Genomic DNA, 113,642 nt, shown 5'->3' with positions numbered 1-113,642 from the left:
ATTGGACGGATTGGATTGTTTTGGAAACGGATGGTTGATCTGCACGGATTATTTCCATTCATCACTCTTATACGAGTAATCATCAGCTGGAAAACTACGTTGACCAATCAACAACGGCGCTGAGACATCGACGAGTAAAACGGGTATGTGATAAGACTGCTAGTAGTAGTAGTAGATAGTAAATTGGTGCAGACATATGCCTTTCTGGATCCAGGAAGTTCCGGCACATTCTGTACAGAGAGCTTGGCAAGAAAACTGAACTTGAGGGGTAAAAAGACGAGTATTCTATTGAGAACAATGAATCAGAAGAAGATTGTTAACGCACATATTCTGTCAGGTCTTGAAGTGTCCGGTATGGGTACAGAGGACTTCATTGAGTTACCTGATGTTTTAACTCAAAAGACCATGCCTGTGTCTACACTCAATGTTCCGCGACAGGAGGATCTTGTACATTGGTCTTATCTGAAGGATGTTAAGCTACACGATATTGATGAAAGTGTTGAGCTACTAATTGGTACAGATGCTCCAAAGGTCATGGAGCCTTGGCAGCTGATTAACAGTCAGCACGAAGGACCTTATGCTGTAAGAACCAGAGTTGGTTGGGTAATTAATGGTCCACTTCGAGGCAGAAGCCGGTTTAAGACTGGCCGCAGTGCTGTAACAGCCAACCGAATCACTATGGAACATCTGCAAGGAATGCTGGTTGAACAATATAACCATGACTTTAACGAGAGATCATCAGAGGAGCAGATGGAAATGTCTAGAGAAGACCTACAGTTCATAAATATTATGAACAATACAACAGTGTTAACTGGAAACCATTACTGCATGGACTTACCATTCAAAAGGGAAAATGCTGTCCTGCCCAACAATCGCTGTGTCGCAGAGCAGCGCCTTCGAAATCTGAAAAGAAAATTTGTCAAGAATGTCCCGTTTAAGGAAGAATACACTGCTTTTCTAACAAACATGATAACTCGAGAATATGCTGAGAGAGTACCTGCTAATCAACTTGATCGACGGGATGGAAAGGTGTGGTATATCCCTCATCATGGAGTATATCATCCCAGAAAAGGCAAACTGAGAGTTGTTTGCGATTGTGGAGCAACGTATAAAGGAACATCACTGAACTGCCAGCTCTTGCAGGACCCTGATCTTACTAACAAACTCATAGGAGTCCTCATTCGTTTTAGGCACCCGTGGCTGACATCCAAGCAATGTTTCATCAAGTTCATGTCTCAGATAAACACATCGACTTTCTCCGCTTCCTCTGGTGGCCTGATGGTGACATTACTCAAGCTCCACAGGAATATAGGATGAAGGTACATCTATTTGGCGTGGTTTCCTCACCAAGTTGTGCAAATTATGCTTTGAGGAGAACTGCCGATGATAACGTGCAACATTTCCCGCAGGAAGTGATAGAAACAGTCAAAAATAACTTCTATGTGGATGACTGCCTGAAATCCATGGCATCAGAAGAGGAGGCACTACAACTGAGCAAGGATTTAAATGCTATCTGTCATAAAGGAGGCTTTAATCTTTCAGGGTGGATTAGCAACAGCCGGACAGTGCTGCAATCCATCGCTGTGGATTTGAGCCAGAAGCTCTAGTTTAAACGAATTGTAGTTAGCATCATTCCTTTCGGTTGGGTGTAGACTTCGGCTGGCATACGCTATTACACATTCTTCCCTCCTGGGCTTGGGCTAACACTGCTCCCAACCCCTGGTTGCTTGCGTCGGTGTAGACAATGAAGGGAAGTGTGTAGTCAGCATATGCCAGAACAGGGGTTTGTGTCAAAGCCCTCTTTAGGGCATCGAAGGCTGCTTGAGGAGGACCATTGCGTTCTTCGAGTCTCAGACTTTTTATATGCTGGAATGCCTGTCAACAAGTTATTCAGGGGGCGTGCAATTTTGGCAAATCCAGATACAAAGCGTCTGTAGTATCCAGCTAACCCTAGGAAGGCTCTCACTTGCCTTATTGTGGATGGGATAGGGCTGGGCGATATAGACCAAAAGTCATATCCCGGTATATTTTGGCTGGATATCGATATACGGTATATATCCCGATATTTTCTCTACATTAAAGGGAAAAAAACCTGAACGCAAATGTCAAAGCAAAGTCAAAGCCAAATATGACATGTCATCAGTCGTTTAATTGAAACCAGCTATTTCAGTAAGGAGTTGCAAAATCAAATAAATAAAAATGAAATAAAACAATAAACAAATGCTCAGCCGTTCAAATAATAATATGTAAACAAAAATAGTGTATAACAGGAGTATTTTTTTTAAAACAAAGCTCCATAAGGTGCACATATAAATACAAAAATATCTCCCAGTCTTGAATGAAGTGAACTGTCACACTCATGTAGGGCTCACACCTCCTGCTCGACCACATATCGCTAGTCAATGCCAAATGGGTCACATTAGCGAGCCGGTCCGCAAGGCTCTGCCTGACTTCAGTATACATTTTTGGCAGTGCTTCTCTTGCAAAGTAGTTGCGACTGGGAAGCTCATATCTCGGGTCAATCGTTTTCAGGAGCATTTTGAATCCGACTTGTTCAACAGTTGCAACAGGGACCATATCTTTACCAATGTGATAGGACACAGCTTTCGTTATAGTACACCACTTGTCACTTTTCTTTTCATAAGGCACACTGCGGGAAAATGAAGTTTGCAGTGAGCTTTGTTTCGGGGCTGGAGCTTGTTCGGGTTGTTTCTGGCGCGCGGCTTCTGCAGCGCGCAGTTTCACACACTCTTCGTATAGCAGTTTGTGCCGTTGTTTTAGGGGGGGGGGGGGGGGGGGGGCGCACAATGAGCAGCGCCCGCCTCACTGCTCATTTTAACAGACACGTCACAACTTCACAAAAACCAGGAGTTTTTTGCGCGTTATTGACTTAGCAGGCTGTGATTGGTAATCGGGACTGGAGCTGTCCCAGCCGGGACAAATCAAAGTTACCCATAATTCGGGATGTCCAGAGTAATGCGGGACGGTTGGCAGCCCTACTGTAACCTGTTTATGGCACTCCCTACATATAACGTTGTTTTGTTGCTCATCGGATACTTTAAATCCGAACCATCTTGAAATTACTGAGCCACTGCTTTTTTTACGAACCAATTCCTCCTCCGCACGCAGACATTGTTGCTTCCTCCATGTTTGTTGAAGTGTGTGTCCCTGCCCCTCCCCCCTTTGCGCGTGAACGAGGATGGGCGGGGCGAGGGCGAGAAGCAGTGCAGAGCGCTCCGGTTCGGCAGCTTGCTTTCAGAGCGCAAAGCCTCCGAAATATATCGATGTATGCGAAATTGTCTAACTCCATATCCCATTAAAAAATATATCGATATATTGCCCAGCCCTAGGATGGGACAGGCCAGTTTGATACAGACGAGATTTTATCGGGGTCAGGTCTTACCCCAGAATGATCCACCACATTTTTTATTTTTTTTATTTTGTATAGCCCAAAATCGCAAATTACTAATTTGCCTCAGAGGGCTTTACAGTCTGTACATATGCAACATCCTCTGTCCCGAAACCCTCACATTGGCACAGGAAAAACTCCCCAAAATATGAAAAAACCCTTCAATGGGGAAAAAAGGGAATAAACCTTAGGGAGAACTTCAGAGGAGGGATCCCTCTCCCGGGATGGACAGACTGCAATGGATGTCATGTGTACAGAATCAACAATGATGATACAAGTAACTGCAAGTAGCAGAACAGGTGTACGGCAGGACCAGGGACAACCACCATCAGATCGAACCACCATCCACAGAGGCTTCTGTGGGGAGGGAGAGCAGAAATATGTTGGTTTATGATGACAGTAATATTAATCATATTTAAAGTAATGATGATGGCAGCAGCAGGTGTCAGCAGAGCCCTGCCAGGAGTCAGAACCAAGGTCCGCACGAAACTATGATCCACGGAGACCTGCTAGGCGAGAAAGCACAAAAAACTCCCGGAAAGAAGCTTAATTAGTGATGTACATTAATAAAACATGGATGATTGTGGGAGGAGAGAGTGAGAGTGTGAGAGTGAAAGAGGGGCTCGGTGTGTCCTAAGAAGTCCCCCGGCAGTCTAAGCCTAGAGCAGCTTAACTAAGGGCTGGTCCAGGCTAACCTGAGCCAGCCCTAACTATAAGCAATATCAAAGAGGAACGTTTTAAGCTTTATCTTAAATGAACTGACCGAGTCTGCCCCCCGGACTGAAAGTGGAAGCTGGTTCCACAAAAGAGGAGCTTGATAACTGAAGGCTCTGGCCCTCATCCTACTTTTTAAAACTCTAGGAACCACAAGTAGCCCAGCATCAACGGAGCGCAGATGCCTTGTAGGGCAATACTGTGTAACAAGCTCTTTAAGATAAGACGGTGCCTCACCAGCAAGTGCCTTGTAGGTGAGGAGAAGTACCTTAAATTTTATTCTTGATTTAACAGGAAGCCAGTGCAGAGAAGTTAATACAGGAGTTATATGATCCCATTTCTTACTTCTTGTTAATACACGTGCTGCAGCATTCTGAATCAGCTGGAGAGGTTTAAGCGATTTACAAGTCTCTGCAGCAGGATACGGTGATCGATGGTGTCAAATGCAGCACTGAGGTCCAGCAATACAAGAAAAGAGACAAGTCCTTGGTCCGATGCAAGTAGAAGATCATTTGTAATTTTCCCCACTGCCGTTTCTGTGCTATGATGCACTCGAAATCCTGACTGGAAATCCTCGAACAAAGCATTGTTTTGTAGAAAGTTACATAATTGATTTGTGACAGATTTCTCAAGGATCTTAGCGAGGAAGGGAAGATGGGTCTGTAGTTAGCCAACACCTCTGGAGCTAGAGTAGGTTTCTTAAGAAGAGGTTTAATTACAGCTACCTTGAAGGACTGTGGTACATGTCCTGTCAACAAAGACAGATTCATAATATCCAGTAGGGATGTGCTAATTAACGGAAAAACTTCCTTAAGCAGCTTAGTTGGAATCGGATCCAGGAGACAAGTGGAAGAGTTGGATTTCAAAATTGTAGAAGTCAGTTGATCAAGGTTGATGGAAGAGAAACCATCCAAGTAGGTATCAGGGCCCACGGCTGCATCCAAGGATCCTACATCCGAGGACAGGTTGGCTCCGGTTGGGGGGAGTAGACCATCAATTTTCTCTTTGATAGTCAGAATCTTATTATTGAAGAAGTTCATAAAGTCGTTACTACTGAGGTCCACAGGAATACACGGCTCGACAGCGCTGTGACTTTCCGTCAGTCTGGCTACAGTGCTGAAGAGAAACCTGGAGTTGTTTTTATTTTTCTCGATTAATGATGAGTAATAGGATGCTCTTGCGTTACGGAGAGCCTTCTTATATGTTTTAACGCTGTCTTGCCAAGTTAGCCTAGATCCTTCTGATTTGGTGGAACACCATAACCGCTCAAGTTCCCGCACAGTTTGCTTTAAGTTCCGGGTTTGAGAGTTATACCAAGGGGCGAACTTCCTTCTTGTTGCCATTCTTCTTTTCAGGGGAGCAATACCGTCCAGTGCCATTCTCAAAGAGCCTGTACCAGTATCGACAAGATGGTCGATTTGTGACGGACTGAAGTTTTCACAGGAGTCTTCTGATATCTTGAGACAGGACACTGAACTTAGAGCAGAGGGAATGGCTTCTTTAAATGAGGCTACAGCGGTATCCGATAAACATCGACTGTAGAAACCCTTGGCAGGAGGAGGAGAATCTGGCAGTAGAAATTCAAAGGTTATCAGACAATGGTCGGACAGGAGAGCGTTCTGTGGAAAGATTGTTAAGTGTTCTATCACAATACCATACACAAGAACCAAGTCGAGGGTGTGGTTAAAACAATGAGTTGGTTTGTTTACAGTCTGACAGAAACCAATTGATTCCAGCAAAGAGAGAAATGAAGTACCAAGGCTGTCGTTATCGACATCCACATGAATGTTAAAGTCACCCACTATAATTACCTTGTCCGTTTTAAGGACCAAACTCGTTAAGAACTGTGAAAATTCACATACAAATTCAGAATAAGGACCTGGGGCCCTATACACTATTACAAAGAGAACCGGCTGGATTATTTTCCAGGTTGGTTGTGAAAGACTGAAAGTCAGACTTTCAAATGAGTTATAATCCAGTTTAGGTTTAAGGTTTATTAAAAGGCAGGAGTCATAAATAGCTGCCACTCCACCCCCTCGGCCTGTGCCTCGGGGGATATGAGTATTAACATGACTTGGAGGAGTCGCTTCGTTCAAGCTAAAATACTCCCCATCCGATAGCCCTGTTTCAGTAAGACAGAAAATATCAACATGGTTGTCAGATATTAGTTCATTTACTAAAACAGCTTTAGAGCACAGAGATCTAATATTCAAAAGTCCCCCTTTAATTCTCCTAGTTTGTTGCACAGTTGTATTGTTACATTTAACTTTGATTAAGTTATTAAATATAACTCCTCGGTTGTTTACCTTTAACTTAAATAACGGTGTCCGTGGGGCAGAAACAGTTTCAATAGAGTTAATTACGCTGAGTGACTGCTCGGAATGAAGCGCAGAGAAGTGTGTAAGACTGCGACTCTGCTTCCTGGTCTGAACTCTGGGTCATGGATTAAGTCCATTAAGAAACTGGGTCAGGTTCTTAGAAATGAGTTGAGCTCCATCCAAAGTTGGATGGATGCCGTCCCTCCTAATCAGACCAGGCACTCCCCAAAACGTCTTCCAGGGATCAACGAAGCCCACATTATTTACTGGGCACCACCTCGACAACCAGCGGCGGAATGACGACATGCGGCTATACATGTTGTCACTGATCAAGTTTGGGAGGGGGCCAGAGAAAACTACGGTGTCCGACATTGTTTTAGCATATGTACACACCGATTCCACGTTAACTTTTGTGACTTCCGAGTGGCGTAACCGGGAGTCATTACCGCCGACATGTATTACAATCTTACTGTATTTACGTTTATCCTTAGCCAGCAGTTTAAGATAAGACTCAATGTCGCCCGCTCTGGCCCCGGGGATACAAGTGACTATGCCCCCTGGTTTCGCTAACTTCACGTTCCTCAGAATGGAGCTACCTATCACCAGAGTTGGCTTCTCAGCGGGTGTGTCGCTGAGTGGGGAGAAGCGGTTTGAAACGTGAAGTGGTTGGTGGTTAACCGTGTGCTTCGACTTAGACTTATGCTTATTCCGGACAGTCACCCAGCCTCCCGGCCGCTCGGGGGTTGCCGGGTGTTACGTTCTGCCTCCCCAGGAGGGGAGTGGGATCCAAGCCACTGCTTGACGGCGTCCTGTGGCCAATAAACCGCGTGTGGTGTTGAAGGTGCAAGAAACAGACTGGGGCTTGAAGTTGGGGTTAACAGGCTTGTTTTTATTTATAGCGCTGTTAACAGGGGAAATGAGGAGAGCTGGCGGTACCAAAGCAACGAAAAGAACAAAATGCTTCCCACCCCCTTACCTGTCCTATCTCCCAACAAAACCACAACCTAACTGGCACACTACCAAGGCGCCCTAACAAAACTTACATTGGGTGGCCCAGCCAGGTGTAGCTAGTGTTGTCAGACAGGGGAGTAACACTACGTGCAGGTATGTAAACTCCGGAGCAGGACTAAACTACTCCTCACCCCCCCTGTAATAAAGATAACAAATAAACAAAGAACACGTATTAATTTCATACACACTTATACCAAATCACTGGGAATACAAATGTTATACCGTCCACCAGCACTCACGTATACACAACCAGAGTGCCACCCACCCAGGTGAAACAAACACAGGGGTACATATACTGACAGAAGGGCATGATGGGATTGGAGATGAGTGGAAACAGCTGAACCGGGTAACGAGCGGGGGTGGAGTCAAGATGAATGGAGATCATGGATGATCAGTACCACCTGTATGCACACACACACAAAACAGAACACACCCACCAACCGATACACAGAACAGGGGACGTAACACCGGGGGATGGTTAGCAGGAGCAAACGATACGTCTATGTGGTCCGCACCGACTATAGGAGATGGCTGGTTAACAGCGGCTACCTCCATGGTGCGGAGCCGTGCTTCTAACTCACTAAGCCTCGCCTCCAAGCGATCAAATATACTGCACTTCTTACATGTACCATTATCCGTAAGGGAGGCAGAGGAATAGCTAAACATGTGACACACCGAGCAAGAGAGAGCAGGGGAGGTAGGGAGGGAAGACATCACAAGGTTAGCTGCAAGCTAATGCTAAAAAAGGTAGCGCTAAAGCTAAACAACGTCTAAGCAACTATTCGTTTAAACGACAAAGTGCTGGACGGTGAGGCGTTTAACAACGTCTCACGTAGATAATTCGCCGCTTGTACTGACAATATCACGACAGAATCAACTTGGTATCGCTAGAGCTCTGAAAAAGTTCAAGACATCAAACACGCTGTCGACAGGAAGTGACGCAACATCATCGCAAAGCTGAAGGATGAGGGCTGTGGCCAAACTTTCCTGTCAGCTGTATGCGCCTTTGGATCCCTTACCCAGAGTCATTGGCCCCCATGGCCAAAAAACTTTACTTCTTGTTGGAGAAGTTTACACTTGTCCAATCGCAGTTTCAGGCCGTGCCGCAACAATCTTTGGATCACCTCATCCAAATGCTGTAGGTGAGAGGAAAAATCAGGTGAGTATATTATGATGTCGTCCAAATACACCAATAGGGACTCCGCCATTTGTCCACTTAAACACTGTTGCATTAGGCGCTGAAATGTTGCTGGTGCATTACATAGGCCAAAAGGCATGCGGTCAAACTCAAATAGTCCAAGCAGGGTTGTAAAGGCAGTTTTCTCTCTGTCTTGGGGGTCCATCTCAACCTGCCAATAGCCACTAGCCAGGTCAAGGGTAGAAAACCGCTCGGGTCAGGTTTGTTAGTCTCTTCGATTCTTGAAAGGGGAAAGGCATCTTTATGGGTTACGGCATTAAGTTTCCTATGGTCCACACAGAACCTCCAGATACCGTCCTTCTTCTTCACCAGAACTATGGGCGCAGCCCATGGGCTACAACTTTCTCTGATTACCCCCTTCTCAAGCATTTCTGCAAGTAGGTTTTTCATTTCCTTGTACATCAGAGGCGGAAGAGGTCGGTACCTTTCTCTGATTTTTCACCAGCAGCTCACTCTTTGGTGGGACTTGGAGATTTTGTTGAGTAGCTGGCCGCACGTTTCCCAAGAATCCGTCTTCTGTCTGGGTGGCCTCGATATGTCGACAGGTAGCAAAAGCATCCCGCCAAACTCTCTGGTTCTTCAGCTGCTGTGGTGTGGAAACAGGCCTTCCAGGCTGTTGAAAGAGCGTTTCCCAGAAGGCGGTCACAACATTCATACCTATGAGGAGCGGGTGGGTGCAGTGTCTATCTTTAATAATCACAACTCCTCATCCAGGTATTTTGATGCCTTCCACTTCTAGATCAAACACTGCGTAGTTAGTATATGGGATCTCCAGGCCATTGGCTGCTCTTAACTGGAAAACTACAGGGGTCTTCCCCAGCTTAGCTTTGGAAAAACTGCTGCTCAAATAAACTCTGCTGCATTAATGTAACCTGAGACACCGTATCGAACAGTCCTTGCAACTCAACCCCTTCAATCGTTACTCCTATAGCTGGGCATTGCCCAATAAAGGCTTCTGTGGCCCTTGAGTTGTGTAGTGCATTAGCAAACCCTGCCCCTTGGACCTCAGCAGCAGGGACAGCTAGTTTAAAGCCGCCTGGGAAGCAGCAGGCCTCCTACAATACCTGGCTATATGTCCCGCTTGTCTACATTGCCGACAGATCGGCCTACCTTGTTCATCCCAGTCATTAACACTGGACGCTGGTCGCGACCGCTCCCTATGTTGTGTCAGGGGCTGTGGGGGAGCATTGACTGGTTGAAGGAGTGGTTTAATTTTCTTCATTAATTCTTGGGGGAGTCCTTGCATCTGGGATTTCACATTACATTACATGTCATTTAGCTGACGCTTTTATCCAAAGCGACGTACAATAAGTGCATTTCCACATAGATACAAACTCAGAAGAACAAGTAACAAGAAAGTACATTTTTCATCAAATAAGCAGTTACAAAACATGTTATAGAAAAGTGCCATTATAAGTACAATTTAAGTGCTATCATTTGTTAGTGCTACGTTTTGCTAGTGTTTTAGTCAAGATAGAGTCTAAAAAGGTGTGTCTTGAGTTTTCGACGGAAGATGTAGAGGCTCTCTGCAGTCCTGATGTCATCGGAGAGCTCATTCCACCATCTGGGAGCCAGGACAGCAAAGAGTCGCGATCTCGTCGAGTGCTTTTCTCTCAGTGAGGGAGGAACAAGCCGGTTGGCAGATGCAGATCGGAGTGTGCGGATTGGGATGTAGGGTTTCACCATGTCCCGGATGTAGACTGGTCCCAATCCATTCACAGCATGGTACGTCAGTACCAATGTTTTGAACTGGATGCGGGCAGCCACTGGTAACCAATGAAGTGAACGGAGAAGCGGTGTAGTGTGGGAGTATTGACGACCAGTCGAGCTGCTGCATTCTGGATGAGCTGCAGTGGTCGTATGGAGGTACCTGGGAGACCTGCCAGCAGAGAGTTACAGTAGTCAAGGCGGGAGATGACAAGCGCCTGAATCAGTACCTGTGCCGCCTTCTGAGTGAGAAGGGGTCGTATTCTCCTGATGTTGTAGAGCGTGTATCTACAGGATTGTGTCGTCGCTGCAATGTTGGCAGTCAGGGAGAGTTGGGAGTCCAGTGTCACGCCGAGGTTACTGGCACTCTGAGTGGGCGTTAACACGGAGTCGCCGAAGTTAACAGTCAGGTCCTGAGTGGGCGAGGTTTTTCCAGGGAAGAAAAGTAGTTCGGTCTTGATCTTCAGGTGATGAGCGGACATCCACTGGGAGATGTCAGTCAGACATGCAAAGATCCGTGCCGCCACCTGAGTGTCCGAGTCGGGGAAGCAGAGGATTAGTTGGGTGTCGTCGGCATAGCTGTGATAGGAAAAACAGTGCGAGCAAATGACGGAGCCAAGGGAGTTGGTGTAAATTGAGAAGTGGAGGGGACCCAGGACGGAGCCCTGAGGAACTCTAGTAGTAAGGGGACAAGGTTCCGACACTGATCCTCCCCAAGTTACCTGGTAGGTGCGACTATCAAGGTAGGATTAGAGAAGAGACAGCGCGGATCCTGTGACACCAAGTTCCTGAAGGGCGGCGATAAGGATCTGGTGGTTTACTGTGTCGAATGCTGCAGAAAGGTCCAGTAGGATGAGCACGGAGGCGAGCGAGGCGGCTCTAGCAGCGTGGAGTTGTTCCGCGACAGCGAGGAGAGCAGTCTCTGTGGAATGGCTCGCCTTGAAGCCTGACTGGTTGGGGTCTAGGAGGTTGTTACTATGGAGGTAGGAGGAGAGTTGGTTGAAGATAGCTCGTTCAATTGTTTTGGACAGGAAGGGAAGGAGGGATACCGGTCTGTAGTTGTTTTCTTCCGAAGGGTTGAGGGTGGGTTTCTTCAGGAGTGGGTTAACTCTTGCTTCCTTCAAGGTGTTGGGGAAACAGCCAGATAACAGAGCATTGTTAATGAGACATGTGAGGAAGGGAAGAAGATCGGGGGCGATCGACTGTAGGATATGGGAGGGGGTCAAGGGGGCAGGTGGTGGGACGGGCAGAGGTTACTAAGGTAAGGACTTTGTTAGGGGACAGTGGTGTGAAACAGGGAAGTGAGGGCGATTGGGGCAAGGTCTGTGCGATATAACTGGAAGGAGGTGGGTTGGAGAAGGAGGAGCGTGTGTCATCTATTTTTCTGGTAAAGTAGGTGACAAAGTCTCCTGGGAGAAGGGTGGAGGGGGGAGGAGGACTGGGGGGTTTGAGGAGGTTAGTGAAGATGGAAAATAGTTTTTTGGGGTTGGAAAATGAGGACTCAATTCTGGATTGGTAGAAAGCACTTTTTGCAGCGGAGATTGAGGCAGAAAAAGATGACGGAAGCGACTGAAACGCATGCAGGTCATCAGGTTGTTTGTATTTTCGCCATTTCCTTTCAGATGCTCGCAGAGTGGCTCTCGTAGCACGCACCGGTTCAGTTAACCACGGAGCTGGAGGGGATCTGCCAGCCCGTCGAGTCTTAAGCGGACACAGCAAGTCGAGAGAGGATGACAGAGTTGTTAGGAGAGTCTCTGCGGCAACGTTCGGATGCAAAAGTGCGAAAGAGTCGGTTGCGGGGAGAGCCGATATAACGGAGGAGGCCAGGGAGGGGGGGGGAGAGTGAGCGAATGTTACGGCGGACGGGTATAGAGTCGATTGGGGAGAACGTCCATTTGGGCAAAATGAGTAGACCTGTCCCGCCACCCCTGCCAGTGGGTCTGGGTGTGTGGCTGAAGGAGAAGGCAGAGGAGAGAGCAGCTGGGGTGGATGTGTTGTCCGGTGTGATCCATGTCTCAGTGAGGGCGAGGAAGTTAAGCGACTGCTGGATAGCAAAGCCGGAGATAAAGTCTGCCTTGCGAGTAGCTGACTGGCAGTTCCAGAGTCCTCCTGTGACAAGGTGCTGGACATGTGTGGAGCGGGCGGGGTAGGTAAGGGAGGAGGGATTACGACAGAATTGATCTAGGGCGGGGGCGGTAGTATCTGCGGGCAGAAATTCGAACAGGTACAGTGATAAAACACATAGTTACGAATGAGTATGTGAGGCTCTGCGCTCAGCCGCCCCGAAGACTCCACGAAAGACTCCTTAGTTGTCTTTGTCTTTGTTCTGCTTGTCTTCGTGCTGAGGGTCTTCGCTAACGCTTCACCTAGTCTCCATTTAAATACTCCCTCGTTAGTGGAAGTCGGCTACGGCTGTGCTCACCACTCCCCCGTCGTTAGTAAACAACAGGTTGATTGCCCTCAGCCGAAGCTCGTCCAAATTCAAAGCGGCAAGCACTTTGACACCCTAATCAGTGGACAACAATAACAACAACTGGAAGTCAAGTTAGCTTAAAACAAGAAACTGTAACATATAAAGCAGTAAAGTTTCACTTAAAAACAGCACAAGCAACAACAAGTTTAGCAGACTAGCTTGGTTAAAGAAAATATACTCAATCCGATTTAAAGTCTCCTGGAAGTCTGAAGATCTGGTAGAAGAGATGCACAATGATGCACATCTTCCATGATCTCTCGCTTCAGCGAGTCTCTCCAACTTTCCTTCTGTAACAAAGCAGGGGAGGCATGAGAGTTGTTCACAGAAAAGCGTGTTACCTCCGGCTGTGTGTATCCGTGTTCTGAGTCCAGCAGTAGTGCCTTAAATCTTCCTACCCTGGTCTCGCTCACTGTCTTCAAGAACACTGACCTGGCGTTTAACCTCACCTGCTAAGGCTCCCAACACAATAGCTGCCTTCCCAGCCTCTGTTAATTCTTGGGAACTTAACAGTCCTTGAATCTGTTCCTTCCAATCACTGTATTTTACATCTTGACCCGGCCCTTTAAATTTTGGCAGCCACGGGGCACCAGGAAACACAGGCATCATGATCTTCGAAGCCTTTTTGTCTTAAATCACCACAGCTGTTCTCCAATCCGATCCTGCCAGCAACTGCCAGAAAAGTGTGAGGCGGGAGACTTAAAATCTAATAAAAAATAAGATAAATTTATAAAAAAGGTACCATCAACGCTACCTAGTTGCGGAGTCTAGGTCTCCATAAAAACAGGTTCTTTGTTCATCAGAGGAAGAACAGCATGGATCACAAGACTTAAAAGCGTGGTTAAAAGGAGGATTTTATTATTAACTAAAAACCCATTAAAACCAATAACTACGATTGTATTAAAAGTCCAGCTGGAACAAAGTGCTAAAAAAAAGATTTAAAATTCAACCAGCCACTGCTGCCGATCCGTCCTGCCCTTTCTTCTAGTTTCCGGTTCCTTCCTTCCTGAGGTGCCCAATCCGTCTCGTTTTTCTCCTCATTTGCACCCTGCCTGCTCGTCCGCTGTCTTGCCGTCCTCCACTGCTTGACTCCACTGTGGCTTCTGCTGTCCTGTGGCTTCTCCTTCCCGTGGCCTCTCTTCTCCCTCTCATCCAGTGCTTGGTGTCCTTTATAGCAGCTGTGTTAATTGGAGAGGGGAGGTCCTTTCCTTGTGGAATGTGGTTGGCCAGGGCTCTCTGTAATTGATTAGTCCCTCCAGGTGCATGTAGTTTACGGAACGCTGGGTTTATGGGTAAAAATGTAATAAAACAAACTATGCTAAAATGTAATAAAACAAACCATGCTAAAATGTGATCAAACAAAACATGCTAAAATGTAATAAAACAAACCATGCTAAAATGTGCTCAAACAAAACATGCTAAATTGTAATAAAACAAACCATGCTAAAATGTAAAAACAAGTTATGCTAAAATGTAAAACCAAACCATGCTAAAATATAATAACCAATAATTTATAGAAACCACAATGTCCCCCTGGTGACATTTATGAACGGTGAATCATCGAGGACAACCAATGTTGGTCACGGAGTCCCACAAGGTTCTGTGCTTGGACCAATTCTATTTACCCTGCACATGCTTCCTTTGGGCGACGTTATCAGAAAACACAGCATAAACTTCCATTGTTATGCAGACAATACTCAACTGTATCTATCGATCAAGCCAGAAGACACCAACCAGCTTGTTAGACTTCAGGATTGTCTTGGAGACATCAAAACTTGGATGACCTGCAACTTCCTGATGCTAAACTCGGAAAAAACAGAAGTTATCATGATAGGCCCAGAGTGCCTTCGAAGTCAGCTGTCACGTGATACAGTCTCTATGGATGGAATTGCTTTGGTATCCAACAGCACTGTCAGAAATCTTGGAGTTCTCTTCGACCAGGATATGTCCATCAACTCTCATATAAAAAAGACTTCAAGGACTGCCTTTTTTCATCTACGTAATATATCGAAAATCAGGAACTTCCTGTCTCAAAGTGATGCAGACGCTCTCCATAAGGTTTCTTCCCCTTTTTTCCCCATTGAAGAGTTTTTCCTGTGCCGATGTGAGGGTTTCGGGACAGAGGATGTTGCATGTGTACAGACTCTAAAGCCCTCTGAGGCAAATTTGTGATTTTGGGCTATACAAAATAAAATGAATTGAATTGAATTAACCCTAGCATTAGTCCCATTATTATTGCTGTCATTAATATTTCTCGGCTCATTGGTTTTATGGATCATGGTTCTATGCGGACCCTGTTCCTGCCTCCTGCCGTGGCCTCTGTTACAATTGCTGCTGCTATCACTATCATTATTAATATTAATCGCATTACTATTACTGTAATCATAAACAAACATTACCGACTTTGCTTCTTTAATAAAGTGGTTGCACTTTCCCTCCCCACAGGCTGGTGGGTGGTGGTTGTCTTTGCAGTGGTCCTAGCTTAAACCGAGCTTACTATTCTTACTTACTACTTATATTTGAATAATTTCTGTTACAGGAATTGAACGTATTGTACATCTTTTATATTGTTTATTCTGTACACATGACATCCATTGCTTTCTCCGCCCCCCCCCCCCCCCCCCCTCTGGAGAGGGATCCCTCCTCTGCCGTTCTCACTGAGGTTTCTTCCTTTTTTCTCCCCATAAAGTGTTTTTCCATTTTTTGTGGAGTTTTCCCTGTGAAATGTGAGGGGTTTCGGGACAGAGGATGTCGCATGTGTACAGACTCTAAAGCCCTCTGAGGCAAATTCATCATTTGGGATTATGGGCTAAACAAAATAACTATAGAATATGTATTGAATTGAACTAAACATTCCAGAACATTACTGAAATGTTTGATGAAGACGAGTAAAATATAGAATGAAAACATCAGTCATGTAATGTAATTATAATGGTTACAAAGGTTGTACTGCTCAGCTTTTCTTTGAACTATATCAGGTGTTGATAGCACTGCGTTAGAAATTTAGAAATGCATTTTATTTTGTCAAACTGATTATCAAGGTTATTAAGTCCCCTTCCTGTATGATACAAAGTAAACAGGTGTTGAAAAACAACTTGTGGATTTGAACAGCTTTCAAATCTGGAAAGTATAGTGAACTAAATACACTGAATATGTCACATGTTACGCTCCTCGACAACAAACAACACATGATTATGGCAATCAAGGTTTTTAACACAAAAAGGTTTATTTCTGTCACGTGAGGGTGCGGGTCGAAGGCAGGCAGGGAGGACTCAAACGCAGATTTCCAACAAACAACGTGCTCTTTAATAATCCCAAACATAACCGACATGCACCAACCTGAACAGGTAACAGGAAACAATGACGCAGGTGGAAACGATCATTGACACAGCAGACAATCACAGGGGAAGACAGGACAAGGCAGGAAGTGAGGTTACCCAGGAACACAAGAGACATGAAAACTACAAAATAAGACAGGAAGCAGACCCAAACGAGGTTGGGCGTCTCTTAAAGGCTGGCTGCATCCAACCTGGTTAACGGCAGAGTCACACCACAAGACAGACAATGCATTTACAACAAATATGTCAGAGTTGCGCAGAAATAGAAATAAACCAAATAGACCAAAATCCATCCATGTATTGGTGTCCACCCTTTGCTCCTTTAACCCCTTTGATCTTAGTTCCCTAAATAAACAGTGTGCTCAGCATGTGCAAGTTATTGAGAAGATGTTTAGATGTATTTATGTTATGTTAGAACTAAATGATTTAAATAAATAAAATAATTAATATCAACACGATTTTTAACAAAACAAGGACCAAGATCAGGGACCTATAACCAACCTATACATTGAGTCTCATAATTTGTGTTCACTTACAATGTCAATAGTCAAAGTACTAAACCATATTAAGAGAGAGCAATGACTCAGCTATTACCACATTACACATGTGACAAGAAGACCATGGAAACAGCTTGTAAGATTACTGTCTCAAAGTGTCCTTAAACCCTTTGTGCTCCTAATGCAGCTCCTGCTCCTTCTATCGGCTCGTCCCTTTTACAGCGTCGTGGGGGCATACCCTGGATGGGCCGCTAATTGCAATTCTAAAAACCATTTCTGCAGACACGGCATAAACATGCAAACTCCACACAGAAAGGCCATGGAGCAGAATTGAACATAGGACCTTCTGGCTGTGGGACAGTGCTAACCTCCACCCCACCGCATGAGGCTGGCTGTGGATTTCACTAATGCTTGTTTACACACAACAAGGATCCTATTGGAAGCACATTGTGTATCTCGACAGACGTCAAGGCAGAGCTGAATGGCCAAAAATGTGTATCTTGGTAGTTTGTTAGATCCTGTCGGTTTGATGGTATACGTACAGTATTTACTGTATTTGTTTTTGGAGTAAACAGATTCATTCATTGACGTCATAAAAGGCCGCCGGTGGCCAGCGAGTGGTCAGCAGTGCTTGGTGTGCCGTGTCTTCCAGAGGTAATATCAATGGCATGACAAAACTTTGCAATAAATTGTTTTCTGATCTAACTTGCATCAGATTCTTCAGAACCAGAAACCCTCCGCACAGCCCACAGCTCTTCTCTTGGCCACGACAACAGGATATTTAATGTTTGCAAAAAGGAGACAGAGTTGACACACACACATACGTCATACATCGAGACTACTCAAAGGTCTTCATCCTCGGACCGGGACTATATAGTGTACCGTCTTGATTATCAGATGACCCAGAACACCATGTACCTTTCTGTTGTACGAAGGTGGAACATTGTTATATTCTTGAGGTCATAGTGATTGATTTTGTAATTTTGGCGGTTCAGTGTGAGGTCTTAAGCCATAACTACACCTATGTTTTTATGGTAGATTGAAGCTGAGCACTGACTTAGTAGAGATTTTGATAATAATTTTTAAATGTTTTGGAAAGCAGTATACGAAATCTTTAACAAATTGTAGGCAAGAAAAATCCAATTCATTGGCACTATATAGAAATCACAAGTGGGCTAAAATGTTGCAAGGCCAGCGATGCCTGAAATGGCATGCATCATCAGCATTGTGGAATTGATCAAATCACAATAGATTCAATCATTTACTAGTTGTCAAACATGACAGGTCGCTGACAATTCATTGTGTGATGCTCAGACACCCTAGGAGCGTATTGCTGTCTGCTTTTCCTATCCAACCTACTGCCCCCCTCCCCTCACATGCTGGGTAATGGAGGCCGCAAGATGTGTAGAACTTATGCACATTTCATATTATGTTTGTAGTCAAATTGTAATATTATATAGGCTTCAAATAACACAACACAATTACATTGTTCATTCTTTACACATGACATCCATTGCAGTCTGTCCATCCCTCCTCTGACGTTCTCCCTAAGGTTTCTTCCCTTTTTATCCCATTGAAGGGTTTTTTCATTTTTTGGGGAGTTTTTCCTGTGCCGATGTGAGGGTTTCGGGACAGAGGATATTTCATGTGTCCAGACTTTAAAGCCCTCTGAGGCAAATTTGTTATTTGCGATTTTGGGCTGTACAAAATAAAATCAATTGAAATTGAATTGAAATAACCTTATGTGACCTTTGCCTCTTTAGGCTCTGTTATATTTGTTCACCTCTGTTATGTATTTTTTATTATTAATTGTCTTGTCTGAATATTGCAAACAAATAAATATAGAAGACAGTGCTACTTCTGGGAAGCTGTCAATATTATTACACAGTAAATACTGTACGTATACCATCAAACCGACAGGATCTAACAAACTACCAAGATACACATTTTTGGCCATTCAGCTCTGCCTTGACGTCTGCCGAGATACACAATGTGCTTCCAATAGGATCCTTGTTGTGTGTAAACAAGCATTAGTGAAATCCACAGCCAGCCTCATGCGGTGGGGTGGACGTTAGCACTGTCCCACAGCCAGAAGGTCCTATGTTCAATTCTGGCCCATGGCCTTTCTGTGTGGAGTTTGCATGTTTATGCCGTGTCTGCAGAAATGGTTGTTAGAATTGCAATTAGCGGCCCATCCAGGGTATGCCCCCACGACGCTGTAAAAGGGACGAGCCGATAGAAGGAGCAGGAGCTGCATTAGGAGCACAAAGGGTTTAAGGACACTTTGAGACAGTAATCTTACAAGCTGTTTCCATGGTCTTCTTGTCACATGTGTAATGTGATAATAGCTGAGTCATTGCTCTCTCTTAATATGGTTTAGTACTTTGACTATTGACATTGTAAGTGAACACAAATTATGAGACTCAATGTATAGGTTGGTTATAGGTCCCTGATCTTGGTCCTTGAAGTTTTTTTTGTTTTGTTAAAAATCGTGTTGATATTAATTATTTTATTAAGTCAATCCTGTGTAATGCTGACTACTAGATCATCTAGAGGGCTCTGATGTTAGAGTTTCTTGCTGTTCTCTGAAAACATCCCACTTTTGGAAGGACAGATAGGAAAGCTCATATGTAGCAACACGACTGACAAATCACATATCCTCATGGAGCCCGGGTCGATGAGGGCTCACAGCGGTTTCATGCTTGTTAGACTCCTCCCTTGCAATACAAAGTTATAGAAGTGTTGAACAGAATTTGAAACTGGGAAGAAAAGAGAACACTGCCTTCTGCTGGCCGAGGGTGTAATGACATCGTCTCCTCATCTCCAGGATTGTCTAAAAGCCAAATCAATTTAAATGCGCTCCGTGAGACATGCTGATTTAGCTCTGTGTAACATCGTTGTCTAATTTACATGACCATGAATCTTACAGATTGACTTGGCCCTACCAGAAAGACAGACAGGCAAGCTCATACACATATAGCAGTCGGACTGAATTCACACATCTTGTTATCTTAAATGGTATGCACCACAGATATTCAAGAAATAAGTGATATAATTGATGGTCATCAAATATATTTGGCTGGCAGCGACAATATTTCTGCATTTCTTGTCAAACAGGGGAAAAACAGTCAATGCTGCAGCCACATCTTCTTTTGTTTAAAGCAGTCTGTTTTTTCAAAAATAATAGAAGAAATTGTACACACGTTTACTTTAGCCATTGTTTGGAATTTTTGAGAAAACTCCTATTACAGTAGCTTAAATGTTGAGAGGATCTATCTTGGACATTGTCAAATATTTGTTGAGTAAAATGATTTCATTTTTTGTTGAAGAGTAGTCGTAGAGCTCCTTAACACACATCAGTACAACAGTCATGGTTTGGAATTATTTCTAAATCCCTCTTTATTGCAACTCAAATATTGAGAAATCACTGTTTTGAACAAATATGGAACTTTTACTTTTGAAAAATGTTTATTTGTTGCATGACTGCAACATCAGGAGAACATGTCCCCTTCTCACTGCTACCGGCTATATTGACTATTGTAACTCTAAGGTCTGTAACCCTGAATCCACCCACACAACACGGCTCCCTTCACTGATTACCAGAAGTCGCTTTGGAAAAAAGCATCAGCTTAATGAAATGTAACATTGCTTTTATCTTGAGGGCGTTGGACGCGATTTGGTGGGAACATACCATAATGTTTCGGACGGTGTGAAGCATTCTCGTTTATACTCGTTTGTGAGGAGTATTGCTGTTGTTGGCTCTGGCTAGGTTCTCTACCGCTTTTGTACCTTAGAAGGACACTTTCAGGACCAACAGGTGGATGAATAGATAGATACTGTGTTGACCTCATGGGAAAATAGAACATACTGTTATACCCGACACATATGGGCACAACGCGTTAGCAAATACAAGATATGAAGTTCCACTGTTTTTCTACATCAATCTCTTGTAATGCTCCACTTCTTCTTTAACTGGGAGAATCTTTCCTAATCTATCAACTATGAAATGCATTGTTTTAAAGGACCCCTCACCTTGTGAGGAGAGGGCTTGAAAGCTGTCCATCAGAGAGTAAAAACAGAGTATAAACATAAATAAACCCACTTGTACATATATATTTTACATAAGATGTTGCTACAAGGGGATGTCCCCTTCGTATTTAACCCCAAAAAGCATCATCATGATTTGAGAAGGCCGGTTTGCATCCAATGACCCACGTTGGCAGTGAAGGGGTTAACAGGCTTCAACGTGCAGCCACTTATTGCGCAAAAACAACGACGTGTAACTTTTACTAAAGGCTTCCAGATGTGGGAAGAATCGTCCTGAATGTTGGATTGAACTCAAATATCCCCCCGTTCTTCATGCCGGAATGGACTTTAAAAGTCCTTTGTCACGAGCACATAAGACGCGCACTACTAGGTGTGAGGTGCCAACATGGCACCGTGTGTGAGGGCAGGAGGCTCCTTGGCGGCTCCTCTTCCGGACTTTTCTCTCTCAGGCAGAGGGAGGATCCGGGAACCCTGCCAGGGGCTGACTGTCTGTCTGTCTGTCCCCCCGCATATCTGCGTGTCCCTCCGCCTATCTGTCTCTCCGCACGCACCTCTCCGCACACACGGCAAGAAGGACAGTCCGCAGCAACATGTCTCAGGTAAGAAGACGCTTAAGGAAACGTGGACTCCACGGACAATACAATGTAACATGGGTTCGTTCGCTAGCTGACTAACGAATAGTCGAGAGGCTGCTGTTAAACTTTGAGCCGAGAAGTGGAGGAAGGCTAGGCGCCCCTCCCCGCGCCGCGTCCCGTGATTCTTCCACGAAGGACCGCATGTTCCCACGCGCGGCCCGCTCTCCGGGTCATTACGAAGAGCCTTTTACTCCTTTTCTCATCGGGAGTGTCTACGTGCTAACGTGGGGCCCAGGTGCTGTCCACCCACCTGTCCGGGTGTCGAGTGTAAAACGCCACTTTACACGCTGTCCCCGTCACCATGACAGCTGTCTCACTTCTAATATCAAACATTCGATTGATGGCTCGTTAATAATCACACATTTCCGTATCACTACATAAGCAGCCCGATCACGTTCAGTAGGGAGGGGCCACCGTGTCACTTTGTCTTTGTCCCAAGAGAAGATCCAACTTTTCCTGGATCAGTGCAGATCGATGACTGTGTCACTAGACCGTGGTGCACTGTAGGCACAATGCTCAAGAGCCTCCTTTGATCTGAAGGCCCTACAACGCGCTCCAACGTGCCCTGACGGTTCATGTGTGTAGGAGGTCGGTGTCCACAGCTTTTGGCGTGTTGTAGGTCAGGATGTCGGTGCTTCCTGAGTCTGTGGGATAGTTTCTGTTGAGGTGAAGCAGGCTTGCAGCAGCTTGCATGAATCACTCACAGAGGGTGTGGTTGGGACAAAGCCGTTGGCCCACATGCACCGAGTAACTAAAGCGAGACAAACTACATTATGGCTGCTCTCAGCCATTCCAATTCACTTCTGTTATATGAAATACATTCACAGACTCCTCATCAACTCTGCAGGGCTACAGTGTACATTTATCTGATTAGAACTGGCTTTAGAATAGCTGGGGCACTAAGGGGATCAAATGGGACTTACAAACTGCTAAAAGATTCCAAATTGATTGACATTGATCGGGGGGGACACGTACTGTTCCAAATAAATAACTGTTGCTCATCTGCTGGATGTATACTAACCAGTTCATCATAATCACTTCTGAACCTTCTTAATATACACTGACATGTTGGTGCGATTCCTTCAGGTGGCCAAACAAATCTATGAATATTCCTTTAAACAGTTGTAGTACTTCCTGTAATACTGTCAATTCCTTACAAATTGTTAAAATGAATAGTGACAGTAATAATAATAGTAATAGCTTTATTCAAATAGTTTAGTTTAACACCTCCAAAAAAACAGGACTTTAGTGTACAAAACTAAAGGTAAACACAGTACTTTGCTCTTTTCCTGAAGCTAAGTGGCTTTGTTGCCTAAACCTTATCTATGTTTTTAGTTAGTCAAGTTAACTTCAACCAAGCTCTTCTCCTACAGCGAGTTCATAGTTTTGCCGCCTGCGACGCCTGCCCTTTGCTTCGATTAGACGCTGTGTATGAAACTGCCTTCCATTGCTATCGTTGCAACTGAAGCCAGTCCATTTAGCCATTCAGTCCACCTGAGATACATTTTCCTTCCTAATTTGGTACACTTCCAGTGAGTAGAGAGGTTTATTATGGCTGCTCCGCCATGGGTACCTCATTCTAACAAACATGCAACTTTTGATATTTCTTCATCAAAACGAGATTAGACTGACCAAATAGGAAGAGCATTAAAAGGCCTACGTGTGTGAATCGTGCTTGTCAAATCAAGTGAAATGTAACGAGGACTGCATTGTCAAAATGGACATTTGAGCCAAATTGCTTAAAACCATTTCAGATAACAACCATTTGGACTTTAAATGTGTAGGCCAGGTTTGGTTATGTTTCCTGCATTTTCAGACCCTCAAACCATTTTTGAAGATAATTTGAAATGATTGTGTCCAGCTCCAGTTCAGTTGACCATCTTTTTTCATTTGTCTTGCCATTTGTTCTCCCCAGAATTCTGACCTGGAGATGGCCATCAACACACTGGTCACACAGTTCCACTCTGCTTCAGCTGACAAGGCTGCAACTCTGAAAACTGATGAATTCAAAGGCCTTTTGTCCTCCCAGATGCCTAATCTGGTCAAGGTAGATCCGCTGGCAGTGTCCATGTGCTTCACTCCCAGCCGGGCCTGCTATTGGCTACAGCAGTCCCACAGGCCTTATGCACACAGATATATACAGGGTTCGAAATGACTTAGGACTCTTGGGGGGTCCCCTAAAATGTAACTATAAAAAATACTGAAGACTACCTTGCTACACTATATACTGCAGGCAAAATTATATTGACATATTTTGAAGGTGGGATAATAGTCTTGGGATGTTTTTCATGGTTTAAAATCCTCAACTAAATCCGCACAGGAGAACCTGTGACTCTCCATAGCTCACTGCGTAGAGAAGTGGGCTCGTTGGCTTTAGGATGTTTTGACCCGCGGGGTTCGAATCCCGATCGTTCAGATCTTTTTTTAAATATATTTTCTTGAATACATGTTTTCATACGTGGTTGTGATGTAGTGCTCACTTATACAATCGTGAACGCTGCAATGGATTTGTGATGCGTTTTGTAGATTTTCAGCAATATGTTTGTGAATGTGCTGCTGTCAGCTGGCAGGTTGTTTGGCTTCATACACATACAGCAAGAAACTCTTCTAATCATTACGTTACACTGGGTATCTAAGTTAATGCATCTTTTGATATAGGAACACCAACTCCAAATATTTTACTAGAATAAGCAATTATTATGGAGATATAAACATAATCGAAGCACTTACAGGATTTTCATGAGGGATTTCACTTTATGTGAGGCTTCGTTCAACAATAACCTACGCGTCATAGACCACAACAACAACCTGTGATGCTATTGGCTGCCCTGATTGCTGCCCAATCGTGCAAGGAAATAAATAAATTATTGTTATGAATATAAAACGTCACTGAAGACCTTTTCACAATCATTTTTAATGTTAAAAATATTTGTCGGGGACCCCCCAAAATCTAAAAATAAATTCTTATAGGGGGTCCCTAATGACTTATAGGGGGTCCGGGACCCCCCCAGACCCTCCTCATTTCGAACCCTGGATATATATACACACACACACAATACGACTTGAATGAAATCCTCATGTTCTCAATGCAATGTCCATCCCAGTACGATGTATGAAGTGCAGTCGGGTGAATAGTGGATAGAGCTTTACCTGGGAGCACACTGATCTTCTCTACCTGTTCTTATTCTGCAGGGGGGCGCAGACCAGGGGTTCAGTGCGATCCTGCGGGAGATGGGTGTCGGTGACGGTGAGGGCATCTCTTTCAAGCATTTCTGGATCTTGATCCAGTCAGTAGCCACCAAACAGTTCAGCCTCCTCAAAGGGCAGACGAGCTCCTCCTGTGGCTGCATCCTCCAGTGAAGAGGAAACTCTGAGCCCAACTCATCAGCGCTACGTTTTACACCCTGTTTAACTATATGCACATCACTTTTCTATTTCTAGGTTCTGACAGGATACAAAGTATAGTACAAAGAAGCCAGGTGTTTCCAACATTTCCAAACATTCCTTTTTTCTAATGTAATGTCTTATCTGACACACTTCTGCCAGTGTGTACTGCCAACCAGTTAAATTCAGCCTAATTGGTATTTCATGCATGTTGGTATATTATTAAACACTAAAATAATTAAACGATCTTAATAGGAAGTGCCAGATCTTTATCCATTTTGTTATCATAAACCACTCTCGGTGTCTTTTTATATTCTACGCACTGCATATATCTTCTAGGACAGTGGCAATTAATCTATTTTAGTGATGTTTACCTGACGTGTTTTCTACCACGACTCCTCTGTTTGAGCTTTCAAGGCAGCAGTGATTGACAGGTGATGATGGGGGGGGGGGGCAAGTTGGATCAAAGCATCCTGGTATGGGTCAGAGATAATGAAACTGTTTTGGTATAGCACAAATTCCTAAGATCTTTTTCTATAACTCGAACTGTCCTTTTAACAGTTTGGAAAATTAACATATGGCCTTGAAATTATATATTTTTTAAATATGTGAAACCTATTAATTCGATGTATGGTAATAATTATCTGAAAAATATACCTTTTGATTGGTTCTAAATTTCCGTATATTGAACTATGCATTCATGTGATGGAACGGCTTAAATTGTGTTCTTATGTTTCTACAAGTAATGCTTTATACTGCAATTCTGCATTTTCTTTGTATTTATATTTTGTTATTCTCTATTCTGACCTGTAACCCCTTAAGAAAATGGTGTAATAAACAAAGAAATAATCAATACTGCAATTTGATATTGTACAATCGTTTACTTATTTTTAAGAAAAGCATTAAAGTCTATACAGGAAGTAGTTGGGATGAAAGTGACTTTAAAAAAACAACAAAAATACATTAAACAGATATGAAGCAGTGCCAGAAAGCTGAAGCCGAATAGATCGATTACGCTGCACCATATTGAAGTATCCTATTATTCAATGGCCGTATACAACATCTGTGTCGGCAAAAGAAGAATACTAATCCAACATTACACAAGCATTATGGATGGATGTTTGCATTAAAAGAGGGAGTACATCCTCTCTTGAGTTTCTTTCCCTCCGGTGTACCTCGAAAGTATTCAAGATAAGAAGAGAACACATACCGATTCATGACTTTAACCCTCCCAAATATTTCTAGCTCTGTTTGCTCGTCATGTCCAACAACATTCATTAGCTGTTTCGATTTGATGTACAGGGCGTTTTCCTTTCCAACAACCTCATCCAACCAAATCTGTGTGTTTTTTGGGGACATTTCATAGTTGTCGACGGTACCGCCGTAGAATCCTCGTCGCAGATGTTTAGGCCAAGGTTGGTCGGTCTCCATGGGGTGGTCAAGCCCCACAAAGGCGGCACACAAGGGGCTGTCAGTACCCCGCGAGCGACCCACTTCACAACCGATCACGCTCATGAGAAAAAGCGAGAAGGTTCTGAAGTTGTACACGGATGATGAAAACACTGCAGCCATGAAGTATCGACCCCATCGCTCACAGTTGTAGCTACACTGCTGGAACTGGAAAGTCTGGCGACAGAAGTCGTTGAATTTGGCTGCTTTGAGACCCTGTCTCAACTGCTGCAGGGAAAACTCACCCGGTTGCTCAGCAAAATTCTTACGGAAATATTCAATTTCTGCTTGATTGTCAGCGTTCATGAACTTGCCTGCCAGACTTACATTTAGACTTTCCCTGTGTACTCTATAAATGCATGCATTGAGAACGTAATAGAGGTCTGATGCAACTTCCTCTTTGGCATTGTATCGTATCTCCACAAGTAGGTCCTGAATGTCATTGATATGCTTCAAGACAATATTGTTTTCGTCTGGTCCTGGCTCTGTAAGCCAAATCATTTTCTGGAGGGTTTTGTTTGGGACGTAATCAGGAGCACGCCTTCTTTCATTCTCCTCAAAGAACAAGCTCCAAGTGAGCCCCTCCAGGCAATCTATGGAAGGGTACTTTTTCCGCAGCTCCATTGGAACAAACATTTGAGGGTGACTAGGCCACTCCAGTGTCTGGAAATACAACAGATTTCCTTGATAATCAGAAAACACTGGCCCTGCACAGCCTAGTTCCACTTTCATAAGCAGCTCACCTCTTTCGTCCAGTTCAGCAATAACCCTTCTGCTGTGGTCATGGGACCTCCAGACCCCATTGGTCCTTGTCATGATTTCTCCATCAGAACTAACAGACAGGAAGGAGTTGTGTATGTGGAGCTGAGTTTCCACGCTGAGAGACTGGAGGACTTGTAGCAGCTTCATCATGAAGTGCAGGTCATTTCCAAGGTTGCAGCTGAGGAGGCGGATGGTACCAATATCACCAAAAATGCTGAATGTTTTTAAAGTGGACACAAATCTGGCAAGTTCTTCTGGGCCATAACCAGCAAGCTGCACTGTTCCATTGGCTCCATTGCTGCCATGGCCAACCAGTATGACATCATGATTTCTATTGGAAAAGGAATGGCTTCCCCTCAGCAAATGTACAGCCCCCTTCTGGTACTTCAGCAAAGTTGATACAGTCAGATGCCTCTCAAAGAGACTGGTAGCTGCCTCGATCACTACAGGGTCTTCTTCCATAATAACTATAGTCTGGTGGTGTTTTTCATTGAGATCTCTTTCCCCAAAGGTCATGTGTTGTGGGTGAGACGTCATTTCTGTCTTAAATGTGTTAGAACCAGAAGTTAAACTGTCTACCGGAGTCAAGTAAAGTGGGCAAGCCTCCTTAACCAGACAAGGCTCTGCAACAAAAGCAGGTTTTGTCTGATTAATGGAACACAGTACATGAAAGACAGGATTCGAGACATCAGTCCTAATCTGGCACAATTTAGACAAAATCTGAGATTCTCTGAACAACAAATCTACTCTTGGACTGATTGCAGACATTAGCTTTGAGCTGGTATTTCCATAAATTGGCCACTTTCCCGGCTCTCCAGGATCTGGTTGTAGTGGGTCAAACGCTAGTGGAGTCCTCTGAAGATATCCCCTAGAAATAGATAAGAATTACAGATCGATCGGGTCAATGCACTTGCTTAAATTAATAGGAATTATAATATGACTTCTGATGAACACTCTTAAGCAGTATTATTGTGGGGCTATTTTATGGACAATGGTTTGGAATTTATGGTGTAATGTCTTGGTAACACTATAAACTCCCAATCATCATTTGTAGACCTTCACATTGAGAGATTATATTTGTTGGTATTAGGCATTATTGGGCATGTTCACAGCAAATAGTAGCTACAGTAGACGAAAAAAGGAGCTTCTTTCAGGTCACATCACAGCTTCTCCTTCCTACCTACTTCAATGTTAACAATATAAGCTGCAAAGCAATAGGTTACATCAACAAGGATGTTTCAATGGAATCACGGACATGTGGCTATCAAACAACACTCGCTTGACATCAATGTTGAGCTAGCTTCAACCTTTTTCACCATCAATCACATGTTTTTGTTTCACCATTTCTCCTCATAATTCCTCCTCTATCTTTTAATACGGTAGAAAACATATTATTGCAAAAAGCTAATCCTCAGTGCTACTTAACAAAAATAAAGCTCAAGCAACACTTAAATAGAAACTCGTAGTTTGCTCGTAGTGAGCAAATAACCTTGAACTAGTAATGCCAGCGTCTCTCTGGGATTGTACTTTGACACAGCTGTTAAACTTCAGCGTGCTAACATGTTCACAATCACAGTGCTCACATTGTAATTGTTTAGCAGGTCATGTCTTGCACAATGACAAAATGAATCAGCATCCTGCTATCCTTCAACAAAATAGATGATCAGGTGTCTACGGTAGTGGAGAAAATAAAATCCTTTGAGAGATGGAGAGTACCATTCAACAAAGCGCAATCATCCTACCAGATGCAAATTTCAAAAGAAGGAAAGCAGCCACTGCATGCAGCTAAAACTCTTTTCTGCACTTCATAGCTGTCAAGTGAAAATAGTGTATATGTATTTTCTTTTGTGTTGCTGGGCCAAATAAGTCACTTGATAAAATAATCATCTGATATAATTATCTCAGCTAAAATTAAAACCATATCACTATCTTCCCTGGTGCTTCTCAAACTCAGCCTAATGCTAATTCTTCCCAAGGTCCATATACACCTGGATCAGAACTCTATAGCAACCTTGAGATTAGGATTTGAATGGCTAATGTCAAATCTTGAGGTTTTCCTTATTTTTACCAAATTGTGTGGCACCCAAAATGGATGAGCTAGATAAACTATAGTTAAACTGAATACCTATGACAGAGTCCTTATGTGCTTAATATGATTTGGTAAAGACATTTTGTCCATCTGTGTAACTCTGATGGTTAGTAGAAGAGCTTTACTACAGATATGTGTTATTACGAAAATACATTAACTGAAAGTGATATTATGCAGCCATTTTCTTAAAGTGATGATGTGAATGGTAATGTTAGGTTAATCCCTAAAAGCCGTCGACCGTTGCATTATGTGGTGTCTCACCTGTTTCCTAGATCAGAACTGAAGGGAGTCCTCTGAACACTCAAATCTGTAAAGACAAAAAAGCTAATAGATCAAAGACATTGTCTTGTTCCCATTCCACTGGTTTACAGGAAGTCAGCTTCAAATGCTGCATTGCAATAAATACTTCTGGCCAAGTATACATAGGTCCAAACAACCCTCAAAAATGTGCTATGTTGATATCTAACTTAATACAGGTCTACTACCATTTAAAATGTTTTGATGTTTTTTCAATGTTTTGACAGATTGACAGAGACTTCACAATTAGCCACACACAAAGAGAGCCATTAAAACCGCTTCATTTCAGCATCTGCTTTTCAACTATAAAGTACCAATCTTACCAACATTCATCCCTGCAGCCAAAGAAAGTTGAACCAGAATGACACTAAATCCGCAAGGTTTCAGCATGGTTTCTATGCACAGCTGCAAGAGTGAAGATCACTGTGAATTCACCAGGCAGAGGCAGGAGCAAGCCAGTTCATATCTCAATCCACATTTGTTTAGATAAGAATGCAAATGAGAAGATAATGCTTCCAACTTTGGTCTTGATCAGTTAAACAATACAAAACTGCATGCTGTGAACATTTCCTGACTTCTTTTTAACTATGCTTTACTGTGTAAAACATTAGCATGGTTTCTTCCTATTTTGATTGTGAATTATTATTGTGAATTACCACTTGAAAAGGTGAATATGTAGCTTGACTGAATACTAAAAAATGGATCCATAATAACGGGCTGGTCTCCGAGACTTTCCCTGTTGCTCTCCAAAATAAAATAAAAATAAATTCAGAACGACATTGGGCCATTTACTGGTGTCTTCTGAAATGTTTTCTTACGGACTTCAGAAGGCCAACGTCAGAAAAGATTCCCGTGTGATTCATGAAAGCCTGAAAATGGGTTCTTACACAGCCGAAGTGTTCTCATTCAGGCTCCTCCTAACGGGTGTTCTCCTACACCTGGATTTGCATACAGAAAGGCCTTGTTAGCTCCTTATAAGGGCATGCAACTGATGAGCCGTGTGCACAATTAACAGCCTACAGGCAACTTCCGATTGATTCAAATCATATCAAAGCGGAAAGCGAGCACTCAAGTAAACTGAGATCTAACTTCACCGGTGCAGATATCCAGATACTGCTGCAGAATGTAGATGTGTCTATTCAATTACACTGTGAGTTTAGTGCTTATTGCTTTGTTCACTGATATTTGCAGTCTTTTGCTTTTGTTTATTTCATGATATCACAATGCCTCTAGGAATCATGACTACATTGTGAACGTAATTGTTAATGATACAAATAGTCATTATAATTATTTAAATCCGAGGATGTCTGTAGAGAACAACTACTTACTGACAGACATCTCACAAAATGCCTCAGACTGGCCATCTGTGCTTATAAGCCGAACTACAAAGCACTCCCAGTGTTCAGTAACAGCCATCACACTGACTTGTGTCACATGGGGTTGTGATGGGACCCAGAGCTGAACTGAACTTGCACTGACTGAGAATTTTCTCAGTGTTGTGTTGTAACTTCAGTTGATGAATACAAAAGTTCATATTGTTTTCAGTACCCTTTCCACATACTCGCAGTTTGAAAATCCCAGAGCCTTTCACCAACGGATCCCCTCTTCACCTCAGAATCAGGCGAAGTAGCTACCATATTCTGGTTCCACCTGCACTTTCACCACATTCATTCCTCATCTAGCATATCTCCAACCTCGCACTCTGCACGCTTCTTAAGATTCTGCGCCGCTACAACAGCCTCCCTTAATGGCAACACAGAATACCTCAAAGATACCTAAAGATCTCCAAGCCGCTCATCACACCTCACATAATGGAACTTTTTGAGGGTTTGTCGTGCCAGTGCGCCATATCTCCGCCATAGCTCCCCACAACCCATCTGGCCCACTACTACAATCCTATCGCTCACGTCTCACAATATAATCGTTAAAAGCATTCAGTTGGTGGCGTTGTCCTTGCCAGTGTCAGATAAATATCTGATAGGCTTAGGTTAGGTTCCTTACCTTACATCATTGGTAAACAAGGCACTGTGTGCTGGCTACGTCATATCTACGCTGCTGGCTACATCGACAGAAAGTTAACACATGGAAAAATACACGCCAAAACATCACATGTCAATCAAACCAGAATGGACAATTGATCATGATTTTATTTCAAAAAGCGGTCAAGACTACTTTCCTGGTTTCTGCAGTCTCTGTCTATGTGATGTGGACCTAAGCAGTCAGAGTAAATTAAAGACATAGGAGAAGCATAAAAGTAACAGATGTGCCGAAGGTATCTCTTCGGTCAAAACATTTTTTCGAGAAGGTACGTTCCCCACACTTTTATGGTTTGCAAGCTATTTCGGGGCACTGAGCGGACATCAGGCCGACTTGCAGTGGTTGTAGTCAGTCATGGGTGCTTTTGAATAATATGAATGTGCCCGTTAGTAAGCAAGGATTGCTAATTAGCACTACCAAGTTTTCTGTTTGCTCCCTCAGACGGCTGGGACCCGACATGATTTTTCTTCCAATGCCAGGCAATCTACCGGCACTGCTTTCTTGGTGATTGACCGGTCGATCGGGCATATTGGGCACCCCTGCTGTACAGGTACATACAGAATACATCAAAGCAACAAGACAGTGCCAACAACTCTTCAAACAAACGTATAACATGGGGTTTTACAATTGTACTGCGATATTTGCACTTTGATGGAAGGTGTACATGTTACATGCCCCGTTGGATTTTTACAGTGACAGCAAGAAAACTTCAGAGGCTATAACAAACCACCTGCTGGTTAAACTGAAGATGTCTGGTCTAGATGTGAAATACAACACCAGTGTCAACTATGGAAAACACAACAGTGTTTATCAGAAGTGGGAACTGACCCAGAAATATGTGCAACCTGCAAATTGTTTAGCCCATATTCTTCACAATGCAACACAATATGCAGCAGGCAGCATGTACAGTATATTGATGTTTAAAATGCTGTGCTCAAGGTTTGCATCCATTTTAGCATATCAGCAAGCAGAACAGCACAGTTGACTGAGTTTGTGGAGGCAGAAGAATGCAATCTGGTGAGGCATGTCGTCACAAGGTGGTTGTTTCTGCTTCAAGCTATTGACGGACTAAGTGACTGACTAGTTACTTTCAGAGTGAAGGTGAGGAGGAAAGGACTCATTCTTTATTTCATTTAATATTTTGGTTTTGAACAGATCTTTTCAAAAATTCCACCATCCTCATTAAGGATGGTGGGAAAAATATTTAGGAGAAAATAGAATGTTGTAGAAAGTTAACAACAGTTAACTTTGTGGTCACCACACACATCGTTCTCCTTCAGCTCGATGCTGCTTCCTCCTGCTCCATAAAACACAAGTAGATAAAAAATATAATCACACAACAAAACAAAAGGAGCAAAGCAAGTTCAGTTTCTTTGTGTATTTATTCTTATATTAATTATATTAAAGGATATATATAAAATCTATTAGAACATATATATGTTGAGATGCATCTATGAAACCAGTTTGTTGGGGAAACACCCGATCAGTGTGATCGGGTGTTTTGATATGTGTTTTGATATATGAAAATGTGCCTGTTTTCATCCACGTCCTGGTTGTGTGTAACACGCCGAGGTAATGCGTGCGGTGCGCGGATATATGGCGTTAGCATGTAGCTAACTAGCTAGCTAAACATCCCAGGTGTAGAAGTCTCTACAGAAGCGCCATATGTGCGGTTTCCCTTTCACACTGGTACGTTGTCTGATTGTGAGGTCAGGCTGATCTGGGTCCAGCTGTTTCACCTCTAGTTTCTCCAGCAAAGCTCTTCTCTTGTACCGAGTTCAGGTCAGGTCTTCTTGGAAGGACACTGCCGGTGGTCGCTCTTGTTATGTTGTTAAATGGCGCGAAAGGCAAGCCCTAATCTCAATGTATTTTAGGACGCTAAAATTATAATGTCACTTATTAACTTTATCAGTGGTTGGCTAACTGCTTCTTAGACCCGCCGCTTTGGGACACGGCGCAAGCCCAGCTGAGACAAGCGGACAAACAGAGAGGAGGTGCAGGAAAAGCATATATTTTGCACAGATATCCTAATTTACAAATATTACTACGTTTCAAAAACACAAAAGTTGACTATTTGTCAAATGTATTTTCCATATAATAAACAATAAAAAAAAAAATCTGTCGCTCATGGTGGGGCCACGCCCCCATTGCCCTATTCCTGGGCGCTAAATAACGCGACTATCCAATCAGGAGTCGTTGGGAGGGAGCAGAGCAGCAGACCCGCCCACAGATGTCAGGGTGACGGTGTAATGTGTGTTTGTGCCTGTAGGTGGAGGCTGGAGCCCTGTGGACCTGCAGATGGGAGGAGGCTCTGAGGCTTTGTGTTTGGAGCGAAGGCTCAGCCGCGGTCAGCGTTTTCCCTGACCCGATTCACGCTTCTTGGGTTCAGCCCGGACTTGTGCAAAGACATACAACTGCGGAGTATCTTTTTCAGAGAGGAGGCGACACAGTGAAGGAAACCAACCAGAGAAGAGATGTAAGATCACCCACGATCACGCAATCACATGTTCAGAACAAGTTCCATTTGATCTCTGTCTCTTTAAGAAATGCAGCAACGATGCTTCACGTGAGTGTTACGGCGTCGGACTGAAGAACCAGAATCAGCGTTCTCAACCGCACAACCCTGTTGTACGCCCCAGTCTGTCACGCGCGTATCTAACATGTAGCTTACCCACAAACACAAAGGACATGCAGTCAACCAGGCTGAAGCTAAGATGGATAACTTTTGTCATTGTCGTACTGTCTGCTTTCATGCACCAACCGCCAATTCAAATTCCATGTATGTCTGACAATATGGCAATAAATGTTTCCTGATTCCTGATTCCTGAAGGAGCCCAACATATCAAAGTCTAATGACAACATATTGACAGTCAAGGGTAGCTGCAGAACATACTTAAAGTAAAAGGAGTACTAACTAAACTAAGAAAATGGTATCCATCCTTTGCATGAGGAAATTCTTAATGGATCTCATTCAATCTTAATCGGATACCATGTGCTACATAAACAGTGGAGGCCAGAAAGTCCATCCTAAAATAATACAACTTCTGAATACGTCACAAGTGCTGAAAAGACGTCAACAAAGTATACACTAACTTCTACAAACTTTAATTTTAAGCATTGTCCTTTGTGGTGTAAAGCTCAAATCAATTTTCTGGTCACAAGCCAGAGGAGGGAGATGAGGAGGCTCAAATTTGGGAATAATCAGTGTGTGAATTGAAACACCTTACATCTTCAATGCTTCATTTTTCATCAACACTAATGACGTCACACATATATTGTGATTTGTGGTCGAAATAGGAAAGCAAATATCTGCAAATGTCCACTGAGCAGTTATGATAGAAATGCAACATTTGGAACGTTGGAGCACAGAATTGCGATCTGATACTGTCCTTGCATATATAACTTTCTGAGGGTCTTTCTTTCTCTGTGTGCCTATCTTAGATCCAGTGATGATCTGCTACATTGAAAGCAATCCAATCCAAGTCTTTGACGTTCTGGACGAACATCAGACCCTGTGCTGAGTGTCTGGATCCTCGCCCCTGCTGTGATGGAGCATCCCTACTTGCTGCCCCTCACTGTGGTTTTATTGGGTTTTCTGAGCCAAAGTTTCACAAAACTGACACCCAGAGTTTCCTTCCCTACGGGTGAGTGTTGTTTATCCGTTTGACAAATCTAAGCATACTTCAAAGTGGGTGTGTTAATAGTCCAGGTTGGTGGGATCATGGTGATTGGGCTACAGGCGAGAAGATGAAAAACAAATCAGCATGTCCAAGTTTTATGAGGCACAGGCAGCAGTTTTAGCACCTGGGAAGGAAGTTTACTCAACTCTGGAATTGGTGCTAGCAACAGCTACATCGGGGGTTAAGCCCAGCATCCCCTTCTACATCCGACTGTTCTTGCAACCCCAATCCCCCCCCCCCCCCAAACACACACACAACACAACCACAGCCTGTTTACTGTTTAAAGCTGGACTAAGGAAAGGAAAGTAAATGTATATAATGAATACAATGTTCAATCAAAATGTTGCTGTGGGAACACAAACCAAACAAAGGGGCAACTGCAACATGGTATCATATTAATCCTGACCCCGACCAAAACAAACTAACTACATGTCAAAATACAACATTTTTCGGACAAAAAATAAATGTATATTTTTTTGTTGTGCGGCCTGGTACCAATCAGCACAATTAGCTTTACTTCCAATTCAAAAAGCCGTCTTCAGCTACCATCTTGCTTTCTCCGATATAACTGACTGCAGATAGCGGCAGTTTTTTTGTTTCTGGGGTCATAACACTTGACCTTTAAAGAGCAGAATAACTCAAAAAGTATGTGTGTGGCTGTTATTGAACATTAACTGATGATTTACTATAGTATTGGAAATATAATATTTGACATGTTGAGTGATGTTGGAGATTTAAAGAGTTATTTCTGTGCAATTGATCCGATTTCTTACAGCCTGCTTACATGTGGATTCTAATTGTTTGTGGTTTTCAATTGCATGAAATAATAAATGACTTTTGTTTACTGCTATTTACAACAGGGATTCCTGGAAGACCTCTCACTCGCTTCAGTGGCCATGACGTCAGCAACACCACCACATTGCTGCTCAGTGAGAATGGAGACATGCTGTACGTCGGATCCCGCAATGCTGTGTTAGCACTGGATGTTAGCCACAAGGACACTATCGTACTGAGGAGTAAGGTGGGGGAGCGACAAGCTACATTTAGAAATGCATCAGTACATATGTTACTCATCATGGTACCTAGATCTTAAATGTATAGAACTCAAACAACTAAATACTGCAATTTTTGGAAGACAAGAAAGGAGATGAAAAGCAGGTGAAATGTCAGCTGAATAGTTCGAGGTGAAAGCAGCAGAGCTTTTCACTGAGGTAAGAACTGAAAGTCATTGTCCACTTAAGAGTTGGAGCACAAAGCAGCTGAATTGTCATCTGAATAGATGAGTAGGAGCTGTCCGCTGAGGAGTAAGAGCTGGAAGCAACCGGACTTCTCAGCTGATAGGTGAGGGCTTAAATGAGCTGAACCCTCAGCTCCACAGTTAGAGCCTAAAGCAGCTCATCTGTCAATCTAGGTCTAATCCATCCACAATCCAGCCCTAAAAGGGAGCGCTAAGAAGTGAAAGCAGCTATAAGAACTCTTAAAGGGGAAGAGAGTGGAAGTGCTGTAAAGTGTGATACTGTGTTCTCAGCCAATGCATTGAAATGTGGCACATATGAAAGGCTTGTGGATGCTTTACAAGAAAGTCAATCATGGCATTAAGATGTGCCTGATTATATTTTCTGCCAAAAAAAACATTTTCCAATTCTCACAAAATGTCCTTTGGATCATTATTTGTTAAGTTATCAAAAACTTGTTGATATCTCTTTGTGTTTAGAAGATATGAACCAATGAACAATCCTAACCATCCCTCCTTGACCCCGTGACATTTACCAAAGAGGTCAAGGTTTAGTTTAGTTTGGTGGACAGGAATAGACGTTTTAGGTCATTTTTGACCATTCAAATCCAGCCATAACTTCCAAATCATTGGTCTGTCCTCACCAAAATTTCCAGATCGCATCCCCAAATATACCCCCATCTCAAATGATATTTAAACACAAATGTATGCATTTTCAGCCTATTTTTATCGTTTAAACGAGTTGTAAAAAACAAGCTCTGCTTAGAAATAAAACCTGATACATTTAAAATTTGGGCATTATGATCTTCAGACCTTTGCTGTGGACGATCATAATTATGATCCAAATCTGCTCCATATTTCTCATTTGTCATGACCTCCATCATCCATCCATCATTTTTACAGAGGTCACTTGTTACAGAGGTCACTTGCAAACATTTTATGTTTTGTGCAACGTTGCCGTGGCAACTCATTCTTTGCAGCAACCAATGAAGCTGCTTTTAACTAAGATCTTAGAAGATGTTTTTGAGGGCGTAACAGTAGGGTTATGTTTACTCCTAAAACATCAGATCTATGTTGCTTATCGTCACCATGCCAACAGGAATGAGTTATCCGGTCATCTTGTAGAGCAACGGGTGCCCACAGATGACCGTAATAATTGTTTCCTCCATTTCTGATTCAACAATATCAACTGTTCAACATGGGAATCTCAACGCTGTTAGGCTCTGGTGACACAGCGTCACAGGAATTTATTGTAACATGTTGTCTACTATTGTCTTTGCCTTGCTTTTAGATGTAATAATGTAGAAAAATACATTTTTCTGCGCCTGCTTTCTCTTAGTAGTTGTTTCTACGTGCCTCTCGAGGCTAATTGAACAATATCTGTAGCCGTGTAAAGGAAAATGTCATATGTGTCATTGATTTGCTGAAGCTTTCATTGATGGATAAGACCGCTCTTCTTCTTTCAGCTCGACTGGAGCCCCTCAGAGAAGGACATTGAGCAATGTTCCATGAAAGGCAAGAAAATGGCAAGTAGTTGATTGTCTGTAATCCTGTGAACTAATGACACAGCAAGGACCAAACATGTCCTCTTAACAAAGGCACCAACTGAATGAGTTAAGGCTGCCAGTGACACATAGCTATATACTATCAGCAGCATCAACACAGCAAGTTGCTGTTTTCAATTACAATGAAGCATTTACTCAATCTAATCACTGCTACTGTATACAGTGGTATGAAAAAGTTTGGGCACCCCTAATAATTTTCAAGATTTTCCTTTATGTTTCATTGGCTGTTCCGAACAGTAATTTCAATTAAATATATCATATAGCAGACAAACACAGTGAAATTTATGAAGTGAAATTAAGTTTATATGATTTACAGAAAGTGTGCAATAATTACTTAAACAAAAGTAGGCAGGTGCATAAATTTGGGCACCCTTGTTGTTTTATTGATTTGAATACCTTTAGCACTAATTATTGGAACACAAAATTTGTTTGGTAAGCTCATTGATCCTTGACCTACATACACAGGTGAAGCCAATCGTGAGAAAGGGCATTTAAGGTGGCCAGTTGCAAGTTGTTCTCCTCTTTACACCTTCTCTGAAGACTGGCAACAGGGGAGCCTCAAAACAACTGTCAAATGACCTGAAAACAAAGATTGTTCAACATCATGGAAGGATACAAAAAGCTAGCTCAGAGATTTCAGCTGTCAGTTTCCACTGTGAGGAACATAGTGAGGAAATGGAAAACCACGGGCACAGTTCTAGTTAAGGCCCGTAGTGGCAGGCCAAGAAAAATCTCAGATAAGCAGAGGCGAAGGATGGTGAGATCAGTCAAACTCAACCCACAGACCAGCTGCAAAGACCTACAACATGATCTTGCTGCAGATGGTGTCACTGTGCATCGTTCAACTATTCAGCGCACTTTGCACAAGGAGATGCTGTATGGGAGAGTAATGCGGCAGAAGCCTTTTCTGCGCCCATGCCACAAAAAGAGTCGCTTGAGGTATGCTAAAGCACATTTGGACAAGCCAGCTTCATTTTGGAATAAGGTGATGTGGACTGATGAAACTACAATTGAGTTATTTGGACATAACAAGGGGCGGTATGCATGCCGGAAGAAGAACATAGCATTCCAAAACAAACACTTACTACCCTCAGTCAAATTTGGTGGTGGTTCCATCATGCTGTGGGGCTGTGTGGCCAGTGCAGGTACTGGCAACCTTGTTAAATTTGAAGGTCTCGTGGATTCCAGTCAGTATCAGCAGATTCTTGCGAACAATGTCCAAAAATCGGTGACAAAGTTGAAGTTGCGCCCGCACTGGATACCTCAACAAGACAATGACCCTAAACACCGCTCAAATTCTACCAAAGCATTCATGCAGAGGAACAAGTACAACGTTCTGGAATGGCCATCTCAGTCCCCAGACCTGAATATCATTGAAAATCTGTGGTCTGTTTTAAAGCGGGCTGTCCATGCTCGGAAACCATCAAACCTGACTGAACTGAAGATGTTTTGTAAAGAAGAATGGTCAAAAATACCTTCAACCAGCATCCAGACCCTCATTGGAAGCTATAGGAAGCGTTTAGAGGCTGTTATTTCTGCAAAAGGAGGATCTACTAAATATTGATGTAATTTTTCTGTTGGGGTGCCCAAATTTATGCACCTGCATACTTTTGTTTAAGTAATTATTGCACACTTTCTGTAAATCCTATAAACTTCATTTCACTTCTTAAATATCACTGTGTGTCTGCTATATGATATATTTAATTGAAATTGCGGTTCCGAACAACCAATGATACATAAAGGAAAATGATCAGGGGTGCCCAAACTTTTTCATACCACTGTATTTGTATATGTGGGGTTTTAGTGAAACATCTAAATTGATGTCTTTGTTTTTTTTCTAGGCTGACTGCCCCAATTTCATTCGTGTACTGCAGTTCTTGAACACCACCCACATTTATGCCTGTGGAACGTTTGCCTTCAGTCCACGCTGCACCTACATTGTAAGTTTGTTTTGACAAAAATGTAATATGAGTTCAACATTGTGACAGGATGATGATGATGATGCTCGCTGCCTCATTTCAACAAATTGAGTTAGCCATTTCATTTGTCAATACATCTTTTTCTCCTTCTCTCCAGAACTCCGAGACATTAACAATGAGCCTGAAGGCGGATGAAGGACGGGGTCGATGCCCCTATGACCCCTACCAGCGCAACACTGCTATCATCGTGGGTAGGTAACGCAGTGATGCAACTTCTGAGATATACTATATATATATATATATATATAAGCCACTAAATAGGAAATAGACTCCTTTCACACATCCAGATTTTGGGATTTGTTGGGAGGATTTTTTATTATTGGCAAGTGTGAACACAAAACACACGCACAAAGTAGTCACAACTATTTAAAATGAACAACGAACACTATACAATCACTATCTCTAAACAACAAAGAGCAATCTGGGGATTGTGTGTGCTTGTGTGGGTAGGGAGAGCAGAAAGACAAACAGATGATTAATATGTCTTATTTGATTTTTATTTTGAATATCAACAGGAAAAGTAAAATAGCTCATAGTGGAGGTGCTATGCTTCCAGGAGTGTGTATAACAGCACATCATTTGGAAATGATATTTTCCTGGGCATTGGCGTGAGCACGTTAAAATAATAACAATTAAGGAAAAGAAACGGTAAAAGTGTTGAGAGATGCTTCAGAAGGCCTTTTACTCCTGGTCCTCAGAGGTTACAGTGCGTTGTCAGGGCTCATCATGGACTACCCCCATGTTTTATGTTCAATGTTTCTGGCGTGCGTTCTGACTGTCTTTGAGCATCTCTTGAGTACTGTCCTAAGTGGCGTCCTGTTTGTTAGATGGAGAACTTTATACGGGTACGGTGGCAGACTACAGGGGGAACCGGCCCGTCATCTCCCGTCACCTCGGCGAAGGCCGCCGTCTGGACCTCAAGTTGGATGATACGTTGGGATGGCTGGAGGGTGAGTGTGTCCAGTCAAATACAACATGCTGATAGTCCGAGGTAGAAGAACGAAAACAACAAAAGAACCTAGGAGCTGGTTCTATAAACCCAGTTTGCCAATTCAGCACCCAACACTTTAAGGAGATCTGATTGGAGTCGAGCAGATACTGATCTGTTAAAAGGATTTGAATACTTTCACTGATGTGGTCACTTTGGTCACCATGGAGGTTTATGCATTGACTCAATGTGTGCCAGAAATCAACTTTAGGATTCACTGTTACATTTGATTTTATTTGACATATTTCCACAAAACTTAAACCTTGGGGAAACTTTGCCATCTATTTTCTGTAGAGCCAACCTTCATCAGTTCCAGCTTCATTCCCGATGAGGAGAAAATCTACTTGTTCTTCAGTGAAGTGGGCCGAGAGTATGACTTCATCGACAAATTTATTGTTTCTCGCGTCGCTCAGATCTGCATGGTACGGGTAAAAGACGTCATGAAAGCACCACCAAGAACAACCACATGTGTCTTTAGATGCAAGAACAATGTTCCTGTAACTGTGCTCCGAGGTAGTCCATACGTTCTGTTATGTTTTCATTATTCATGTTTACGCTCATAATAGTGCTTTCAGTTAAACGCGCTATTAACAACGTCAATTTTTTTATTGCGAGATTAACGTTTTCTTTTCTTTTTTTTTTTGGGGGGGGGTGCCTGAAAATGTCAACAGGCTTGTCTGTTTGAGTATCTGCTGAAAGCAAACCAGTAGTAGTTTACCTTTTATTGGTAACCTCACTGTAACGGTTCATTGACTGACTGCCTGGCCTGACTGCTTTGTTCACAGAAAACTGGAAAAAAAGAAAATATTAAGTTTAAGTGGTTTAACTAGGTTTAACTGCACTACAGGTTGAGTCCATATTTACCTGAAATGTGCACTTTATCATTTTATAGCGCACTATTTGGCAATGTTGTTTTTCAGTAAAATAAAACATTTGCATAAAGCAAGCCAATCCACTTTTCTATGTTGATAAGAACATTAAAATGAAGAAAAAATTATGGAAAATGAAAAGAAATGAAGGGACATTTAGAATAGATAAACATTTGCAATTAATTGTGATTCATTTTGAGTTATCTATGACATACATGCGATTAATTAAATATTGTAATCATTTGACGGCACTAGCTGATGCATTTAATGTGTACATTCAATATTCTAAAGCTTATATACTGTGATTTTCTTTACTCGTGAAATGTAACAAAACCAGGCTGTGAGAGATATCACGGCGCTCTGAATAGGTGACGGGTGTTGTGTCTGAAGAAGGGTTGAGAAACCCAACCACGACAAGTTCTAGTACTGTGTTTTTTACTTGATGCCTTCTCCTCTGCTTCTGTCAGAGTGATGTTGGAGGTCAGCGGACCCTGCAGCGACGCTGGACCACCTTTGCCAAGGCTCAGCTGTTGTGCCAAGTTGACAGTGAGCTGCCTTACAACGTGATCCAGGACATAGACACCCTCCCACCAGCAGAGGGAGCCCCTGCAGATGACACGCTCTTCTATGGCCTCTTCACCTCCCAGTGGTCAGTTTACAAAAGGGCAACTAAGTACACTCCCTGAAGCTTTGGTGGCCTCTATTAGCTGGTACCTTTGAACCATTTATAACTGTTTGATACACACAAAATGGGTCCTTGAAGAGGTGGACGGCACTTCACATGCATTCAGAGATGCATTCCTTGGTTGTTACTATTTCCTTTCTATCATCTGGAAGAGTCCAACATGGGAAATACACATTTTCATTTATACATCTAATAGAGAACATCCGTTTGAGGACAATATACACATTTTGGATTAGTATACATGGAGCAGGAGCCTTTCTATTCTATTCTCTATGTATGAGTCTGCTCTGTGCATCATTTGCTCTCTTTCATTTGGTCTTTTTTCTCCTTTAACTAGGTCTGTCAATTCTGGACGTTCGGCAGTGTGTTCATTTCGCCTTACCGACATCAAATCAGTTTTCTCTGGTAACTACAAAGTCCTGAACCGGGACACGTTGCAGTGGAGCACACGTGTTCAAGAAAAGATCGCAAATCCAGGAGAGGTAAATCAAGTTGATATGAGAATGGAACTTTATGATGAGATGGGACTTCATCCTGAGGGAAACCGTTAAAGTATTATAAACATGAGAAGTGTGAAAAATGCAGAAAACTGAAGTGAGCCCAAATGGATGCGGATAATGGAGGAGGCCTCAAGGTCGCTGCACTTTAAAGAGTGGAGAGAGTCCTCATCTGGCCAGCTGTTATAGAGGGTCTTTCTTCACCAGGGAAATGATTCCTCTGTCATCCACCACACTTGTTTTCCGTTGTCTTCCGGGTCTTTTGGTGTTGCTGAGCTCAGCAGTGCGTTTATTTTTAAAGAATGTACCAGAGTTGATTATGCTTTTATTAAATCTCTGATGGGTTGGTTCGGATTATTCAGCCTGACGAGGGCTGCCTCCACTGGCAGCTCTTTGGACTTGTTATTGAGAATGGTGTCGATGTCCAAATATTCATGGACCGGACTGTAATTGTGTTCAAATGACTGTTACTGTCCAACTTCCTCTGTGTTAGTGTGGACTGCACAACGCATCTGACAACGCCCTGCGCTTCGTCAAAGAAAACTTCCTGGCAGACGAGAGTGTGCGACCAGTTGGAAGACGTCTGACTCTGTTATCTTCTGAGCACGACTATAGCCATCTGACGGTCCAGAGGGTCCAGGCCGCCAACAGCAGGGACTACACCGTCCTGTTCCTGCTGACAGGTAGGCCATTCTGGTTATACTAGAATCAACTTTTTAAATCATTTTGTTGTCAGGCTCCATAAAAGGTAGAAAATAAATCATGAAGATACATAATATAATTCAATAAATAAACAACACAGAAGCAATTAAAAATATCCACCTAAGAGAAAAAAGAGAGAAAAAAAAGCTGCGTGTTTCACAGGGTTTTGGCTGCACGTTTTGTGTATGTAAGTTTGTGTCTGATGTGCGTATGCGTGTTATTTACTCTTCTGGCTTGCGGAAAAGCTGTTCCTCTGTACATTGTAGTGTACTTGTCTCGGACTGAAATGCAGCACTCGAAGAAGACGAGTAGCTGGCCTCTAGAAGACGGGGGAATATGATTGACAAGAACCTAATGCTTTCTTTTACTCCTCCCCACACACAACACAAACTATTATGTAAAGTGCAGCCACAGTGCAGGCAGATGAATACCAACCACCAGCACATTTTCTGGTCTTGTATAAAAATACTTCTGGGACTGAGTTATTCCGTCTCTGGGGGACATCTATGGCTATGTCCTCAGCTCACCTGAAAAGAGTGGATCCAACATCATAGAGAGCAATTGCTGAAATCCTATTAATTTCTTTTCCCATCTGTTGGGAACTGTGTAGGACACATGCGTCAAACTCATATCCGGCCCGTGAATGAATTATTTTTGGCCCACATGATCATATCTATTTACTATTAGAGCTGGCCTGCCGGAATATCGCACGCATCACCATAATACCACAATGCACTCTCTGTGTGTCGTTGCGCATTCGCGGGCCCGCTCCCAGTCTGTATTACATACCGCTTGTGTAACTTTCAGTTATCCCTCTCCCCAAAAAATGGCTAAACGAAAGGTGGAATTTGAAAAGAGGAGTTTTCAAGACAGGTGGGAGGCAGGTCCGTGTACCTTATCATCGTCCCTTTTACCGTTAAAACCATACCAAAAACGTTTTACTCTGTTCATTATTTTTGTGGTTTTTCCCATGAAATGAAAATATGAAGCGTAGCCGGAAGTACGTAGATTTTCACAGTAAGAATGGATGGATGACAGCGGTTACCAGGGTAACAAGAGGAGAAAAGTTGATTAACGGATATAAATAAATAATCCTGGTCTGACGGGATGTGTTAGCAGTAGTTGACTACACTCGCTGCTCTTGGCTCGGATATTTATTGTCAGCTTCAGTGAACACAGAGCAGAGACAGTTTAAGGAGATCCCAGAGTAAACATGTTCGCATCTCCAACAGCATGTGTCAGAATATGTGTATTTAAACTAGGGCCGGGACTCGATTAGAAATATTAATCTAATTAATTAGAGGCTTTGTAATTATTTAATCGAAATTAATCACATTTTAATTGCATAAATATTTGAGCTGAGAACAGTGAGAAGTAATTTTTTTCACATGGATTTTTATGGGTTTTAATTTTTGTTCAACCAATTCCAGCAGACAAGTGTAGCAATATCATATTTAGAAATATAGTACTTTCAGAAATTCAGGTAGCCTATAGGTAAGTAGACCTTCTGTAAACTATGTTTTTTTAAGTAGAACAATACTTTCAAGGACATTCAGAACATTGGTTATTTTTTCAGACGTGGACTTGTTACCCTGGTCCTTAAACCAGTCATCTGGTGGAGTGTGGGTTGGGTGTGGGTCCTTGTACTCGGAGTCGGGCTAACGTCCACGCTAGTTGCTTATTGTTTTGCGTTGAGGTGATACTTGAGGCTCGATGTGCTGCGGTGATGTGCGAATTTCTTGTTGCATAGCTTGCACACAACCATGCTCTTATCGACGCTTCCACCAGTTTGATTTCATAATAAAATTTCCCATTCACAGGGCCAACCAACACGGTCTCGTCAGGTTCTTCGTTCATGTTCACTGTGGTTTGTTGTTGTCTGAAGTCATGAACGCTAGTTGCTGCTCCAGTATAATCGGTCCGCCGAAACTCATCCAGTGAGAAACATCCCGCGGTGCAAAAAATAAGTGTAAAAATGCGTAAAAAATGTTTGTGTGTTGTGTTCTTTTTTGTGTAATTAATTCATCTTAATTCACATTGTAATTAATTCATCTTAATTAACACGCTAAAGTCCCGGCTCTAATTTAAACCAATAATTATATTGAACTGTCCATGTTATTTGTCTAGGTTACACATGTCGAACTCGCGGCAGTGTCGGCCACCGGAGTGCGTACGTCCTGCCGTCAGCGAACAGTCAGCGGACCGTCAGCGAACAGTCAGTCGGACGTATCTGGCCCGAACCTGAAATGAGTTTGACACCCCTGGTGTAGGAGCATGTCTAGTTATTAGCTACTATGACACTAAATCATTGACATCAATAGAATGACTCTCGCATTTGGAATCTGAATTCCTGCACTCTGAATTGAAGTTCCAAATACGGGTGTCATTTGTTTGCATTGATCTAGCAAACCTAGCGAATGTCACAGTAACAGATACTGTAGTTATTACGCAGCATTTAACAAACCCTGGGGCCGGAAGATGTGTGTAATAGCATGTTAAACAATAGAGGGATGTTTGTGCAGCATTTAGAGGGGCTCAGCAGCCTGTAAACATGCACTTTTATATGCACTCACCTTTATACAAGAACAACAATCAAACACATTCTAATCAAACTATTCCTCATACATCTGAGATGTGGGTCCATAGGGTTTGCTGTTTCCTCGAACTCGCCATTCGCTCTGTTTGCTTTGAATTGATTGGGAGAAACAAGTGCTCGTGCCTTCAAAGGCCCGATTTTGAAGAAGCTGTCGTGGTCTTCTCTGCTGATTGGGGGTCTTGGAAACTGTTGGGTTCCTCGGGGGAGCCCTAGTTGTCTAACACGTTGACCGGTTCGTTGGCTGTAGAGGCACAGGAACAACAGTGTCTCCTTCTTACACCAAGCTAACTTGGACGAAAGAGGTTGTTCATCACCGCGTGGTGGCTTCTATACCAAGCTAGCTTCAAGCTGCGGTTCCGGTGGTTTCTGTGACAAAAACCGGGTTGTTGCCAGCTGATGGCCAAATTTGCATGGTGCATGTCTCAGCACATCAATTTCAAGTAGAAAATTTGATCTGCATTTTCTCACAAACTTTCTTTCAGAGTCTGGTTACCTACACAAAGCCGTCCTTCTACAAAGTGGGGCCCACATCATAGAGGAGGTCCAGGTTTTCGAGCAGCCTCAACTTGTCAAGAGCCTGAAGCTCTCCATACCCACGGTACACGTTTCCTTACCACATTTAGATATGCTTTAACTCCTCCGAGGGGAAAACCAGGGAAAGCAGATTCTGCTTCTATATTAACGAAGGTTGGTGTACGGATGTCACAGTGTTAAAGGAATCATGCAACCCTCAGGCAGAAACTGCAAACCTTTTTACTCACCGCGGGAGTTTTCATTCATTCTGTACGGTGTGTGATTGTGGCGCTCCAACACCTGGCTGAGTAGACTGCCAACATGGAGCTAATGCACCCTGAATAGCTGCTCATTATTCTTGAAGATTTCAACAAAGCAAACGACAGCATTAAATATAACCGTAAAATGTTCTTCTCTCAGCCTTACATATCATGCTTTAGAGATGAAGATATCTCTATCTGCAAGTTTTTCGAGTTGTGCGTCTAATATAAGACCGTCAAGGGCAGCAGGTGTCATGGCAACGGGAGCAGCGAAGAAAAAGCTGATGACGCAAGCAGGAAGTCTTTTCATCAAGTAGTAAGCATTTTTGAGATTGGATATAGAAAGAATCTTTAAATTTTAGCTGTTCAAAAGGATGGAGTGAAAGAGTGGGGATACCTGCGCCGGTCAATGCACGATCCGAGGAACTTCTCTATCTTTTCTACGCAAAAGGAACCTACTCCAGTAAGAGAGGAAAAGCGTCTGGTGATGCCCGCAGCAAGAAATGAGCCATTGTAATTTGCGATTTTGTATAGCTTTACAGTCTGTGCACATGCAATATCCTCTGTCCCAAAACCCTCACATCAGCACAGGAAAAACTGGGGAAAAAACAAAAAAACAACCTTCAACAACCATATCCTTTGGTAATATTTTTTTCTGTGCTTAGTTGATAATGGATGTGTATTTCACTTATGTTTTTCTATAAAGCGACAACTGCTCTCAAGCTAAAGGGAGCAATAGGTCCAGTCATTTCAGTCACCGTCTTCAGGCAGTAGCAGCCACCCTGTCCAAATGTCTTGCAAAGTGTTCTTGTCTTGGGATACTGTTTTAACTGTTTAGAACTCATTCTGTCCCACTGCAGGGAATGATATATATTGGCACATCTGAGGGTGTAGTACGCGTTCCAACAGCCAACTGCTCTTTCTACTGGACCTGTCCTCAGTGTGTTCTTGCCCGAGACCCCTTTTGCGGTTGGGACCCTGTGAGCAGGGCCTGTGTGGAGGCCTCCAAAACCCGGACCGGCCTGTGAGTACCAAAAGATCACGTGAAAAATAACTTGTTGTGTCAAACACTGATATATAATACTACTGTTACATTAAACAAAATTAAAAAATGCATAATTAGGACTCAAACAGTTTAATTCTGATGATCATCAGGCCAACAGGGCATTTGGCGCAGTGGAGGCCCGAAATAACGTCTAACCTGTCCGCATAGTATCAGATAGTAAAGTCATATCAATACACATCCCTCCACCTCACCTGATGTGTTCTTAGTAGGGCTGTCAACATGATCTATGCGATTAATGTGGCCGAGTTAATGCAATAAAATATTTTAATGTAGTTAACGTAGGATTGTTTACTTCTTTGACTGTGGAAACGAAAAGGCTGCTAGCTGCAGTCAGTTACATCAAGATGGAGAGAGCTGTTTGCATTGAAAGTAAAACAAACAGAGGCGCGACATACAGCGGAGAAATTTCCAGAGGAATTCCTCGAGAATCAGAAGGGGGGTGAGTGGCGAATGGACCACTTTACGCACCGCTAGCCAAAGCTAGCTGCTAGGCTACAGCAGTGCAGCACACGGTCTGAAAAGGACCCACCAATGTGCCCCTAAACTACAGTGGTTTGGAAAAGGTCCTGGCTAAATGTTGGGAGGTTTTTGGCACTTGATGGAGAGCTGAGAGACTGTTTCACCTGTTGGAATTCTGCCTCGGAGCATATCAAATATGTTTTGTGTTAAATATAAAACTAAACAACAGTGTTTAAAATACACGCTTTCGTCTTGAATGAAAAACAAACTTTTAATCGCAATTAATGAATTTGAGAAAAATTGTGTGATTAATCAGTTAACTTTTGACAGCCTTAATATTTAGTGCTGTTGTAAAGCGCCCGCTGTGATCCCGAGAAGTCATACACAAGTACGTACAAATGAATTTCAAGTTGAACTGCCAGGGTTGCCAGCATGAGATCAGGACATCAAGGTGTCTTTTTTGCTGACTGTAGTTCTTCCTCCTCAGATGCCAGGACATAGACAGAGGAAATGTTAAAGAGGCGTGCAACACAGTTTCAATGACGCACAGAGACCGATTTGGTCCAAACAAACTGCCTGCAGGTAAGTGTCTCTTATCTCAGTGGCTGTCAACATACTACATAAAATAAATATTGACATTCACAGGATTTTCTTCAGAGAAAAGGTATTGTCCACTATGCCACTGGGGCTTAAACTATTTAATCACAACAACTGGCATGTGTACTTTATTTACTGGAACATTTTGTTTGAAATGTTTAGGTACATCCCCTGATTATTATTATTATTTGTTAAAGTTTGACAACGATGAGCACTAAGTTAACATTTTAAAGTGTAAAATGAAGTGGACCGATTTATAGACTTTGGAAAGGACCTCAAATCGAACATTGACATTTCATTCTGTCACAGTGTGTCTATGTGTTATCCCATTGAGCTGGCTGTCGTTTTTATAGAACGTAAGAAAATCTGATTGGTCATTACAGGCAGTGATGCTGCTTTTCAGACCCACCAACTAAAAGTGATCCACATTTTCTTATGACCTACTAAGATAACCATGGTAAACCTTTCAATGAAAGTCTTACTTCTATCCTATTTCTATGGCAGATTCTGTACCTGCACCTTTCCCATCTCTCTAACACACCCCTGACTATCCTGATCCAGTGTGTTCACTTCTTGAGGTCTTTGTTGTTGAAACTATTTTTTAAGTTTTCCCAAACAAATGTCACAATTCATAACCAGTGTCCAAACATGATGAGATTCACACATATTTTAAAATGGCAAATAGAGATTTATCAATAATTCTAAGGCACAGAATTGGGAAAGTTTTTTTTATAAGCACAGACTGAGATTTGCAGATACAAATCACTCTTTTTTTTCTAGCTCTATTACATTTACACAATAACAGTTAAAATATTTCTTGTAAATCTCAATTTAAAATCAAGGCTATTTGCAGGGTGTTAACATTCTATCTAGATTGTTATAGAAAAAAATAGTTACCCTCTACGATCATGACATCATATGGAATTATTATTATGAGACATATGAAGGTTTTATTTTCTGAACAGTAATCAGGGAAAAGTCAATCTATCTATCAATAATCTATGCATTAATAATCTATGTTCAGTAGCCCATTAGAGTGAAGGGTCCAGCACCAAGTCCTCAGCTGGTATTTACTATGCAGGGACTTTTTAATTTGTTAACTTTGTTCTATCATAGAATGATAGCTTTGGTATCGTACTATCAAAGGCATTGAATAACTTTAGTTCTATCAACTCACTGTCTGGAAGAGATTTAAAATGAAAATGTCCACATAGGAGTTCGCTACCCTTCAGTTTAAAGCCCGCCCCACAATGCTCTCATTGGTTGACACCACTTTCCTAGTCTTGCACCTTGTTTCATAACTGCCTGCCTGCCTGCACTAGTGGGTTTAATTACACTTTTTTCTCAAGGATTGGACACACTTGGGCGTGGACAAGGAGCAAGGGGAGATGATGCGTTTTTTGGCAGTTTTTGTCATGTGTTTGTCAAGGTTCATGAATTTCTGAGTGATGTTGAGTGCAAAAAGTGGTTGGTGAAAGGTTCCTTTTTCAGAACGGCAGGTTCCAATGGTCGGTGGTAGGTTCCTCTGTCAGAGCGGCAAGTCGCAAGATCTGTCGCCACCTTCCTATGGTATCAACAGCAGGTCACATGATCTATCGCCATCTTCCTTTCCTATGAACGTCAGGTCGCTAAATCTGAAGGCACCTTCCTATCGTATTATAGGAACATGGCGATGTTCAGAGGCATGGCAACGCTAATATACATATGTATCGACAGCGCATGCTAAATGCGAACGGTTTAGCCGGACGGGGTGTGTGGAGGCTAGTAGGCGGTCCGTTGGTGCTCTCTGTCCGCTGCCTTCGGTTGGTTATCAAAACATTGGCCAAATGACTCGTTTCAGACTTTATGAGCAAATACAGAATCCCTTAGTGTTCATTTCTAAAGCCTCGCATTAAGACGTACATCCCTTCATTTAAGACGCTGCGCTACTTGCAGGTCGCTGTGTTGTGCAGATCCTCAATAAAGTTGGAAAAAAACATTTACCCATGGTCATGAAGATACTCATTTAACAATACATGGACTTTGCATGCCGCTAAATACCCAACTGAGATTGGCACCTGCCGTTCTGAAAAAGAATCTGACCACCGACCACGCAACCTGCCGCTCAGACAGAGGAAGCTACCAACGACCATCGGCACCTGTCGTTCTGAAAAGGGAACCTTCCACCGACCACTTTTCGCACTCGGTGCTACTGGAATTTCCTTCCTGGTCAGCACATTCTTTGGCAAGTTTTGATTGTTGTCTGCAGCTTTCTTGATATTGCATGATGCTGGGTAGAGGGATATGGTATGATCTTGGTGAGTAATCTGTATGTCAACCTCATGTCCTGTAGGAGAACTGGTGTCCGTGTCCCTGAATGAAGTGGTGCGGCTACAGTGTCCTGCAGCCTCGCAGCTCTCCCAGCAGCTGTGGGAGCGTCCAAACAGCCGGCTGCCTTCAGACTTGTACCTACACCTGGAGGATGGGAGTCTTAGCTTTGTGGCATCCCCCGCCACACTGGGTCATTACCTCTGCCTGTCCACTGAGAACGGCTACCAACAAACTATGGCCATCTTTCACGTCAAACAGAAGAGCAGCCCCTTGACTCAAATCCCAAACATCTACGCTTGGCCTGAGACCCACCACACAGCCACCACAAAGAGTGTGGCCAGGACTGATCCTGGACTACACACCTCTGTGGTGACTTGGCCTGAAACAACAGAAACAAGACAAGGAGAGACCGAGGCAACCCTGTCTAGCAGTCAAGTCACCACCAGGCTACGGAGCAGAAACATGACCTTGTTAAGAGAGGAATCTTGGCAGAGAGAGGCAGAGTTCCGGGACGGGGAGTCCCTCCTATTGGCCAGGGGGCCCTGTTACCTTAAGGAGCTGGTGGTTGTTTCAGTTCTGCTGGTGCTCTGCCTCAGTCTGCTAATAACCATGGTTCTGTATGTCAGCAGACAGCGCTGTCACAGTCAAACAGCCCCGCAGCCAGTAACTCCAACTAGAGAATGTGACAGAAGGACCCCTGTGGAGCAGGAGGCTCTCAAAGGGAATATTTTTCTGAGCAAACCCAGTGGACATGCTAGTGGACTAGTTTGTAATGGGGCCCTCTCAGGCTCTAATGGGCATTTGCCTAACACCCCTATCTGAACAGTCTCAGATGAGATCAGAGCTGAGGGAAGGACATCCCAGGTACCAGAGTTACCACGGTCCAAGCTCAGTGGGAGAGTCTGTTGAAGACCGTTCAAGCACTGTGGACTCACAGGTAAGATTCAGATGTAATAGGATGAAAGACAATCTTTCTGGTTTATACCAATGCAGACGGATGGCTGTGGAAACAAGACTTTTTGTTGTTACCCAACACTAAAGCACATGTCCACTGTTATGTCCTGAATTGTTTTTGTTTTCACCTACGACCACATGAGACCAACTTGAAGATAATTGGTGATCCAATACAGTTGGTACTAAACAATTTTTATAGACCAGTGGGGGTTTGATGCAAAATCACTGACCGCCACATATAGATATATTCAGCGGGTGAAATAAGTATTAGTAAATATATTTCCAAAGGAGCTATTGACATGACATTTCACCAGATGTTAGTAACAGCCACTTAGAGTAATTGGTCAAATATTTTAAACTGAGGTTGTATTCGGTACTTATGGTAAGTACATGTTGTATGGTTTGGAGAAACAAACTAAGGGAACTAAGTAATGTACTTCTGCAAGGAGAGAGTGGCAAAACCCATTCACCTTACCAAAATCAATATTTTGAGTATCTGGTGGCAGGGAATTGAACTGAAAGGAAAACCTTTTCTTTTTCAGGTGGCTTTAAAGAAAGTAAACAACTCAGTTCCGTTCTAACAATATTCTGAATATTGCATACACTGATTTCACTTGTATCCTAGGTGTCTTAAATACATTTTGCTGTAGCCCCTGTCCACCATAGTACATTGCTCTGTGCTCCTGTCTTTATCTCCAAACTCCATCTACCTCGCAAGCATCACAACTATCCCTTTAAATTAATTTAATCCCTCTCATACTAAAGAGAGATGTTGGTCTATGCTCATCTCAGAATCAGACATTACACAGACAGGTCGACCAGACATTGCTGTTAATGCCACTCAGCTAATTTGCTTTGACAAATAATAAACATTTAATACAAACAGATTTTGAAGGAAACTTAATAACAGGTTCTAAAAGCCCACTGAGTTAGGATAAGTGGACTTGTTCATCTTTGTTAGTTGGTATTGCACACATAATAAGAACATGCTTTGGCTCATCACTAATTGTCTACACACTGGGCCCTTTGAACACATCAGTAGACATGTCTCCATGTAGAGCATATCAAATACCACCAAGTTCAGATTTCATTTGTTATTTGAATTACATCAAGTAATATTCCCTTTTAACCTTCTAACCCCTATTAATACTATTAAAATCTGAAAGATTATTATATTGTTTTTCAGTAGTAAACACATCTGCAGTAAATATTGGTTTATATGAGGCTAAAAAGTCCTGTTCATCTTTGATCAAATATCATTTTATGTGATTCGATTTGTGACTCAGTTTTGTTATGAATAAAAACCTTGTGATTTTAATCATTGTAATTATTCAGGTTCATTTTGATGACAAACCTCGGGCCTGCTTCACGAGGAAGTCTGTCATGACCTGGCTCCGACAGCCATGACCTAAAACGGGAGACGCAGCCAGTTGCCCAAAAGTTAGTTTCTATTTAGATTTCGCCAGAACAATCCACACACGATGGCTTCTGACGAGGCACAGAGCGATCAGCCAGGAAGGAGCAGCTTTAAACTGGCGCACCAGGCCCAGGTGTCTCCAGTTAGCACTGTCCAGTAACCTGCCATTAAAGACACACACACACAAGTAACACAGCAGGGAACCGTCACAAGTCTAAAACACAACACTATTTAACATAGTGTTAACTTATTTCTTCATGAGTACGGCACCGGCACCAAAACGTAGATCTTTTAAAAGTGGAACTGAAAAGCTCAGGAAGAAAAATAAGAGGAAGGTGCATCAAAATATTTTAAAATCTTTGGAAATTTGGGAAACCACCGATTGGTGACGCAGCTTATTGTTTAATTATGCACCTTCAATAGCCATAAACAAAAACACAATCACAAACCCAGCAGGCAACACTACTTATACCACTGATGTTCACACCCAGCTCATACTAATTCTGCCCTCTGATTCCAGGGTCTTTATTGTGTGGTCTTTTCCTGCTGACATTCATTCCTTAAGACTAGTTATACGAATAAGCATGTGATACTAGCCCAGAGTTACGCATATTGATCTAGCAAACTATTCCTACCTTGGAGTGTTACAATAACCATTACCTCGTCTATACCGGAAAATTGGTGGATCCAAATATTACTAAAAAAACATGAAATGTATTCGTAATCATCCTAGATAATGTGAAGTGTATTGGTATCCACTGACTGGTGCACCGCTCTGTCAATAACTCCTGCGCCACTTTTTATCCCCAGTCCACCTCTGTATACAGTACAGTGAAGATATCTCCAAGATGGAGGTGGAGATTATACTGGACACCATCTTATTTGGGCCTTATTGAAATGTGATATTTTTGAACAGTAAGGGGTCTAGCCTCAAAGTTTTGTACGGTGCTCTACAACATGACGCTGTAACAGCAAGACAGAAGAGAAGCAAGGTCCTGGCTTAGTGAGAACCTTAATGTAAATGTTTAAAGTTTTCCAGCAGGGAGACATCTTGGAATGAACAGTTAAAATCAAAAATATTTAATAAAGGAAAAGGTGTTGTGCTAAAAAGAACACCTCAGCTGAGGAGCTGCTGGTCTCCACAAACCAACAGGCCACAGGGAGTGCTTCGACCATCCCTAGACCATGTCTGTTGTCTCAACCAGCAAACTCGAGAACAATCGCTGCCTACAAGTATTTATACTGATCAGTTGAGGTGTGAAAGTTAGTGGCCACGCCCCCTGGGAGTGGTCCCCTGGTGAGTTCATTGTAGCTCGGATTTCGAAGGCCTCCCAGTGAATATCAATTGTAGTGTTATCAAGTATTACATGAATGCATTTTGGTAGATTAAATTGAATACAATCATAACTGTACATTGGTAATATTCTATTTGATTATAGTTTCAAAACTAGAGTGATTTTACAACATTCCCATTACTTTATTGAATACATATCTCCAGAATCATGGTTGGATTTTGGTGTACACTAAATGCATTTTATTTATAGTTAATGAACCTGGTCGTCAACTTGACCCTCTATCCATCTGCTTGTATGAGCACTTCAGCATAGATAATAGTAAAATTAGTATACTCCACACCTTGAGCTAATTAATGGAGAAAACAAATGCAGGATTATTTTATTGAGAATAAACTCATCAGTAGTTCTCATCATCCATACAGACAGAGGCACTCCACAGCAGCTACAGATGGACAATAAAAAAAATGGTTGGGACATTGTTGCTTGACTTTATGATAAGTTATTGTATCGATTATCGCTTAGCTACCTACTGGAAGAAGGAGAATGAGATCTTGTATGTTCATATTAACTTTTTTCAAGAGAAGACTTAATTCTATATTTTGTTTTTATTGTATAAATAGGCCTAATGCGTGATGCTATAATATGTGATATACATTTTCTTGTTGATACAAAGCAAAGGTTTATGGGCTGTTAAGTCACCTTAATGTGTGTGTGTAATATATATATATATATATATATATATATATATATATATATATATATATACACAGAGAGAGAGAGAGACTCTAATAGAAAGAAACCCAAATAGGTAAGTACCTACCTAAGAAAATGTGCTTAATAGATTATAATTTCAACATCAGTAAGTGAGCTACACTTTTAAGGAAGGTAGGTTCTATCCAATAGGAGCCAGGCCGACTCTACGTCCTGCAGTCGTGCATGCAGAAATCGCTGCATCATCCCCTGCATCATCCGTGCTGCAGTGTAATCTTGCTCCTGAACACACCCTGCTGCAGCCTGCACAGCAACCGGACCACAGCGACACTTTTACCGGGAAGCTACGGGGAGGCGGCTGGGACACCAAGGAGGTAAGACCGTAGTCTTACTGCATTTCGTCCCACGGAACAAATTAGGACAGGTAACGTTAACGTGGGACAAAAACAAGTGTCATTGATGCCAGGAGGGGGACGCGCGGGGTGGCTGTGACGTCACCGCCTTCATGCGTTATCACAATAGTTTCAGCGGTCAAAGAAAGAACGGCATAGAACTTTAAGGAGGCACGTGCCTGTACAAATAAATATCCAGGGCTCGTGCCCGCAAAGCCTCCACCTGTGCTCGAGCTGGCCGTGGAGCTGTGGCAGGTCCCGCTGCGGCCCTCCGTGGCCCCGTGTCTGCTGCATCGAATGTTCTCGATATTCGCGGTCATAACATGAAGCACTGAATGTCTGTCAAAAACCAGCATGTCTGTAATATTTCCCATTACTAACTCTGGTAAAGCTGGAAAGTGATTGAAGAATTGGGACTTTGCAGATAAATAAATTGGTCACACACTACTGTAAAATACAAAACACCACCTCTCTGTAAACACTGCGGTCATGTGGACCTCGTTTTAAAATGTATTAATTGTAACAGTATCTCAGTAGACATTTACACTATTAAACATGTAATCAGAATAAAAGCTATTTAATCAAAAATTCCAGACAATAACTAACATACATGTGTCATGAACTTTTCTGACCATAATACAGAAAATAAAGATATTATATTTCTCAAAAAAAAGTATATGTTCAAAAAGATAATACAAATATTTTTCATGTAGGGTACATAAATTAAGAACCTCTCTTACTACTGTAATCCAGGAAATGAAATATTCATAATGTACAAAGTAAGAGGTAATATTAAGGTCCTATTAAAGCAGTTTTCTCAATGATTCCAAATGAATGGAACCTCTGTGAACAAGCTGATACTAGCACTATTAATAACACTAATATTACTAGTAGTTGTAGTAGTAGTGCTACTACAACAACTGATACTACTATTACTAACACTACTACAACTAGTATTTTGACTGCTATTAATACTAAAATAGTAGTAGTAGCACTAAAAATGCTACTAGTGGTAGTGACCCAACTGATTTGACCTACAATAAAAGAAGTACTACTACATTTATACTGCTATTACTACTACAACTACTCAGTTTACTCCAAATACTACTTTTCTTGACCTTTCAACTGTATGTCAGGCTTCATCAGTGAATGAGGCTCTTATGCTATGTTCAAACTGAACGCAACACAAGCGTTTCAAGCCACACGATTACATACGATGTACAATGAGACTGGAGCCAAATCTGTGATACCGTGGCAGGTCTTCCCATGTCGAGTTTGCGGCAAAGTCGACACAATTTCAAACTAAGCTGCGGCAAACGCAAAACTAATGTTGTAATTGGGAGTCTATGCTATTCAGTACACAAACACAACGACATGTTTAGTGGTCCAACGTGAGTAGGACTTCCACAACGTGTACAGAGTCACTATGTCTTCTGTGTTTAATGCGAAGGAAAAACACTGGCGGAAAGTTGAACTGTTTAAGGGTGATAAGCCACGCACCCTGTCAGTTGCGTCTAGCGTGAATCACACCATTAATGCGAATTGAACACAGATTGGCCCCAGAGAGTCCGTGGCGCGTTTAAGGTTTAAGGCGTTAGAGGCGACGTTTGGTGTGAACGTAGCATTAGGATTCCCAATCTGAAAACAGGTCCCTCACAGTTAAAAGGCTGTAGGAACATTGGAAATCTCCAGCATCGTGAAAAACACTGTGAAGCCTGTATTGTTTTCTCCTTTTTTTTCACTCAATCATTTTGTAAATGATTTGTTCTTTTTCTCCATCAGCAGCAAGATGGCTTTTGATGACAAAGATCCAACGCCTGCATTGGGGACCCTTTCCCCTGGCCAACTGCAGTCCCACCTCAAGATGGAGCCAAAGACTCTAGGGGTAAGGGATCTGACAAAATATCAATGTTTACTTTAAGTTTCACATTAGATGCAGAGAGTCTGCTGCTGTGCTAACCACAATCACTTTAGTCCCCACTGTGTGAACTATTTCTACTTTTACTAGATCAGTTTGCTCTTATAATGTAAGATACAGACTGTACAAAGTGGATCACTGTTGAAGTGAACATCAAACTTTTATTACCCAAGTAAATAAAGATGAATGTGCACCTCCTTCTCTCTCAGGCAATCCAGATTGTTATTGGGGCTTTGATTCTCTGTCTGAGTGCCTCCGTGCTCCAGATCCATGAGGTCCACTTCACAGGAGATGTAGCCCTCTTCCTGATAGTTGTGATACAGGTCAGTTTTGGTAAACATGTCATGTTGTTAGATATTTCCCACAGCAGAAAATACTGTATCTAAGTAAGCGGTACTGTAACCCACCAGGTGACCTTGTCTGGTTCAGTGTTGGTCCACAGTGGAAGGAAACCTACTCTGTTTTGGGTGAGTATGTATCCACACTGGTCAAAAAAGAGTCGATATTTACTGATTTGACCATGATTTGAAGGTTATTCTTCCTCCAATGGAACACAATTGAGGAACAGTTACTTTTATTCATTTTTTAATATTGAAATATTTGACTTGTGTTCAGCGGTGCCATTTGGAATCACTCAGGGCCTCATGTACCTACATTAGCAAACGTAGCGTTATCAGCGCCACGTAAAACGCGCAGGTGGCGCTCGCTTTGACAACTTCAGTCTACGTCGTATTTACAAACCCTGCAGCTCATCAGGTAATCAGCGCCTTTCTTCAGCCCTCTGCATTTAAATGCCAAGTGAATGGACCTCCTTCTCTCTTTCTATCATGGATCAGCCAAAGTCAAAACAGAGAAACTAAAAATCAGTGACAATGAGGTTGGTGTTAATTGGGCATCAGTGGTGGGGAAATGCATGTATTGACTAGTGCGCTGTAGCAAAGGGTTGAGTACTTGTGCTGTGATACGGAGGAGTGCAGACGGCGATATTCCTACTGATGACTGTTTGAAATTATCTTTGAACTGGATGGTCATTTTAATCTAAACCACACACTTGAACGCTTGTGAGGGGATAAAACTTGTCCACAGACTCACTAGGGGAAAATAATATCAGATTTGCAGACTTGACAGTAACAGAAGGGTAATAGAAGCCTTATCAGCGTAGTGCATGGAAGAGACATGCTTTTCGATGGCGGGTTAGGTTTGGAGTAAAGCACTTCTGTTGTCATTTTTAGGTGAAATTCGTCCTGGTGCTACACCTCATCAGTGCTGCATTTGCCACAGCTGCTTTGGGTCTCATGTCCAAACATCTGCCCTACCGCCAGGACTCCTACCACTGTGAACACTGCCGCAGACTGGAGCTACATGCCGTGGTATTGTCTTGAAGACCTGTACACACAGGCACCATAGGATATACATTAGATTCAATGATCATGAAACAATCTGGGGCATAAGAAAATAGCAAATACTGTAACAAAGCTGTAAAGTGAATTGACATGTGGTCAATTAATGTTTAGGAATATCTGATTAGTAATATCATCCACAGCACTAGACTAAAGGATCAGTATTGATATTGAAATGAAGCAGCCTGTGATATGTTTATCTCTGGGAGACGAGAGTCTTTCCTGGTGCAAGACTGAAACAATGTTTGCAGGACACATAGTGTATTTTGCTGAACAAAAGTACCTCTCTCAGGTTCTACTGTCTTTTGTCTCCGTCAGTCTAAAAATACATTTCCCAGTCCATCTGTGAATGTAAAAAGAAGTAGCAGTGGTTGAGCCTGCTGGCTGTCACATCCTCGCAGATATTTAATGGTCAACTACTATTTTTTATATTTACTAATAGCCTCTTTCCCAAAGTGATAGAATGTTTGGAGTAGACTCATATTTTTTTAACTGACTTGTTTTTATTGTTATTTATACATGTCCTCTTTTGAGCTGAATGCACCATTTAGCAACTGCTTTTTAAGACAAAATGTACAGGTGGGATTATTTTAATTAAACTTTAAATTTAAACCTTCACAAAACCCATTGACTTCTGAAAACATGAGCACACGGGGAACGTGTAGTCTGGTGGAGGGAGCTGCAGCAGCGTGGAGATATCACATGAAATGAGCTGCAGAAATAATATACAATACAACAAATAAATATATACATGGCAACGGGGTCCCAAATGCATGATTCTTTGTCACTCCGTAGAGGAGGTAAGCTAGGTAGTATCCACAAAACCACATCAGATCCCAGTAGAGTCACATAAATTCATAATGAACATACATGTGAAGAAGAAGACTCCCTTTTTCTCTGTCTTTACTGTCACTACAGCAACATTGTTTCAGGAAATGCACCGGGCTGATCGAGCAAAAGTGTAAAGTAAGTGATTGACTACTGTTACAACTAATACTTTGGTCAGATAGGCTCTGTTGTCTTGTCGAGTGCATGGATTTGATACACATATTTTACACTTCTATTTGTTCATGCTCTCATCAGTGTCACATTAAGAAACTCTTTGTTCCAACGCACATACTCTTCCTGTTCTGATTTTTCTGGCTAGCTGTTGATTGATGGGATCCTGGGGACGCTGGTGATTTTCCTGGTGCTGGAGTTGTTGATTTGCATCACAGCCATGCTGTTTGGACTCACTGTCCTAGCTGCTGGTGGAACCCAGGTGAACCCTTCAAGTACCCAAAGTATCCAAATAATGCTTAACTATAGGGTTACAATTCAGACATTGGTAAATGGGCTAGTTCACATATTTAGAATATTAACATACAGGTAAATGCAATAAGGGAATTGGGGGTATGAATAATTCGTTTTTCAATACTACTTTCAATAAGTAAATGTCATTAAATAGAAATTAAGTTGGGGCCCACCAGAAGTTTATTGTATTTTAGGCTAAGTGCTTTTCTTTGTTGAAAGTGAGTTGTGCTTTCACAGGGACAAGTGCAGCTTTTACAAAGTCACTCTGCTGGCCATGACAGTTTTCCAATTTCCTTTTGAAAAACGGTGCCTGAGTCATGCCAAAGCCAATCAGCGTTGAAATACTCCACTCGTCATCACCTATGGAGGACCAAAAATTACTGAAAAAATAGTATGAATAAATGAATGATCAAATGTATAAATAAGAGATGATCTAAAATAAGTTAGTGGACAGGTGAACAAGACTAGTGCAAGACAAGTGCAATGACAATAAAGTTAAATTGAATCTACTCTAAAAGATGAAAACAAATGGATGAAGTGAAATTAGTGACAGGTTTGTGGTTTGTAAAATCAGTGATTGAAGTTTAATCAAAGAAAATTCTGTTGTTTATTTGTTCTATGGTTTACCCTCGTTCAGGATTATACTGTATACCCCTGGTATAGTTATGTAGATTAGTGGGTCGTCTGCATAATTAGCATAGCATACTTTTTACTTCCATGTTTCTTTCAACATGGGGAACACCACATGTTTTCGGTCTGCTCTGATGTGAAATTAGCTGTGATACAAAGTATTGTCCACCGTTCAAGTAGGATTCAAACGAGTCCAGTGCTGTGTCCTTCCCAGGATTCTAGTCTGTTTGGTATGTCATGGTCGACCGTGTCCAACGCAGTACTGACATCCAGTAACATTAAGACTCTAGTTCTACCACTGTCCCTGTTTACTGTACTTGAAAACCATCACAACTGCAATTTCAGTACTGTGGTGCATTAGACATTAAATCACTTATTTACGGCCAAGACGTCATTAAGCTGTAGAAAAGGTCCTTTCAGTGATAAAAAATAATTCTACCTAAAGAGTTGGGGTTTGATATTGGCCTATAATATTTATTTGTTAGACTTTTTAAGGATGGGATGAATAACTGCACTTTTGTGGCCTTGTGGGCAGACACCTGAGAGAAGGGATGTGCTTACAATTTGTAAGAGATCAGTGGTCAAGGAGTTTGAAATAATCTTTAAAAAGTATGTTGGTATGATATCTAGGCAGCAGGTGGAAGACTTCAGATGTTGTATAATGTCTTCCAGACTTCCATGGTTGATTGCAAAAAAATCATTAAATGGATGTTATTTAGAGATGCGGAGGAAGTCATCTCTGAAGTCACAGACCCCTGTAGGGCAGCAACAAAAAATTATTTAAATTTGATTATTAAGAGTCTGCAACGAATTTCATTATTGATTCTTGTGTTGCAACTTATTGCCACTTAAGTCGCTTCTGTTTGACACCTTGAGGGATTCCTCTGCACCAGAGCGTTGTGTATTATAGAGCCCAGCTATATATTGCTCTGCTATACCAGATTATGAGAAAACAGAAAATTCAGAATAAAATATATGCTATAGTTTAAAGACAAAATACATGTATTTTATTTTTTTACATTTTCTGACACCAGTATTTAGTATTTTAATTCAATACATTTATTTGAGGGGTATTTTTTAATTAGTATCAAACATTCTGATTATACTGACCATCTAATTCATTAAAACATTCTTCATAATGTATGATCATTTTTTTCATGAAGCATTATGAACAGTTAGTGTAACTATAATAATCCAGTTTTTAACAATGTGTGTTGGTGTGTGTCCTGCAGGCTCCCAGTAAGAGACCCGTCTACCCTCAGACGCGTCCTCCACCTGTTCCAGCTACGCAGACGCCTCCAGCTGCAGCCGAGGCCTCTCAGGTAATAATTACACTTTAATTCCTCTTTTTGCTGTTTGGTACATTTGTTTGAAACACATATGAACACAAATACATGTAAATATATTAGGGCTGTCAATAGATTAAAAAAAACTAATTAATTGCACATCTTGAAATGATTAATCGTGATTTAAAGTTTGTCAAGTAATGAAAAATAAATTGAAGAATTAACAAACATTAATATTATATTAAACACAAATAAAGACCCATTTGATCATCTCCAATGCAGAATTTCTCTGGGTCGCTGTGTTTGAATAGCCAACAATCTCCTGATGTTTAGCCAAGACGTTTTTTGGCAACAATGGTGGTCCTTTTCAGACCGTGTGCTGCGCATGGTAGATGTGGAGATGCATAGCTGTGTGTAAAGTGGTCCCTTTGTTTGTGGGGGAATTCCTCTGGAATGTTCTCCTCTGTTTGTTTGACTTTTAATGCAAAATGCTCTCTCTCCCCCGTCAGCTATCGTCTTGCTTTGCTCGATGCCACTGACTGCAGCTGGCGGCGGTTTTGTTTCCGGCGTCAATTTTGTTTTCTTGCGGCACACCGGGAGATAGGAAGTAAACAAATCTAATAAATCAGGCGGAGATGTTTTCTGACGTTGGTCTCCTGAAGTCTGTACGAAAACATTTAAGACACAAAAACTTCTAATTTCTTTCCTGCCTCTCAAACAGAGGTGGTGTAAGTGATATGTTTTTGATTGGTTTTTTTTACACATTGTTAACCATAGTGTAGGGCGATTTCATGTTGAATTAGCCACAATAGAATATGACACAATAGCACACTAATGACACATTAAATAAGCATTCAACATGTTTTATATCCTATGCAAGTAATTTTACTGCTATTTGTGTGTCAACAGGTGTCTGTAGTTGTGACCGGACCAGATTCAGAGCAGATGGAGGACATCTCAACCCCACCCACTGAACCCCAGGTGGAGCCAATAGAATCGGTGACAACCCAGCCGTGAACTCTGCAAATACGGCTCTCTGAGGTGTTATGTCACGGCAGAATGTAAATACGGATGTCACCTGAGAAAAACTATTCTTGTCAGAGTCATGTAGGTAATTAAAATCTTACCTATTATAATGTGACAACAAACCTTCTGTTGGTGAGTCAGAGGCTGGAATATAAGAAGTATAAAAGTATTGTTGAATTAATAAATGTGTGTCCCAACAATGTGCAAGAGGTAGTCATCCTGTCCTTGATAAGATGATCACAGAATTAATATTTCACTTCTGCAACCACAGTACATGAGTACAGCATGTATATGATATGGATCAATGTAACATGTTCATGTTGATGTATTAATATCATTAAAAGAATAGAGGATTAGTAATTTAGATCAGTGATTCTCAACTGGTAGGTCGCGCGGACTCGTTTTTAGTGGGTTGCGGGCCTTTGCATGGGAAAAAAATAAAATAATAAAATAAATAATACATTTTATTTTGAAGGGACTTTTTCTAATGCAGCGGAGTGTCGTTTTTTTGCCGGCTCGTTCGTCCATGTTTTCAGTCAAGCGCGGCAATTAGAACGGGAAAAGATAACACTTTTCGGCTTGTCATTAAGGAGTGATGGTGGGTCCCGGAGCCAGACAAGTTGAGAACCACTGATTTAGATAAATAAAAGTGACACACACACAGCCAGAGTCTCAGGATAAGATCCTGACACCACTAGTATGTAGTACACTATAATCACGTATCTTAAGAGTCCGTGCACATTGTTTATGTGAGTAATGGTAAATTTACAATATATCAGTCGCAAATAGTTTTCTTACTTAAAACATGTTTGACTGTTGAAATGTTTTTGTGTGGTTATGAAACACACCTTTTATTGTTTTTATGTTATTTGAAGTTAATATCATTGTAATGTTAATTTATTGTTGGCTGTAATATATTAGAACTGTCATTCTGATCCCAACTTAAAGGAGTATACTGTTGATTTATTACTTTCAGCAAGTGGGGGATTTAAAAGAGTGAAAGAAAGGATATTAGGATTATTATTATTCAGATATTTGAGTTCAGTAGTTGTCCCGTTTAAAAACATTGTACTACGTCAAGACAAAATAAATGCATCTGTCTATCTGTCATACACTTCTATTTTTCAATCCCCAAGGCACAATAACCCTGAATATTTATAATGAGGAGGGTTTGGTAACAACTATAAGAATAAAAACATATGTGTGCAGTTCATAAAATGATTCAAAGGATTTCTAACAATGTACTAAGAATTCAATCTGAATGTGGGATTTTATAGGGGGCGTTTAATACATTTGAATGATGTCCGTCTTCATTATATCATCATGATGTGTCAAACCTAATGCTGCTTGTCAGTCAAACAGTTTAAAATGTATCTCTAGTATCTTTTTTATATTAACTAGGGCTGGGACTCGATTAGAAATATTAATCTAATTAATTAGAGGCTTTGTAATTAATTAATCAAAATTAATCACATTTTAATTGCATAAATATTTGACCTGAGAACAGTGAGAAGTAATTTTTTTCACATGGATTTTTATGGGTTTTAATTTTTGTTCAACCAATTCCAGCAGACAAGTGTAGCAATAGCATATGTAGGCACACACCCCTACTCCCCCAAAATGCCTCCACCAAAGCCCCGGGCCGAACCAAGCTCTGGTAAATCATCAACTGCATACAGCCCGTATCCAGTATTGCCTGATGTGCACGCCCCTAGATTCTTATCGGAACGTGTCACGTCAGTCCTGGACCTGGGGAGGGTAATGGAGAACTGGAAACCCGAACCACCTGCCCCACCTCCATCAGGGGACATTATCTCCGAAGGTGTCTGGGCTGCACGCACCTCCAACACTCCTGCCCTGGCAAATGAGAACCCTCCTGGTTGGAAAGGGTGCCTGTGCTTGCTGGGGTCAGCTGGCAGTGGGCCTGAGGGCCATCACTCTAGCCCTCTTTGCGGTGGCCGGCTCTTTACTGGCCGGGCAAAGGATAACCTACCCCGTAAGGTGCTCCCAGCCACTGGGATGCACGGCCACTTGACCCTCAGCCAGGTTGATGGCAGTCTCCAGCGTGGCAATGATATCGGACCCGCGCCAGCAGCCCCTCCCCGAACTGCACCAACATTACCACTCCCTGCGCCCCTGCTGCACCGTCCGGCTGCATCCATCTGGTCGCAGCGTACCTGAGTTGCTGCTCGTATGCAAACGGCTGGTCCGCCGGGACCTCTGTCAGTGGTCCTCCGGTAATAGCCCCAGCCGGTCAGAAAGTTTTCTCAAGAATAATGTGTGAGTAACTCTTTAAAGATCTGTTTGGATGTGCTTTAGCATTACACAGCTATAGGACTTTGGTTAGCCTCATTTTCTGCTGGAAGCAGCAGTCATCCAGACAAAGTTGTAAGTTGGTTAAATTCACAGTCTGCGCCTACGGTTGCTATTTTGTACCCAAACACAACGCCGGTCTGACAACAATTGTGAAATGGTAAACTGCTTTCAGGGTGATAAGCCACGCCCCGTCTCTGTCGCGTCCAGCGCAAATGATTCATGCCAATTGACCAGAGATCAACAACCAAAATGTTCTCAGCTGTGCTCCCCCGAAATGCGCGTTCTGGTGCACCTGTATTAGCATATATATAAACACCCCGCTAGCTCCTTATCAGTGCATGCACTGAAGAGATGGGTGCACAATCAAGAAGACTCCACAGGCAATGCAAAAGCAACTTCAGACTGATAAAAATCATGTCAAAGCGGAAAGCGAGCACAGTAACAGCCCTGTAAATGGTACGTTTTTTTATTTCAAAATAAAATTGCAGTGTTTTTTGTATTGTGAATGGGCTATAACTGGATCGCGTTGTGCAATCTTGTATTGCATAATGGCAATAATCGGACCATGAATCCCTGAATTTACTTCCCGCTAATAAGCAATTGTGTGACCTTTAATTGGTGCAAGAATTGAGATTGGGCGCATTTTCATTGCTTCTCGGTGGTTCCATGTGCACTAACATGTAAATGCACGATTTCAAATGTGTGTTTGTCACTGGTTCCTAAAAACTGCAGCAGATCCCCTCAATAGTAAAGAAAGAACAATGGGGCACTCACCTCACTATTCTGCAAATAATTGTCTCACCTAACAAATAAAGGAGCTGAATTGTATTGGATGTTTTTTCATGTTAAAGCACACTATCTCATCTTGCTCACAGACATAAAATATATAAAATATTTTGTAGCATTGATGCTTTTAAATATAAGCCAATATTAAACGGTTTCCTGTTGGGATGTAGTAAAGAGCAGATAATCATCTATACCAGGCATTCACACGCAGCTGAACACTTTGTGTGTGTGTGTGTGTGTGTGTGAGTGGGCGGTGATGATTCAGAAGTCAGATTTCTCACAGGAACAGTCACTTCACTAGAAGCAGAAGCACATTGCAGTTGGCCATTGTCGGAAGATTTTTGAGTTTCTTTCTCTTTGGTAGGGATTTGAGGGTATCCACGGAAGTACACATACGCCTGTATTGGATATTTTATTTTGAGATTGTTACAATGTCCAGAGTTGCCAATCTATCGAAGCTGCGACAAGAGAGAATGAGGGAGATCAACCTGCGGGTGAGTTGGCATTATGTTCATCATTGAGTACAGCATTAAGATTCACTTTAGGTCCGGCCAACTAACATGTTTAAATGTAAATAGGACAGTGAGAACAATTATGAGAGAATACTACTACACGGTACTCTGTAGATTTTTCCTGTCTTTGTTTCAGTTACTTCCCCTTTCTGTCTATTTTACTGTCATTGCCTATTTTTGCACTTGCAGTGAAAATGCATTTCCTTAATTTGAAACTGGGCCGACTCTCTATGGCAGAGCAAAGGCCTTAAAATGGACATGGGGCCTGACAGCATTGCATTTACCCTGATAGAGGACATCTATTTGTGGATGTAGGTGGTGGTGCGTATTCTCACTGGATATTTGACTATATACCAACTGTTGCCATAGAAATGGTCGTGGGTGTGTGTTGTAATATTACTGCTTTCTTTCAGAATGTTGTATGGCTAAAAAATGTGTATGGATAAATATATAAATGACTATTCAGTGTTAAATAATATAAAGTGCATTGAAGATGGTCACACACTAAGAAGAAAATCTCACTTCCTCTCATATATAATATAGATATATATGTACAGCGAGTGGAATAAGTATAACGTCACCATTTTTCTCAGTAAATATATTTCCGAAGGAGCTATTGGCATGACGTTTTACCAGATGTTGGTAACAACTCAAGTAATACATACATACAAAGAAACCAAAATAAAGAAGTTCAGAAATAAAGTTATGTGTAATAATGTGAAATGACACAGGGAAAAAGTATTGAACACGCTTCCTGATATTTATTCAATACTTTGTACAAAAGCCTTTGTTGGTAATGACAGCTTCAAGACACCTGCTGTATGGAGGAACTAGTCAGATGCATTGCTCTGGTGTGATTTGGGCCCATTCTTCCACACAGTCTTCAAATCTAGAAGGTTCCGTGAGCCTCTTCTATGAATCTTGGTCTTCAGTTCTTTCCATAGATTTTCAATGGGATTTAAGTCAGGTGATTGGCTGGGCCATTCTAGCAGCTTTATTTTCTTTCTTTGAAACTAGTTGAGAGTTTCCTTGGCTGTGTGTTTGGGATCATTGTCCCTCGTTTCATCTTCATCATCCTGGTAGATGGCAGCAGATTTCTGTCAAGAATGTCTCTGTAAATTTGCCCAGACATCATTCCTTCAATTATGGGAAGTTTGCCAGTACCGTTTGCTGAGAAGCAGCCCCACATCATGATGTTCCCACCTCCAAACGTCGCTGTTGGTATGGTGTTTTTAGGGTGATGTACAGTGCCATTTCTCCTCCAAACACGGTGTGTATTATGGCATCCAAACAATACCATTTGGCTCTCATGTGTCCACACTACATTCTCACAGTATTTCATTGGCTTTTCCACATGTTGTGCAGCAAACTTTAAACGAGCTTCAACATGCTTTTTTTCAGCAATGGAGTCCTGTGTGGTGAGCATGCATACAGGCCATGGCGGTGGAGTGCATTACTTAAGTGTTCTCTTTGAAACAACAGTACCTGCTAATTGCGGGTTTTTTTTAAGCTCTGCTCTTGGACAACTCTTCTGATTATTCTTTTCACTCCTCTGTCAGAAATCTTGCGAGGAGCACGTGGTCGAAACAAATTAATGGTGAAATGATTGTCTTTCCACTTCTGTATTATGGAGCCAACAGTGCTCACTGGAACATTCAGAAGCTTAGAAATGAGTCTATAACCAAGGCCATCATTGTGTTTTGTAACAACTAGGTTGTGAAGGTCTTGAGACAGCTCTTTGCTTTTACCCATCATGAGATGTGTGTTGTGTGACACCTTGGGAATGAGACATTTTTGTAGGCCATCAGTTGGGACTGAACCAGCTGATGATATTTATTTGCACTAACAAGGGTGTGGATTGTTTTTCAACTACTGAATTTCCATACCTTTTTGCACCTCCCTTTCTTCATGTGTTCAATACCTTTTCTATGGAAAAGAACTGAAGACTAAGATTCATAGAAGAGGCCCCACGGAACCTTCAAGATTTGAAGACGGTTTGTGTGGAAGAATGGGCCCAAATCACACCAGAGCAATGCATGTGACTAGTTTCTCCAGACAGGAGGCGTCTTGAAGCTGTCATTACCAACAAAGGCTTTTGTACAAAGTATTGAATAAATATCAGGAAGCGTGTTTAATACTTTTTCCCTGTGTCATTTCACATTATTACACATAACTTTATTTCTGAACTTCTTTGTTTTGGTTTCTTTGTTACCAACATCTGGGGAAAATTTCATGTCAATAGCTCCTTTGGAAATATATTTACTGAGAAAAATGGTGACGTGTTCAATACTTGTTTTAACTACTTACTTCTGCTGTATATGTCCTAAGTATATATATATCTATATACATGTATGTATATGACCTTCTGCCATTCATAAGAGACATAAATAATGATCAATTCAAGACATGTACAATTTTGCAAGATGAAAGCTGCCCACAATAATATCAACCAACTATTACTATAAAAAACTTCCCAAGTAATTGCAAGGACTTGAACTCAACAGACTCTTGAACAGAAGGACAAATAAAAGTTAAAATCCTTATCCATTTAGAAAAAAATGAATGAAAAAAGATATAAACTCTTAGGCCAGAAAAGGGGAAATTGTAGATGTGAGCAGGAGCCATACCACAGAGAGCTTTTATTCTGTAAAGTGTTGCATGCTGGCTACATCGCTTAATCCTGCTGTACAAAAGTAACTGATTAAAACCAATACCAATGAGCTAAAGGAGTCAAAAATAGCAGGCAGACTAGCAGGACAACTGAACACTCAGGAGGTGGAAAGGAAGTAAGTAACAAGAAGTTGGCAACTGTTGCATCATGAGTGAGTGCGCCTTCCTTTTTACGCAATTCAAATGCCACACAACAAGTATAATCTTTGCATACCAATGTAGCTGCATGCTGCACAGATGGATCCCTCATTGTTTGACAGAAATGAGGGCTTCAATAGTCATTTGAAAGAGACAACATTATACAAAATGCAATCTCTCATGAATTAAACCTTACAGACTGTGTTAAAGAAAGGCACACACTGTCAACAAATATATCGTTGGATGCCTAGACAGATACCAAGGTGTCCTTGAACTTCCCAATTGCATAAGGGAGTTCTTGACCCATAATAATGATAAACTACTGATGACATTATGAATAACATTTCATACTAAGCAAAGACATACTGTGGATGGCAGAGGTGGAAAGAGTAACAAAATGTTGTACTCAAGTAAAAGTACTGTTACTTAAGTAACATTTTACTGAAGTACAAGTAGAGTTACCAGTCTAAAAATTTTCTCAAGTAAAAGTAAAAAGTAGCTCATTAAAAATGTACTCAGAGTAAAAGTTACTGAGTTACTTTTCTAACAGCTGGGTGGGGTGCGGGATTCTAGTGTAGTTAAAAAAAGACAAGGGAAAATAAATCTCAATGTAGTTGTTTTTAATTGAAGGAAGACCGTTACAAATTAAAGTGTAATAGCAAAAATAATAAAATAAAAATAAAAGAGATAGATGATTTTAGTGCAGATCATCCAATAAAACATTTTAAACATTACTACAACCAGCCGGGTGTCAAACCCGTTTCAGGTTCAGGCCAGATACTGCCGACTTCGACCGAACGCGGGGTGGCGTTGGCCGGGGGGTTGCGCTGATGGGGGGTTGACGCTGGCGGTCCGACCGACGGTTCACTCCAGTGGCGGACCGTTTACTCTGCGTCTCCTTAAACAATATGTGGACAATAAATATCAGAGCCAAGAGCAGCGAGTGTAGTCACCTACTGCTGCTAATACATCCGTCAGACCAGGATTATTTATTTATATCCGTTAATGAACTTTTCTCCTCTTGTTACCCTGGTAACCGCAGTCATTACAGACGGTTGCGTCAATTCTTAGTGTGAAAATCAACGTACTTCTGGTTTAGCGGCTACGCTTCATATTTTCATTCGATTTCAGCTGGGTTTGCATCTGTTTTGTCCGTCTCCATCATTCTTGTTTAGCGCGTTTGTTCTCCCGCTCATCACTCAATCAGTGCAGTGAAGTTAGTTTCCTGGGCGCGATTTTTTTTTCCTTCGCATTTTTTTTTCTTTGGATTTTTTTTTACTCAGTAACGGATATGATTTAAAATGTAGCGAAGTGCAATACAAACAAAAAAGACATAAGTAAAAGTAAAATTACAGATTACAGAAAAAAATACTTTAAAAGTAGAAGTAGACAAAAAAACGACTTAATTACAGTAACGCGAGTAAATGTAATTCGTTACTTTCCACCTTTGGTGGATAGTAAAGTGGAGAACAGAAAGAATGAACTGGGGAAGGAGGAAGGGGAGTACCTCCAACATGGGGATGAGATCATGGAGATTCTACAATGAACGTGGATACATGCATGTAATGTAATTACATTAATGTAATGTAATTACATTACATTACATGTAATGTAACATGTAATGCAGGTTTTTCTTCAGTACAATTTTGGCTGCTTAAAATGACTTATTCAGCATTTGGTTACACTTACCCTCAACCTCCTGTGTCATTTTGGTAACGGAAGCAACGATTGCGGCCAAAATGCTGAACCAAAGGATTCAAAACTAGTCCACAAACCAATGGGTGACAACAGTTTTCTGGGTTTCAGAGTTTGTCAGTGCAATCAATTTGCTAGCAAAGAGTTCCTCAAACTGGAACAACTACTACAACAACTACTAACTGCAAACTAGCAAATACCTTTTTGCAATAATAGCATTAGTACATTCTATTGTTTATTGCATCTGCCAAGCTGCTTGTTCCTCCCTCTCTGAGAGAAAAGCACTCGGAGAGATCGCGACTCTTTGTTTCCTTGCTCCCAGATGGTGGAATGAGCTCTTTGACGACATCAGGACCACAGAGACTTTACTTTCTTCCGCCGAAAACTCAAGACACACCTCTTTAGACTCTACCTTGACTAAAACACTAACAAACTGTACCACTAACAAATCGTAGCACTTAAATTGTACTTCTAATGGCACCTTCTGAGTTTGTATCTTTACGGTTGAAATGCACTTATTGTAAGTCGCTTTGGATAAAAATGTCAGCTAAATGACATGTAATGTAATATTATCAGTCAAAGATAGAATTCATAACAGGCCTATTTGTTTACACTAGGCTGTAGGATGTATGTATGTCCACACAAAAATACACCATCACCTCCAGTGTTTCTCCTACCGTCAGTGTTTCGGTGCTCTTTGTTTTTTGTTGTTCACGCGGTGAGACGCGGTGAGAGGTAAACGTGCCGGCTCGTTAGTGCAACTCCTCAAGCGTGGTTCTCGCACACCGCTGCCAGGCATCTTTCTCTCCAACGTGCGCTCAATGTGTAACAAACTGGACGAACTTCAGCTGCTGGTGAGAAGAGACAGAGGCCGTTTCTCAATATGCGTTCTTGTGTGGACTTTTGTTCTCGTGGACTCGTGAAACGTCATCAGTCTCAGCCCGAGTACTGTTCCAATTCTCAAGTCCGCATCTGGCCGAGAACGGTCATAATACCCGGATGTGGCTCGCCCCGCCCATTTTACCGGGCATGCATCGGAGCAGGCTCGTCTGTTCTTGTGAGAGACATATATCCCAGAATGCATTTCACCTCAGCAACAGGCAACAACGACAGAGGAAAATAAACACAACTTTATGTCGAAGTTTATAAATACAACTTTTTTTAAGTAACGTAATGTAATTTTCTGACTGAATAGTAAAATGTTTAAGTCAAAAACTAAAATAAAAACGTATTAGCAAGACCAGCTGACGTGGTGACGTCATCAAGTCAGCTGCTGTTCCAACTGCGGAAATGACCGTTCTCCGTTCTCCCGAACCTGCGAGTCAGGACTCCCGAGTCTGTCTCCCGAGTCTATTCTCGCGGGAACGCGAGTCCGTTCTCGCCGTCTTAGGTATTGAGAAACGGCCAGAGACTTGTCTTCATCCTCCATTTTGTGCTTCACGGAGATTGTGGCTCTGCGGATCGATACTGGACTCAGAAAACTACATCTGCAGAAGGATCAGGCATTCAGGAGTGTATGGAAGTAAATCTGTGCACATCGGGGGTTGAAATAAAAAAAAGACTCGATTCTAGATTCAAGATCAGGAGCGTGCGTCAAGCTAAAGGAGCGAGCACTCAAAACACCTTCGGCTTCGGATTGTAGCCATGTCCAATAATAACGGGGCATTATCTCTTCTTCATGCCATCAGTGTGGCAACGTATGAAGAAATACATAAAAGAACATATAATGTTCACCCTGAACCAAAACGTGTCTAGAATCGATTGCTCTTCCTTAGTGTCCCGGATGTTGGTGTGTCAAGGTTGACATTTTTCGGGTTGAATATTGTAACCTCCATTTCTTTTGCGGCTGAATATTTCAACAGTTTTTTTTTTTTGGTTGAATTTTTTGCGGTGTTTTAATGTTGAAAAACATTCAGGTACATAATTTCCATGCATAAATATTCAGTGCTAGAAATTCAATCACCTTGTTATTTCAACCCCCGATGGCACAGATTTACTTCCATAGGAGTGGGGACAAAGACTTCTACACAGAGTCTAAATAAAGGTTTAGCAAGGCGGTGAGAGACGCTAAACGACTGTACTCTGAAACTCCAACAAAAGTTTTCAGCTAATGACTCTGCTTCAATTTGGAGAGGCTTTAAATACCTCACAAACTACAAGCTGAAAACCCCCCTTTTCCATGAATGACCTTCACCTGGCAGATGAGCTGAATGAGTTCTACTGCAGATTTGAAAGACAACTCCATCACCTTCCCCGACCCATCAGGTGCTCACACCTTTGGATTACTCTCCCCTCCCCCACCGCGCCTTTCTGTCCTGGAGAGTGACGTCAATCAGCTCTTCAAAAGAGAAAACCCCCGTAAAGCAGCCGTTGCGGACTCCGTCTCGTAGCATTGTGCTGACCAGCTGCCTCCTGTGTTCCCCGCCATCTTCAACACCTCCTTGGTGACATGCCATGTCCCAGGCTGCTTCAAGGCCTCCACCATCAACCCTGTTCCCAAGAAGCCCAGGATCACAGGAATGAATGACTACAGGCCCGTCGCCCTGACCTCTGTAGTCAGGAAGTCCTTTGAACGGCTGGTCCTGTCCCACCTAAAGTCCCTCACCGACCCCCTCCTGGACCCCCTGCAGTTTGCCTACAGAGCCAACAGGTCTGTAGACGATGCTGTCAACAAGGCCCTCCACTTCATCCTCCAGCATCTTGATTCCCCAGGAACCTACACCAGGATCCTGTTTGTGGACTTCAGCTCTGCCTTCAACACCATCATCCCGTCTCTGCTGCAGGACAAACTCTCTCAACTGCACGTGCCCGATTCCACCTGCAAGTGGATCACTGACTTCCTGTCCGATAGGAAGTAGCACGTGAAGCTGGGGAAACCTCTCGGTCCATCAGCACCGGTTCCCCCCAAGGCTGCGTTCTTTCCCCTCTGCTCTGATTCCTTCCGTTTCCTGGGCACCATCATCACCAAGGACCTCAAGTGGGAGCTGCACATCAGCTCCATCACCAAAAAGGCTAAACAGAGGATGTTCTTCCTGAGGCAGCTGAAGAAATTCAACCTGCCAAAGTCGATGATGGTGCACTTCTACACGCCATCCTCGAGTCCATCCTCTGCTCCTCCATCACCGTGTGGTACGCTGCAGCCACTGCCAAGGACAAGAGCAGGTTGCAGCGTGTCATCCGCTCTGCAGAGAGGCTAATTGGCTGCAATCTGCCTTCTCTTTAGGACTCGTTTGCTTCCAGGACTTTGAAGCGAGCCAAAAAGATTGTAGCCGACCCCTCTCACCCTGGACATGAACTGTTTGTGCCCCTTCTATCTGGCAGGAGGCTGAGGTCCATCAGGACTAAGACCTCCCGCCACACGAACAGTTTCTTCTCATCAACAGAGCCCTGGCCCCCCCTGACTGACTCTCACTCCCATGTACATTCACTTTGTCACTTTCATCTTTAATTTTATTTCTAATTTTATCTTTATTTCTTCTTACTTACTAACCCATAGCTTTAGCTTCAGCGTACTACCCATAGCATATATTTTATTATACTTTTATTTTATTTTTATCTTATTGCTGCACTATGTTGTCATTATTGTACTATCTTCCGTCATGCACGAACCGCCAAGTAAATTTCCATGTATGTCTAACATTTAATGGCAATAAACGTTGATTCCTGCTTCCTGAGAGGAGGAGTGGAGGTATATATATGATATGTGATATTTAACAAATTTGCAAGAGTGTAAAGCTCCGCCGACTTCATGAGAACCAGGGACCTAAACGCAACACTTTGTTGTCTTTGTCTGTTTACTCGCAATACTTTTGACATGGCCAATGGAAACGTCATGGTCATTTATTCTTTCCACTGTGAAATTGCTTGTCTCAACAAAATAGACCCCCTTAACATCCTACAATCGGTACTCACACGCTAGAACGCTAACAAGCTAACTCCCGGCCAGTTGCGAGCAAGTTGGCCAGCGAGTGGCAAACAACTGTTCGGGTAGGTGGGTTTTTTTTCGGGGTCAATGAATTAACGTGTTTACTTAGCAATACCGTCACATACCGGGAAACCTTCAGAATCTTTCTAAATACTGTGATATGGATTTTTGGCCATACCACCCAGCCCTAGTGAAAAGCTCAGGTATCCGTGTGTCACGGTTTGGGCTTCCTTCCTGCTTTAATTTGTAGTTTTATGTTCTTGTGTCCCTGGGTTAGCTTCACTTCCTGCCTTGTCCTGTGATTGTCTGCCGTGTCTGATTGTTTCCACCTGTGTCCAATCACCTGCACATCCCCCTTGTGTATTTAAGCCCTGTGTGCCTGGTGTCTCCTGTCGCATCATTATTATATTTTGCCCGTCATTGGTGCACGTCCGTCTGCAGTCTTCGGTTCAATTAAAGAGCACTTGTTAGAAAACTCTGCTTCTGAGTCCTCCCTGCCTACCTGCACCAGCCCCCGTGACACCGTGAGGGCGTTTAAGTAGAACCGCTGCTCCTTTGTGTTGAAACCAGCCAGTTGAGGTGGTTTGGACATCTGATGCCGATGCAGGGAGGATGCCCCATGGGAGACCCAGGATTAGGTGGTGAGATTATATCTCCACACTGGCCTGCGGACACCATGGGATCTCCCAGTCCGAGCTGGTAGATGTGGCCTGCAAAAGGAAAGTTTAGGATCCCCTGCTGGAACCTGGATAAGCGGATGACGATGAGATGAGAGATCTAGCTAGCCATTTAACCAGATCAACACAAGAATCCCAAGGATGGTGATTAAAAGTTTTGATCTTCTTCTTTCATATTACGCTGTTGCTGTGGCAACCCGTTCTTCAGTGCAAGGGAGTAAATATGCTTGAGCCGCTTAACTTGGCACACACATTTAAAGTTAAAGATGTAGTTACTTCATATGATTTTTATGATGTTTACAAATGGCAATTTGGCCCAATAGCATCCTCTACACAACTGCAACTTCTCTGGTCAAGCTCTTTTCCAGGTTTAGTCTGTTCGGTTGCTAACGTGTGCTCTTATTTGGACATGCGCTTCTGTAACAAGCTGGGTCCTTGGGGGGTCCGAAAGGAAGGATAACGCAGCAGGGTTGGTCGGAATACTTTTTATTTAGATATTCTATATTTTTCAGTCGGAATGCTCTGTGGGCTCCCGGCATTCAGCTCTCCTGTCTGGCGACCTCCGTCTCGCTGGATCGCCCCTACTGCATTAAAATACAGGGAGACAAACATAAATGTCATTTTCTGCAGCTGAGGCTAATTGCCGCCACCTAGCACCGTTCCCTGAGCCACTCCCCCTCTCTCTCCCCCTCTGCAGCCAAGCCAAACCACGCCCGCCACCACATACCCCCACTGCCGAAGCTTAGGCCAGGGGAGGCCTCCGACTTAACCTACTCCACCCCTCTCCCTCGAGAGGGCAGAAGAGGAAGTCTGCCATGACCATCTGCGCCCCCGGCCTTAACCTTAAAAGTCCGATGCGTCGGTCTGCAGTAATGGGAAGAGAAAAGTTGGGGTGTAGAGGAGTGGTTCCCCACCGAGGGCCTACTTTACCTTCTCAAACGCCGGCTGGCACTGCTCAGAACACTGGACTGGATCTGAGGCACCTTTGCGGGTCAGATAGGTCAAAAACCGCCTCACCTCTTTTTTCATCTTGGGCCGCGGTCAAGCCGCGATCGCTGTCGTCTTGTCCACCTGAGGGCGCACCTGCCCGCCCCTGAAGTGGTACCCTAGATACCATACCTCCCTCCGTCCAACTACACACTTTCCCGGGTTGGCAGTGAGCCTAGACTGTCTCAGGGACTCGAGCACCATGCCTACCTGCCGCACATGCCCCGCCCAGGTGGTGCTGTGGATAACGACGTCATCCAAGTAGGCAGTGAGTGGTGTTTTTGCGTAGCTCTGCCTCTGTCAGACCGCACCACCTCATAGTCCCCCACCTGCCGTGTGACCTCAAAGAGCCCTTGCCACAACTAGCCAGGAGTTTAGAGTTGGAAGAAGGAAGTAATACAAGTACCTTTTCTCCCGGTGTGAATTGTCGCAGCCTGGCTCTTCTGTCGTACAGCCGTTGTTGCCCAGAGCAAATTCTTACATGACATTCTACCCAGTGTGTGGCGCTTTACTCAAAGTCCAGGACTTACTGGATCTTGTTCTTGCAGGGGCTCAGGCCTTCCTCCTAGTTTTCTTTAATTCGTTCCACCACCTCCCTCGTGTCCTGCCAGACAAAAGTTCACAGGGAGAAAATCCCGTGGAGGCCTGGGAAACCTCCCGTACTGCAAACAACAGAGGATCAAGCCAGTTATCCCAATTCCGTTCATCTTCGCTAATACATTTACAGATCATGGACTTTAGGGTCTTATTCATACATTCCACCAGCCCATCGGTCTGCGGGTGGTACACTTGTCCGAATGGACTTAACACCCAGTAACCTGTAAAGTTCTCTCAGTGTACGCGACAAAAAGAAATTGAAAACAGGTTGAGTAATGAGTCCAGAAGTCTTGGCCAGGCGATCAAGTTCCCTCCCAGCTTGGCTTAAATCATGTCCTCCAGATCTAGCGAGGTCCGGAGCCTCTTGCAAATCGGCGGGGAGCCCTCAACCCGATGTGTAGCTCCACATCTAGGGCCCCAAGCTTAGGTAGTTCAAACTGGACCTGCTGGAATGATGGCAGTGTGCAGCTAAAATAATTTACCATTTTACCTTGACAAAGTCACAACGAAGAAAATATTATAATAAAAACAAAATAAATAAAAGTACCTAAAAAGCTGTAGCTCACAAGTTAAATTAAAATCTGAGCTAGGTACAGTTTTATTGACCAATCAAAGTTGCAGTCAATGCTAGATTATTCAAGATCTCTTCTACCCACACTCTTTCCCCTTAGCAGCAGAAGATCTATATGGCTTGTGAGGTGTGCATTTTGAGGTCACCAAGGTCAATATCGGCTTCAAGTCTACTGGAGTATGGGCTGGCCATATCTGGCCATATTGCAAAAGATTGGTTTTTAGAAGCCTATTCAAAATGTATTTCATACTAGCAAAGAAAAGATCAATGGTTAAATCATATCCTAACGGGCCACCTAGTTTGGTGGGACTAAAATGTGGCTTTTTGGTTAGGACCATGGTCTTTGGGAATTTTGGGAACTATGAAAGTAGATGCAAGCCTCCAGTAAAAAGTGCTTCTGACTTTGTTTAATTTTCCTCATCAATTTTAACATCAATTCCTAAATCTTCTACATTTCAATCCCTGTCCTTGCTTTTTATGTATTCCCTGTTATTTGTCCACTCTGACTTCTTCTTTTACAATGTTCATGTAAAAGGAAGAGAGGAAAATGTGTAGGGGACCTTTGACGTCATTGTAGGGAGCCCTAGGATTCATATGGAACAGATATTATTAAAAACTCCACTGAGGCGGACCAAGACCTCAAGTTGGGGGCCAATTCTCTGAAGTGTCCCAATGTAATTGGATTGGATTTCTCCTTAAAAAGTGTTTTTCACATTGAGTCTGTTTTCTTTTTCAGAATAAAGAGAGAGAGCATATGAGGGAACGAGAAAAGGCGGCAAGGGAAAGGGAGGCACGTTACAGCAATGGTCACCTCTTCGTGTCATTGACTGTGTCAGGAACCACACTCTGTACAGCATGCAACAAGAGTATAACTGCCAAGGAGGCGCTCAGCTGCCCTAGTAAGTATGGAGTTAGAGCACATATACAGTGAAAGGTGGGTAAACTGAAGTACAAGAAAAAGTTCAATCACATATTACTTCAGAAAGACTGAAGGTATCTATGATCTACATTCCCAAATACCAAAACTGCGCCAAGAAGGTCTGGTTGGTGGTTGGGTAAGAAAAACTAAGAAAACCAAAAAATTCCATCTGGGTCTGTTTGAACAATGTAGTTTAGTTGTATAAACATAACTAAGCATTTCTGTTTATTTTGTTTCGATTCTTTATTCATTATGAGCCAAACTGATGTATTTTACTTAAGCTGACCAGGCAGTATTGCAACTTTGTTTTGTTCAACACTAACCACGTATTTTCAAACCTTGTCTTGAAGGAAATACGTGTTTACGAGAGAGGAGATATAACATGTGTGTCCTCTTTTTTTCCAGCTTGCAATGTTACTATCCACAACCGCTGTCGAGACACTTTGCCAAACTGTGCCAAAATGAAACAGAGGGTAACACATGCTACATCACAAATCATCACAAACTCTGAGTATTTAAAACCTTAAAGTGATATTCTGCATACTCATTGCTACTAATTATGACCAATTGAAGATATACAACACAGAACAATGTCACACTATTTCAAAGAAAGAGTAGCTACAATGCAGAAGAGTAGAATTATATGACACAAAAACAGAGGCTGTTTGAAGAAGTGTTAGAGAACACAACATCAATCATGCCCCACTCTCTATATTAGGGGAGCCCACCCTTTCGGCTCGTGAGCTGCTTTTCAATCGACCTATGGCGAGCTATCTTCCCGCCTCCTCCCCGTCCGCTGGTTTGCCCAACTACCAGTAGAAGTGGTAACCAATTGGAACAACGGCGCAGCATACCATAAGCGGTGAACGAATCGATATAAAAAACAATGAGCCTCTCCTCTGCCAGAAGCTTTTGAATTAATCGAAATGTGTTTGTTAGTAAGCAAGGATCGATAATTAGCACTACCAAGGTTTCTGTAAGCTCCTGCGGGTGACCGCACATGCGTGGTGTACATTTTAAACTATCCAAGGCTAAAATACTGGCACGCTTAATTTAACACCAATGAGGAGCTTATGAGGAGTTTGAGTACATTTACATTCTCATGTTGATGTATAAATGAAATCAGTTACATTTTTAGATAAACCTGATAGATTGTTTGTAAGACAACTGAAGAAGGGCATGCCAGTAGATCTGTTCATTAAATTTCCTCCACATGAAAATGTCATTGAGAATTAGAAATGGCAGAGCTGTTATTTCCAAAGTTTCTTGTATTGGAATAGAGGAGTCGTCAATATCTGAGGTTGTTATGTTCATGCGACATAAGATTTCACAACAAGACTTCTCCTAAATGTGACACCCAAGCGTATTCATATATACTTTGTATGGAATGCTATTGTATATATAATATACTGATCTGTGTCTCTTATTATACAGCAGCAGAAGATAGCCCTAATGCGGAATAACTCATCCGTACAGAATGTCACACTTCGCACAAAGAGTAAGAACTTTTCTTACAGACACATAAATATTGTCCTTTACCAACCTGAAATCGTTCTCATTCAGTGATTGCTTGTTTCTCTCCTTTTACTGCCACAACTCTTATTTTCTCCACAGCTCCAGGAATGCGTGAGCGTCCAAGATCAGCTATCAACGCTTCTGACAGCTTCCGACAGTCCCTGCTTGGATCCCGCCGTGGACGCTCCAGTCTATCCCTGTCCAAGAGTGTCTCCACCAACAACATTGCAGGGTGAGGCCCACTTTTGACCAGAAGCTACAACACAGTAATATAAAAGCCAGTCTGTAGACTCTCAGCAAACTAATTCATTTCATTAATTACAGGATAGTTCTTGAACCCAGTAATTGATGCTAGACTTTGTTCAGCCATACACTGGCTCAGTGGAGAGTAGTGGTGGCAGGTGGAAAATGTTCTAGGTAAGGCAACCGAATCCAACTCAGCTAAATCCCAGGTCGATTTAATGCTAAATTAATGTAAATATCAAATAATAATCAGTTTGACATAATATATACTGTATATACTGTCTTCCAAACTCTCAATTTGTTTTTTTTACAGTACATGATATTATTTATCCATTCATACACTGGTAACAGTGCAAATCATTAACTAACATTCACACACCATAGTCACAGCTCGGGAGCAATTTGGGGATTGTGTGTCTGGCCCGAGGACACATTGACAGGCTGGCTAGTGGAACCAGTGATCAAATTGCAGATCTTATGAATGAAGGACCACCTTACTCTTCACTGAACCACCGTCGGCCAACAGAATACATTTTCAATCTTTCTTTTCATTTTAGGTGAGCACATTCCAATTGGCTTCAGTCCCAGAAGAAAAGTCGGGACATGTTGTATCCAAATGCATACCAAGCAGGTAGTTCATGCCTGTAGTGCCCGTGCTACCAGCTACCCATATGTGTGTGTGTGTGTGTGTGTGTATTGTAGGACCTTGAATGACGACTCTCCCCTCGGGCTGCGCAGGATCCTTTCCCAGTCTACAGACTCCCTCAGCTTCAGGACCAGAGCTATGTCAGTGGAGTCTCTCAATGATGACGGTATCACTACATTCAACCTATACATTACATAGTAAAATAACTGGGAAATGTTGTGACATTGGCGAGAGATGTTGTGTGGCTACATAAAGTGTATAGTGCAGCAAATTATTATTCGTATAGGTAGAAAGGTAAGTGAGGCAAGTATGTAATAGGAGGTGAAAACTGTAATTGAGATTAAACTTCCTACCTTAGGTGGTAATGAATGACGTGATTTGGCAGAATTAGGTAAACTGTGATAAAGATCTAGGTAACGTTTTTTTAAAAATATGAAGGTAATACGCGGCAATGACTGTTGTTAGGTAAGACAATTGCTTGTAAGGTGAACAGTGTGACAGAGAAAGCAAGAGAACTTTGATGGGTCAAGCTCTATATGTTTTAATGAATCCAATGCGTACTGAACTCCCCTGGAGAACTGGGGTAGGCCTGTCACGTGCGTTAAGATCTTTCAGATGATTGGACGCCTACACGCTGAGTTTAACTATATAATTCACAAATAAACCATATTTTTTTATTACTGCTCAACCCTTTCTGTAATTCTGTATAGTTTTGCGTCTGCGCTGTATCGAGTTATACGGAGTGAGAACGGAATAAAAGGGAATAGGTTTTATGAAAGGTCAAAACAATTGTTTTTACTTCCCAACTTCCAAGATAATTCCGTATCTTTATTTAATATAATGGCATACACATTAGTTTGGATTTCTACAGAAAAAATATGAAGAAACTTGGCTTTTAAATTTAATTAACTTTTTTAAAGTTAGTTAGTTACAAAAATAAGACACAAAAAGAGAGAAAGAAAGCAAGAAAAAGAAAAAAAAACAGAAGGACATTTTCTTTTGTACTTAACTAATTTCACAAGTTGTTGTTGTTGGAACGTGGGACAGTGGAGTTCCATTGTTCCACTTTGTAAAATAAAAAAATAAAATAAAGAAGGTGTGCCTCGTAACCAAATTATCCTATTTTGACAGCAATGACCATGGCAAAATGTTTGTTCTTGAAGTCAGAATTGATTCTATGCAACATGTTTTCCCCTCAACTGAACGTGTTTAACGATTGTATTTGTGAGACATGAGCAATCGGATTGTCCGTCGATTCCGTCTAGTCGGTGGGATGAGTTGTGGGGAGCCTTTTGTATGTAGACGGCTCTAAGAGATGAAGGATTTATGTCTGTAGATGGTTATATGACCAATATGTGAGAAATGACTACAATCACAGTTAATGGCTGTATACATACAGTATTTCCAAGTGGACAAATCCTGAATTCTTAAAATGCATCTTCATCTCATCCCATAAATGGATGTTGTGTTACATGGTGGTGCGGGCAGAGGCAGACTTCCAAAAAAGTATTTTTTTAATGAATCCAAATCCAAAAAAGTGGCCAAACCGCCGACAAGGACCAGGGACATACACCTACAACATGTAATGACGTGACACAAAACAAGAGACTCACATGGCTTAAATACACAGCGGAAGTGCAGGTGATTGGACACAGGTGGAAACTATGATCGACACTGCAGACAATCACAGGGGAAGACAGGACAAGGCAGGAAGTGAAGTTAACCCAGGAACACAAGAGACATGAAATTACAACATAAAACAAGACATGAACTCAAACCGTGACATGTTGAACATTTTCAGTTAATAGTTAGGAATCAGGTCAAGTCTTTTCACTCAATTGAAATTTAAAACTCAAAAAGAATTTTTCCGCCTGTGATCTTTGATATTTTTTCTTTGATCTCATTTAGGAGATATCTACTATACTGCTGTATTGGAGGATCTTGAAGTGGAGGGTCAGGACTTTAAAGCTGACTCATGGAGCATGGCTGTGGACACCAGCTATTTGCAGACACACCACAAAAACGTCATCAAGAGGCAGGATGTCATCTATGGTGACATATTTAGTTGATCTAGTAGTCATATTTTGAACCCACACATTTTATGTTTTCTGAAAATACATTAGCTGAAAGTACTAGGTGGTATTTACTGTAGCAAGAAAAATAATGCCAAGTATACTTCATTTCATTGCCTATGCTGACGCTGTGCGCGGGTGTATTTGTGTTTGGGTGTCTCTCTCAGAGCTGATTCAGACAGAGCTACACCACATGCGAACGCTGCATATTATGGAGAGGGTGTTCCGGCAAGGCATGCTGGAGGAGCTTCAGCTGGACCTGTGCACCGTGTATGCCATGTTCCCCTGCCTGGACCAACTGACCAGGATACACTCCCATTTCCTGTCGCAGCTTCTCCTGCGGCGCAACAGCAGCCTGCAATCTGGATCCAACCGCAACTTCACAATTCACCAGCTTGGGGACATACTACTAGAGCAGGTTGATACCATACCAAAGAATATCACCAAAGAAATAAGAGGACAGAGGTGCATAATTCATGCTTCAACAACATGTTTGAATCTGACTAATGCAAGAAGAATAGCCAGCAAGAAATCTGCAACTGTGCAAATGAATAGATTTGCAATATAGATATCTATATAGATATAATATATCACTATTATTACATTTTGATATAATATGATCTAACATTCTACGTACTCAGATTTGATTGGTCAGTAGACGATGCTTCTATATAGTTGATTTATTATCTCTTAACCCTGAAGTTGAGGCTGCATAGTATACCGGTTGAAACGGGATACCGCTATAATATTTCCATAGGGTATACATTTCTAGGGCTGTTACGATATCAATTTTTTGGCAGGGCGACGTGCTCCATCGCTGCAGGGAGAGACAGAGCAGCTCGGCGTAGATGTTACGAAAAAGAACACTTTATAACATGGTCACTGCTTCTCTTTACCGGTCTGTGTCCACTCTGTATCTGTTGGTGACGTTCATTTATATGTACAACAAATATCGCAACACCAAAAATGATTGCACTCCATTTCAGAGAGTGTGCGATATGTCAATTTATCACATATTGCGACAGGCCTATATCTCAGGTAACGTTCATACCCTGACGTCAGGCGGCAGAATTTATTTTTACACCTCATTGCAAATCGCAAAGTGGTCGGAGCTAGTTGTCTTACGTGTGTTGAGATTGAGTCATGGTTATGACTTTATAACAACAATGAATAACCCACAACAAACACTTGTGACAGATACATACTTTTTAACACTAATAATTGTACATTTATTAAAAATTACCCTGCCGAACTGCACGCTGGGTACCGTTCACAAGAAGAAGTAACTATGTTGCTACATGAAAACACAAATAGAGCAATACAGGAGAAACAACGAGCGACCAGAGATGGACCAACACAACCTGTGTCTGTTTGGAGGGTTTTGGAAAATCTGACGTAAGTTGGATCAGAAAACGAACTGTTGCAAAGTCTGTTGAGCCGCTAGTATTGCCTCTTGTGGCAACACTAGCAGCCAGAACGAGCTAACACGCTAACACCATCTTAATACCATGATATGGAGTTTTGGCCATACTGTGCAGAAGTTACCTCGCCAACCCCAAATCCTACTTTGTAGCACAGGGCTTAGGTGTGAACACTGACTCCACACTGTTCACTGACATATCATCTTGTGCATTTGGTCTGCTGATAGTTTTCAGGCCAGTTTGCAGATGAGATGCGGAAGACCTACGCTGAGTTCTGTAGCCGCCACTTGAAGGCTGTCAAATTGTACAAGGAACTGCTGGCCAGAGACAAGAAGTTACAGTTCTTCATACGGGTAAGACAGGAACAAAAATACAAACATAGATCAAATAGCCTACTCTGCATTAGAAATTAGTCATTAGTTTATACATAGGATGTGAATTGCATTTGGCTAATTGTAGCTCATTTAATAAGACTTTTCAGAATAATCTATGTTGAACCAGCATGAAAATATAAAATGAATTGGATTCTACTTCAAAACGCGCCGTCAGCAGTTTCACATTATTTGTCTGGGACAGGCGCTCATTCAGTGTTAGTACATGGTTGACCAGTTGACGTAGTATAAAGACTTAGTCCACACACTTGGTGGATGAGCAACAAAAAAAACAGGACTTCAACAAGGTGGACGCTGTAAGTGTGAAACCAAATGTAATATTACATTATTAAATAACAACTAGAAAATGCATTTCCTGCTGAAAATGAGTTGGAATGCATAAAGCTGAAATTAATTTCAGAAAGTTGGTTAAAGTACAGAAATTAAGAAATTAATTCTAAACATTGCTGAAACAAATGAAATTGGAAAAGCTTAAATGAATTAAAACATTTCTAAAAATACAGAAATAAGAAAAGCTGAAATGAATTTTAAAGAATTGGAAAAAAACGCCTGAATCAGTGTGCCGGGTTGTATCAAATCATTCAGTGCCACGTTCATTTTATTCAAATGACTGATGACTTCTAGAAAAGTACCACATGGGTTTCAGGATCACTGACAGTAAAGCTGCTTTACATTAACAAGGGAAATTACTGAGTGTAAAGAGAAAATATTTGCTATGGCGATCTCATAGAGAAGGGGTGTCGAACATTCAGCCCGCCGGATGAGTGTAAAAATTAATGTAATAATATCTCAAAGAATCATATAAAAACATGTAGAACCATCCAATAGATGAAGTGGCTCTTAAGAACGTGACAATTCTTCGTAGAACCTAGAGCCTTCTAAAGAACCATTTAAGAACCCTTTTTTCTGTGTGTTGGATTGTGTTTTTTTAAACACTTGGGAAATAGAGATATTAAGCTGTAAGAGACATTTTATTATGTTTTAATTTTGTTTCACCTTCCACAACGTGGGGGCTTCGTGGGCCGCTGTGACTGTGCTTGGTTGTGGGTGTGTGGATTTTTGAATCGCTCTCAGTCTGGACTCTCCCCTGAGACCGGTTGTCCTTGGGTCAGCCTCCAAGGGGCTCGGGCCACAGAGACAACAGATCACAGGATCACTGAGCCACTTTTTATGTGGGGTTGAAGGGGGTGGGGGGTGTCTTTAGCACCGTCAACCCCAGGTGGTAGTGGGGTTGAAGGGGGGGGGGGGGGTCTTTAGCGCTGTCAGCCAGGGGTGTTAGTGGGGTTGATGGGGGAGGGCGTCTTTAGCGCTGTCAACCCCAGGTGGTAGTGGGGTTGAGGGGGGGGGGGGGGGGGTTCTTTATCGCGGTGAAGCGCGGGTGGACAGGGACCGGGGGTAGATGGATGAGGGGATGAGGTGAGAGATGAAGGAAGGTGAAGTCTCAGGCACAATGATATTGACGCCCTGAATGGTCTCCTTTTTCTTCTCTTCTCTCTATTTCTTTGACTCCTGCATCTTGCGCCTCATTTTGTCCATCTCCATCTGCCGGTCTTGCATCCGTCTCCCAAAAATGCCTCTCTTCTTTTTTTTAAGTCGAGGCAGATGTTCTCAAGGAGGGTTTTGTCGTCCTCTAAATCTTGGGTCCTGGTGATGAGGATCTGATCTCCTTTGACGATAGCCTCGGCCTCGGCCAGAGCCGTGTCTCGATCTTCAGCAGTTTGTGTTCTGCTTCCAACTGGTGGTTTTTGGCCCGCAGCATGTGCAGCTCCTCTTGAAGAGAACAATTGGTGGAGAGTAACCTGCACTATGTGTGTACTCTGCAGTGTGTGGTCTTGGTTTTTTCAGTGTCATCCTCTCCACAACCTGTTCTGGATGCTCCTGTTTGCAGCCAATTATGGAGCCACCCTTCTTCACCAGCTTATTGAGTCTGTTGGTAGTCATTAGGGCCAGATGGAGTAGTCTTCTTTGCTACAGGGACCAGGCACAACAACTTTAATAGCACCAGGACTTCCTCTTGCTTCAGACTCAGGTTAAAGTGATGTTGGAGAACTTTAGAGCTGGATGGCGCAGGTTTTCAGTACCCTGGGGCGGATGCCATGAGGTCCTTCAGCTTTGGCTGGGTGGAGTCTCACCTGGCCATTCATCACAGAGGGGGGGGAAGGGTGCAGGAGCTCTTTGATGTAGAGGGTTCTGTGTTTGTCCGCTCACCAAAGGAGACATTTGGGGAGGTCACGACTCCATGCGCCACCATCGCACGTTAACCTTTTAGGGTTCATGAAAGACAACTAAACCAATTTTGTCACCTAAACCCAAATCTATCTTATTATTTGTTTTGTTTTTACTTTTGATTCTGTAATCCTGTGAGTTTCCCCGTGGTAGAACTAATAAAGGTTATTTTATCACATCTTATCTCTCAAACAATAGTATGTTGCTCTCTATAGATTTGAATAGAGCTGGGGTGTTAATCTAAATATCCTCATACTGCAAGTGGTTGTTAATTGAGTTGAGCACAGAATTAGGCATTAGGCTTCTCTTCACTGGTAGCTTGACCTGGCATTCTCCATATGAGTTGAGAGTTATGTATAAAAGGTTTTAATTCAGGTATTTATAGTTTTTATAGTATTATTTATAGTTTAATGTATTTATAGTTTTGTCTCTGTTTGTATCTCTCTGTCACTGGGCAGCGAGTGAGTCGTGGACCTCTGCTACGTTGCCATGGTGTTCAGGAGTGCATCTTGTTGGTGACTCAGCGGATCTCCAAGTATCCTGTCCTGGTTCAGCGCATTTTGGATAATACCACTGGTAAATAATCTTAATCATAACAGCAATGTAAAATCATTTAAGAATTGGAATTTTGTTAAAATTTTGGACCAAGCATAATTAATTTGCTAATGTTCATAATGAACAACGACAGTTAAAGGTATGGCCTAATTTCATTGATCTACCTGTGGTGATGTAAATGTATTCTAAGTTTGAGTTTGTTGTTCAACAGTTGATGCTGCCTAAAGGCAGTTAAGGCTTGGCTTGTGTCATTGTTGCATTGAATGTATATGTGCAAAACAATCCTACCTCCCAAAAGTATGCTCGTTCAAGTATCTAAGTGTAATAATATAAATTGATTAATTCGCCTGCAAAGTAAAAGTTGTTTATGCGTGTTCATTAGATAATTTAATGAACTATATAACTTTTAAAAGGATTTTACATTGGATAATGTGGTGGTACTGTCATGAAAACAAAGCTAGTAACAGACAAAATTCTCAGTAAATCAAACCTTTCTACAGTCAGACTCATCATACATCGCAACACCATCGCCTCAGTCATTCAACTAAATATTTTGAAAATCCTTCATTAAAATTAATAAACTGTTAACATAAAAAACAATTACTTACCTATTATTCAGTTGTGGCAAGGTTGCAAAAGTATGATGTTATACCATTTATTAATGTCATTGTATGAATTAATAAATGGTATATTGAGTAATTTAATATTAATATAATATTGAATATTGAGTAATTTAGCCTTCCTTAACTTGATCGCTGAAGGAAACACGTTAGGAAACGAGCAACTTTTAGTTTGAAGGCAAGCTGCCTGTTTTTCAACTCTTGAAAAATGATTTTCAGTATTAAATTACTACATACAATATCCAAGTTGATGATTCACTAAATAACATGTTGCCAACCAAAATTATTCTCAAAGCAATAGTAGTTTCCTAGAAAGAGAACATTTTGTTTTTCAAAGATGAATAACAGTGATGCCATATAAGACTCCCTACATTGCTGGCTTGGGTTGTTGTACCTCCACAAAATTGTTGCTTGATTATTTATTTTACAGAAGATGAAGAAGAAGCCTCCTCTCTGGCCCAGGCTCTCGTCATGGTCAGACAACTTCTTAGTTCGATAGACCAACAGGTACCAACGTATTTTCTTGGACAGAAAATAAAACAATTTAATTGCTATTGCCATTTTTGCTCCTCTTAAAGGCATTTTATAGCCTTCAGATCTTGTTTGTTTTCAAGAAAGAACAGGAATAAAAAACAGCAAATTTAATGACAATTGCAAACATTTTGTCAAAAACATTATCGGGGATTGTGTTCATTTGATATTATGTGTGTGTGTGCGTGTTTCTGGGTGCCACTATTAGTTTAGAACAGGGGTTTCAAACTCATTTTAGGTAGGGGTCCACATACTGCCCAACTTGAGCTCAAGCGGGCCAGGTCGACAGGGCGCAGTGATGGTCCGGCCGACAGAGGGGGGCGTAAGTTAATCTGTGTCATCGGGGGTTGAAAAGAAAAGGTGATTGAATTTCTAGCACTGAATATTTATGCATTGAAATTATGTACCTGAATGTTTTTCAACATTAAAACACCGAAAAAAAATTCAACCTAAAAAAATCACTGTTAAAATATTCAGCCGCAAGAGAAATGACGGTTACAATATTCAACCCAAAAAATTCAGCCGTGAGACACCAACATCCGGGACACTAAGGTAGAGCAATCGATTCTAGATTCAAGATCAGGAGCGTGCGTCAAGCAAAAGGAGCGAGCACCCAATACACCTTCGGCTTCAGATTGTAGCCATGTCCAATAATAACGGGGCTTTAACCAGGGTTCGAAATGACTTTGGACTCTTGGGGGGTTCCCTAAAATGTAACTATAAAAATACTGAAGACTACCTTGCTACACTATATACTGCAGGCAAAATTATATTGACATATTTTGAAGATGGGATAATGGTCTTGGGATGTTTTTCATGGTTTAAAATCATGAACTAAATTCCCACAGTTACAATTGTGACTCTCCATAGCTCACTGCATAGAGCAGTGGGCTCGTTGGCTTTAGGATGTTTTGACCCACGGGGTTCGAATCCCGATCGTTCCGATCTTTTCCTTAATATATTTTCTTGAATACATGTTTTCATACGTGGTTGTGATGTAGTGCTCACTTATGCAATCGTGAACGCTGCAATGGATTTGTGATGCGTTTTGTAGTTTTTCAGCAATATGTTTGTGAATGTGCTGCTGTTAGCTGGCAGGTTGTTTGGCTTCATACACATACAGCAAGAAACGTTGACAAACGCACTCTTCTAATCATTACGTTACACTGGGTATCTAAGTTAGTTAATGCAACTTTTGATATAGGAACACCAACTTTTACTCTAATAAGCAATTATTATGGAGACCTAAACATAATCGAAGCACTTACAGGATTTTCATGAGGGATTTCACTTTATGTGAGGCTTCGTTTTTGCTGCGTTCAACAATAACCTACGTGTCTGCGCCATAGACCACAACAACAATCTGTGATACTATTAGCTGCCCTGATTGCTGCCCAATCGCGCTAGGAAATAAATTAATTATTGTTATAAGTATAAAACGTCACTAAAGACGTATCATTTTCACAATCATTTTTAATGTTAAAAATATTTGTTGGGGACCCCCCAAAATCTAAAAATAAATTCTTATAGGGGGTCCCTAATGACTTATAGGGGGTCCGGGACCACCTCAGACCCCTCTCATTCCGAACCCTGGCTTTAACTCTTTGGGGGGATGCGGATGCTGTGGTCGAAAGTTTTACAGTTTTTCTCCATTGGTTTGGCTCATTTTTTGAAACAGAAATGACATTCTCAAAACAACATGGACAAACCTCCAAACCACTTGGCAATTTCTCAATACAGAATTGAATTTCTCATTCATTTGGGTAAATTGCAAATGTCTAAGTACATATCTCAATGTGTCAGTACATATTTGCAAATGATTAAGTACATGTAGCCTACATTTAGCACAATTTCCAAGTGAATAGATCTTGTTGATCTAAACTGATTGTTGATTCTCAGTCTAATTGTTTTTCGCTCCAAAACGTCTCAGCGTATTTTCATTGTATAAGTCATCACATGCACAATAGTCTGTTCAATTGTCAAAATTACTCAAGAACATAATACCATGAATACCATATATGAATCCCTTGGAACATTTGATAAATTCACAGTATTGAATTGAAGTAACAATTGACAGTCAGGTGAAACTAGAACTTTATTTTATTTATTCTTCAACCAGCTTTATTTACAGCACTGTAGGCCGCATATAATTTTCATTGTTTTTTGTTTCTGTGTTTATTTTACAGTATACTATGCTGTATATATTTTCTTTTTACTCTGATGTATGGAAGTTATTTTATGTTTGTGAATGATAATTGCAATTACAATTTCCAGTAGTATGAGTGCAATGTGTGATGTCAAACCTTGGAGGCTAATCTTACCCTAAAATCCTATTTTTTTCTGTTAGCCAGACCAAAAAAACAGTACAGTAACCATTGTCAATGAAGGACTGGGCAAAGACTGGTGGACATGAGGGATTTCAATGGTCCTCTGCCATAGTGACAAAACAACTAAACATTTTGACCTGCAGTGTTTAAACAATGACAAAAGGACTTTTCATTTTGGGGGCACTGACTGTTTGTATGAGAAAAGGAATTCGTTGTGACTGATGAGTTGTCTGTTTTGGGAGAGATATGACCTTTTGTAGGTGTGCCATAGTGTTTTGCTAAACCATCTAGGTTATTTTGGCAAATGTATTTAAAGCTTTGAGAATGTCGTTTTTTCGAGAGATAGATGAGCCATAGCAATCGAGAAGGAAGTTTTCATTTTGGGGGCACTGACTGTTTGTATGAGAAAATGATTTGGTTTTGAAGCTTGAGTTAACTGTTTTGGGTGAGATATGACCTTTTGAAGGTGATCTATGTAGTTGTGCTGAACCATATAGGCTATTTTACCAAATGCATTAAGAGCTTTGAGAATGTAATTTCTGTTTCAAGAATTGAGCCAAAGCAATGGAGAAAAACTGTAATGCAGGGGTGCCCAGACTTTTCCGGCAGTTCGCACAAATAATAATAATAACAAGCAGCACCCAATGGAACAACAGCGCTGCATACGACGGGCGCAAAACAAATCGATATGAAAAATAACAAGCCTCTCGTTTGTCAAAAGCGAGTAGGGTTGCCACCCGTCTCTTAAAATATGGAATCGGCCGTATTTGAGAATAAAATATCGTGTCCAATTCTGAATTAAGACTAATTCAAAATATTCAATTTTCTGTGTTGTCTTCAATGCAACATTCCATGCAAATAATAATAATCCCGAATGCTTGTCATATTCAGCAGAGGTGGGACAAAGTCATTGTTATGCAAGTCACAAGTAAGTCTCAAGTCGTTGCCCTCGAGTCCCAAGTCAAGTCGAGTCAAAGATGAGGCAAGCCCCAAGTCGAGTCATACGTCAAAGCCAACAAGTCTCAAGTCGAGTCCAAACGAACGAGCTGTCTCGTTGATACGGTAAAATGGACTGCAGTGATTGGATGTCGTGCAGGCAGCGCGCGCTCTCTGCATACAGGTGGCGCACATTTTTTTGACAGATGCAGATAAACAGAGCGGCGCGGCCGTGTGAAAATGTTTTCCCCCAGTTTTCATGAGAAGTAGCAAGTCTTCTCGAGTCAAAAGGCTCGAGTCCAAGTGAAGTCACGAGTCATCGATGTTAAAGTCCAAGTCGAGTTGCAAGTCTTTGTACGTTTTGTCGAGTCGAGTCTGAAGTCATCAAATTCATGACTCGAGTCTGATTCGAGTCCAAGTCACATGACTCGAGTCCACACCTCTGCTATTCAGCACCTGATAATACTGGTAATACTCGCTGCCATCGTTGGCTTGATTGGCCGTGAACCTGAAACAAACCAATCAGAGTCAGTGGAGGGCAGATCTCTTTGCGAAGTGTCGATTTGAAAGAATGGCGGAGGCAGCTGCAGATTCACCCCCCCCCCCATGTCAAGCTCTGAAGCAAAAGCGAATGCAAAAGTACCAGGTATCAATCCGGAGATTCCAGAGATTCTTGGTTATTACCTTACTCGGATGACTTGCACTGACTGGCCAGGGCTGATCTTGAATTTAATAAAATGGCAATAATAAGCAAGAGTTGACCACTACTTAGAACTACCAAAGTTTTCTGTTCGCTCCTGCGGTCTATCGTGCATGCATGGTGACCTGACGTGATTTTTTTCCAATGGAAGGGATCTGCTGGCCCTGAGTTGGTGGACCACCGGGGCTCCCTGGTCTAACGAATGCGCTCACTCACAGTGAGCGACCCCTACTGGACTTCTTCGGAACAGAAGCTACTTTTATAGAAATGCAATATCTGTCTTTCTTTTCACACTTAGCAAAGTCATCCAGCGGGCTGAGCTGGACCCCCTGGAGGGCCGTATGTTTGACACCCCTGGTTTAGAAGAAAGTATATAAGATGAAAAACAAATAAAACTAATGCTACTGTTAACAAGAGCTGTATTCAATTCAATTGCAAATTACAAAATTGCCCCAGAGGGCTTTACAGTCACACACACACACAAAATTTGTACACAAAAATGAAAACCCTTCCATGGGGGAAGAAGGGAAGAAACCTTAGTTAGAAAGTCAGAGGAGGGATCCCTCTTTAAGCAGCAATAAAGGAGGCGCTTGAACCCCTGCACAATTTTGTCGTATTTTATTGTGCAAAATAAAAAATGAATTTGGTCGTTGACTGTGGTGTCATCTGAAAATGTCATAACAGAGTCCTCTTCATGTTTCGGAGAGTAATCGTGATTGTACACCTTGAACATGAGAGGGATGAGCACAAAGCCCCCTGGGGCTCCGCTGTTCAGTAACAGTGGAGTAGTCGGGGGATCTGTTTGTAAGGAAGACTAATAAGCTGTTGAAGAGTGATGCAGTCGTGTTTAAAAATCAAGTTTAATGGTGAAGGCATACATTAATGACACAAAAAACATGGGAAAAGGCTGAATAATACAACAAGTTAGCATTTAAAGTGTCCTTTTACCTAACTTAATGATCTGAGTAGATGATAACCCATTACAATTCCCAAGCTGTGCGCCATTCCCACCAAGGAAAGCAAAAATCAAATAAATAAGGTCACTGATGATTCAGCAACATTCAGTAGTCATATCATAATGAATTTCTTGCAAGATTACTGACATCATGGAAAGTTACAGGACTTCCATTCAGGATTATGTTTAACATGACTCATGCAGTACCGTTGCTAATGCAGAAATGTGTTCTCCATATGGAAGATGACTTTTATCACGGTTGGCAGATGGAGGATCTGGAGAAAACACAGTGTCTGCAAGAGATCCAGGCCAAGCTGGACCCACGGGCCGTGACAAAAGTAAGAGATGGTGGACTTTTCAAAACCGGAGAGTTGTTCCGCCGGAGACTTGTCCACAATGGGACCCTTTCGTGGAAAATCCCAGGATCCCGACTCAAAGGTATGCAGTGCTTACAAAAAACAAAATGAAACACTACTGACGTTACAAGTTAAAAGTAGATTTAAATAAGTGATTTTTAGGGCAGTTTTAAAGTGGTAAATGACAAAGAATGTCAGAGGTGTGGGGAGAGAGTTCCAGTGGCAGAGGGCATGAATGGAGAAGGCTCGGTCCCCCCAGGAGACACAGTAGGGGATCTAAGGAGGTTTCCGTCAGCAGATTGGAGGATGTGGTTGGGAGTTTGTTAATGACAACATTTTGTCCATATATATATATATTGTACCATATCTAAGCTTGAGTCAAATCATTTTAATATTCTATTTTCTGTGTGGGAATGTTTTTCCTCTCAAAAAATAAGCTATAGTTAACATAATTAAGATTGTGATTCCTTCTCTTCCCTGAATAATTTTCTTACAAATATTTCTTGAAGGTTTTTACAATTAAACACATGAAAATTTAATTTTTACAAAATGTCCATATTCTTTGTAAAATGCATAATGCTGATCATATTGATTCCAGAGTTCATAATTGATCAAAGTGAACATACATTAAACCAATAATGTTTAATGTATGTTCTGGATTGATTCCTCATTGCTGACTCTGCCTGTTTTTGACTATCCAGGCTTGCCTCTTCACCCTGTTTTCTCTTTCTGACCACGAGATCCCGCCGTCTTTTCCCTGTGACTCTTATTAAGACTACTGCTGCTGTTTGGGTTAATAAAAAGGGGAAGGATGGACCCACAATTTCAACTTTTAGTCTGTGAGACAAAAACATGGGTATTTTGGGGGCACAGAATGGCTACACATTTGTACTTAGTGATCTAAAGAATAACTTGAATGTGTTTCTGCCTGTGATTGAATGTTGTGTGTCTTGTGTTGCGTAGATACCCAGGTCTTATTGATGACAGACATCCTGGTGTTTCTGCAGGAGAAAGACCAGAGATACATCTTTCCATGTCTGGTAAGAACATGTATTCACTTAATTATAAATACAGACTCAAATTTAAGATACCAGGGGATTTATTGTTTGATGTTAATGAATGGAAAGTGTTCATATTGACATTTTAACAACTTCACTTTGTCTTCTTGTGTCTTCCTTCTTGAAAAAAATGGTCCTGTTTCATTTAGGACAAATCTCCAGTACTTTCCCTTCAGAACCTGATAGTGAGGGATATAGCAAATCAGGAGCGAGGCATGTTTCTCATCAGTGACTCTTCTCCTCCTGAGATGTATGAGTTCCATGCTGCCTCCAAGGAAGACAAGAACGTCTGGATGCGCCACATCCAGCGCACCGTCAGCAAGTGGGCAAATGCACCGACACACTTTCTGCTTTCTTGCTAAACTAACATAATTACTATCAGCATAAACAAATATTTGTATTATGTTCAGTATTTAATCACTATCTTATCTGTCATACTAACATGACATGCCCCCATCCCCCTCCACCACCTACGCTGCTTTCACTTCCTGAACAGCGGTGGATGGTGTATAGGGGCGATTTGGGCAACGCCCCACCAACTGGGAGAAAGGGGGGCGGGGGGGGTCAACAAATTCTATCACTGCAAAAGTAGTTTTCAGTGTTCTAGACATATTATCTGTCATTGTCCAATCAGATTCGTCAGATTCAAGTCGCGTTTCAAATGGTTCGCGCGCGCCCGCCGCGAGTCCCGCAGGCCTTCAATGCATTTTCAATGAGGATTTGGGGCTCGCACTTACGCACTTGCGTCATACATAAATGAGCAAAGAAAGCGAGGGGGATGGGGATATTTTCGATCAAGTAGCTACTTAAAATCACATTCTGTTAACTTGTTAGAATGCTCCCAATTTTTATTGATGTATTTGCACTTAATCTTGCTAAATTCTACAAGGCAAATAAATTAAGTTTTAATTTAGGTAACTTTTTCCTTGGCCCCATTTGCCTTTGTAAGATGTTCTATTTTGTCTTTATTATTTTGTTAGAATGCACCAGAATTCTTCGTTTGTATGTGAAAAAAAAATCTTTATTTAGCCCCTCCTACAATAAAATTCACCAGCCGCCACTGTTCCTGAACTGTTGGTTTGAAAGAACTACAGGATTCATGTACATGGACAAACCTTGTATTGAGCGGTAGGAAGGTGATGTTGCTGCGGTTTACAGGAAGGACATCAAAACCACCCCCATTTCCAATTCTGCAGCTCTTTATTTTTAACATATTGCCATTACACTCTTTGGTCTCACTCCCCTGGTAACTGAAAAAGAAATGAACATGCTTCAGTATACAAATAAATCAATATGCTAATGTGATGCTGAGGTAATAATAATGCTAATGACAAAGACGTTCAACGTGTATGTTTTGCTTTCTGGCGGACAATGTTCGCTGCATCCAGGGCCCAGCTGAGCCAGGCTTGCATAATCTTGTTCTCAACTACGTGAAAGTTCAAAATTCCAGAGTTTAACTTCCCGCCGAAATTTAGCGCAAACTTTCCACACCTCTGCAACTCTAATTAAAATATTTTTTTTTCTCTCTATGGCTGATAATATACAACAATGTATCACTACTGTTATTTCCATTATGTGCTCGAATGGTGCTCATATGGGCAACATGTGAGCCAGAGCAGGGTCAGACCTCTCACGAACATGCATATGAATACTTGGATTCTATTGGAAGCATTTTTTTGTTTTATTTCTCTTTCAGACAAAGACAAGACAAAGATATTGCGAAATAACCACCAATCCATCATAGAAAAATAAATAAAATTTTCTTCACGCAGCCCGAAATTGACGCACAGACGGATAATCATGCTCATGGCTAGATTTGGTTAGCCTTGTTTTCAACATTAGAGCCCTGGCTACAATAAGCCGTAAACTGCTTAAAAATACTACAATACAACTTTAGTGGGTCGGCTAAGAGTAAGTAACATATTCCAATCAGATTTGTCCAAAAATGTTGCATTTGCACTGACTAAAAGTGCCATATTTTTATTGGATAGTAAACAACTCAAGCAAAAAGGGCTGATTATGGCATTAAGTAAGTATTATTTGGCTCAGACAAACCATGCTGAACTTCCAGTACAAAACCCATGAAGCCATAGAAGCGAAAAAATCCTAAATGTGCCTTACCTTTGTTATTTTTCACAGAAATTATGTATTTAATCCGCGGTTTTTGCAATGAACTCTTGTTAGCATTTAGTTAGCATGCAGAACTCGTTAGTGAGACGACATCGCTGCTCAAGCCGTTAGAATCAGAAATCTCGAGTGACATGTGACGCTTGTCAAAGTAAAAGCGTGCTTCTTTCGGCGTATCCAGGCTGATTAAAGGAAGCAATAAAGTAGTGGAATGATGCAATCGGCTGATCTGAACATAATTTGTAGAAAAATGAAGAATCTAAGCCAGCTGTTCATCTGACATGAGGCATTCACAAACACTTTCTCTAGAGTAGTTTATCCTTGATCTATCAACTTGAAACTTTACATGTGAACTGTCCACAAATGGGGCTATCTCGTAGATGTGTTTTTATCATACATTTTAAAGCTTTATGGGATTTATAGGGCAGGTTTATGACATTCTGTTTTTTTTTAGGGGAATCTCAAAATTCAAATGGCATTTTTATTTTTTGCGTGTAATATTGATATATTGTTTCAGTAACATATAGCACTCACAGGGGTTCCCCTTTATCCACACAAAAGAAACAATTATACAAATAGACCAAGTATTCGCAGAGTATTGGCAGAGACTTTTTATCATTGTTGTGCTATCTTCGGAGCAGAGGGCATAAAAGAGGCTAGAGCTTAAAGGGTTATTGCCAACAGGTGTTCACTAAATTGCTACATTTTTAATTGTGTTAGTTGAAACTGATCTGAGGGTGCAATGATGTTTAATGTTCAAATCAGAAATCAAAACTCACCTCTTCCAAACTGCTTTTAATGTCTGCCTAGAGCTCTGTGATTTAGTGTGTAGCATGTAGTGATGATTTTAAATGTCTGTTAAGCATCTATGAGTATTCTGAAAAGCGCCATTATTATTTTATATCTTGCTTGTTTTACCGATGCGTCTTGTATCACTGTCAAATGTTTAACAGTATATTTTAATACCCTAAGAATTAGTAAACAACTAATGAACTTCAGAAATGTTGCAGAAAAACCAACCATGTTCATCCCGTCATTGATAACAGGAATTGTTGTGATCTTTGCTTAGGTGCCCGTCACGAGAGGAGTTCCCCCTCATAGAGACTGAACAGAAAGCCCATCTTAGGACACTCAAAGGTAAGGAAAAATGAATGAGCTGATCAAAGCAGTTTTTACATGTCTTTTCACTGTATTTCTTTTCTTGGGGCAGAGTATTGACTGTGTGCTTATCAGGTTTATGTGTATAATTAGTGCAGTGTTAAATGCACCATAAACAGATGTGTATCTATGACAGGTACAAGAATATAGCCTAATATTGTTTAGGGGATGTGGTAATGTGTTGTTTTAGATTTTTGTTGGAAACATAATTGATTAATCCTCAGAAACCATCCACAGCTGACCTGCAGCAAAAGGACAGAGAAATGCTGGAGCTCCTGCAGGAGAGGGTGACTCTTTTCTGTGAGCTGGCAGAGGTGACAAGTGGTGAGGAGGCCCTTCAACCTCCCATCACTCGCTACTTTTTCAGGGCAGACACACCTCAAGCGCCCCGTGCTGAGAAACTCCTACTGGATGCCACAGCTGAGGGTAACGCACCAAGTTTCATGCCAACTCAAAATAATTAATAATAATTTGTTAGTTGTTGAGACCAGCTAATAATACAGCTTAACAAGCATCACCTCAGTTTTCTTCAACATTTTTGTAATTTAGATGAGCATGTGTTATTCCCAACCTTGAAATGAATTGTTTTAGTATCAATGGGCCTAACACATTAAACACAGGATGTGACGGCCTGTCATTGTCAAATATGTCATCAACAACGACAGAGGGGTCAAACTCAATCACAGAGAGGGACAAAACTAACAACTGGTACTACATTGATTCCAAACTGGGTCAACGTTGGCTGAACAGGATAGAAAGCATTCGGGATAAAGTGCGAACAGAAAATAAATTATGGTAGGCTTCATTCTTTCATGTAGATGTACGAGAGCCAGATGTTTTGCATTTTTTCTTAGCTGCCTGTTCACGAATGTTTGGGGTTAAGTTCTCTGCTGTGGAAACCCTCAAATGAAGTGAAGTTGTGCATCAGTAAGACAACTCCTGCACCCTAAAAAACAAAGCTTTCAACAAACTTAATAAAATCATGGATTTTTGCATGCTTTGCACTTATGTTGAATAATTGAGTGACGTCAACCTAACGTTTGAATAATGTATTTGTAAAATATACAGCAGTAAATTAAATTGAACCCCCCGAAAATTATTAGTGGATCTTCTTGCCCTCTTGGTACTTAATTAAAAAAACAAGCTGCCTAAAACAAATCTCTACCTGAGACTTTGTCTCACACATTTTTAAACGTTTGCCGTTTGTCGTTCAATGTCCTGGTGAACTCACAGCAATACAGAAAATCAAATCTACATTTACAGTCTCAAACTACAGAGAAAGTTTTATATATATATATATATAAATATGTCTTCTATACAGCACATTGAGCGCAGTCCACAAGTATTCACAGTAAATTATGTATTCCAATAGAATATAAAAGGAGGGTGTTGCTCACACACATGACAGAGCTGGCCACCTTGTTTTGAAAGAAGCTTTGATGGGTGCCTCTTGAACTCACACTCACTCTGGATTATATCAATTTAATGTCATGCCCTTTGGTCTCAAGAATGCACCAGACACCTTCCAAAGGCTCATGGAAGGAGTCCTGGATGGCCTGCGGGGTGAAATCTGTCTTGTCTATCTAGATGACTTAAGCGTTTATTTGTCGTTTATCTGTAACTCTGCCTTGAAATGGGTTCTCTCTTCCACCACGACCACCAGTTCTCTGATTAGATGGATACTAAGATTACAAAGGTTTGACATCATTGTGGAAAACAGGAATGGAAGGGTGAATGGTACTCCGGATGCTAGATATCCCTATTTCACTTGAAATAATTTTGGAGGAACAGCACAAAAATCATTAGCCAACTGGTAGAAGGAGAGAAAAAAGTGCAACAGGATTTTGCCATAATGGAAGATAAATAGGAAAAACAATGTCAGAAAACCAATTTCACTCTATGCTCTATATTCCCCTGAGTCCCTCCTTGCATATCATGACAACCCTTTAAGTGGACACTGGGATTTACAAGACTTATAAAACGCTGTATTAAGTAGCCTATTGGCCGGGAATGTGGACGCATATGAAGAACTTTCTCAAACACTGTGGAGTTTGTCAGAGTCTGAAAACAGAAAATCAGAAACCGGCTGGGAAGATTCCATAAACCACTGCCAAAAGCCCAAATAAGATGTTGGGAATCGTCATTACGGGTCCCCCTACCCAGTAGTCCAGAAAGACACAAATACCTTTTGGTGGTGGTGGATTACTATACGCGGTGGGCAGAATTTCTCCCTTGCGATCTGCAACAGCCCCAGTTATACCCCGATTTTTGAGGAAAGACATTTTCACAGGATAATTTCATCTTGTCAGACCGAGGATCCCAGTTTGTGTCTTCGGTAACTCTGTGAACAATGGACTATGACTCCCAAGCTCACAACTGCCTATCATCCACAGACAAATATTTCTGAAAGAGTAAATCGTACTTAAAGGGTATGATGGCCTCTTATGTACATAACAAGCATGATAAATGGGATCAATACCTTCCTGAATTGAGATTTGCCATAAACTCGGATGTTCAGGAGACTAGAGGGGTAACTCCAGCAGAGCTGCAAATTGGCAGGGAACGGATTAGTCCTATGGACAAGATTCTGAAAGGGAGGATTGTTTACCCGGCATGCTCTTCCTTATTATGTTGTTCTGCACCTCAAACAACTCAAAGCAAAAGTTAATGAAAATGTAAAGAGATCCAGGCTAAGACAACAGATCCACTGTACTCTTGTGTTCAACTTCCGTTGAGGAGATTCTAGCCATGGCAATGTAGCTTGATGTAGCTTGATGAGTACTGACAAGTCATTCAGTGTTTTAGATTGCCATGCATTTTGGTACAGATATTCAGATTGTATTTGTGAGTTTTGCAGGTGTTTTCTCAGTTGACAGGTTGAGTGAGCTCCTTCTGGGATCCCGGGTGGACATTCCGCTTCCACGCCATCAGAACCCCACAGAGGTGCAAAAAACCGGTGAGTCACTAAAATCATCATTGCTTTTAAGCAACACAAAATCATAACAATCTATACACATACGAAGAACAGACACAAATTGAGTTAGAGTAAGGTTGGGCACAGTTTGGGAAGAATATTGACTAACTTTACAAATCAAATATTAAATGTATTACTCAAAGCATGTACATACTAGACTTGTGTGATTTCTCATTTCAATGATCATCAAGATTTGATTTAGATTAAATGAAAGTTTAAAAAAATCCCCTATCGATCTTTATGCGTTGTGTTAAAACGACCTTCCTTGTCCGATCCTACTGTAGTACTGACTGCTGTTCTTATCTTTGCTCAGGTGATCAGGACCTGTTGATCAATGGAGCCAATGATTTCTCAGCATCAAAGGTGAGCGGGGGCCAAAGAAGTGAGGGGTTGAATATATTATACATATTCTTGAACATGGTAATGGGTTCACTGTACTCCAATGGCCTCCACAGTCACCACATCTCAATCCAAAATACCTCCTTTGGGATGTGAAGGAACGGGACATTCGCAACATAGATGTGCAGCCGACAATCCTGCAGCAACTGTGTGATCCTATCACCTCTATATGGACCAATATCTCTGAGGAATGTTTCTAACCAATTGTTGATAGCATGCCACCAAGAATTAAGGCAGTTCTGACAAGCAAAATGGAGAACAACCTTTTACTAGCAAGGGGTACCTGATAGAGTGTCCGGTACACCCAAGTGCTTTTCTTGGTGCATCTTTGCAGCACTGATCAGAGCATTTTACGGCTTGTAGCCAGTATCAAAAATAACTATTGTTACCTGCTGTTACGGTTGTTGTCTGAGTCATGTGATTTAGGCAACTTGCTGAACCACATGTATGATCTTGGTTACATTTTAATAGAAATCTACAAAAAGTAATTTTCTATCAGCAGCATGGCTGATTTTCCAATTGTTTTTCTAATATCAAGGTGTTCCTGCGCTATTAGCTTAACTTGTAGAAGGTCACTTTGTCAGTTCAAGTACGAAGACCTTAAGTATTGAAGTTTAGTAAAGTAATGAGTTTGTTAGCACACAGAAGAACGCAGAACAATGCAGGGATTTCTCTAAGGAAATGATTGAGTATGATGAGTACATATTTCTCATGTAACACTGGGATCCCATCTACCAGTAATTGGTCCAAACTCTCATTCATTACAAAAAGGTTTATGATCAAGTGCTCAAGTTGTGATTTTAATGAAATTAATGTGTAAATATATTTGCGGAAATTTAATTTATAAATACAGTTATCCGGTGTATTATTGGATCTGATCATCTGATTGCATCTGATGAGCACTGATCAGAACTTATTACTGCTTGCAGTCCATGCTTGCCTTCTGTTCTGGTTGTTGTCAGAGTGATGTAACTTGCTGAAACAATGTATATGCATTTAGTTACATAGTTTGCACTTTGCTTTGTTCTTAAAAATAGTTTTTTGTAGTTTTGTATCAATAGCATGGCATGTATTCATCTCCGGTGGATATATGAATGCTTCACACCGGTATACAATATGCTATACATATATATACAGTACATATATATATATATATATATATATATATATACCATAATAGAGTTAATGGGAAATACTCCAAACACAACCTCAACAAATGATAAAATATGATAAGCATTCCTAACATTCTCAGAAAAGCAGGAAACGGCATTCCGGAGAGAAAGCTGGGATAACGCTTAAGACGTTGATATAAGTATTATTTCTCTCAGGCAAACCTTGCCAAAACACATTAAAAATAGCCATCAAGAATTCAGCACCCCCCCCCTCCCACCTTCCCATTTAGAGACTAAATATGTTGTTTTTTTGACAGAAGATCTATCAGAAGCTAGTGAATCTCAGTGTTTACCTCCATGCACTCCAGGTGAGTGGGTTTTAGTGTTTTTCTTCTGAAACATCCTTGAGTACCAGTTTATTAGGCACATTGTATGCTACATATATGTGTTTCAAACCAATTTGTCTCAATGTATTTATTCTAATTTGATATTGTGCAATGTCCATCTTTCCCAAAAACATCCTCTTTCCTATCCTGCAGGGTGCTGTCATAAAACAAGACTCCATTTTGGAGCTGTTACTGCAGCCACAAAATTACGCGGCACCAGCTGCAGGAGCACAATGGCGCTCTGTCTGGCGAGATGGTGTTAATCGCGAGGCCAATGCAGCATCAAGCATCGGGGAGCTGGCCCTTTTGCAGAGACAACACACCCTGCTGCAGGAAGAGCTTCTGAGGCTGAGGGATGCTGAGAGCCGGTTCAAGGATAGTGAGAAGGCCCGGGCAAAGCTGGAGAGGCATGTTCGACACATGAAGGTCTGCAGCGGGGCTGCACCTGCCTCCCAGCAGCTAGGGGAACAGGCTGTTCAAGTGAGGGCATTTGCAATTCCACAAAGTTACACTAACAAGACGAATCTACACAATCAGTTCATGAAGGTTTATATTAGGGCTGTCCAAATGAACAGTCTATGCGATTTAATGAGGCTGAGATTAATGCAATAAAATATTTTAACGCAGTTAACGCAACTTTGTTAACTTCTTGTCTTTCGGTGTGCCGGAAGTAAAATGTTGACCCCAGAAATGAAACTATCGCCAGCTGCAGTCAGTTAAATCAGAGAAAGCAAGACAGTAGTGGAAAATGGAAAGAGCTTTTTGCATTAGAAGTAAAACAAACAGGGCACGACATACAGCAGAGGACTGTGCAGAGGAATTCCTCCATGTGTCAGACAGAAGGAGGATGAGTGGCAAACAATCTACTTTACCCACTGGTAGGCTAAGATAGCTCCAGGGCTACGCTGACTGCCAGGCTACAGGACCACCACTGTGTTCCTAAAACAGTGGTTTGTAAAACGTCCTGCTAAATGTGAAAAGATTGTTGGCACTTTAAAAACAGCCGTTAAATGAATGCACGAGCACAGAAGAAAGAGTCGCTATTTCAACATTTCTGACTGGTCACGTGTGTGCTTTGTGTGTGTGACACTTAAACAACAGTATCTAAAACACACGCTTTCTAAAGTAATTACTCATTACTTGTAAAAAAAAAAAAAGATTAATCACGATTAAAATGTCTAAATGTGCAATTAATTAATTTTAATGTATTGACAGCCCTAGTTTATATTGTTCCTTAAGAGGTTAACGTAATGTGTAGCGTCTCTGAGGTGGGACAACTTTCAGACTCCTGGGTGTCGTCTGGAGGTGATTAAAGTGAAAACTGTTCAAGATGGACAAAGAGACAGTGTGTGTTTTTGCCCTCTTCAGCACGGAGAGTATTCAGTGAAAAAAGGAATAGCCTACCTTTTGAGTTCCTTTTTCAGAAGCTATTATATTGGGGACACATCCTACCTGTCAACTTTCAACCACAAGTTTGAATAAAAGCTTTCAGTTAAACATTTGTATTGTCATTTAGGTCTTAACCGGAGCCGACACCCAGTGGGCCAGCCATGACCCTTCCCACCAATCAGACGTCCTCCAAGACTGCATAGATTTGGAGGTAGACATGACGTCCGATGATGATGATGGGACGGAATCTGAAAGCTCCAAGGGTCAGATTGAGGACATAACACACAATGACTGCAACATTGACATGTATCATTTTGGTATAGTTATCTATTTTCAGGCGGGTATAGAAAGAGTCAATACAGTAATGTTAACACCAACCTATTGACCATCTTTAGACATTTGGTCCTATGGAAGTGATCAATATACAAGTTTACAAAAGGTTTGTGGAATTTCACGACAAGTCACACATATAAATGACAAAAAGTACATGGTCCATCAGTACTGCAAAAGGGTCACTGCTACTTTATTTATTAATCCAATTGTATTGTATTTCCAAATTCATTTCAGTTCTGTTCATTGACATTTAACTTGAATAATTGTTTACAATAAAATGTTAACACACATTACAACATTCCTGACAACTACAAAGTGATTTCCTCAATTAAAAGTATCAGACAAACCTTCTCAAAGTTATGGGAAAACAAATACTATGCATCCAAGTCATATCAATCATAAAGGCCTCTTTGTCATTTTAAAGAAAAATAGGAATTCATTCTGGGTTGTTTTTTTTTACTGATATGTGTCAGCAGCCATGTTGACTGACTCTAAACCATTCTCTCCCTGTTTCGATCAGATCAGGAGGGTCATCAGGGGATTTTCAAATCTAAACATCAAGAGTCATCGCTCGCTTTATGTTTGGTCTCCGGAGTGGCTAAGAGAGCTGGCGCACTTCTCCGCGTAGGGCTACTCGTATCCAATTGGCTCTGATTATTTGAATTAGCCTGTACTAAAGCGTTTATGCTTCACTCTATCAAAGTAAAACCTTCCCCAAATACTGTCCAAACATTGAGCTATGCCTTAGATGTGTTTTTTGCCTGGTACACATCAAAATGGACAGGGTCAAATGAACACTATTGGAGTTAATTTTAACAATTAACTTAATTTAATAAGTCTCCCAATGTGGTCCACACCACACAATGTCAATGTAACACCTTTTAAAGTGTTGCCATTTTAACACGGTTATATAGTTTATTGTAACTCTTATATATAGAAATTTAACAATACTCAAGTGTTTCTCAACACCAGTGAATAGTGTTAGAAATTAACTCATACACAGCAAATTTCAGAGAGTTAAATTGACTCTGTGAGATTCCATTTTAACTCTAAGCTGGTGTTTGTGTTGTCCCAATCTTGTCATTGTTACATCAACACTCAACAAAGTGTTAACAATCTAACTCTGAATAAGTGTCAAAATAAATCTGCTCATTGTTAAATACAACGTCATTTAGCTAAAGTAACTAACATTGCATTTTTAACACATAGAGTTTACATTTTAGCCCAGGGAGCAGTTCAGGTTTAGGTGTATTGCTCAGGGACACTTTGACATGGAACAACCAGGGTTCAAACCAACAACCCTGTGGTTCCTGGCGCACCCTCATCAATCCATGCACCACAGTACATAGAGTTAAGCCTGATACCAAGAAGTGTGACACTGCACAGTTACATTTCAAACATATTAATGAGTTACAAATGAATCTGATCTTGACACTGGATAATGACTCCAGCTCTTTTGTACAATTGACATTAGATTAGCTTTAGATCTAAAAGTTTAAATCTCCTTTTAATTACTGTAAAATTACGAGGAATTCTCAACAGTAGCATGCTGTTATTCGTCAATACAGTTGAATACTGTAAATATTTCAAAGGTTGACATTTTGGAAGAAAATGTTTTTCACAGCACGCTACAGTTTAAAGTTGCGGTATACTACTGTATTTATTCCGTTTTTGGTTGACTAACTCCGCCCATTACTTGCATCATATAATCACATTGCAGCAAGTGTCTACTTCCTTTTTAGCACTTTCAAATTAAAGACTTTCATCTTATTTTATTCTTACATTGCACCAATTCACCAAGTCAAATTCCTCGATGTGTAACATATGGCAATAAATGGCTTCTGACTCTGATCTGTTCAATTTAGTGTGAAGAAATCTGTAGACATCATCGATTCGGAATTATATTCAGGGTGGAAGGCTTTTCATGACTGAACGAAGCACCAAAGTAGACCGAGCCGGATAGCAGTCAGACTCAAACCAGGATGAGGGAGGCTTATGAAATACACAGCAATTAAATGTCACCAGTCATTTTAAATAAAGAGAATAAACATTTTTAAAGTCTCCACTAAGTTACCATTGAGTTTCTTATTAAATTAATATTCAATTAATAGTGCCAGAGAATAAAAGAACAAAATATGTGGGCTTTAAATATCTTTTGATAGTCCCTCCCACATGATCTCATGAAATAACAGAATTTCTCAAGGGCTGATTTTTTTATTTGTTCTCTCTTTTTCAGACCTTCAAGATATTCCAGAGGAGCTCTGATTGAGGCCGTGTATTACAGTGCTAAGGAGCACAGAACCCTCCTTGACTATGATTGAGTTGATTACTACTTTATGCATGTCTATCACTTTGGCAAGTCTTCATGTTTATTTAGCTGCTTTGCTTTTCAGGATATGCCTTGTGACTTGGTTTATTCTTCTTAGTTTCACAAAACACGTTTTTTTGATTAGTCCTTCCAACTCGATCTCATCCCTGTGTAGACACGTCAAAAACTAATTCTTTAAGAAAATCGATTTGTCCTAATGTGTTGCAATAATTCAGGAGCCTTAACATTACAAGGGATGAGCCCCCCCGAACAGATTATTTTATGATAATTTCATGTCGTCACAGTTCATATTAGTTGTCAAATTTCACAATGACCTTGAAATTCTGTCTCTTGTGTTATCACGTACCGAATGCAAGAAAAACTACAGAGCAAAATCACTCTTTCTGATCGAACCGTCTATGAACCGTCTGAAACATGGATGGTTGCAGATATACCTCTGCTGTTCATTCATCGATACCAACATCCTAAGTAAAAGTAAATGTCCTAATACCCACGTACGTTCTCTATGGTTCATCTCAATTACTACGTGAACATTAACACTGCTGTAGGTTGAGGTTTATCAGAACACGCTTCAATACGAATTCTTTCAAGTAAAAATGATCCTAATGTATGTTGACAATGTGATTAATGAGTCCAGCATTTCACATGCTGTTATATCTGCATCGATGTCAGTCCTGAAAACTAGACACAGACATAGCAGATGATCCTCCGCCAGGTTCAGTTTAAATGAGTGTCTAGAGGCAGAAATAGTGCAGCTTACTGGAACATAGTTCTGCAAACTCATAGGGTCTTAACACATAAATTGTTTAAAGAGATAGTCAGTAATCTGCTTGGTTTAGTTGTTGCATGTTTTCTAACCTAATCCTTCCTCTTCTTACTTTTGCAATAGAAAATAGCTTTTGGCTTTACTGGTTCTTTATTCAGTTCCAAATGTATTTTTTGCATGTTAGAACCAGCTGATTGTAGTGGAGTAGTATAAAGAAGGAGCAGGTAAACCTAACTCTGACTGACAAATGGTTTAATGTTATATTCGTAATATAGCTTTCCAGTGGATTTTAAAAGTGATTTGAGCACCATTCGTAAATTTGCAAACGTTTCCACTTTCCACAGTTGACCTAATTTTACAATGTTGTACTTTTCTGCTAAATGCATTTTAATCATCAATCTCTCATTTCTCAATACGATACACTTTGTTAGTCACACTGCAAGGCCAAACATAAAACAAGGGCAGTACTTAACTTTTGTAAAACCTTTTCTCATTTGTGTAAAATGTATTATTACCGGAAAAAATAAAACCATGTTATAAAAAATGTATTAGTGTTGAGATCTATTTCCCAGTTGGAGATGAGTAAAAGCAGACTGACAATGATGTCGTTGATATATTTCTGTTAATGAATTCCCCTCATATCTAATGATGTACATGACAGATATTACAATATTGTTAATACATAATACATCAAATTGCAAAAGTGCAGTAGTTACTTCTCGGTTTGGAGCTCTTTGTGTTGTCTCACAGCCCAAAGACAAAGAAAGATAGGAGAACAGGAGGGTAGAATACAGGGAGAGGAGGACAGATGAAAGGAGAAAAGAGGACAAGAGGACAGAAGACACGTCAACAGAATGCCAAATGACACGAGAACAAAGGACAATTGAGCCAAAGATTACAGACAGGATCACTGACTAATACTTCTGGTTAATTCTATACAAACTTTTCTTAGAGATTACATTTGTTTCCATTGAAACTTGAATTACTTCTGGATGTGACTTTGCTGATGCAAACAACTATTGCTGCTCTGATTCTTATCCTATTCAGAATGTATTTGTTTCTATAATTATATTTATATGTATGTTTCTGAAATCGACCACTTAGTTATGTCGAAAAATGAAATACTGACAAACGTACAATACACTCCTACAGAAATCTATAGCTAAAAGTCACGTAGTTCTCCAACAGAGTTGAAGAAGAGTAGTTTGCTGGTTGCATCTGTAACTCACCACTAGATGCCACTAAGTCATGCACACTGGGCATGTAAATACATGTACAGCACACCAAGATCACTAACCACATCATTCACTTTAGTTGAAATCATATTTCAACATGGCAAATATTGTACTAGTAGGTGTCGTAGAGTAATAGAAAACCAGCAAACCCAACAGTCAGATGATGCAGGCTGCAAAAATTTAAAACATTTTCAGAATAATAGCAGTGGGAGGTCTTAGGATGAAAGCAATGAATGTTGTACATGCTGGGTATAGTGCATTTCTCTAAAATGGATTGTTCCAGACACTGTTCAGAAGAACAAGGTTCTTTAATTGAAAAGTTCTTTGGAGAAGGGAAAACACAAAAGGAGGGGATGAAATGATTGGCTGCTCAGCTAAAGTAATCTCAAAGGCTTTAAAATGGCAACAAAACCAGGAAGACGTGGAAGTAATCCGAAAACTTCCTTTAGGATGGATGAATAAATAGACTCGGCCAATGATCAGCTCCAAGAGATCAAAGAAGGTCTAAAGCAATGTGTGAGTACTGTAACAATTGTAATGGTAAAATATGTTATAACATAATCTTATGCTAAAAGAGTGATTATTGTCTGTAATGAAGCAATGTGAGAAGAAAAGGGAGACCCAAAAGTTGTCTTTTGCAGCTGTGTGAAGGATGATAGTCAAACTGGCCTTCACCCGAATGCTCGAACAAAGGAACCCTGTTACTCCCATCTTTGCCTTGATTCGTTTCCTGCTTGATTTATAACTTTTCATTTGTGTTATCTCACAGGTGGTTTAGAGTTTCAGGCTTCAGTAGCTCTCGTGTCTGCATACCACTAGAAATGACCTTCATGTGTGTGTATAAGAACTCAGCATTTTCACTGCTCGGAGACGCCATCTCCACAGAGCACCGTGATACGTGCCTGTGTAGTTGACCTCCTGCTTGCAAGCAATAAATGGACTTTCTGCAACTTTGATCATTCATCAAGACTCCGTTTTTATTAGACAAATCATTCTCTTCTACCGAGCTTATTGAAATATTCCACAACACAATCCGAAGACACCCATGTGAAGCCAAGCCACCAGCGAGAAGCTCCAGAAGACAAATGAGCTGAGGTTACAGTCTGCCTAAGAACCTATTGACTGTCCTCAAGAGAACTGTGTGTACTGGTGAAGGCCAGATTTTTCTTCTGGGGTCTAGGGGCCTCAGACAGTTTATCAGGCGACCCCCGAACGCTGAATTTCAGCCACAGCACACTGACTCATTACATGAAAAGTGAGATATTTCAAGCCTTTATTTGATATAATTTTGATGATTAGGGCTATATAATATATATACACACTAATATATTAGTTTCACCTTTTAAGTTGAATTACTGAAAGTAAGGAGCTTTTGCACGATATTCAATTTTTTTGAGTTTCACCTGTACATATAGATATACTGTATATTATATACATCTATATATAGTATATACATACATACATGTTCTATTACATATATATACATACATGTTCTATTACATATTATATAAATATATTTATATCATAATATATTTACCTTTTATTATATGTTTATTATTTGATATCATGAGATAATTATATTGGATATCTATAATATTGACCATACAGTATATCAAATAATTTATTTACTGGATTGTATAAAAAAGATGTCCTAATTATGTTACTGTTGCAATAATGTTATTTAACTGCAAAGGGACATTTTGCAATTAGTCATACTGGGATGTCTGGTGAAGCCGATTGGCTGGCTCTACCAAAAACAAATTCCACCAGCCGCCACTGGTATTAGCGTGTTAGCTCGTTGTGGCTGCTAGTGTTCCCACCAGAGGCCATACCAGCAGCTCCATAAACTTTGCAATAAATCGCTTTCTGATCCAACTTACATCAGATTTTTCAAACCAAACACCTCTAACCAGCAGACAGCTGCTCCCTCCTCTCCGCTGTGTAGGTGCATCTCTCCTCGTTGTTCCTCCTGCATCGCTCCTTTCTGTGATTCTATGTAGCGACAGAGTTTCTTCTTGTTGTGATAGTGGGCGGGCTGTACCCAGCATGGAGCTTGGTGTCATAAATCTACAATTATGATTGTTATGTGTCCAAACTGTTGAGGTGTTTTACCCTGGTAAACATTGTTAGATGTGTGTTATTAATTGTTGTTATGAAGCTATAACCATCAGTCGACATTTGGCTGGTATTTTACTGTGTTTCCGACTATTCCCCCGTATGAGGGTTTTATATTGAAGCTTCATGATATGAAGATGTTGTTCAAACTATGGTGTCAGGCCTATTTATGGCATACCAGGGATCAGGGATTTGAAGACATCAAGCTGCTTCAAGAGGTCATGTTGCCTTACACTGAAAAGGAAATGCAATTGAAATGTGTGTTGCTACAAGACGGTGAGCCAGACCGTTTTAGTTCATATCAGTTCAGTGATTAATAATATTACAGCTTTTTTCACTTTATATAGTAACTGTTTGAGTTTGTAAAGACCAACGTGGAGACTGTGTTCTTTTTGAACCACTGAATATTCCTTTTTCTTCCCTTCCTGTTAACTGATAGACTGCATTGTTCCCAATGCATTTGCGTGTATGGGGACAAAAGATTTCAAGGATGTAGGGCTGCACTTTTTTAAACAGACTGTTCCTATTTTAAATTAGTATTTGTCAAAACAAGGGTTGTTTCCTGCGTTCACATAGTTATATTTCAACCTAAATTGTTTGTTAAAACTTCTGTGTGCATCCATTGGGGCCGTTGTTATGTGAAGGGAAGCAAAGATTGGTGCAATAACTTTTTTATAAACATAATTTTTAAATATAAATATGTTATTTCTTCACTCTGAGAACATATGTTTCATACATCCAATGACTGCTAATTGACTAGAATTATAGATAGACCTTAATGTTGTCACCGTATACAGTAAGTGAGCATCATCAGGCCCATAATAGAAAAGGTCACCGTCCGACGGGTTGTTACCCTTACACACAGAGGGTAAACAGTGATCAGCCTTACATCACACTGTCGGTTTGTGTTTTACACAGTGGTGTTCAGCTAGTCTATTAAACACACCAACAATCTTCACAAATATGTCTGCTCTTTTCTCTCAGCAATCATCTTAGCCTATTTCTGTTTGCAGCTAGTCTCTTCTTATAATCTACTGGACAATGTCAGCCAAAAGATGTTTATTAATAACCAGCTGGGGCCTAGAGCAAGGAATTACTGACATAGTCCCCCCCTGCCCCCGTGCTCTGTCCATCCCAGGAGAAATCCAATTATAGACATTACAGGCCAGGTGATGGAGTAGGGTTACAGGACAGCCATTCCTCCTCGGAGTCACTTTGTATTGTGTTTGCTCTGTCTCACAACCTCTCACACCATCACAAGACACTTCATGCTAATAACATTTATTACT

General features: G+C 41.5%; 5 protein-coding genes across 12 annotated transcripts; 4 read left to right on the top strand and 1 right to left on the bottom strand.

Annotated features, from left to right (window-relative positions):
- The first annotated feature begins 21,086 nt into the window (after positions 1-21,086).
- On the top strand, positions 21,087-25,594 carry s100v2 (S100 calcium binding protein V2). The gene is made up of 3 exons (XM_037473568.2): positions 21,087-21,308; positions 23,260-23,391; positions 24,537-25,594. The coding sequence occupies exons 1-3, from the start codon at positions 21,300-21,302 to the stop codon at positions 24,702-24,704; spliced, it is 309 nt and encodes a 102-aa protein (XP_037329465.2). The 5' UTR covers positions 21,087-21,299; the 3' UTR covers positions 24,705-25,594.
- Positions 25,595-25,629: 35 nt separating this feature from the next.
- On the bottom strand, positions 25,630-29,330 carry LOC119218758 (uncharacterized). Its single transcript, XM_037473402.2, has 2 exons — positions 29,290-29,330; positions 25,630-27,807 (listed from the first exon to the last, which is right to left on the bottom strand). The coding sequence occupies exon 2, from the start codon at positions 27,705-27,707 to the stop codon at positions 25,836-25,838; it is 1,872 nt and encodes a 623-aa protein (XP_037329299.2). The 5' UTR covers positions 27,708-27,807; positions 29,290-29,330; the 3' UTR covers positions 25,630-25,835.
- A 4,293-nt stretch (positions 29,331-33,623) lies between these two features.
- On the top strand, positions 33,624-53,621 carry sema4ab (sema domain, immunoglobulin domain (Ig), transmembrane domain (TM) and short cytoplasmic domain, (semaphorin) 4Ab). 2 transcript variants are annotated; one of them, XM_037473390.2, is made up of 15 exons: positions 33,624-33,838; positions 34,804-35,006; positions 35,903-36,063; positions 37,743-37,802; positions 39,683-39,781; positions 39,918-40,011; positions 40,648-40,770; positions 41,103-41,230; positions 42,145-42,326; positions 42,700-42,844; positions 43,353-43,542; positions 46,640-46,755; positions 47,791-47,954; positions 48,943-49,037; positions 51,385-53,621. In XM_037473390.2, the coding sequence occupies exons 2-15, from the start codon at positions 34,910-34,912 to the stop codon at positions 52,182-52,184; spliced, it is 2,454 nt and encodes an 817-aa protein (XP_037329287.2). In that variant the 5' UTR covers positions 33,624-33,838; positions 34,804-34,909; the 3' UTR covers positions 52,185-53,621. The 2 variants fall into 2 exon arrangements, with proteins under 2 accessions (XP_037329287.2, XP_062414676.1); XM_062558692.1 differs by lacking the exon at positions 51,385-53,621 and adding an exon at positions 49,436-49,592.
- Positions 53,622-55,776: 2,155 nt separating this feature from the next.
- LOC119218809 (uncharacterized) lies at positions 55,777-64,794 on the top strand. Of its 3 annotated transcripts, XM_037473515.2 has the most exons (10): positions 55,777-55,836; positions 55,932-56,113; positions 57,914-58,016; positions 58,259-58,372; positions 58,460-58,516; positions 59,282-59,419; positions 60,368-60,415; positions 60,597-60,710; positions 62,605-62,694; positions 63,568-64,794. In XM_037473515.2, the coding sequence occupies exons 2-10, from the start codon at positions 55,965-55,967 to the stop codon at positions 63,673-63,675; spliced, it is 921 nt and encodes a 306-aa protein (XP_037329412.1). In that variant the 5' UTR covers positions 55,777-55,836; positions 55,932-55,964; the 3' UTR covers positions 63,676-64,794. The 3 variants fall into 3 exon arrangements, with proteins under 3 accessions (XP_037329412.1, XP_037329413.1, XP_037329414.1); XM_037473516.2 differs by lacking the exon at positions 55,777-55,836 and having other exon boundaries at positions 55,902-56,113; positions 57,917-58,016; XM_037473517.2 differs by lacking the exons at positions 55,777-55,836; positions 60,368-60,415 and having other exon boundaries at positions 55,904-56,113.
- A 2,251-nt stretch (positions 64,795-67,045) lies between these two features.
- Positions 67,046-111,194, top strand: arhgef1a (Rho guanine nucleotide exchange factor (GEF) 1a). Of its 5 annotated transcripts, none has more exons than XM_037473371.2 (22): positions 67,046-67,280; positions 79,295-79,457; positions 79,883-79,950; positions 80,912-80,975; positions 81,092-81,224; positions 81,938-82,047; positions 83,790-83,933; positions 84,121-84,371; positions 85,602-85,727; positions 88,451-88,568; positions 89,598-89,674; positions 94,883-95,054; positions 95,936-96,012; positions 96,180-96,352; positions 99,227-99,294; positions 99,553-99,741; positions 102,185-102,271; positions 102,603-102,652; positions 104,118-104,168; positions 104,340-104,666; positions 105,703-105,786; positions 108,145-111,194. In XM_037473371.2, exons 1-22 carry the CDS (start codon positions 67,218-67,220, stop codon positions 108,175-108,177), a joined length of 2,628 nt encoding a protein of 875 aa, XP_037329268.2. In that variant the 5' UTR covers positions 67,046-67,217; the 3' UTR covers positions 108,178-111,194. The 5 variants fall into 5 exon arrangements, with proteins under 5 accessions (XP_037329268.2, XP_037329267.2, XP_037329266.2 ...); XM_037473370.2 differs by having other exon boundaries at positions 105,703-105,838; XM_037473369.2 differs by lacking the exon at positions 108,145-111,194 and having other exon boundaries at positions 80,915-80,975; positions 105,703-108,138.
- Positions 111,195-113,642: the final 2,448 nt, after the last annotated feature.

The sequence above is a fragment of the Pungitius pungitius genome, chromosome 17 (assembly GCF_949316345.1).
Source record: "Pungitius pungitius chromosome 17, fPunPun2.1, whole genome shotgun sequence".
In the NCBI taxonomy this organism is placed as follows: domain Eukaryota; kingdom Metazoa; phylum Chordata; class Actinopteri; order Perciformes; family Gasterosteidae; genus Pungitius; species Pungitius pungitius.
Note: the sequence above shows the minus strand (reverse complement) of the source record. Positions and strands in the feature narration are given on the sequence as shown.

Coding starts and splice junctions, on each gene's coding strand:
- LOC119218809 (XM_037473515.2), top strand. CDS start 55,965: ATGCAGAAATCGCTGCATCATCCCCTGCATCATCCGTGCTGCAGTGTA. Junction 58,017..58,258: donor TGGAGCCAAAGACTCTAGGG/GTAAGGGATCTG, acceptor CTTCTCTCTCAG/GCAATCCAGATTGTTATTGG. Junction 58,373..58,459: donor TCCTGATAGTTGTGATACAG/GTCAGTTTTGGT, acceptor GTAACCCACCAG/GTGACCTTGTCTGGTTCAGT.
- arhgef1a (XM_037473367.2), top strand. CDS start 67,218: ATGTCCAGAGTTGCCAATCTATCGAAGCTGCGACAAGAGAGAATGAGG. Junction 79,951..80,911: donor GTGCCAAAATGAAACAGAGG/GTAACACATGCT, acceptor CTTATTATACAG/CAGCAGAAGATAGCCCTAAT. Junction 102,653..104,117: donor ATGATTTCTCAGCATCAAAG/GTGAGCGGGGGC, acceptor TTTTTTTGACAG/AAGATCTATCAGAAGCTAGT.
- s100v2 (XM_037473568.2), top strand. Junction 23,392..24,536: donor AGATGCCTAATCTGGTCAAG/GTAGATCCGCTG, acceptor CTTATTCTGCAG/GGGGGCGCAGACCAGGGGTT.
- LOC119218758 (XM_037473402.2), bottom strand. CDS start 27,707: ATGTCTGCAATCAGTCCAAGAGTAGATTTGTTGTTCAGAGAATCTCAG.
- sema4ab (XM_037473390.2), top strand. CDS start 34,910: ATGGAGCATCCCTACTTGCTGCCCCTCACTGTGGTTTTATTGGGTTTT. Junction 35,007..35,902: donor CAGAGTTTCCTTCCCTACGG/GTGAGTGTTGTT, acceptor TATTTACAACAG/GGATTCCTGGAAGACCTCTC. Junction 41,231..42,144: donor GCGTCGCTCAGATCTGCATG/GTACGGGTAAAA, acceptor TGCTTCTGTCAG/AGTGATGTTGGAGGTCAGCG.